We start from the raw sequence: 144,179 nt of genomic DNA on the forward strand, positions 1-144,179 counted from the left end.
ACATTTATCATATGCACAACTTAATACATTTAATTGCAGCAAAGTTCTGCTTTTGAGGCTTCCTTCACCTTTTTTGGTTATGGGCTAATATTGTGTGCTGACCACGTGGTGGAGCCAGCCTAAGATTTTGCTGCCAAATTTGGAACACTGGATATCTCTGATGTAAACAACATTAGCCCAGTCAGTACCTTCAGATCTAGTTGCCAGCCCACTGGCCCAATTATATAGGCAGTCCTGATGGCCTGTTCAACAGAGGTCGGTATAGAAACCTCTCCGATATCTATCAAGCATGTTTGACATTACGCAGACCACTTAAAATCACTTACCTCCTACCTAGATCTAGTGCTCTTCTTCTTTGAAAAGCACACTGGCCTGGGGTACTTGTGTGCATGTGGAAATGTATAACTGGGCATGTGCAGTACAGACTTTATCATGAGCATGAGGAGCCTGGCATAAAATGACATTAGCCTACTCTGCACAGTTGTACCAGTACACTTTTTAAATACAACATGCACAGGCCCAAGACAAGCACCTTACTTGCACTACTGGGAAACCTAAATGAAGAAGGACCTAACAGAACATTTTAAATAAAACAGGTCAGGTGCAGGAGGAAAATGTAATACTGATCCCTTTATAAAGCACTAGGCACAAAATTGTCTCAAATACTCAGAAGGTCATTATGAAAACAATACTAAAAGCTGCTAAAGATTATATAGCAAGCCCCCCCCCATGGAGGTTCAACCTTTGGTAATTGCCCAAGGTTACGATACCAGCAAATATTTGTGTATCAGCCATATCTCTAAGAATACTTCGGCAGCAATTACATTTTCACCATAAATCTCACCCTAATTGGTGGGCCTTCAGATGTATTTAGGAAAGCAAATAAGTGTTCGCCATCATAGAATACATCATAACCAATACACAGTCAGATTCGAACATTTGGCATGTGAGCATATGATCTTTGCCTGATTTCGCCACCTACATGCTGGGCCAAAGCAAGCTGTTTGGCTTTAAGGACAACAATCAGATCATAAAGTGTGGCCTGCGGAGACCTGTTGAATGAGGACAGCATCAGCGCACTAAAGAAGAAAATGGAATACAGTCAATATTTATAAATTGAAATAGTTTTATTCATAGCCAAGCTCTGACTAAATGCTATCTCCTTACTAGGAAAACAAAGCACATTTCTAAACAGTAATTAGTTTCAGCCACAAACTTTTATAATTGTGTGGTTTATTATATAATTGTCTTTAACAATGAAGACAAATCCTCCTTTCTTTATCCCACCCAAACAATTTGTCTAAGTTTTCTTTCTTTACCCAACCCCTGCTCCTTTCACCATCCAGAATGATATGCAATTCTTCTTCCCTCTAAGAGCCAAACCTCTGCCTCAGCATTTTCCCTCCCAAGCCTTAACTTTCCCCAGTCTTCTCTATTACCCATTCTTAAAGAATCATTCTTTGCCAACATATTATAAAAATGTGTTCAAAACCTCAGACCTGGTAAAAATCCATTATTTTATATTTGATGATGAAGAGAATAAATATACCTACTGGCAAGTATTTGCCAGGCATTAAAATGTTATAAAAATCAGGACATTCAATGTTTTTTACAAGTTCAGTTATGTTTCTATTAAAACCACTTTAATGTGTGTTTTTAGAGCTTTATAATTATGCATCAATAATTCAAAACTCCTATTGCTTTGTTAGGACTTTGCAAAAAGGTGAACAACTCCTTTAATGGGACTGGATTAGGCAAATCCATGATGTAGAAGGATCTGGGGGCAATTGAAGAATAATAAACTCGGCTCGGTTTACAATTTTTGTCCTGTATTAAAAGGGGTATAGATTTGCAGGAGTAGAGGGTAATTGTTCCCCATTACAAAGCAGTGTTGAGGCCCCATCTAGAATTTACTGCAGTTTTGGTTTCCAGTGCTTAAAGTGATACGGACACTAAAAATTTTCTTTTGAACTAAACAATTGTGAATTGATAATCAGATCTCGCTGCTATATAAGAGTGGTAGTGGACATAGGAAAGATACAAATCCTACCTGAGCATCCTACTGTCATTTACCTCAAACACTTATCCTAAACCAGCAAAGGTTTATTCAGACCAATAAATGAAGTTCAAGGATTTGATAACACAGGCTTTTAACTGAGCTGGTTCCAACTGAAAAGTTCTGGAGTACCCACCTCTCATATAGACCTATTCCTACAACCTCAAGAAATAATGCAAGAAAATTAGGAAAACAAATGTAAACATTTTTATGGTAAACTGGCATCAAATGAACAATAATAATAATAAGGCAATTGCACCTCAGAGCCAAATAATTATCTGTGCAACAGCTGGGAATCCAAAAAAGAAAACAAGTCAATGAAACCTACAGGTAATGTGGCACTTGATAACAGTTTAGAGGCATACTCACTGCCCTACACAATGATTTGCAAACTGATTTTAAAGTGCTGGAAAAATAAATAAAAATTCAGGGATTAATGGCTAAGAGAAGGTGCAAACTAAACTGCCTTGATGATATTTAACATTTAAGATCAACCAAGAAAAACTCATCAGTTATGGTCAGGTCTGGGAGTCAAAATAGGCCCTGGCATTCCAAGTCACAGAGGCCCAAATAGTCTTCCACCAGTCCACTAGATGGTGAGAGCCTGGTTATGGCATACATGTCCAATAAATGCAACTTATGCAAAATGAGCACTCCTCAGTGTAGTTCTCTCCAAATATTCCAACACCTTCACCAGTCAAACACAGGCGTAATAAGGACATGTAGGGGGTTATTTATAATAGGTTGAAATTTAGAGCTTTGTGAGGTTTTTTATACCTTGAATGCACTCACAACTCAAAATTTCCAATTTAAGAAAAAACTTAAATGCAAAAAACTCGAATATGTGAATTTGCAGTGAACAACCAGAAAATTCATATTAATTGAGTTTGAATCGCTCAAGTTTTGAGCTATTTCCATGGTAGGGGTATAATAAATCTAATCTAATCTAATAAATCTCATTTCTGGCTTGGAGGCAAATTTTGGTTGCATGAAACAATGTCTTAACTACTGCTTTAGTCAGGTGATCCCACTGGTGGCTAATAAAAAGGCAACCAAGTTTGGGAGTTTTACTTTAAAAGCAGCAAGTAAGTTGCAGGTAAAACTTAGTCCCTGTGTGAAATGTATAATGAAGCAATAGAATTCTTAATGAATCAGATGCAAATTGAGTGTAGGACCGGCCAGATATGGGATGACTTTGACATAGTTGGCCAGCTTAAATATATTGCAATATATGGACAAACAATCCCTGTGTTGTTTAAAGGGTAAGGCATTTTTAGTATCTTAAGGCACAAAATGTTTCCATGTCCTTAATATATTGATAATGGGTTGAGTGCAGAGGATCTCTTGTATTTGTCTATGTAACTACCGGAGGAGCTGGGGATGCAATTGCACCAGGGCCCCCTCCCACTCAGGGCCCGCCGAGATTGCACCACAGCACGGCGTTAAGGAAACGGCACATCTAGAGGTGCTACTGGCATGAAAACAAGGTGTGCTGCCAACCAGAGCCTCCTATAGGCTGCCAGTCCACATATGGGATATCAATCAATAATCAGCATCCCCAGGAACTTTTTGTATGCTTGTGTTGCTCTCTAAGTTTTTTTTTTTTACATTTGAATTTGGCTCACTGGTTAAAAAAAAGGTTGGGGATCCTTGTTGTAGAAAGTGAAGGATATAAGTATGTGTGATCACAAGAATATTTCAGTTGAAAGTCTGAGAGGTATTTTGAGAGGTGAACACACTGCAGTTCCCAAATTTTGAAATATCTTTTTCTAAACATGATTGCTAAACTATTGGATAAAATATCAGCCTGTCAATGTCTGTAGAAGCATGTATTTAGATGTATAGAATGTTCCCATTAGTTACTCAAATCTTTCTGACTTTTTAAAGAAAGTGGAGCTGTGCAAACAAATGTTTCTTGGGTTTTGTTTAAAAAATGCAGAGAGAAACTGACCTGGACCTATGATATTTTTAGGCATGTATCTTGCGAAAGTTTCCATTGTGTCATTGTTATTAAACACCTAGCTTGAAGGAACAAAATCCAGTTTCAAGCTAAGGCCAACAGCCATGCCTTCTAGGCAAATGATCGTTTATTTCTAGAAAGTTGGTTGTGTTTCCTGTGTGTTTCTATTTGCATCTATGGTGGGTAGGGTTTCTCAATCTCTCTTGGACATCCTACATTTACCTCATCACATGAATATAAACACACTATGTCTCGTTTGTATAGCTGGGTACTTTTAAAGGGAAGGATTACAAGTACAGAGAGAGAGCACATGATTCTGCACGCCCTTTTTCTATTGCTATGAATTGCCCACTGTATGTGCCATGGGACATAATGATCTTTAGAATCTTAATAAGTAAATAGCAACAGGTCAATGAAAAGCATTAGCAATACCCAGCCCTAATGAAGTAATTACAGAACTGAAATTCAGTGAATTGAAAAGACAAGTCTTTGATCATTATTTACCTTTAGTTAATGTAAGGTTTAAATAATGGTCCTGTATATTTGTACAACTGTTTGCAAATGAAGCTAAACCATGTACCCCTGACCTTAAAGGGATCCTGTCATCAGAAAACATGTTTTTTTCAAAACGCACCAGTTAATAGTGCTGCTCCAGCAGAATTCTGAACTGAAATCCATTTCTCAAAAGAGCAGACAGATTTTTTTATATCCAATTTTGAAATCTGACATGGGGCTAGACATTTTGTCAATTTCCCAGCTGCCCCAGTCATGTGACTTGTGCCTGCACTTTAGGAGAGAAATGCTTTCTGGCAGACTGCTGTCTTTCCTTCTCAACTATAACTGAATGTGTCTCAGTGGGACATGGGTTTTTACTATTGAGTGCTGTTCTTAGATCTACCAGGCAGCTGTTATCTTGTGTTAGGGAGCTGCTATCTGGTTACCTTCCCATTGTTCTTTTGTTTGGCTGCTGGGGGGGGAAATGGGAGGGGGTGATATCACTCCAACTTGCAGTACAGCAGTAAAGAGTGATTGAAGTTTATCAGAGCACAAGTCACATGACTTGGGGCAGCTGGGAAATTGACAATATGTCTAGCCCCATGTCAGATTTCAAAATTGAATATAAAAAAATCTGTTGAGAAATGGATTTCAGTGCAGAATTCTGCTGGAGCAGCACTATTAACCAGGGGCGTAACTATAGAGGAAGCAGACCCTGCGACCTGCAGGGGGGCCCAGGAGGTATAGGGGCCCCACGAGGCCCTAATTCATATACAGTTTAAATAAATATTGGTAAAACAAGTCAACTGCTAAAAATTTGGGGGCCTGAAAAATAATTTGCTGTGGGGCCCAGTAATATCTAGTTACGCCACTGCTATTAACTGATTCATTTTGAAAAAAATGTTTTTTCCCATGACAGTATCCCTTTAATGCCCATATTTGCCTACCTCTCATATAATGCAACATGTCCTGGTCCATCCTCACTACTGCTGATTTTAGCACTTCTATTTCTAATATACAGTAGTTGTGTGCCTTACATTAAAAGGGGTTGTTTATCTTTGAGTAACTTTTAGTATGATGTAGAGAATGATATCCTGAGATAATTTGCAATTGGTTTTCATTTTATATAATTTGTGTTTTTTTTAGTTATTTTGCTTTTTATTCAGCAGTTCTCCAGCAATTTCAGCAATCTAGTTGTTAGGGTTCAAATTACCCTAGCAACCATGTACTGATTTGAATAAGAGACTGGAAAATGGATTGGGGAGGGCCTGGATAGAAATATGAGTAATAAAAGTAGCAAGAACAATAAATGTGTAGCCTTACAGAGCAATCATTTCTTAGATGGGGAAAGTGACCTCTATTTGAAAGCTGGAAAGAGTTAGAAGAAAAAGGCAAATAATTAAACAAACAAAGTAAATAATGAAGACCAATTAAAATGTTGCTAAAAATAAACTAAAAGTTAACCTGAATGAGAGGCCATTATTGAAAATGAAGAGAGGGTGCATTCATGGAGATATGCTTGGATATTAGAGGATGGAAATACTTTCTTGGAGCAAGGACTGCTGCCGAAAAGTTGCTGCTTGCAGTAGATTTGCTACCGTGAAAGAATATGTCATATAAGACAAAGTAGAATACTACTGGTGTTTTTTGAATGACATGAAACTCATTTATGAATACAGTACATAATGCATAATGCTTAATTTACATCACCATTTTTTTTTGTTGCCAACAATGCAGTGTTTTTTTTTACCTGCCATTCTAGCAAAATAGCAGGCACCCACAAAGACGCATTGGCCCAATTTGCATGCAACGCACCTATGTGGATCTAAATTAGCATTCTTTTTGGCTAACCTTATGCAAGTTGCAACACATTTGGTGTGCCAATTCTTGCAGCCTCAATAATAGCATTAACATTTAATTCACTCTGAATGCAACCTGCTAAGGGAACCTTTGAATTACTGTCAGTCAAGTCTTCCGGTAATGTAAACGTTAGCTAGCATGTATTGATGCCCCAGCTGGGATTTTTATAGAGGCAACAGGGGATTTTGCAGGAGCCTATATATATATATATATATATATATATATATATATATATATATATATATATAGTAGGGGATCCCTATCCTATGTTGCTGTGCATGTGTCAATCAGGTAGGGGAAGGGGCGGTTGTTGTGCCGTGCCTTGGGCAGCACCATATATAAAACTGCCACTGATGTACCTTTCTAAATACCATCAATTATAGTCCATTTTTGTTGCAGTTCTCTTTGTAAATGAATGCTACAGTCTTACAGCGTGTTATCTTTGTAAATAAGCCCTGCATTTCTAACCTTAATAAATCTCAAGGGGAAAAAAGTGGTTATGATTCAGAAATCATTTTCAGGTAGGGCTGGTCAGTACTTACTTGGTTGGGGCATGACTTCCCTGAGCCACACCAGCCCAATGATGTTAGCACCATTATGTCAGAGCTGGAAAGCCAAGACCAGCTGAGGTGCATCAATTGACATTTGAGAGAAAGGGGGTTATCCGTGACCCCAGGAGGTGCAAGTACAAGAGCACTAAGGGGTACAAGAGCATGCTCATTCCTGGAGCAGTTCATGATGCAGCTGGCAGGCCTTTGCGCTTCGGCTCCAACGACCTGTGACTATTTGCACAATTACTTAACAATTTTTAGCACTTTGCACACTCCGTGGGGCATTGTATAAGAGCCCTTATTTCAGGAACGTGCATTGTTTAACTCGTCTTACTCCTTTAATAAAGTGGTATCTAGTTTACAACTGCCTGTTCATCCGTGTCTGAAATGCCCCCACTCTGAACTCATTTGACCCAAGGTTGCTGTACTTTCCCAGTTAATTCAGTGCCCGATGACATCATGATACCAGATTTTCTGGTTGAACCTCGTGACATTCATATTCATCACCGATCAAAGCCTTTGCTTTGTCTTGAGAAACCAGAACAATTGTGTTTCTAGACAATGTAAATATTGTCCTGAACCACAAAAGGGATCATGATGCACTGGGACAATACTCAGCTAAATCTTATACATTCCTTGAAAAATAGTATGGGGACCTGCATCAATATCTCTTGCACTTTAAGGGTTGGCAGAATTTGATATAACTGGAAGGACTGGAGCATAGGTGCTACATTGCAATATTACAGTTGCTCATAGAACTTTAACTAATTTCTATCTCAAAGTAGACTGATCAAAACCACGTGCTGATTGGTTGCTATGGGTAATATAACTGGTATCATTTAGCCTATATGTTGACCCCCGTTTTTTTTTCTTTGCACATACTAAAGGTAATGCTCCCTATGACCTGCCACCAGCTGTACTTCCACTGGGGTACCACACCATGTAGTTCTATAATTGGAGCTGGCTAAAGGCAAATTGTTTTTGGAATTCATCACAAGCTGCCAGAAACATAACTTCATTTGATGCATTGATTGCTCTTGATTTGAATAAGAGACTGGAATATGAATGGAAGATGACCTGAATAGAAAGATAAATAATAAAAAGTAGCAATAACAATAAATTTGTAACCTTACAGAGCATTTGTTTTTTTAGAACGGGTCAATGACCCCCATTTGAGAGCTGGAAAGAACCAGAAGGCAAATAATGGAAAAACTATAAAAAAGAAGAAATGAAGTTGCCTAGAATTAGCCAATCTATAACATACCCCTTTAAAAAGGATTAATGTGGTGTGTGATATTATTGATCTTAATGATGTAGACAGAAGCTAGATATAATTCACTAATCAACAGCTGATATTTGAACACGATCTGCCAGATGAGGCAATATCAGTGTAAGTGGCAGCACAGATATTTCAACAATAGGAGAACTGTTATTGCTAAAAGTAGACTATTTAATATTAACATTAATATACTTGGCTGGGCTCAGGTGTAAAGGAGACAAAATAAACAAAGAAAATAAAACACACACAATGTCATAAAGTATATTAAACCCTATATGTTCATTTCATCTGACCCTGGATTTGGTATAGGTACCCAGTGCTTTCTATATGTATTACTTTATTTATAAAGCGCTACAATGATACTTTGCTTATTGAAAGTTAAGACTGTCTGGGGTTGTCATGGGTGTTGACAGTCATCCACAGTCAGCCCCTGTGCAGGGAGAGCCCCCAGGGTTCATGTGATGTTCTTTAGATAATAAAGGGTGGAACTAAACCTATACATGGAATCAATGACAAAGAAAGGCCTTTGTAACAATAATAATGTGTTTTAATATTTTCTTCTCCTGTAATGTGGATTACTGTAGATTTTTCACACCCTCTTTCAGTAATCACATGGGCCTATGTAGTATTGGCTTCAGCTTTATTCTCATCTGTGCTAATTGCAGTTGTGATGCAAGTTCACATCTCTGTTTATCCTCAGGGATTTCTTTAGTCCTTCTTTTGGTTACTTGTTCTCTTGCCCTATTCCTAAACTATATGTTTTACTATATGCTAATACAATATTTATTGTCTCCAGTCTATATAAATACAGATAAACATAAAGAGAAAATCTGCATGGAAACTCAATTCAAATAAGTTCTAGTGAGGAGCGAAATCCTTCTCCAAATTTCACACCGAAAATGATGCCCATAGGTTCCAAAGGTGAAAAAAACTTCTCATGCATCAAAAAAAAGGGAGATTTTGTGTACTCACCGTTAAATCTCTTTCTCTTCTGGCACTCGGGGACACAGGGACAATGGTGTATAGCTAGTACCACTAGGAGGCAGGACACAACAGTAGGTAAAAAACTGCTAACAGGAAAATAACCTGGAATTAACGTGAAACATACAAAAAGGTACAACTTTGAAACACACACACACACACACTGTAACATGTCTGACTGAAAAAGCGATGGCCTCAGGGTGGAAAGCCCTGTGTCCCCCAAGTGACAGAAGAGAAAGAGATTTAACGGTGAGTACACAAAATCTCCTTTTTTCCTAGCCACTTTGGGGGACACAGGGACAATGGGGACATACTAAAGCTGTCCCATAATTTCCCAGGTGGGAATGAGGCCTACGTGGAAGTAACCACGGCGGCTTGAAGCACCTTTCTGCCAAATCTAGTGTCAAAATGGTAAAATTTCGAAAAAGAGTGAACAGAGGTCCACGTAGCTGCTTTGCACAGCTGTTCCGCTTTGGTCTGGTTTCGGAACGCCCAGGACGTATTCACACCCCTGGTTGAGTGAGCTGTGAGTTTGTTTGGAGGAGTCTTTCCTTGTGCAGAATAGGCTCTTTGAATAGCTTGTTTTATCCAGCGGGAGATGGTCGCCTTGGTGGCTGGAGCTCCTAGGTGTGGTCCAGGTGGAAGAACCAGTAGTGAATCTGATTTGCGGATGTCAAGAACTCTATGTAAGTAGAATTTCAGAGCCCGGACTGGGTCTAAAGTGTGCAAGGCCAGGGCAGAACGTCGGAATAACTATTTCTTGGTTTAGGTGAAAATCCAACACAACCTTCGGCAAAAAAGATGGGACCGTGCGAAGGACTGCCCTGTCGTGGTGGAAGACGGCGATTTGCATGAAAGAGCACCAAGCTATGAAACAAGTCTTGCTGAGGCAATTGCAAGGAGAAAAACTGTTTTCCAAGTGAGCCATTGAAGAGATACGGATCCCAGTGGTTCGAAAGGGGGGTGTTGTAGCGTAACACTAATGTAAGGTCCCAGATGGGGACAAGTGTTCGTACTGGGGGAGCTAAATGAGCAATTCCCTGCATGAATGTCTTGACATCAGGTAGTAGTGCTAGGCGTCACTGGAAGAGTACGGATAAAGCAGATATTTGAGACTTGATGGAACTTAAGGTTAATCCCATGGAAAGACCGAGTTCCGGAGTCTCGGATCATAGCCGTAGTTGCAGACATGATTTTTGTGAAGACTTGAGGAGCCAATGTTAGGCAGAGAAGGCTTGTGAATTGGTAGTGCCAGTTCTGGAAGGCAAACCTCAAGTAGTTTTGATGCGGAGGGAAAATGGGTACATGTAAGTACACATCCTTTATGTCAAGGGAAATTAGAAATTGCCCTGGAGACATCGCTGAAAAGACTGATCGGAGGGATTCCATCTTGAACTTCCGTGGATGGATCTGTTTTATTTAAATCCTTGAGGTCTAGAATTGGGCGTAGTGACCCGTCCTTCTTGGGGACTATGAAGAAGTTTGAGGGTAGACTGTCAAGGTTGGGGTTGTTTTCTCTGGAAAAAAGGCGCTTGCGAGGGGACATGATTACACTTTACAAGTACATTAGAGGACATTATAGACAAATGGCAGGGGACCTTTTTACCCATAAAGTGGATCACCGTACCAGAGGCCACCCCTTTAGACTAGAAGAAAAGAACTTTCATTTGAAGCAACGTAGAGGGTTCTTCACAGTGAGGACAGTGAGGTTGTGGAATGCACTGCCGGGTGATGTTGTGATGGCTGATTCAGTTAATGCCTTTAAGAATGGCTTGGATGATTTTTTGGACAGACATAATATTAAAGGCTATTGTGATACTAAACTCTATAGTTAATATAGGTATGGGTATATAGAATTTTAATTAAAAGTAGGGAGGGGTGTGTGTATGGATGCTGGGTTTTCATTTGGAGGTGTTGAACTTGATGGACTTTGTCTTTTTTCAACCCAATTTAACTATGTAACTATGAGTAGTAGCAGTTTTGAAAAGACAGAATGTAATGTGGTGCGCTTGCTTGGCTCCTGTGGGAGTCTGAACATGAAGAACTGATGGGGGGGGAGGAGAGGAGAACTCTCTGTGATAACCCGAGTGACAATCTCGTGAATCCAGGCGTCATGAGTGAGATCGAGCCACACATCTGCGAAAAATCTTAGTCTCCCCCCAATGGCATTGTGCCTGGAAGGGCGGCGTCATGCTGAGGTAGTTTTGTCTATGGACTTAGAAGTGCTCCTCCCCCACTGTTTTTTGATTTGCCATGGCGTCTTTTGTTTTCCTCCGAAACGTCCTTGAGATGAAAAACACTGCCTTGAGGGGGGGGGGTGACCTTGTGTTCTTGGATTGTTAGCCACTAAAAAACGTACCCCTACGGAAGGTGGAGCGTGCCTTAGGTTGTGGCAGTAAGGTACTCTTGCCCCCTGTGGCTTGGCTGATAATTTTGTCCAGGTCAGGACCAAATAGAAAGTTTCCCTTGAAGGGAATGGATGTCAAGGATTTCTTGGAGGAAAGGTCTGCGGACCACAGTTTCATCCAGAGAGACCTGCGGGTCGCTACTGAAAGCGCAGATGATCTACTGATCACTTGTGTTGCATCAAGCGAAGCCTCACAGATAATCACTTGCTTCTTTGAATTGTGTTGCCCATTGAGAGAGTTCATAGTGAGGTGCTCCGGAAACTATAGCGTTGAGTCGGTCCAGGATTGGGCAGCCCTGCTAACCCAAGCCATGGCCATAATCGGGCAAAGAGAGGCACCTGAGGTTGAGAACACTGAACATAGGAGGCTTTCCAGCATCTTATCCATAGAATCTCTGCAGGAGGAGGCGTCAGGAACAGGGAGGGCTGAATTTTTGTAGAGTCAGGATACTGGTGCATCCACTGATGGGGGGGGTGACCACTTTTCTGTCAGTTCAGTCAGAAAAGGATATAACTTTTGGAAGCGACGGCTTGCCTGAAAATGTCTCTCTCCGGTTTGTCCCACTCTTGCTGTATGATCTGCCCAAGCTGTGAGTGGGAGGGTGTCATGACTGATCACAGGTGAGTGGCTGGTAGTTAGGAGCCTTGGTGCTGTATAACACGAGTACAGCGGGTATTTGAGGTTTTGATAGGCTGGAAACATGTTATGCAGAAGAATATTTTAATAATGAAAATTATGGCAATATAACAGATGAACAAAAGATAAAAAATAATATAAGTTCTTACACCAGGCCAGTGGTCAAGGGCAGGCAACAATAAAGGCAAGTCCGAGAAACAGGCTGAGGTCGGGGGCAAGCTGATGGCAGAGGGTAGTCCAATAAACAAGCCAAGGTCAATTACCAGGAGATCCAACAGAGTGCAGGTAATGGGAAACTGGAGCAGAGAACACAGGCACACAGAAGGAACAGGGAACCCGGACGGGGACTCAGGAACAAGGGAGGAACAGGAACAAAAGCAGGAAATCTCTGGTCTGTAGAAACAAGCTGTGACGTTTAATGATCAAGCACCTGGGCATGGTTTGCCACAGGCTTATAAAGCCCCTTAATTGGCAACCTATACACACACCTGTGTTTGATGGAGGAGAAGGAGTTGAGCAAACACATAAGGAAACCAGAGTGTCTATCATCAATTCCATAGAGATATTATTGCTGCCATTTGGATTTGAGTGAGTAATAGCTTGGCGGTGTATGTTTGCACATATCATGAAAGCATTCATTGGACGTTTTATACTTCCATCTTTTTTAATGCATATTAGATCGCCCATACCTAGGGGAAAAAATAAAAAATCAGTCATTTTTGGGATATTTTGTTGGGGGCAAACATTTCATCCCATATAAGGTGTGTGAATATTTACTCTCCAAGATATACAAAGCCCATACCTCCCAACATTTTGGAAATAGAAAGAGGGACAAAAACATTTGCCGCGTGGATTGCTGCAAAAATATTTTGACCACGTCCATTTTTGTGGCTTTTACGTTATCTTTTTCTGGCTGTTCAGTGCAGGAGATCAAAGAGAAAGTCAAGACAATTGGTACTGTCCCGTGAAAAACAGGACTTTTGGGAGGTATGGAAGCCCACCTAATAGCTGAAAGCAGGGTCACGTATGTGGCCCTCCAAAGAATTTTTATGGCCACCAGTCTACCTAAAGGCTTCGGAGACAACTGTAAACTACTCGAGCCCATGTACTCAGTTAAGTGTCCCATTACATGAGAAAAGTCATATAGCACCACTGTCATCCTGGAGAGTCTTAAACACATGAACATTTTCGTTCAATGGGGGTCAGCAGAGCAGGCAACTTATTTTCTAATCAAGCAGGAAGACTGGTGGAATAAGGTGCAGACCACAGAAGCACAAAAGCACATGCCTTGGTAGAAATGGATAGGTGTCAACTGTGAAGCACCAATATTGCTTCGACTGATTCTGGGTAGAATTCTTGTAGTAAATCTAAAATCAAGCCCCTCCAACACTTGTGACTGGCCCTGTTTTACTCAGCAAATGTCCCAGTAGGACTTGTATGATTTCCTAAATGCATGAGGCTAATGTTACAGGCAGTGATCAGGACACAACATATTTTGCCCAGATGACTGCCTCCCATTGGCTTCTAGAAGGGCAAGGTACAGATACAGGGATGAATTTGCTCACATCTGCACTCCTGGCACTTCCCATTCAAGTCAATGGTAGTGTGTATACCTGGGTGTTGTTAAAGGTAGGTTTCGCTGCCATGATTAATGGTTTTATTCAGGAGATAATAAAAAGGTAGTGGTTGTGGTGCATTTGCCAGTAATATTAAATGAAGGGTGGGGGCAAGTGTCTCTTACCATCTTTGGATACAGACTTTTTCAGGGAGCTGCCATTTTCTGAGCTGCTCAGCAGCTGATCCACAAAGCTACACAACACAAAGAAAGGGTGTACATTAGAAGTATGTGGAGATGCGTTGATATGATGAGCTACAGAGCAGGACTATGGCATAGGGTCAACACGGCGATAAAAAATATACAGCTTGTGCATAATCAGGCTAGAACTTAATGTAAAGTGTACAGAATAAACTACATGAGTAGTTACAAGAAGATCACAGTCTGGACATCGTGCTTACTAGAGCAAGTTATTCACAGAAATGCTTGTAATATTTCTGTGTTGCAAATATGCAATGCATTTAAAATGCTAAAGGTGGGCTTCGACATAAAATCATTTTCATTTATTGCTGTGTTGCTAGGGTAAGTAAAATGGAGAGCTGCAGAACTAAAAACAATGAAGAATGAAAAATGAACAGCAAATGCTAGTGTCTTAGAACGCAACTACATCATGCTGCAATGTCATTTTAATACTTACTATACCATGGGAGGAAGGGAGGATGCCATAGATACAACATACTTACTCCGAGGGGCTCCGAGGCACTATCCCAGCAGTAATAGATTTGTGTCTCTGCTTGGAGGAAGGTGGAGGTTACTGCTGATCAGTAAAAAACAGCTAGGGTGTTGGCACCACAAGTTCATATGAATTATGCTCTATCCTCCAAGTTGAAAATCACAAAAAAGGCATTCCTATTTGCAAGGGAAAATAGGTTAACAACTTGGTAGACAACTTTTTTCTGCCCAAATATGGGAACTACCAGGTCTCAATGTTTTGGCTTGTTTACAAGAAAACAAGATGTACACGGACCTGTAGCCACTTCTCGAACCATGGCCATATTCAGCTTGATGAACATTCTCAACATGAGTTTCCCATCTGGAGCAGGAAAGATATTCCGACTCTAGCACTTCAGCACCAGCCGCTCTTCTTGTTTCAACTGCAGCATCAAGAGATCATCCAGGAGGAGGACATGGACATCTGTGATATGGAAGACAAAATAAGAATGGGAGAATGGAAGAACAATATACTGTAGGAAGGACTCCAGGGCCCTTGAGGATGCAAAACAACGTTCTTAGGAAGGAAAGAACGGAAGAGTTTTCAAGGCAAGAAGGAACACAAGAGACCATAAGACTCCAAGATAAAAAAGGACCACAAGCACACAATTCTAATGTAAAATATTAATATTATTAATATAATATTGAAGAATCAGTCACAAAGTTGAAGCTATGCAGGGGTTGGATATTCCAACAAGACAATGACCCTAAACACACTTGGAAATCTACAAAGGCATCTATGCAGAGGGAGAAGTACAATATTCTAGAATAGCCGTCACAGTCACCAGACTTGAATATCATCGAAAATCTATGGGATGATTTGAAGCAGGCTGTCCATGCTTGGCAGCCATCAAACTGAACTGGAGAGATTTTGTATGGCCAAAAATACCGCCAACCAGAATCCAGACACTCATCAAAGGCTATAGGAAGCATCTAGAGGCTGTTACATTTGCAAAAGGAGGCTCAACTAAGTACTGATATAATATCTCTGTTGGGGTGCCCAAATGTATGCACCTGTCTACTTTTGTTATGATGCATATTTCATATTTTCTGTTTATCCAATAAACTTTATGTCACTTCTGAAATACTGTGGTTTCCATAAAGCATGTTATATATTAAAAGGAAGTTGCTACTTTGAAAGCTCAGACAATGATAAACAAAACTCCAAAGAATTAAGAGGGGTTCCCAAACTTTTTCATACTGTATCTTTTTCAACTGTTTCAACTGTATTTCACAGCAACTTATACACTAACATGGGTTATTATGTTGTTATGCGAGGTCAGTATCTCTAAGGAGGCTAGTTGTTTGGGCACAGAATAGGATACTAACCTTAAATTCAATAAATACGGGGTTTGCTGCAGGTTGGAAACATCTATTTCTACATTTGTAGAAATCTAAGACAAAAATATGCTACATAGATGCACTGTGAATTGTACTTACAATGGGAGGTAAAGAGATCTGGAGAGCTTCATTAAGTCATAAAAAGGTACAGAGTTATTGGACTGCGTGACCCAAGCATGAAGAGCTACAGAGACCTGGAGAGAGTGACTCAAACATGGAGATGGACAGGTTCTGGAAAGGTGAGTCAAGGCATGTAGACGAAAAGAGAAATGGAGAGGGTGGCTTGAACATGGAGAGTAACAAAGTTTTGGAAAGAGTGACTTGGGGGGCACAGACAGGAACAGAGAGCTGGAGATAGTGATTCAGGCATGGAGAGTAACAGATCTCTGAAAGGTGTTACTCAGACATGGAGAAGAACAGGGATCTGGAGTCAAGTCAAATCCAACCAGACCCAAACAGAGATCTTCAACAACATCTGGAGAGCAATTTAGCCAAGGAAAGGGACAGAGCTGGAGACAGGAGAAGCATGACTGAGCCTGGGAAATGTATCAGTGTTACACAGATCCTTGTAGAGAAAGGAAGAGACTGGGATTGCAGATTGCACTGTTTGGCACTTGTTCCTTACCTTTATCCTGAGGAAGATTCCTTTGGATTTCTTGCTATCTGCTGCCTTAGTCTTCACCCCCAGGTGCTTCGTGTAGGAGAAAATGGCACAGAAAATTGAAGAGCTGCAAAGTGGAAGTAGCTGGGTGACTAAAACAGCCTAAAATAAGTGTGAGCCCAATAGACTGTGTTTCTATATAAGCAATTCCATCCCTGTAGCTCTCCAGCTTCTGCTGAAATCCAACTCCCAGCCACCAGCATTCTTTTTTTCCACAGGCACCAAAAGACCAGCAGAGGTGGATTGTCCAGAAAAAGCAAGAGAGTAATGAAATGAGGAATGTGTATCAAGCTCAGTAGGGTATAAAGCAAAGAAAGATCCAGTAAGACCAGCAGTACAGTGTAGTGGGAGAAAGAAAAGAGGTTCAACAGCTAGGAAACAAGGGGTGGGAAGTGGAGGAGAAGCCCATTGGTTGTTGTTCCCAAATTGTGGGGCTAGCTCCTCTGTTAAACTTGAAGCAGGGGCCTGGAGGCCAATTAGGTTGAAAATTTAATATGTCTACTTGCTCCCCAAAATATGAATGTTTGAAGGTAAACTCTATGTGGGGTGCAGACTTTCCTGCCCGAAGATTGGAACAATGGCTAAAATATGGATATATTCCTATATATGTAAGCTTATGAGCTATGGGGGGGACCTTGTCCAAATGTTGGAACCCAAGAGGGGGATTTGAAAAGAAAAATTCCACCAAACACTGTCTCAAGGTGGCAGTGGAGGAAAAGACTCCCCACAAACATTACTGTATAATGTGATCACATAAACAGGGTTTGCGACAGGTCTAGTAACCCATAGAAACCAATCAAATGTTCGTTCATATCAGTTGAAGCAATACAATAAAGTGCCCTAATGATTGGTTACAGGAACATATGGGAGACTAATATTAAATTAACACCCTGACATATCAATAGAAGAGGAATTGATTTAGTCTCAATATCACTGCCAGGAAGGCATGGGGAGGTGTTGATAACAAAGGGTAATACTATAGCAAAACAACTAATAAATACTCCTACTGTAAGTCTGACTCCCCAGGACCAAGGAGTAGAAAAGTTTCCCTTGTGCAGGAAGAAAAGGAGGAAAAAACATCATGGAGGAGAGGGTGGGATTAAGGATACAACCAAGTAAGTTAAACAATAAATTAAACAAGTAAGTTAAACAATAAAGAGGGTACAGGGAGGGAAACAAGGCACAGGTGCATGAAGAGGTTCTACAAAAAACAGGAAGCTGCTACACAGGGGGCTTAATTAAGGGAAGTCCATTGAATGAATAAATGATGCACAGAGAATTTAAACAATGTCCTGTATTAAATACATCACAGAATGGCAAATCTAATAGGACTAAAAAATAAACTTTTCCCCCTTTTTTTATGTTTATAAATATACTGCTTTCTGCTTATTTTAAAGTGTTGGTGTAGCTCCATGTAGCCCATATCTTTAGCTCTGAAGCTTTGTAAACCAACCAAAACAATAAGACCTTCATTTACTGGTTGTGTGTTTTGCCTCATAGATACATTTTGGAAATCCTACACAACTGTGGCGTGTTGGCAATTCGAAACATTTATGAAGAGGCTTTTCTATGCCTTGGAAGAAATAGATTTAGTGAGCAATATTCAGATTTTAAATTCTTATTGCTTTGAAAAACCAAACAAGTATTGCATTATTATTATGCTTATGTCTCTCCAAATTCTACAGAGGACCTTAATGTGTCAGATTAGAAAAATATGAAGTGTATTATAGTGCCTGCCTTGTTAACTCTGGTGTGAATATAAATATGATTATTGAATACCATTTTTTGAGCCTATGCCGAAGTGCCACATTTGTATTAATAAGACTCTGCAGAACTGTGACAGTTGGAGTGAACGTTTCAATGATGGTGAATGACAACTTTTATTGTGTAACAACGTATTATGATCGGTTGTCTTCCTATACAGTGAACAGTCAATCTTCATACCATTGATTTTCAGCCTCAAATCAAGAAACTCAATCTCACTGCCACAGTGAACTCACAATCTCACTGTGAACTTAACTCCATCAAAAAATGCCATTTAGGGCCTGAATCGTTGCTTCCAATTCACTCTTTTCACCTTTCCACAATATAAACTTTGTTGATAAATCTCTTAATCAACAATATTTTATGACTATATTGTGGTAGGACATTAACATTGTGGTAGGACATTAACATTCCCAAATTGGTGCATAAATAAATTAGCCATTGGTGCCCCCCATTGCAGTCCCCTCTACTTGTTGGTTCAAAATGAAAATAATTAAAGTGGACCCGTCACCCAGACACAAAAATCTGTATAGTAAAAGTCCTTTTCAAATTAAACATGAAATCCAATTTCTATTTTTTATTAAAGCATTCATAGCTGATGTAAGCTCATTTAAAAATCTCAGCTGTCAATCAAATATTGTCTGCCCCTCCTCTATGCCCGTGGCATAGAGGCGGGGCAGACAATTACTTTCACTTTCCATTCAGCACTTCCTACATGTCACTGCTCTCCCCACATTCCCACAAATCTCTTCACCATTTAATTGTGTAACCAGGACATGGGGATGGACATCAGGTCCCCCATTCTGGTGCACAAACAAGATTCTGAGATGATACAAGACTTGTCTTAATAACAGTGTCCACAAAATGGCTCCTGCCTGCTTTTTATAATTTTGAAATCCCAGACTGAAGGAAACAAGATTCAAATAATTTATTTAGTGTAATTAAAGTTCATTTTCGTTGACTAATCTGATAAAATAGGATTTTGAATAATTTTTTTGGGTGACGGGTCCCCTTTAAGCGCAAAGATCCGAACACTGTTGGAAGATTTGGTCTTGGGTTCAACTCAGTGTATCACATTACAGGTATGTCAAATACTGATCATTCTCTGGAACACAGTATCTGCATGTTCTTATTGCAAAACATAAAATATTCATGCATTACTACTGTTTATATTACTGAATATTAGTCATACATTTGAACATCTGATATCATATGTCTTTAAAACACAGACTACCCTGCCATCTTTAGTGGGAACTATGTTGGAATTCTGGACCCTCAAGAATCCATTCACCATGGAAAAGGCATCTTGTGGAATCTCGAGAACAATATGGAGAGCATAAAAGAGCTGACTGACCAGTTTCTCCCTTTTCGCAGGGTCTTGGAAGACACTGGTCTCGGATCATGGAATGAAATTCTTAATGCTGGATGTTTTCAAGGGACTCTCTTCCGTTTCCCTCTTAGAATGAAACCGTCTGAAATCTCTGAAAATACCTACAGTTCAGAGAAGGTGCAGGAGCTCTTTGAATCCTTCATAACGGATGCAGGCATCAGCCTTCTTTTCCTTCGACACGTTAACACTGTTTCCCTACAAAGGATTGGAAGTGACGGTGTGGTGATAGATTTGCTTACAGTCAGTGTATCTACTCAAACAATAGCTAGCACAAAATCAGATAATATTACCACGGAAAGTCATCTAAAAATTACCTCTCTTAAGGACTTTGATGGAGTAAAGGAATGTACGTGGTTGGTGCAAACCAGTACAGCTCACGGAAGTCTATTTACAGACCTGATTGAACTAAGTGAGAAGTTGAGTAACAAACCTTCTCTTGATCTAGCATATCCATTAAACACGCAGGACACTGATGTCTATGCGGGACGTCTGAGCTGTGTTCTGCCACTTCCAGACAAGGAATAAAAACAAAATGGCCTCCCTGTGGTCATCAATGGGTGTTTTGATCTAACAGATGACAGAAGAAGCATGAAATGGCTTGAAATTGATCAACAGCACGATAATGCCGCCAAATGGAACCATATTTTAGTACATAACCTTTTACCACTTGTTTATATATGTGCTGTAAAGGATGCTGTCGCTTTGGTGAAGATGTCCAAGATCACAACTGATATGGCCTATGGTATATGGCCAAATCCAGAGAAGACCAAATTCAAAGACAAATGGTATAGCATTACCAAGCAAATTGCACAGCTTCTTCTGTGTGAGAGTTTTCTGCAAACAGCCGATAATTCCGATTGGATAACTGCATCTAGAGCTATATTTGTTTTTAATATTGAAGACAATGACCTCCAGAACTGTATAGAAGAAGTTCTTCTTTTTCTGAAACAAACTCTTGTAAGAATTCCAGAACACATTCAAAAAACCCTAGAGTTAGCAGAGAATAATACTGGAATGCTAAATAGTGTAACTCCATCTTTCATTCGGATGATTTTGAAAAGTGGTAACTGGAACACAATTCCTAATGAACACAAAATGCTTCTTCTCAGATATGTTCTCAGTGATGGCCAATATGATGATCTGCTGAACCTTCAGCTCCTCCCTTTAGCTGATGGGACATTTACAAGCTTTCAAAACTCAGACAGTGCTGACACTGTTTACATAGACAGCCAAGACTTCCCAAGGTAATGTAAAGATAAATTCAATGAATTGGCTTTTCGGGTACACTTTGCAAAGTGTTTGTAGACTGTTTGTATACCCCTAGATGTGTAGAGGGTTAATCACTTGTTGGGGTCATTTATTAACACATTTTGCTATGGGCAGTAACTCATGGTAACCAATCAAATTGTTTTATTCATTGTTCTACCTGCAGCTGGCTAAAAAAACACTGATTGGTTGCAATGGGTTACTGCTCACAAGCTTATTTGCCAAATGTTAATAACTGAGCATGTAGCTACTCTTCACTGAAAACTCACCAGCCCAGAGTATTAGTTCAGCAAGATAGGCACCACAACCTTTTACCTGTCCGAAATGTATAACATATTTTTGTTTGCTTATTTATTTATTAGAATTTTATTGCCTGGGATTTTGCATAGATTTCTACCACCAAATCTTCCTAAGGATATACTTTCTCATCTCAGCAATTTTGGATCAAAGAGTAAGTACTCTTACTTAACTTCAAGACTACTTTACTTTTTCAGAAAAGAGAAGGGAATAACTTGACTGAAAACATGACAAACATTCTTGAGAAACTTGGCTGTACTGTAATAAGAGAAGCAAACACATGGTTGTGGCATAAAAACCTTTCCAACTATATTCTTGTGCCCACTCCAAACAATATTCTAAAGGTATTTTCCAACCTAGACTTAAATAAACTTTTACAGACTTTTACCTGCATGTCTGAAGAAAGTATAAAGGAGTTCATTGAGTGCCTTTCTCAAGCATACACCTTTACTGCTCCAGAACTAGACATTCTGTGCCAACTACCCATTTTTTATCCCATGACTTCCTTAGAATGCTCTGATTCTAGACTCGTACCTGCTTGTGACTTATGTGCAGTGGAGAAGAACACTTTCCCAGTTGTGCCGGAAAACCTATTGTACCCAGAAACCATCATAAAATGCAGAGATGAAGCTGACTGCAGACTCTTGCAACAAATGAACATACGTTTTCTAAATGCACCTACAGTTGCTTTATTGTTGGGGAAAACTATTGAGCTTGGCTGGTATAAAAACAATCAACAGGATGCACAGAATGCAATCTTATGGATTCTGAGAAATGGAGATGCACTCTTCATACAGAATTCTGAACTGCCCAGCCTTTTAGAAAATCTTGCCTTCGTCCCTTGCAATGGAGCATTGGTAACACCATCAGATCTTTTTGATCCTTCAATAAAATTGTTTAATGATTTGTTTGGACCACACCAATTTCCACCTGCAGATTACCAGGAAGAGACAATTTTGAGAACTTTAAGAACTCTGGGTTTAAAACATCAAATACACAAAATCTCTGTGAGTGATGTTATACAAATTGCTGTCGAAGTAAGCCAAAAACAAGATCATGTGTCAGTGAAGAAATCCAAAGCTCTAATTCAGGTTTGCAATGATACTGCAGTTTTATATACCATTAATATGTATGAAAACCAGCTGCGTAGCCTTGCCTGGGTCCCTATAGACTCAGATACCAGATTCATTGAGCCAGAAAACATCCGAAACCTAAAGTACAGTGACATTGTGGAGTTTTCAATGCCTCTATCAGGTGAATTTAATGAAGTTGCAAGCCTTATTCTTGGCCTTAATGATTTACCTCCCTCTGAAAAAGTTGTTGAAAATCTTACAACCCTTAAGGTGGCCATAGACACACAGATCCGATCGTACGAATCGAGGATTCGTACGATTTTCGGATCGTGTGTGGCGTGCCCCGACTTCTTTCGTCCGGCGGAGATCGGTCGTTTGGTCGATCGGTCAGGTTTGATTTTGACCCGACCGATCCCGCCGGAACCCAGGGCACATCGTAATCGGATCGTTCGGCCATGCGGCCGAACAATCAGATTACATCCGATATAGCCATGTTTGTTTAATGGCATATCGGGGAAAGATCCGCTCGTTTGGCGATGTTGCCAAACGAGCAGATCTTTGCATCTATGGCCACCTTTACTCAAAAATATCAGAGCCAAGATCCACACTCCCTACTGATAAAATTGCACAACATCTATCACTATGTCCAGATCAACATAAAGCAGTTTTGTGATTCTCTTTCATCCAACCTAAGCATTTGGAATGGAGATGGATTCTCTTACCCAACTGAGATAGTTTTGGTTTACCCTGATGGTTTAGATTTAAGTTCTATGGTTAAAAAAGTTACGCCAGACTTTCTTATCTACAAAAATCTTTTTATTAAGTGTGGCGTACGCCATACTCTAACAGAGACTGAAGTGATAAACATTCTTTATGTTTTGGAGAGCAACATAGAGTCCAGAGAGTCTCTATCTGGTACACATGAAGAAAAACAGCTGGCAATATCCATCCTTGATTGGATGAAGACAAATTCTGTTCATGGAAAGGAAGATCTTCCTATTCCAGTACAGAAATACAAGAATACATTTTGTCTGAAACCTCTTTCTACTACTCTGTTCTGTGATATGGATAAGAAGCATTTAAAAGACATCTCTTCTTCTGGCTCTGATTTCAACATTGTCCATGAAGATCTTTCTCAAGCTACTGCTAAGTATTTAGACATCCCCTTACTAAGTACAAAAATATTAAAGCCAGAGTTTTTTGAGCCATGGGGACCCTCTGAGCCCATCACTGTTAGAATTAAAAATATCCTGAGAGAATACAGTGAGAGTGTAGATATTTTTAAAGAACTGATACAAAATGCAGACGATGCTGAAGCTACAGTATGTGAATTTCTAGTTGACATGAGGCAAAATGCCACATCACAGCAGAGTCTGATAGATCCTGATATGGCCAAATGTCACGGACCAGCACTCTGGTCTTATAACAACAGATCGTTCACAGATAATGATTTCCATAATATCACTCGTGTGGGAGCAGCTACAAAGGAGACTGAAATTAAAAAAATTGGGAAATTTGGCTTGGGCTTTAATACAGTGTATCTCATTACAGACATACCTTTAATAATGAGTGGGTCACATGTTGTCATATTTGACCCAAATGTCAACCACATTAGGAAACACATTCCCAATGACTGCAACCCTGGAATCAAGCTGAACCTCAAAATGAAACCTGAAATTCTTCACATATTTCCTGATCAGTTCCAGCCATTTTCCACTGTGTTTGGCTGTGAGCTTAAGCAGCCATTCCATTATGATGGGACTCTTATTCGCCTGCCTTTCCGGACAGAAAAGGAGGCCAACATGTCTCAAATTTGCAAACAGGCTTGTAGTGAAGAACAGATAGAAATCTTGATTATGAGGTTTGAAGAAACTACAGATACTTTGCTTGTATTTCTAAGAAATGTGCAGGTCTTAACGATACAGTTTCTTGGTAAAGATCTTTGTCCTGGAGATCAGTTGTTAAGAGCTAGTGTTCAAAAAGACAATGTGCTGAGACTGGATGTGCCTCCTGATATCCTTCTACAGCAGCAAATAAATACATCTCAGCTGCTAGGAATACAAATGAATGACTTAGACATTGCTGTGTCAAACATCATCAAAATAACTGTTCAGCCGATTACAAAAACAAATGAGAAATATTACCTGCTACAATCCAGTCTTGGAATAGAAGCATCCATCCATATGTTCTCTCAAAGAAATCCTTTATATGCCCCCTTCCTTTTGCTGGAGTGGCGCTCCCTTTAAAAAAACACAACAACACTGTAAAATGGGCACCTGATTTAAAGAACTTTAATGGGATGGTCTTCTGTTTCTTACCGCTTCCCATTTCCACCGGGCTTCCTTTTCATCTGAATGGATGTTTTGCAGTTATGTCAAATCGGAAGGGATTATGGGACACAACAGAAAAGGGAGAATGGAATCAGAGATTGCTTACTGATGCAGCTTTAGTTGCGTTGATAACTGCACTGTCACAATTGCAGATACTGAATCAACAAGGTGATTTACAGGACTATTGTTATTACACGTTTTGGCCGGATGTCACAAAGGTAAACACCCAGTACAAAGAATTATCAAAATCATTTTATCAAGCTTTGACCTTTGGAATTTCTGACAGTTTCCCTGCTCTTTTTAGCAACGGGCAGGAATCTTGCACAATAAAATATGCATGTTTTCTAAAATTAGGCCCTACCCTAGATCAGAGCATTTATAGCCTGGCCCAAAAAATCTTCTCTTTGTTCCTGAAGAAACCATATCTTGCAGTCCCCCTACCAGAATGGGTGGTAAAAGGTTTCATAGTCAGCAACTGTGTCAGTGAACTTAAACATTGTATTTACAATTGTGAAAGGTTCTACGCAGAAATTGTGTTTGAAAATCTGAACTTCTTGGATACTGAAGACAGAAACATGCTCATTATTTATGCCATTAAAAAGCAGGAAAAATATCTGGATAATCTGCTGGTTTCTAAGCCTTGCATTCCAACGTCATGTTCTGGAAAATTACAATTCATTGGGAAACTGGTTCAGCCAAAAAGCAAAGTTGCAGTACTGTATGACCAAGAGGAAGGATGTTTTCCTCAGGGATCTGACTTTCTGCACCCTCATGTATTATCCCGTTTGGAGGATTTAGGCATGATTAAAGACAGACTTTCCATGCAAGAAATTATTCAGAGGGCCTGTAAAATACAAATTGTTTGGAAGAATGATAGAACCAAGGCATTAAAACAAATCTGTTGTGTGTTAGAATTACTAAATGACCTACATGAGCATTTGTCCGATAGCCAATACCAGGAAACCTTCAGGAACATCCTATTTCTTCCTGCCATACCTCCTGACAGAAAACCTGATGGCATAACAGATCTACAATTATACAAATCTGAAGATCTTTTTCATTACAAACACAAAGAGCTGGTACACTTGAGTAAACCAGTTCTCAGTGAAGAACATGTAGGCAAAATGGCTGGCAAAATTGTGACATTCTTAGGTCTGGATCGGTTTCCTCCTTATCATTTGGTACTGTTACAGTTGCTGGAAGCTAACAAAAACTCGGGATTATTAAGCAACCATCAACTGTCATGTGTGGCAAAAAAATGCTATTACTATTTAAACCAACTGTTACAAAGAGATCCAAGCAAGAGTGTGGCTATAAGAAAGCAAACATTAGACAAGGCTATAATTTACACTACTAAAGTATTTGTATCTGTGGGATTCGTTGCACACAAAATGCCCTTTGATGCATCCCCATATTTATATCAGTTGCCTTTGGAATATCAAGGTTTAATATATTATGGGACTGTCTGGGTATTAGAGAGGAGTTTTCCATCCAAACCTACTTTAAATTACTTGAAATGATGGCGCTAATGTATAATGGGTCTCCTCTGCCAGCAAAAGAACTACAAGTTGCTCTGCGTTTAATTCTTAACAGTGCAGAGAAAATACCTGATGATTTGTCCTGTATATCTACAGACATGAAAATATTTGTTCCAGACATTCACTGTGTGCTAAGAGAGGCAAATCACTTGTACTTTAACGATACTCCATGGCTAGCCAGTGATGATAACTTAGATGATGTATTCCATTTTTGCCATGATATGATTCCACGGCCGGTGGCTTTAAAATTAGGGATAGAAACAAAAATTCACCATATGCTGAACACACTGAAAATATCAAATCTTTCCCCCTGGGGTTCCCAGTTTGGGGCGAAGGAGGAGCTCACAACACGCCTCAAGAACATATTAAGGGAATACTCAACACAGAAGGACATACTAAAGGAACTAATTCAGAATGCAGATGACGCAGAAGCCACTGAAATCCACTTTGTTCTGGACAGTAGAACTCACCAAGCAACAAGTACATTTGGTTCTGAATGGAACCCACTACATGGCCCAGCTCTCTGCATTTACAATAATCAAACATTTGACCCTAAGGACGTTGAAGGCATTCAGCTTTTAGGCACAGGTGGCAAAAGGGGCCTGGCAGACAAAACTGGGAGGTTTGGGACTGGATTCAATTCTGTCTATCACATAACAGACTGCCCTTCTTTTTTGACTGGAGATAAAATCATGTGTGTCTTTGATCCCAATCTAAATTTTTTACCGTCTTCTACAGTTGATAGTCCAGGGGGATGTTCAGTGTAAATGACAGGTTCAAGGACACATTTAAAGATGTATACAACACTTTTCTTCCCTCTGTGTTTAATCTTCAAGCAGGTACCTTTTTTCGCTTGCCTCTAAGGATGGCAAATACAGTGGCAATGTCCAAGATAAGTAACCAGACAGTATCACTGGAAAACATCAGAAATATGTGCAGAGAATTGGAAGAGGATGCAGACAGCATGATACTGTTCTTAAATAACATCAAAACAATAACTTTCTCTGAAATCTCAGATGCCAGGGGGGTTAGGGAAATCATGCACATTAAATCAGAGTTTAGAAATCTCGGTAAATCGGAACAGATTCCTTTTCAAGAAATGCTCTCAAAGGTTGTTGAGAATGACATTTCTGAGATACTGCCTGTCAGAGCGACATATCTGACAGAAATAAAATGCAGCAGCTATAACAATCCACATAAGTGGCTTTTGGTTAAACAAATTGGAACTGAAGGGGAGGACAATATGGCTAATGTACAAAAAATGTCTCGACTTTTGCACGAAAAAATGATTCCACTTGGCTGCGTAGCTGTTGGTTTAAATGTGAATACTGAAGGTAGGGCTTTCTGTACCTTGCCTCTTCCTGTAAATACTGGACTGTCTGCACATATCAGTGGAAACTTTATGGTGGATTCATCACGCAGGGACATTTGCAGTGAGGATGGCAGAAGTCCTAAAACTAATTGGAATATATTTATTCTCACTAAGGTCATTGGTCCACTTTACTCCTACCTCCTTAACTTGATAAAAGACATGTTTGGAATACAGAACCTCTACAGTTCAAGAACTGGCTATCCTATACAGATTTCTTAGAGAGATATTTAAGTTTTTTTCCCATACATAACAGCATCTGTACCTCCCTTATGGCAGAAGTTGGTTCGACAGGTCTATCAAACTATATCCCAAGAGCAATTTTAAACTTATCCCCATCTACAAGAAACAGGATAAAGTTATATTTGTAGAGTGGTCAAGCCTTGGCCAAAGTTCTATATCTGAAGCTCCATGTTTTCACCTATGTAATGGAGATACCGATGTTACTCTTCTTTTGCAAAGTATGAACATGAAACTTGCTGTTGGCAAATCCCTCCATGCTATATATAAAGAATTTAAAGAATCTGATATTAATGTCATGGAGTTAAGTCCAAAAACTCTCTGCAACTTTCTAAGGCACGTTCCCATTCATCCACAAGGTAACAGCCTACCAACGCCCGTTTGTGAGACAATTCTCAGAGAAATCAAAAACTGCAAATTACTGGTACATTATTGCTTGGAGGTTTATACAAGAAAAGCCCAGGGGTTGGATCTTATTGGCATTCCTCTTTTGGTGACTGAGGACGGCATGCTTCGATATTTCAACAGAGAGAAGCCTTGTTTTTACACAAAGTTTTATAAACTATTTCCAGACCACAGTAATAGATTTGCAAAAGATTATGGCTTGGAAACAAAACTGTTAATTGATATAGGCCTCTTGCAGAATTTAACATATGAGGGCACATATCATTTTATCACTGAGTTTCTGGGTCCTGCATTTAAAACATCTGGAAAAATAAACATTAACCAAACAAAGTCCCACATATGTAAAGAGTGGCTAAAAATGTTATGGAGTTTCTTTGAAAATGAACTGCAACTCTACCAAGAAAAGCAAATCTTTAAAAAGAATTTTGAAAAATCCAAAATCTGTTTCAAGACTGGGCCATTCTGCCAGTGACTTATAAAATGCATCCCAACGAGATTACTCTTCTTCCACTAAGGGGTGTAAATACAATTCTTGCTAATTGTACAGGTGAAGTGGAAAAATGCCTCTTTAACTTAGGATTTCCTGTTGTAGATTCTACAATAGTCTCTCATCAGATGATAATCATCCACATGGACTTTTATTTACTGAAAACCAAAGTTGCATTTCAGTGGTTCAGAAACTATCTTCAGAAAGGGATTTGAATTGGACAATTCTTAAAGAAGGAGAAATGGATACACTTTTAAGCTATTTCATAGAAGGCCTCAGAACCAATAATAAAATCATTTACCAATTACAAGATTTACCCTTGTTTGAGACTCATAGTGGGGACAGACGATGTTTAAGTGCATACAAACACAAGCATATTTTGGATGTGTCTCATTTAGTAGCCAGAACATTTTTTGAACTAGATTGTCAAACAGTGTTCCTGAAGAGAACTAAAGCAAATACAGAATTATCTCAGTATCTAAATATTACTTTTCTGGATGAACATGATTTTCTGCTGAAGTTTATTCTCCGCCGGTTTCAATTGCTTTCGCAGAATGAAGTCTTACAGATTCTTGGCTATGTTCTGGATGTTCCTGATGATAGTAAATATAATGAGATAACCAAAGCTCTAAAACCATTACCTTTTATTAGAGACAGACAAGGAGAGCTTCAAAATGCTGCCTTTTTCTATGATTCGAGGATTAATTTGTTCTCTACCTTCCGACTGCAGTCTAGGTTTATACCTGATGAACTGATAGAAAAGTTTGAAAGTCGACAAAGGCAACTTTTTAGATTATTAAAAGATCTTGGGATGCATAGTGAACCCACAGAAGAGGATTTCATTTGTTTTGCAACCATAATTCAAGAAGAGGAAGCAGCTGGCATCTCTCTTGAACTGCTTTCACCAAAGATTAAAGAACTGCTTGAAAACATACTTTCCCTGATGAAACAAAATAACCAGAAAATTTGCCAATGAGTTGGGAAGTATTGCGTTTTTGATCCCACTAAAAGTCTGTAATGATTTAAAAAGTCTGCACCCGCCATATGCAAAGCAAAATGTTTTGGTTCCTTTAAATGGATCTCTACTCAAGCAGAAGAAAGACGATGAATTAGTGGCTTGGACATCAATGAGCCTCCTTGGAGTAAAGAATTATCTAAACCATAAAGACATACAGCTGCTGAAAAGATTTGGACTTCTGTGCAAACCTCCACTTTGCAATATTGTCATAAACCTAAAAAATGTCTGTAACTCTCGTTGTGATAGCAAAAGCTACTGCAAATCAGACGTGAAATACTTATTGCTACCTACCATGCACTTCAGGAAGAACAACAATTTAATGTTGGATCCTTGACCGAGGTTCCTTTCATCTTAGTTAATGGCGATGCCTTAGCACAACCTAATATGGTTGTTTTTAATCTGCCCTATGATGAACGATTTGAACCTTATTTATTCAAATTACCAAAAAATCTTTTACGTTATACCGAGTTTTTCCAGAAAGCTGGAGTAGAGGCTGAAGCAACTGTATTTCATTATGCCAATGTCCTTTCTACAGTGTATGAAGAAACATTGAACAAAACATCACTGCACTCTAACCTTAAAAAGGACTGTTGCTGAAGCTACTAGGCAACTTTTCAAAATTCTGGAAGAGGAGAAACCAAACAACATACACAAACTTAAACAGCTGCATCTTCCCGGTACAGATGGAAAACTTTATGATAGTTCTACGCTTGTCTTATTGAACTGCCATTTCATGGCAACAGAGAAGCTGAGTGACACATTCAAATTTTGCAATCTTGACTGTGTAAAGCCAAATATGGACCTATACCAACAAGAAAGTCTTATCAAGCTTTTGCCTGATAAAATCCGTCCAAAACTTCTTTCACAAATCACTGAACAGTGTATCGATGTTAACAGCATTGCTTTTTGCACATATGAAGAAAACTGTGAGTTGTGGAGCGACTTTGATAGGATCCTCAACTCTCCAGAATTTCAGGAGGGTCTTGTTGATCTCTTAAGGAGCCAGTACAATGGAAAGATAACTGAAGAGTGTGCCCGCACAAAAATGTAAAGCTGTACTAGAAAAACTCGAGATCAAATGCTGTCTTAATCTGCAAAACCATTCTGAAGCATGATGGTGATATAATAAAAGGCACTAATGTATCAAAGAGATTAGCGTCACAGTGGGAAACAAATGGTCAGTGTCAGATTTATTTCGTTCATAAGGACAATATTTACCAAACAAATATTGTTAAAATCATAAGTACCTTTGCAGAGGAAATGAATAATATCATGCAAAATGTCTTTTCACAAAAATCATTATCAATTCTCATGCAAATGTTAAGCTGCAAACATCCTGATGAGATTAAGAAGATTTTGAAGGAGAAGGGCATATGGATGAAAAGAATTATGAGGCACCATCAGCTTTCTCTGTCAGATCCAGGAGAACCCATCCCTAGTGAATGGTATGAATTTCTCAACATGAATATTCTGAATAGTTTTAGAGTTGGTGACTTTGTTGGGTACATGTGCCTTCAGATGAAGACTTATATCTCTATGCTGTTATAGTTGAAGAACTGGATGCTAAAACCTATGCAAACTGCGAAATCAACATGTATCGTATCCAACGAGGCCAAGATATATTTGATGATGTAAGCATCCTCGATTTGTACCAATTTAAAAGGAACATCATCCAAAAGAACAATGCATTAGTATTAGTTGAGGATACAACACAAGCAGATGAAAAGGATGAGAAATGGTATGACCTTCCACTGAAGATATAAAAAAGGAAATTAACATGCACTTGAGCAAACTATGGGAGCTACCAGAAACTGAGAGGAAAAAGGCAATCAGAAGACTTTATCTAAAGTACCATCCAGACAAGAACAGAAGACAAGAGAAACTTGCTACAGAAATGTGCAAATACATCCAGAAAAGGATTGAAGAGCTTGAGGCTGGAAAGAGTTTAAGCAATTTGAGTCAGGCCACCCTAGCAGCCAGTACAGTTCACGCAGAAGTAACAGTTTTAGAAACCGGACTCAAGGGTCTCACAGCAGACAATCCAGAAGTTCTACTTCTTCAGAGAGCTTTTCTGACTATTGGGCCAAATGGGATGAACAGGCATTCAACCATAAAAAAGAGGGTTCTTCAGAGAAGACCTGGCAAAAGTCAAAGGGCGACCGTAGCAAGACAACAAGCTCAAACCCTCAAGAAGCTGAAAGGTGGTTCAGACAAGCTGAGTGTGATTTAAAAGCTGCAGAACATGATGCCGGACATCAACACACAGAATGGGTGTTTTTTAAAATACACCAAGCTGTGGAAAAAGCTTTGTTTTTCTGCTCAGTATATGAAATGCGGGAATGTTGATACAAATGTTAACATACATCCTTTAGCCAACAATGTTTCTACATTTGATGGCTGTCTGAATGGCATCAATGAGCAAGTGCTACAGATGCAAAGACATGGAGTAGACAAGCTAAAAACACAGTATCCCAATTACCACAGCCCACCTGGCATCCCCAACGATTGTATTCCACAGGATAAAGAGCAGGAAGTCATTGGTTTGGCTAAAGATGTGCTCAAGAAAATAAAGTCGTATGTATATCAGTAATGGGAATAAATCACATTTAATTAAGTTTTAGTATGTTGCAGATAGGGTTGTTGACACCAGCACACATAAAGCACATTAATTGTGACATGAGATTATTACAGGTAATATAACCTTTACTGATTATGCCTTTGCCCAGGCTGTCTTCATTAACCTTCATTCTGACTTTCATACAGGTAACTTGTGGCTAGTAACTAGTTAAATATTTCAATTCCATACGGGAAAGCCACAGAACAAAAAAGCAAACACACACCACGAATTCACCATTGTTTTCTGTTTTGTATAATTTATAGAATATACAGCCAATGGGGAAGATTGCTTAACTAACATAGCAAGATTGTACAGTAAAAAAATATACCCATAAAAGCAAGCTCTTGGTATACTTTTTGGTTGCTGGGATCACTGACCCTATTGAGTAGCATTTTGAATTTTAAAAAACAAGTAATTTTCGGGAAACACCTCTATTTACATGGTTTGTCTTTTTGTGTGTTCAACTTGGCCGCTGCCACTTACAACAGTAATCTTGTCTTTGTATTTATAAAACTACATACAAGTAAAGAGAAACACTTAACACAAATACTTCTAAATGTATTTTGCCTGTATATGTCAAGGAAAGGTGGAAGACAAGGGCAAAAGATTTTTTTTTCTTTGCAAAAGTAAACGGCTAAACACATGTGAACATTTGTAGTTAGTAAATAAATGATAGTTTATCCAGTTTATCTATTCTTATCTAGAATTAATGCGCTTTAACTTCTGTCAAAATATTACTAGCACATTAGTTCTAATAAATCATTTTATGCAAGTTTTAATATGTGTAATTGTCAGTAATTATTTCATCCACATTGTGGATCAAGAAATACCTTATGAGGACATTTTGGTGCCTTTTTGTATTGTTAAGGACTATTTAAAGTTTATTTGCACATTAGGGGGCACATTTACTATTGGTTCGACTGATTCGACTATCAAAGTAAAATCCTTCGACTTCGAATATCGAAGTTGAAGGATTTACCGCATTTAGTTTGATCGAACGATCGAAGGAAAAATCGTTTGATCAGAAATAGGTTAGGAAGCTTATGGGAAGTCCCATAGGCTAACATTGATGCTCGGTAGGGGTTTTAGTTGGCGAAGTAGGTAGTCGAAGTTTTTTTTTAAAAGAGACAGTTACTTCGACTATCGAATAGAGTCGAACGATTTTTTTTTTTTAACAGGTGTTCTTTTTATTGAATTTCAAATAGGGGAGGGAAATACAGAAAATAGGGAAGGGGGAGCAGACAAGGGAAAAGAACAGAAATCACAGCAGCAATTATGATTCACATTCTGTTTATACAATTCAAAGACCAGCAATGTTTGTATCACACATTTATGGCAGGTTAACATGTGTCTCCATCCAGGCACCCATATAGTCGAATGATTTTTAGTCGAAACGATTTATTCGAAGTCGCCAATTCGATGGTCGAAAGTAGTCAAATTCGAAGTTTTTTTCGAAAAGCTTAGTAAATGTGCCCCTAGATGTTTTCCTTGAAAAAGGTCCTAATAAGGACCGAAACATAGGAGAACTGCATATATATGTATATGAATAAAAATCACTGAAGGGAAGTGCTGATCCAGGGATTTCATTCCACATTGAAGCTTTATAAATTATATACAAAAAGGAATTCCAGCACACTAAAAAATGATTTATTAAAGAAATCCCAGACCTTATCAAGATGACTTGATTTTTCTTTGATAAATATTTTTTCAACTTTTTCGCAATCATTTTGAGTGCTAGGAATTCTTTTTTGATTCTTTAAGGTATTTTACGGTGAGTACCTTCTCTACTATGCTGATTTTATATGTATAACATTTATATATGTGTGTGCAGTGACACAGTCATGCATTGTCAGTAGTGGGTAAAATGAGGCAAATGCCCCCCAGCACTTCCACAGTTCCCAAACCTCGGGGGAAGATGTACACTATAATTACAAAAGTATCCTGCCTGTCTAAAATTTCTTTCTGAAACAAGAGGCATTGGTTTTAATGCAGTCCTTCCATTACTGCTATAATAGACTCTACTTTGCTGTGAGGGTTTCCAGTAGATGTTAGAACATTTTTGTTGTATTTTCACCTAGTCATCCACCATTCATCCGCATTATCATTACCTAGCTTACAGTACTCCTGGCATCACAAAAGTCAGACCTCCAAATGGTGAAACCCAATTCAACACTCCAGAGAACACTTTTTAACTGCCCAAGTTCAATAAAGGGTCCTTACATTTCCATTGGTGATGCTAGACTTGTATCTTAAAATGTTTTTTACTGCGCTCTCAAGAGTTAACACTGAATTGAGCCCATGCAATTTCAGAATGGGTATCTGGTACTTTTGGTGACATTAAAAGTTTAAGAAGAAAGATGTTGCTTTGTTTTTTTCAGTTCGCCTGGGCTGAGGTGGCGAAGTTAAACTCTGGCGAAAGAGGAAGGTCCAGTAAAATTCCACACTTTATTAATTTGCGGAGTAACGACATTCGCCAGTGCAAAAAGTCGCCTGTGTATAGAGTGCAAAACATACGCTAGCGACGGTCTCTTCTTGCGAATTGTCCTCTTTCACCTGTTAGTAAATTGGCGATGTCCCTGCGGATGGATTTTTGCGAATTGTAGCTAGAGTCAGCCACGTCACAGTTTAGTAAATTTGCCCATTGACAAACGACACATCCAACTTTTCATCAGCTATTGAGGATCAGATTTTGTTAGAACTGCAAATCTGGTGCTGTTGCATGCAAGATCAATAAATCTGACCCAAAATTTGATCAAAATCTCCTGTGTAGATTACCTTAGTTAACAAAGCCAAATACATTTAAATCCCCTCCACAAGTTGATGTTTAAGTAAGTACTAGGTGTGTGATTATGCACCCCTAAGGGGCCCTTACTCACAGGCGTTTAAACCGCTCTCCCCGCTTTTATGCGTTCAGCCGCAGGGGAGCGCAGGAGTAGACGCAATGAATTCTTTCCAATGTGCTGTACTCACACAGATCTGTAAGCGCCGAACACAGGTTGGGATGCAGGGATGTTGCATTTTTCCTTGCGTTCCTTACATATGTCTGTGTGAGTACAGCCACACTTGAAAAAGAATTCATCGCGTCTACTCCTGCGCTCCCCTGCGGGCTGAACGCAAAAACCGGAACGCAAGGGAGCGCACTTCAAACGCCCATAAGTAAGGGCCCTAAGTGCTTTAGTACTTGTGGCGAACAATTAGGCAATTACCCTATTGTGTTTATATTAATACTAACTTATTCCTATGTCACTGTCATGAAAATGAACTGCTGCAATATTCTTTTAAAGTTATTGTAATATATTGTGTTGTGCATTTTGGGTAGAAATATTGGCAATTTACTACAATATTTTGTACCTTGAACTACTTAGTGATAACCCATCTATCCATCTATGTTTAAATGTAATGTAAAGAAACTTTACACACAGAGTATACTAAAAGACAAGTTGAGGTAATGTAATAAAACATCTTAAATTTCCCACATCAAGATTTCATAATACCAACCAACCAATAGCTGACTAGTAAAGCAACTTGTGAATAGGTTGCTATGGGTTATAATTGAAGAAGCAAACTGATTCTTTCTCTCATACATGAGATGCTGTTCTTTTGTTGTCATGTAGGCATGGTTTTGCTTGCTGCAAGTGTAGCAGTTGCACTAGCAGGCACTAAGCCTAAACCTAAAGTATTTTATAAATCTGTTACCATTTCTGATATAACCAAATCTTTACTATGCACTCTCAGCATCTGTTTCTTTCTCCAATGTCTGCTTGGGGGACACAGGGAACCATGGGGTATAGCTGTTGCCACTAGGAGGCAGGACACAACAAGAAGAAAACTAGCTCCTCTCCGCTGGCTTTACCCCCAGCGGGAAGGGGCCTAGATCAGTTTTTGTCCCAAAGAAGGAAAAAAGGGAGGTTTAGTTAAAACAATACTTAACTTGTAAGTTGCAACGAACTAGTACAACTTATTAAACCATATCAACATGTAGTTGAGAAACAGAGAGGGCCCTCCATCTAGGGAAGCCCTGTGCCCCCAAGCTATCAGAATGAAAGAGAAGGCCCAGGTTGTGCTCATCCACACGCTGGTGGAATGGGCCTATAACCTTTTCGGGGCGTTCATATTTGTGCTGTGTACGCACCATCTTGATCCATCTGGAAATTGTGGCCTTTGAGGGCTGGTGATCCTGTTGTCCACCTGGTGATCCCCAATGTCTTATACCCAGTTTTTTGTTGTGTCCTCAGTAGACAGGCTATCTTGTTCTAAAAGCACTGTCAGGTTCTAATTTGCCATCTTCATGCGCTGTGGTTGGGGCATTTCCCTCGCATCCTCCTTCCGCGAGTCTTGATGATGTAATTGAGCCGAACACTAGGCCAACCAGAACCGCGCTTTTTAAAAGTTCTGGAAGATGCCTCTCAGCCAGAGCACGCTGATTCTGTAGCCTCATGGCTTAAAAGATCACAACATGACGTTTCGGGCTCATCTGTAGCCCTTTTTCAAATTGGAAATTTGAAAAAGGGCTACAGATGAGCCCGAAACGTCATGTTGTTGTAGATCTTTAAGCCATGTGCAAATAAAGGCTTTTTAGATTATTATCCTGATTGGAGCTGTGTCATATATTGGAATACTTGGTGAAGTCGGTTGGACAGTGGGCCACTGGACACGTGCACCGCCAGAATCATAAAGAGGCTAATAAGTGGGTGAGTGCTGACTGAACAATTTTTTTTGAAACTATTTGATTCTGTAGCCTCATCAGATCACGCGACGGCATGGTCAGACGAGCACAGGTTCCTCTTAAGGACTAACAGTCTTGGGGGGACATCACAGCGGGGCACAAGGGAAGGTGAACTAGCCACCTTATACCGCAACACATTCCCCAGCAACATTTAGAGCATTTTTTCTTCTAAAACTTTCTAATCCATACACTATGTCTGAGGGGAACAGTCAAGGCCTCTTTACTAGGGGGACACCAGCCACTTGTCAAGTATCTGGCATTTGCTAAGTGCCGCAAAAGGCTTGCCCTCAGGGCATAAAGAGCCCCTTTGTATAAGATGCAAAACACTACTGAGCCTGATTCTGAAGTATCAGGTCCTGCTTCCCCACAATCAGACTAGGCCCTACAGGGACCCTCTGGAACATCCCAAGCTGACCCACCAGCAGGAACTGGGCCAGTCATTCCAGACTGGGCAGCCAATTGCCACAGCTTATCAAAATTGTCAGTTTCACTAGATAAACTCCTGTTATAGCTAGACAACCCCGGGGCCAAGGGACACAAGCACAGGGCACCCTCACCATCAGAGGATGCAATCATAGGTAACTCCAGGGACCCGTCACCTACATCCCCAGATGGGGAAGAGTTACAATGTCTCTCATATGGAGAGCTATCACACATCTTGGAACAGCAAGAAGAGGAGTTCCCTAAATCTCTTTCCGAAGCAGTGGACCTAATTTTGTCAGTATTAGAAACCCTGAATTTACAAGAACCAGTGAACACCTCGGATTCAGCCAAGGTCCTGTTTCAAGAGAAACAGCAGACTTCACCCACTTTTCTGACTCACTCCCAACTGGAACAGATAATTCAACAGGAATGGGACGAGCCTGAGAGACGTTTCCAAACAAACCGCAGATTCCTTAAGCTCTACCCATTCTCTTCAGGGCTCACTGAAAAATGGTCCACTCCACCTTCAGTGGACGCTCCAGTATCATGGCTATCTAAAACCACAGTCCTTTCGGTCCAGGATGCCTCCTCACTTAAAGACCATATGGACAAAAAGATGGACGGTCTACTCCATTCTCTCTTCTCCACTTCAGTACATTCCTTCGCCCCGTACTATCCATAGCCTGGGTTAGCAGGGCAATCCAATGCTGGTTGCACATCCTTGAGCAGGCAATACTTTCAGGAGCACCACGCCAGGAAATATCTCAATGGGATCTCAGATTAAAGAAGCTACACTATATATGCAAAGCTGCGCTGGACACAGCTCAAGTAGTGAGCAAGAACACTCAGCTTGTAAGTAGTGGCTCGCAGATCTTTATGGATGAAATTGTGGTCGCAGACATTTCTTCCAAGAAATTGCTATCCTCGCTACATTCAAAGGCAAACTACATTATTGTCCTGACCTCGACAAGATCATTAGTCAAGCCAACAGGTGGTAAAGCACACTGCTACCCCAGCCAAAAGCATGCCTTTCCTTCTCAGAGGAAAATTTTAGTTTTTCGTTCATTGCAAACCAAATCACAAGGCACTCACCACTATGTCAAAAATCCTTGAACAGAGGACGTTTTAGTGGAAAGACAAGATCATCCTGGCAGGACTGTAAGTTCCCAAACAGAACAACTGACAAAACCACCTCAGCATGACGGAGGCCATCCCACGCGAAGCACCGCTGGGGAAGGTTGCTCTACTCAGGGAAAAAATGATGTATGATCACAGCAGACACCTGGGTACTCAAGATCATTCACAGGGTTATAAACCTGGAATTGGCATCCCTCCCCACCACTTCTATATGTCAACGTTACCACAAGAACCAACAAAACGAGAGCCATTCGAGAGGTACTGACTGCCCTACTGCAGACGGAGGGCAAGTGCCTGCAAGAGACAATTCAAGGGCTATTACTCAAACCTATTTGTGGTTCCCAAAAAAGACGGATCGGTACGTCCAGTACGGGATCTAAAAGGCTAAAAAGATTCATCATATCAGAAATTTGAGCCCGGGTCAATTCCTAGTCTCACTCGACAATAAAGGACGCCTACTTACATGTGCCTATCTTCCCACAACATCAAAGTACCCTTTGTTTGTGGTCCAAAACCCAGCATTACCAATTCAGGGCCCTCACCTTTGGGCTAACATCAGCACCACGAGTCTTTAACAAGATCATGGCAGTCTCTATGGCAGAGATCAGACATACAGGAATCTCAATAACCCTGTACCTTGACGAAGCTACTGATAAAAGAAACCATCACTGGCGGAGGCACGCAAAGCACTCAGTTCTCAATGAACAGTTTTGCAGGAGCTTGGGGTGGGCCATCAATCTGGACAATTTTTCTATAACCCCCTGTCAGTCTATGGTTTTCCTAGGACTCGTGTTCAACCCACAATCTAAAGAGGGTGTTTTCTCACACAAGAGGTTAATCACCTCAAAGCAATGGCTGCAATCCTTAAACTGTATAAAAAACCAAACCACACGGCCAGATTTTGCATGAAGGTACTAGGAGCTTTTGGTGTCTACCATAGAAGCGATCCCCTTTGCGCAAATTCATCTACGCAAACTCCAGTGGAACATCCTAACTTCCTGGAAACACAAATCTCTCTCACAAGAGATATGCCTCTCGCACAAGACAAGAGCATCCCTCTCCTGGTGGATACAGACTCTGCCCTTCCAGATCTTCTTCACCAAGGTCCAATTCGACATCCCAACCCTCACAATCTAAACTTTACTGCGTGCTCTTGAAACCCACATCCTAAAAAGAAAATGCTTCGGTAATCCGCACCATGCGAGCAGAGCGTAAGCCTACGTTGGCCACAGCATACTAACAGAGTATGGTCCACGTATAAGCAATGGTGCCTCAAGAATAAGGCAACATTTGAAGTGTTTTCAATACCCAATCTCTAGAATTCCTCCAGGAAGGCAGATCTATCAAAGGTCGAATTTCAAATTTATGTGAATTGTTTTTACTCTTATAAATAAGAATATACTCAAACTTGAATGGGAGGTTATTTAAGAAAAAATTTTGAACATCTAATATTCAATAGAATAATCCCAAACCGAAAATTTTAATCAAGTTTTCCCTCCGAAAAAAAACAAGAATATAAGGAAGGCAATTAACATATTCAAAAGGTTCCACGGACCCTCTGCCACTGACTTGTAAATTAACTTGACAGGTTTTAGGTGGCGAATATTCAAATTAGAACTTTTTCCGTGGGCGAGGTGTAAAAAATCTCATAATCAAATTTACATAAGAATTTAAATTTGTCGAAGTCAAAGGTTTTTTTGGTCCAACAGGTCAGTTTTCAATCTAATAGGTCCACATTCAGCCGCATACGTATCGTACAAATCAAAGGAATAGCGAATTCGATTCAACGTTTTCCCCAAGAAAAACTTAGATTTTTCAAAGTCCACCAATTGACTCCACATAGGTTCTAGGAGGTCCACCATAGGCTAAAACAGCAATTCAGCAGGTTTTAGATGGCGAATGGTCGAAGTCAAATTTTTAAAGAGACAGGACATGATAAATTTCGATATTCGAATTTTTGATTTTTTTTCAAATTCGAATCGACTTTGTACTATTCCCTAGTCGAAGCACACAAAAAATAGATCAAAATTCGAATTTTTTTATTCGAAAATTCACCTCGACCTTTGATAAATCTGCCCCTTAATAAATATACCCCATTATGAAGGAACAGTTCAGTGTAAAAATTAAACTGGGTAAATAGATAGGCTGTGTGAAATAAAAAAAAACTTTCTAATGTAGTTAGTAAGCCAAAAATTTAATGTTTAAAGGCTGATGTAAACTGATGTCTAACACAATAGCCAGAACCCAACCCAAGCAGAAGTCATGTTTGACGATAACATTACACACGTTTCTTTACTACTTCGTGGGTGTGTACTGACACTTCTATGAGCCCCAATTCAATTGCACTGGACCAATCATGAAGCAGCATGTCACAATGGTTGTGATGCCCCAAAAACACAGATTATTCTGTTCTTATATGAATTGGTCCCTGAATGTGATTACATTTCAGTTAAATCTTGACAAGTGGAAAACGCAGAGGGCATTCACTTGGGGCCTTGGTAGGGTTAAAGGCAGATTCCATTACAAATGACAATATTTTACTTTTTTATTCTACTCTATACTGTGATGGTAGATTTAGTACAAATGACAATATTCTTCTTTTGAACATTTACAGTTTACTTTAGAGGGGAACCTCATGAGCTTCAGATTGGACACCGGAGTTTTTATTTCTTCACCCCTGAGTTGTAATTTCTGCCTTTGAGTTTAATAGATGCCATGTTGATGCAGGTGTGGGTAAGGAATTGCCATTGAACTTGAACATCACTTGACCAGTCCTTGCTTACATAGAGTCGATTAATTAGCTTCATATTCACAGAACAATTATTCATTTACCCAAACAAAATGGAAAGAATAAGAAGCAGCAGCTCCACAGAAGAACCTGAATATTCAGAAGATGCCAGACACTTCCATCCCTCTAACAGACGAATCAATTCCTGCTGAGGTCACTGCTTGGTTGCAAGGCAAAGGTTTTAATACACTGTAAGGTATTTCTCCTTGTTGCACCCATGTCCTGTTATTAAAGCACAAGGTAAAACATCTGTCCCTATCTTCTACAATGGGTCAGCATGGTTTGGGCTTAAAAGCTTTTTATCACTAGTTCCAAAATGTGATATTCAATCTGAGGATTCCAGGTGTTTCTAGGTAACAAGGCATTTGCCCAAACTTTGTTTTATTTGTCCTTTAGGCTGAACCCCCCAAGCCACTGTTTCTGGCCCATAAGGGGGGAGGTGGCAGCTCAGTCTATGAACCACTGTCTGGTGTATCTAGGAGGGCCAGGATAAGCTTTCTCTCAAACAGCATCCTAATTGGCCTTGAGGCTGCACCCCCAAAACTCCAGGCTACTCCCACCCAGGGGTGTAGTTTGGGAACCGCTGTCCAAAAGGACTTATGAACTTCTTCAGATGTGTCTGTAAGAGCCCCACCATTTATTAGATTTAATTTAGTTCTATTATTTAATGCTATTATTATCCCATTGCCTATCTAATGTCAATTAGCATTATTTCCATATGAATAGAATACTCTTTATATTGCCCGTCACCCTGTGTCTGTAAGTATCAGTATAGAATACAGGGGTCAAGATGTGGTGCAGGCTGGTGTGCATGCATTTATTTTTAAGGTTTACTTATCCTTTAAACTATACCTTTAAATCCATATGCTTCCTTGCCCCTGGGGATAAAATAGCAACCCCAAACATATAATTAAACACATTAACACCCCCAACCAAGTTTACCTTTCACATGCAAAGCAGAGCAGGCAGAATATGGCACACAAAGGAAGTATATGGCAGGCAGAGTATGGCACACCCAGGGAGCATAGGGCAGGCTGAGTATGGCACACACAGGCAGAGCAGGGAAGGGCAGGAGACAGGGAAACCTATCAGGACCATGCAGCTAATTGATCATGACCACTCTAAAGTGAACAGCATGTACTAAGTACAGTGACACAGTGCTGGTGATACTCATACTGTCTGAGGTTTGAACAGGTAACAATGTGGGCACTTACAGTCTTAAGTGTGAGCAATACATGGATCTTATGGGTCAGTCTTTTACAGATGTGAACAGTGCAGTGAGGATAACAGGTGTTAACAATTCAGGGGCCAGTTAATCTCAGTTCACACATGGGAAGGCCTGTGAGCCACCAGTTGGACAGTACTATTCTAAGGGCCTTTTTTGCTGTATTTTAAATATACAAATACTCCCTGAGCAGTGCTGAGAAGGCAAAATGTTCATTTCCATTACATTCCAATTATGGTAGTGTTGGGTCTAGGAATGGGTAACACAGTGCTCTCCCTCCCTTAAATAATAAGAAATACAGCAAGCAACTTCATCCAAGAACAGTAAACATTGTCAATATACAGTAAAAAAGCACTTATATATGCACTGAATACAATTTTATTTTATTTTTTGAAATATCTTTATTACATTTTTTTAAAACAGTTAGGGAAATAAAACATATAATATAAAAAACAATTTTGTCAATATAAAGAAATAAAATTTCTTTTTTTTTTTTTTTTACAAAAAGTAATTTTTTTCCCAGTCTTGATGAATTTATCCAAGTGGGATTCCATGGAGGGCTGCCATCGGAAACCTAGTTTTTCTGCCCCCGTCCCTCCCCCGATGGCAGCCCCTGATTCTATGTTTCTTCCAGGTAGTTTCTGGGATCTGTTTTGTATCCAATCACAGAAGAATTTCTTAAGGTGATTTCTCAGTCTCCACCAATTGGTCATCTGCAGATGGTGGATGTCGATCTGTTATTCATCTTCAACATTTTCTTTTTTTAGCTTCAATGGTTTGCTAGTATGAAATATTGTTCATTGTTAGTCATGAAGCAGGTGTATACATAATCATTTTACAATTTCTTACTTTTTTTATATTTTAATTTACAATTTTTACTATTACACGTTTTATGTCACATGCCCTTTTCTGCTTATTTAACGGTCAGCTACAACTATCCAACAATAACATTGTCTCCCATCTCACCTTATGGGTCTCACTACTACATGTTCAGTAGTTCAGTAACATATATCATAGAGAAGAAAGGAATAAACAGCTTCAGGCAGTACTTAATAAACTGCAAGTGTTCATTTATTAGCAGTGTAACCCACACCCTAACAGTCTATGCCTTTGTTATTTGAAGCCAGAGAATATTGTTTGTATAGGACAACAGATAGTTACAGAATGACAATAAGAATAAGCTATTTTTCTTACCTCTCTGCAGATGTTTCATAATATTCTTCTGTACAACCCTTTCATTGCTTATTTCTGTGATGAAAGGGTGTGACAAGAGCTGCCTTGCAGATGGTCTCTCAGCAGGATTTTTCTGCAGGCATTCCTCAATAAAGTAGTGGAATTTTTCACTCCTGCAAAAAGAAATTGAGGCACAATTATAATTGTCATGTTATAAATATATCTAATTGCTCAGACTTATGGAAGTCCATGCCCATATAAAGCTCCTAGCCCATTTATACTTTCCACATCATTACTGCACCCTATTTTCCCAATCCCTCATCCCTCACTGTAACTTCTCCTTTGTCTATTCTCCCACCCCATTCACCCTGACTCTCTTTCTTATTTGCACCAGGTCCGGACTGAGAATTAAAATAGGCCCTGGCATTTCAGGTACATAGAGGCCCACTAAGAGGCCCAAACAGCCCACACAGAGGCCCAAACAGCTGTCACCAGCCCACTAAATACTAACTTTCTGTGGCACCTTATAGCAGCCCCTCTGGCATTTGCCAGAACCCACAGATTGCCAGTCTGGGCCTGATTTGCACAACCCCTTACTCCATTGTCATTTCCTCACTCTCTTCACCCTCACTTCCTTTTCCATTTCCCAACTTCCCCTCACTCTCTTTTTTTGTTTTCATGGAAATCACTCACCATTTGTTCCCTTTCAACGTCGGAGCCGGACCACGAGTAATTTGTTGGATCAAAGCCTTGTCAGGAAGTTTGTTGTATGCTATAAGATAAGCAAATACAATATTAAAACATGCTGACTGCTAATTACAACATTTATAGGGTTCTAAAAGGTGCAAAGTTTGATACAGATCAAATCACCTATTTCAAGCAATAAGCAGCAAGGGTTACTGCACTTGGCCTACTTAGTGCCTTTTATTACATTATGTTGGGGTTAGTTTTTTTATCATTAATTGATTGTAAACTTTACATAAGGGGCAGTATCATTCTGTGTTACAGCATTTACTTTCTAGTAACACACATATATTACGTATATACAAAGTCATGCTAAGAATTCCTGAGAATGTACTTACGGACACATCCTTCTGCCATGTGAATGGCTGACATTCCCAAAGACCACACATCAGCCTAGAAAACATGGAGGAAAAGGCAACAATTAACAATTAAAAAAGACTATACACAGGAAACATACTTCTGTTGTTTATCCAGATAGGGGTTCTCTTTAGACTGCAGAATAGGAAATACATTAAAACATGGCACTTTGTACTTATATAAAACAGTCCAAGGGCTGAAGTACAGTGGGTTTTATAACTAAAGAATGAATCCAAACTGAGAAACTTCTGTTTTACACAGAGTTGGAAAATCCAATAAAGCATAAGGAGGGGTTTCTAAAAATTCATGTGCCCTGTACTTACAATACATTATGCTCCCTCAGTTCACTTACACCTTTTCATAATAGCAAAACTGGATGACAACTTTGCTTTTGAGAGGGGTATATGAAGTAAGTGGCAAAAACACATGTAATTACCTCATGTAGGCTACATATATTTAAATAAAGGTGGCACTAACTCTACAAATTAAAGGAAGAAAGAAGTCATCACTGTACCTTATGGTCAAATTCACCTCTCTTACTCATGCAGACAATGGCCTCTGGTGATAAATATGCCATATCTCCAGCAGGGCTATCACTTTTTCCTCCCGTGACAGCACCACCAAAATCAACTGAAATTGTAAGACAAAAGCATTAATTTTTTATGTTAGTTTGCAAATGCAACGCACCAATAAAAATCATGGTGATACAGAAACATTTGTGGGCAATTTTTACATGAGAAAGGATTAGTGTGCAGATGTGTTGTGTTTGCAGGTTTAGAACTTTTAAAAGGTTTATATAAACATTATTATTGAGAGATAGAGTAATATAGAATTGACTTCACATTCACTGAAACTTCACAACATCCATTCTGTATTCAGATTCTAAGCGTCACTTACTTATCTTTACAACTGCGTCTTCAGTTAGCATCAGATTATCGGGCTTCACGTCGCAATGTAAAATTCTCTGTTTTCTGAGATGATACAAGCCCTGGGAAAAATATAAAGGGAAATTGTAAATACAATTATTTTTCATGTTCTTGAACTAATAAGATGAAAATTTATTAAATAACAGAGAAGGTTCACATGTAACATACCTGTAATACCTGCTTGCAGATATAAGCAATCCAGCTTTCTTCTAAGGAACGATTCCTTTTGCTATTTATTAGGTCAAGTACTGATCCACCATCACAAAGTTCTGTAGCAATCTAGAACACCAATAAAGAACAATTAGTACATATATACAATTTAATTGTTGAGCTTGCATTAGGCAATACTAGTGACATAAGAGTTTGTGTGCTATAATTTACTAAAATAAAGTGTACTTGCATTGTTTTTGTTTCTATGTGTTCTGTACTAGAAGTCAAATGTGACTGCCTTGATTTGCAGTCAGTGGGTGTAATTCAGCAATAGGCACTTATAAGCATTCAGGGTATGACTGCAATCGGTTAAAACTGAGAACAAAGAGGTCATGTGGATTGGACTCTTTCTTATACAATTGGATCTTATTTGTATCCAAGCTTGTATGAGAGCTGTTGATTGAGAGTTGGTGCACAAAGGTTCAACATATCTAAACGCTTCCTTACCCATAGCTCTTGATTAATCCTTCTAGCAGGCTTTTGGTAAAATGCGCCATAAAAGGAGATGATATTCTCATGGCCAGAGATCTTCTCAAGTATTTCCAGTTCATTAAGGATTTTATCTTCATCCTAATTTACAACAAAAGAAATGTTAATACAAAAGAAAATTAAATAAAATGGATGCAATTGTTATTTTAAATACCCAACCTAATTATGGAGAATTACAGCTTGTTAATACCATATGAAAATGTTTTTTGTTTTTTTTAAAATCTGAAATCTATTGCTTTGTATAAAAGGTATTCATCCACTTATTTTCACATAGTAACATAGGAATTTAGGCTGAGAAAAGAAACACATCCATTGACTTCAACCTGTTCAAATATATGAAACCTATGCAAAATAAGGCTTTTTGCAAAAATGCTCATTATAATATAAATATAGTAACATTACAAAGACACATTACCTCTATTTTCTTTATTATTTTAACGGCCACTTCTTTGCGTTTGATATTATGCCAACCCTGTAACACAAGTAGAGAAAGAAGGTTTGTGATGATGAACTTCATTATGGTGAATAAAACAGATATGTGGATAAGGCACAAGTTTATTGGCAGCCTCAGAAACACAAGAAAAAGGAAAATACTGTAGAGAGTGTGACCAAGTGGGAGAATTCTGAAATCACCCAGAAGCATGACACAAACTACACAATTGTAATGTTGAATAAAGTATCTCACCACATGGACAACTCCAAAATTGCCTTCTCCGATGGCCTCTCCAAGTTTTAAATTTCCCCTGGGCTCCTGAAAAAATAACATTGTAAAATATTGATAAATATTGATAAATATATACTAAACTAATATAATGCAACTGGACAAATAACTTTCTCAACATTAAAGAAGCAGTGATATTATAAGGAGAAACTGGAAAATGTTGTATAAGGGGAGAAGGTTGAGGGCTGGAATAATTAAGGAAAACTATGAAAGTTGTGCTTTTATGTTCCAAAATACTGTTTTACAACTTACTGGGTATTTGGCAAATGGATCTTTATCATCCTCCTGGGGAAGAAAAAAAATGTTTAATTAGATAATCTGAGATTATTGGGTGAAACTGCTACTATTATTATATAAAGTACAAGGAGAGGTTAATTTACTAATTTACCTAATATTTTGTTCATTTACAAAATATTAGGTAAACGTATATATAAAGGATTCAATAAAGTATGTTATGTTATCCAAACCTTGCTAAAGTCTTCTTGGGTACGGTAGACACACTTTTCTTTTTTCGTTATTTTTTTATGTATTTCTTCCTTTTTTGTGATATTTATATTTGTGGTCCCGTTGTTAATTTTCTTTGGTACCTCCTTAAAAAAAAAGAAAGGATTTGTTAAATTGAACTAAACCCTGAATTTGAGTTGCTTAAAGGGACAGTATAGACCTTTTTAACATTATTTCAGTGAACAGCATTTGTGCTGAACTATAATTTGCCTATAGTTTTAATTAAGATATATCTATAGTTTTTGTTAATTCTTGAACTAAATAGAGCAAAAACTAATATTTGAACTACTACACATTCTACTGCCTGCTTCATATCACCATAGTTAATACAAATCACCAGTTTACTGAGAAGCCTGCTGTATAAACAAACCCCTCTCTTCTCCTGCTGAAGCATTAGGCTTTGTGATAAGAGCAGCTCATTATACAGAAGTATTTTTTTTTATAGAAGAGGGGTATACTGCCCCTTTAAATGTATATTGATAAAAGGTTTAATTCTTTTTGTTCAAACCTCATTAAGGCACTCTATCCTTCTCTGGTCCTTCACTTGACCTTTTTCAGAGATTTTAGTCTGGAAATTCATTTCATGTTCGTTTAGTAACACCTAGTTAAAAGAGATACAATTTGTTGTTAAAACTAACCCTCTAGCTTAAGGAACAACTAAGTCTTTCAGACACATAAGGACCACTCGTATCAGTATCAGCCAAATTCCTATGCGTGCCCCCCATAGATTAGATTGGTGTGCCCCCATAGATTAGGTTGGCTAGCAGGCATGTGCTGGGGCCAAATATATTTAAAATGGTTAAATTGTCCTTTAACATTATATTCAGGGTCAGACTGGACATGGGGGGCCCATCGGGTAACTATACTCCAAGCCCCCCCGCGCGCATGCGCGAACGTCTGGCCCCACGCCAGCGCACATGCGCAAATGTCTCGGCGCACGCTGGTGTATACGCAAACGCCGGTGCGCATGCGCGAACACCGACGTGCATGCAGTACCGGTGCACTGATTCATTTTTATTTGGGGACCCAGACATCGGCGGAGGGGGGCCAGAACATTGGGGGAGGGGGGCTGTCCGACGCTGATTATATTGGAAAAAGTCAAACCTTAAAACCATCATCGAGGTCCCTGCTCTGTTCCTCTTCTTCTGACCATTGATCCTGGCTAATGTCAATTTCAGTTTCTTTTGGAAACTCCTGATAAGTAAAGAGAAAATCTGTGAACCATCTAGTCGAAGAGCTTAAAAGTGTTATGAAAAACATATATTTTATGTAGCTCAGTGTGATGTTGGACTAGAATTTTTAATATAATTGTATTCTTAAAATAAAATAAAATGAATTGCTGCTTACGTCAAAGGGCTCTTGGTGAAGTTGCCCAGATCCTTCTATGTTTTCCATAGAAAACTTTATTTTGGATTCCACACAGGACTCTCCTTGAGGTTCTTCAGATCCATATATATTTTCCTCAAACAACTCCAAAACATTTCCAGTTGCCTCATAGGGCTCTAGCTGAAGTTGCTCAGATCTTTCTATGTTTTCCTTAGAAATATTTTTTTCAGATTCCACACAGGACTCTCCTTGAGGTTCTTCAGATCCACATTCATTTTCCTCAAACAACTCCAAAACATTTCCAGTTGCCTCATAGGGCTCTAGCTGAAGTTGCTCAGATCTTTCTATGTTTTCCTTAGAAATATTTTTTTCAGATTCCACACAGGACTCTCCTTGAGGTTCTTCAGATCCACATTCATTTTCCTCAAACAAATCCAAAACATTTCCAGTTGCCTCATAGGGCTCTAGCTGAAGTTGTTCAGATCTTTCTATGTTTTCCTTAGAAATATTTTTTTCAGATTCCACACAGGACTCTCCTTGAGGTTCTTCAGATCCATATTCATTTCCTTCAAACAACTCCAAAACATTTCCAGTTGCCTCATAGGGCTCTAGCTGAAGTTGTTCAGATCTTTCTATGTTTTCCTTAGAAATATTTTTTTCAGATTCCACACAGGACTCTCCTTGAGGTTCTTCAGATCCATATTCATTTTCTTCAAACAACTCCAATACATTTCCAGTTGCCTCATAGGGCTCTAGCTGAAGTTGTTCAGATCTTTCTATGTTTTCCTTAGAAATATTTTTTTCAGATTCCACACAGGACTCTCCTTGAGGTTCTTCAGATCCATATTCATTTTCTTCAAACAACTCCAATACATTTCCAGTTGCCTCACAGGACTCTAGCTGAAGTTGTTCAGATCCTTCTATGTTTTCCTTAGAAGACTTTAATTCAAATTCCACACAGGACTCTCCTTGAGGTTCTTCAGTTCCAAATCCATTTTCCTCAAACAACTCCAATACATTTCCAGTTGCATCATAGGACTCAAGCTGACTTTGTTCAGATGCTTCTATGTTGTCCTGTATTAAAGAGACAAAATTATTTTATAAAATCAACCAATTCAACCACTATAATTTAAAAATCTTTATGATTTCTTTGATTAAAGTTTTCTCATTCATTGGTTATTGTCTGCTTACCTGATAGTGGCAGGTGTTATTATCAGATCTCTCTTCCTGCTCACTAAGCTGTTCCTCCTGGTTTCTGCTAACCTCAAAGCTGATCTCCTCAGGTTCATGTTCAAATTCCTGGATGAAAAACAGGAAAATGGATTAAACTTAGCTAAGTTAAAATAAAGCTCATAAATATTGGTTGCACATTACATAGTAACACAATGTAAAAGACATTATCTTTGGCCATATCTTTATCTGGTTGGTCCTGGGATAGAAGCAAAAGTATTTATACTATATCAGTTTAAAAAAATATCCTTAAATAAACCTTGTATATCAGGGGACTGATGTATGTCCTGTTGAGTTTGCAGCTGCCATTTTATTAAAAGGAAACCTGTTGGGTAAAAATGTTATCCCCAACCAAAGGCACGGGCTAATACAGCCCGCATTCTGGTTGGGGATAACAGCAGTTTTTTTAAACAAAAATGCCCCCACCAGTGCTAGGCCAGTCACTCGTATGCACATAACACGCATGTGACGTTACTCGCATGCACATAATGAGCAATTCAGGGCAGCTTTTCATTATGTGCATGCGAGTGACCGAACATTGTTGCTCGCACAGGGAGCTCCCTCCTGGTGTGGGTATCATAGCACTGGTGGGGGGCATTTTTTAAAAAACAAAAAACTACTGTTATTCCCAACCAGAATGTGGGCTCTATTAGCCCGCACCTTTGGTTGGGGATAACATTTTTACCCAACAGGTGTCCTTTAATGTTACAAGGGATCTTCTGGGCTGAATGAAGGTGCTCGAGCTTAAATGACAATATTGGCAGAAGAAGTGTATTGCACAAGCAAAGCAGCAAACTGTGCAGAGCATAAACCTAGTCAAGATTAGTCACATGGGTATGCCTAATATATTACCATCTCTAAGTGAATTTGGGTTTCCCATTCCCTTAAAATATTTTTGTTATTTTGCCTTTTTCTTACCTGGCACATCTCAGTGTTCTCATTGACTTCAGGATTATCCGAATTCTCCTGGTTAAGAAAGGGGAAGAGATGTTATGAGTGTTATTTCTGTTATAAAGAAGCTAAAATATAACTCTGCATGAAATATAGGGCAATTTTTATGACAGCTATTCACCTCTTTTATGCTTTCCTGGCTGATTTCTATTTCATTTTCTGTTTCCTGCTCTGGCTCCTCCTAGTTAAGAGAAATATATTTAGTTATCAGATCAACTTACTACAGGTATGAGACCTGTTATTCAGAATGCTTGGGACATGGGGTTTTCTGGATAGCGGATCTTTCCTTAATTCTAATCTCCAAACCTTAATTCTACTGGAAAATCATGTAAATAAACCCAATAGACTGGTTTTGCCTCCAATAAAGATTAATTATATCTCAGTTGGGATCAAATACATGGTATTGGTATTATTACAGAGAAAAGGGAAATCATTTTTAAAAATGTGGATTATTTGGCTAAAATGGAGTCTTTGGGAGATGGCCTTTCAGTCATTTGCAGCTTTTGGATAATGGGTTTCCGGATAAAGGATCCCAAACCTTTATAATGTGCTATATATAGAATTTACCTTGTATAAAGTAAATTAATGCAAATTCAAAAAATATATAATTAATCTACTTTACTAAGGCCAATTAACAATTATAATCAACAAAACTTTAAAAGGAAGCTAAAACTATAATAACTGTATGCAGGACCGCCATCAGAAATCGCAGGGCCCCATATGACAAAATTTCCTGGGCCCCCTGGGCTACACCCACTGCAAGCCCCACCTACAGGTCTGCCCTCCCCACCACACAGTAAAAAAACAAAGAAAAAAATTGGTGGCTAGGGTTCCCACATGTTAATAAAAAGTAAAAAGATATTGGTGGTCAGGGCCCCCATAAAAAAACATTTGTGACCAGGGCCCCCCCATTAAAAAATATTGGTGGCTAGGACCCCACATGAGAAAAAAAATGGTAGCCAAAATTGGTAGCCAGGGCCCCCCCACATTATAAGAAAATTGGTGGCCAGGGCCCCTTAAACATCCATGCCTTCCCAAAGTCAGCAGCTCTCAGAAAGATGGGGGGCCCGGCTAATCAAGTAAGTGTGGTGTGGCCGGGCCCCCCTTACCCTCGGGGCCCCCTACAACTCTCCCCCCTGTCCCCCCCTGATGGCTGCCCTGACTGTATGATACCAACTCCTTTCTTGCTTACCAGGCAGATTTCTTCAGTGGGCTTCTCTATTTGAGCCTGTATAAGAGATAAAAAGGTGGCATTATTTTATGCAATTAAAGGTCTATTGTCCATAAAGATTATTACATGCAAAGTGATCTATAAAGGTCAGTGTATGTTTAGTCTCTGAAAAAAGTTTTAAGGAAATACAATTCATGTATATAAATAAATGCAGGGTTAGTATAGGGATTTGTTCCAATAATATTGGAAATTCCAAATTGCTATTCCTAGCAAACAGAGAAAATGTAATTTCATCATCAACAAATAAAAGAGTTTTAATAATAAAGTCAATGATGTTAAGAATGTGTCTATGAAAGTGGTATTGTTGTTTCTATAGTTGAATTTCAATATTAGATACTTACCACAACTATTTCTTCAGCAGCTTCTTCTGGCTGATTCTAGTAAAGAAGAAAACATTTTATCACAAAAAGAAACAAACAAATAGGAAAACTAGAATGTATTCAATGATATGAGAAACCTTCTAACTATATAGATAGCATTATATTTTTACAAGTAAAAGAATAATATTTTATTGTATTTTACCATAGTTTGGCTTACCACAACAACGACTTCATCAATTTCATTGGGTAGTATCTAGAGTAGAGAATAAAAAACGGTGTTATTGCAAAAATTGGACAAATTAATTAAATTAATTTAATAATCTCAATCAAACTTTCATCTATGATGAGAAAAACGTCTAACTATATAGATGGTGCTATGCTATGAAAATTAAAAAAATCACGTTTTATTGTATTTTATTCTATTTCTTAACTTACCACTATGATTTCTTCATTAGATTGATCTTGTTTCTAAGAAAAATAAAACAAAAGGGTTTTATCACTAAAAGAAATGAGCACTTAGACAAATTCATGAGAATAAGTTATAAGAAAACTAATAGATGGCACTATCCTTTTAAATGTAAAAAGGATCACAATCTATTGTATTTTATGATATTTTTTTACTTACCGTAATATTTTGATTTGTGGGTTTATCTGGTTGTTTCTAGTAAAAAGAAAAAAAAAAGGTTTATCACAAATGTTTCTCCCTCCATTAAATTATTCACAGAATAATATGTATGATATTACAATACAAGGAATTAAGTACTTACCTTGCGAAAGCAACGGAAACAATTGCAGATAGAACGCCACATGTTTATTCTCTCTATGGAGACAAAGAGAAAGATCATTTGTATAAATATATATATTGACAAAAGAGCTGATGTACACCAGGAATTACATGACGTGTATTATGTATTATGTGTATTATGTTTCTGATTTGCTCCCAGGTTAAGATTTATTTAAGTGTGTGCCTAAGCCTTCAACTGTATATTTATTTATACTGTATGTGCTTTAGAAGAATCACTACTAGAAAGCACACTATTATATGTATAAAATATCAGCATTGGTAAATTATTGTATGTAGGACCAAGTACAACACCCAAATCACATTTTTAGATTTTCACTTTTTTTTATAGCAAAAATTGAATTCTCTGTAATTCCATAGATTCAAACAGATTCACAACACCGCTAGCAGTTTTTAAGCCATACAGTACCAATATTTAGGGGCAGATTTATCAAAGGTCAAGGTCAATTTTCAAATGAAAAACATTTGAATTTCTAGCTATATTTTGTGTACTTCAGCTAGGGAATACTTCAAATTTGATTCGAATTTGAAAAAAATTCAAAAATTCTAATATCGAAATTAATCATGTACTGTGTCTTTAAAAATTCAACTTCGACCATTCGCCATCTAAAACCTTCCAAATTGCTGTTTTAGCCTATGGGGCAAAAACTAGGGATGCACCGAATCCACTATTTTGGATTCGGCCGAACCCCCGAATCCTTTGTGAAAGATTCGGCCGAATACCGAACCGAATCCTAATTTGCATATGGAAGGGGAAAGCATTCTTTACTTCCTTGTTTTGTGACTAAAAGTCACACAATTTCCCTCCCCGCTCCTAATTTGCATATGCAAATTAGGATGCAAATTAGGATTCGGTTCGGCCGGGCAGAAGGATTCGGCCGAATCCGAATACTGCTGAAAAAGGCCGAGTCCCGGCCGAATCCCGAACCGAATCCTGGATTCGTGCATCCCTAGGAAAAACGGAATTGAATTCGATGGAATGCACCATTCCTTTGATTCGTACAATTAGAATTCAGCAGAATATGGACCTATTCGATCAAAAACGGACCTATTTGACCAAAAAAAACTTCAACTTAATTTCGGTTGGTATGTTTGAAGAAGAATTCCGAAGTGTTTTCAATTAAAAATTCAACCTTAGATAATAATGCCCCTTAATATATTAATTTTGATAATGTTTTTATCTGAATGTGCCAAGCTCCACTCACCTCAGTTGCCTGATCAAGAATGAACCAGTCTGAGCTTCTGTTACAGTTAGACACTTTGATTCTGTCCATTATGACATCATAATGACATCCCATAATAAGCCCAAGTGGGGATGGGCTACTGTTGTGTTCATTATGACATCATAAGGACATCCCATAATACGCCTAAGTATGGATGTGCTGCTGTTAGACAGTTTGTGTCTATTATGACATCATCAGGACATCACATAATGATTTCTATTTCAAACATTGGCAGATTCACAGCATTGCGACATAACATTTGCAACCCAAGGTGGGAAATTAAATAATAGTGGATTGTGTTGATTCTACATAAATTTGTTTAAAAATGTGGCGTGTTTTCCTGCCAGGATGTGTGTGCTTTCATTGTGTATTCATTCACAGTACAGGGAATGATATTGTTACATAGTGAAGTTGGGTTAAAAAAAAGTTCAACCCCAGTGCACACATATTTATACAGACCTATTTATACACTCTATAAGTAAAGGAAATGCTGCCATTATAGTATGCATATTAAATTAGCATAGGGAATGCAAAGGCAATTCCACAATTATTTTAGGTTGGACCAAGTACAAAATCCCCCTTCAAATCAAATTCCTTGTCATTGTAAACATTTTAATATATTTCTACATTTTGTAAATAAGTTATATAGAAGAACTAAACCCTAAAAATGAATTGACATGTGGTCGGAGAAATAAAGGTCTTCTAACTTTTTATGAGAATTGTGCTGTGAGTGCTTTCTATTTGTGCACTATAACTATATTGGTGAGCACCCGGCCTTTACTGATTTGAATGGTGTGTGCAGATACACGGAAGTATATACAGTATATATAATAGTATCAAAAAGTAACTGCACTCACAGGTCTTTAGTGAAAAAAAGACTATTCGTTTATTGCTGATTATATATAAATAAATATATATATATATATATATATATATATATATATATATATATATATATATATATATATATATATATATATATATATATATATATATATATATGTTGGCACTCTATAAATACATGTTAATAAGAAGAAGAATATAATGATAATATATACATACATATATGTTAAACTTATAGAACCAGAAGTGATCTAGGCCTTCAAAGTTGTCACAGGAGTTTCCCATGTTGGATATTTCTAGGAGTGTCTGTGACACGCACATGCTCCGTGGCCTCTGAGCAGCTGTTGAGAAGCTAAACTTGGGGGTCATTGCAAATAATCAAGCAGAAAATTAGTTTTGTCATACAAGCTGATGTTACAAGGTTGATTATTAAATTGTGATGTATTGCTTTGTGAGCTGCCACATACTAGTAGCATGTGCAAAGAAGAAGATGGGGTGCTACAGATTCCTGTTAATGGCGCCCAGAGTTAGAAATCCCCACCTCCCTCATGATTGTGTGCATGCCCATCCATCATACCTACATCTGGAGCACAGAGATGTAAACAATCTTCACACGTGGCTGGGCAGCAAACCTGGGCCTGGCTACAGGGGAATCGTTGAAGACACAGATCTTTACTGCTAAAGGGTTGTGGTTGCCTTGTGCTGGTATAGAATCCCAATACATTTCTTCCATACTTCTTTAGTTACTTTTTAGTTCTCCTTTAAAACATTTCCCTAATGCAAAGTACATTTGAATGCATATATAGTTATACCATGTCATTTATATTTATTTCTAGTTGCCTTTGGTACCCAAATAATGATATATGTATATATGATGTATAATAGTAACATAGTAAGTTTGGTTGAAAATAAGACACTCGTCCATCAAGTTCAACCTCTTATGTCTATATATAAAGCTGTCTAACTGCTAGTTGATCCAGAGGAAGATATAATAATAATATTAAAGTTCACAGTTAATAATCGTGGTAATAATTTGTGCTTCTGTTAACAGAATATTTTAAAACATTTACATACGAAACCTTTGTGTACAAGTATGGGATCCGTTATCCTGAAGCCCATTATCCAAATTTTTTTGCGAGGACCCGGGGGGTGGGGTCGGGGATGGGGTCGGCAGCACATTTGGAGGCCCCTGCATCCAATTTTGGCGTGCCAGCGTCCAATTCAGCGTGCCTCGTTTTTGCGTATTGGTGTTTGTGGCCTATTTATGGGCTGCGGCCCGGCGGTTAGGGATCCCTGTCATATTATAAGTTATGTATCAGGGAGGCTGATTTTCGAATTAAAGCTTTTTTGAAATTCAACACTATGATTGAACTTGATTGCATTGTTTTCTCCTTTTTCTCCAATGCTAACATGTTTCTGAAAAAAAAACCTTGAATAGGAAAAACTAAAGAGGTTTAAACTGTTACTAAAATCTCACTTTTCCGTTCATTTTTACAAATTTGGCATTTAAAAAAAATAATGGGTGTTGTAAATACACCGCACATTCTATAGTAGCTTGTCAGGTTTTAGTTGGCAAATTGTATGAATTCTAATAATAAATTCATTATATTGAATTCAGATGTTATTAATGTTGACCCCTATATGGATCTTTTTCAGTACTACAGGCGATATTGCTCATGCTCTAAAATGCATCAAAGAACACAGTAGACGACAAGCGTTGTTTTTTTTGCACTAATTTCCCCTCAATCCATTGTGCATGAAATCCTAATTATTAAAGGTACATGTGTTAATATGAGCACTTTTGAAGTTTTTTGTTTTGTGTGCTCAGCGCCGCTCAGTCATTCCTTATTCCTGTTCCATATTGAGCACCCAGGGCCACTCCTACCATGAGGAAAAGTGAAAACCTTGCCTCAAGCAGCAGTGAGCGATACCAGGCGGTAGCCCCAGGGTTCCCTCAGTGTCCTGTGTTAATAGGGTCAGCTCATTAGTGACTAAACAAACTGACACACAAGTCAACCTCGCATCAAACCCTGAAATGTCATCAAGGGGTAAAAATAATAATTTATTTTTATAATGGAAATAGTTAAGCTATGCTGTAGTTCATCAAGCAGGCAGCACTAGGTCCACCTGAGAGCCTATATAAGACAGTGCCTTGCTGGGGCACTTCTGCTTTTGGCCTGTAAAATCTAGAAGCAGCATCAGACCAAAGTGGTCAGACCCTTGTGGGAGGTTAGTAACGTAAGGGCTAGCTAGTGGACAGTAATGGCAAGTAAGTTCACTTTAGGAATGAAAGTTAGAGAGGGCTAGTGTGCATGGACAGCCTGTTGTCCCAACAAGGATTAATAGTTTGGGCTAGAGCCCTGAGGTGACTGTACACCGGAGTTAGGGATTTAAGCGTTCAGGTGTAGATTAGCGGAGATACTACGGAAGAAGCTTGGGCATTGTATGTTAGGTCACAGCAGAGAATCAAGGGTGACAGCTCCTTAGGAGGCCCCGTTACAGCTAACGACTCCAGTACATCCTACAGGACAAGGGCCCTGGAGGCAGGGGTTATCCTTACTATTTTGCCGCCTGAGGTGGCCTTCCTTTGCTGCCCCCACCCCTCCCCATGTGCTCACCTTTTCATTGCTAGAGGGGGTCGGCGGCGGTACACGTCGCTAGTGCAGAGCGCTCTCTGAGGTTGCTTTTGTCCTGTTTTGGAATCTGCATGTGCTGCAGAAGGCCGGACAGCTAATCCCTGTAGCGCTGTATTGCAGTAGACGCAGGCAGGTGCCACATCCCTGGGCTAGGTAGTTCTGAAGCGATGGAAGCACAGCCTATTGCATTGATCTGCTGCCTCACAAAATATTCACAACCCTCTCTAAACAAAGAGCAGCCTTTTATATAAATATACTATTATTCTATTGATTCTGATCAGGCAGCTGCTGTGACTCACTGTTGAATTATGAGAGATTTGTAGCATTGTGTTCCTCTCCCATGGTGACAAAATGCTAAAAATCATCTTGTGTGTAGGGTTGCCACCCCGCCGGTATTTTACCGGCAATGTAGTTGCCTTCTGCCCATCGTGTGTCGTGGCTCCACCCCCTTTGACATCACAGCCCACCCCTTTTGTTTCCACCCCCACCACTGGCCCATGTTGTGCCGTGGCTCCACCCCCTTTGATGACACAGCCCGCCCCTTTTGCTCCCATTCCCACCACTGGCCAGTGAAAATTTTGTAAAAAGGTGGCAACTCTACTTGTGTGTGAGTTAAAGGGGACATTTTGCATAACCTTCATATTCAGATATATGATTAATCTTTCTTCAAACAACGTAATGATGCAGAAATGAATGAATGAATTTTACCTGCTAAAAGCGTCATTACATGAGAGCTGCAATGAGAACCTTTCAGGTCAAACGCTTGGCTGAAATGAGAGGTGGGAGATGGGATTCTCTCACAGGAAATGGTCACAGCACTGACTGACAGGCTGAGTTCTGCTGTAGCTTGGAAATCCCCTCCCATCTCCCTGCCTGTGTGTCTGTTCCCAGTCTGCACATAGCTGTCCTTGGCGGCTGCCTGATTTTTCTTTTTGGAGATCTGATTTTTTTTTTTTTGTATTTTTCTTTTAGTGAAAGACAATTGTGCTCGTCTCTAATTATTGATGGGAAAAGTGAATTATGATTAAAGATATGGAGAGTCAAAGCAGCTAAGCTTTCCTGGTGTGGCCCCCACCCACGTGTGCTAACTACAGCAACAATGTCAAATGCTGTGAGTAGCAAAATCACAATTGTACTGGCCAGTGGATTTGCCACTTCTAAAGCTGCTGCTGCTGAATACTGGATGTCTTTGTGAAATAGAAATACGTCACTGTACTTTACAACATGTGAATATGACACAGACCCATCAAGTTCAGTTGCTCCAATAATTCAGTTAGATCTTGTTAGTATCACAACTGCAATTTAATGAACACATATATGTAAAAAAACAGGGAGGGCAAACAGCAGAACAGTGAGCAACCAGACAAACCAGGGCCGGAACTAGGGGTAGGCAGAGTAGGCGCCCACCTAGCAGGGCCGTATCTACTGTTAGGCACTTGAGGGCCTGTGCCTAGGGCGGCAAGATCCAGGGGGCGACACAACAACAGTATGCTTTTTAAAATTTTATTAAAAAAAAAAATGTGGACTGACTCATCAACATTACATTGGAAACTGGTGAGAAGCTGGTGAGAAATGAGGGGTACACCCCCATTTATTTTAAAACATGGTTTGGGCCGAGTGCAGGCTATAGCGGCTGACGATGTTTCAGTGACGAATAGGGTTGCCACCTTTTCCTATATTTTTTACCGGCTGGTGGGGTGGGGGGGAACAAAAAGGGGCGGAGTGTTTCGTCAAAAGGGGCAGAACTTGATGTAAAAGGGGGCGAGGCCACAACATGGAGAGTTGAAGACGAAGGATAAAAGCTACGTTTATAGGGGATTGGGGGCAGGCTGAGGGGTCTTTTTAAGGGTATTACAAATTTACCTGCAGCTACCTTAGAGGTAAATTTGTAATACCGGCCCTGGGCTTGGCAGGTGTTTTACCAGCTAGGCCGGTAAAATACCGGGTGGCGACCCTATCGACGAATGATGACGGCCCACAATGCGACGCCGCATATGTGTAGGTAAAACTGCAGCCTTCCCGTCCGGCGCACAGTCTCTCAACCAACATGGGAACGGAAAACTTATTTATCTAGCCAATGAGCACTGTTAGTTAATGATTACTTTTCAAGTATAATAGGGTGTTTCTAAAATGATCCTCACAGTTCTTTAGCATAGCATTCTGACTTCCCTGAAGCAGCTTATCAGGCTGTGAGAAAGGAATGCGGGTAGGGTTGCCACCTTTTCCAGAAAAATATACTTCCTATATATTTATCCTTTTTCCCCATCAATAACATTGGGATCAAACATAATTTTTACCGGCCAAGCCAGGAAAATACCGGCCAGGTGGCAACCCATAAATGCGGGTCACATGACCAGTGCCTCAGGAGCAGAGGGAGGAATGAGAAGCGGTGCAGGGGCAAATACTGATCCAGTGAATCCAGTTTGGGGATGTCAGAGTGAGACTCCTGCTTGTAAGCTTTACAGGGAGTCTGTAAGTTGTTTATGAGTTTGACTAAATGTTTGCTTGTGTGTATGTTCATGTAAGTGTATTACTCAGCACTCTGAGCATTTGTACTACTGTGCTTGTGTATGTGTTGCTTGTGTGCTTCTGTGAGTCTCCAATTTATTAAAGTTAATGGTCATGACTGTAGCATGCTCTTGAAACAACAGCCTAGAAGAAAAATAGAAAGTGGGTGTTTCATGCACATTATTTTGTTTTCTACGTGTAATAATCTATATAGCCATAAACTTATTTTCTCCTTGATATCTACTCTGCATTCATTTTACTGTGTATTCATAGGGTATACTATGTGCCATTTTCTGTATTTAACCCGTCATGTGTTCTATGGCTATTATACAATAAATCTGTACTGAATTTACCAAAGATATGTTCTATATGTTCTTGGATTATAAGATCTTGTAGTATTATATAGTACATGCTGTTGTGATTGCATTTATCATACCATAAGTTTTTAGGGTATTATACAGGCATTAGGGTATTATACATTAGATTGTTACTGCATTTATCCTGCCCTTAATTCTGGAGTATTAAATATGAATTAAGGGGTTGAACCTGATGTGTGTCTTTTTTTCCAACCTAACTTACTATGTTACTATGTTGTCATGCAGTGTGGGAATTATAAATCAAGTTTCTATTGTATTCTGCCCATTGTTTGGAGGTGGAATATGTATCTGAATTATATATATATGTTTATTCATAGGTTTTTAATGTCTAGCAAATTGGGAGAGAATTTTTGTATAATATTTTAATTAGCCTCCCCAAAAACAAAAATTACCCTCAGCCTATGCCCTGACCAAAAGACTGTCATTTGAGCTTCCCTGTCACTCCCTAATATAATAACTATACTGTCCTTGGGTGCCTGTGAGTAGGGATGTGTGAATTTGACCCGTTTAGTTTCGTCAAAAATTCGCCACCGGCGAAATGTCTCCGACACCCATTAAAGTATATGGGCATAAAAATGTTTTCTTTTTTTTTTTGTTGCACGATGCCATACAAGTCTATGGGCATCATTTTCGCGGTGAAACAAGGTCGAAAAAATTTGCCCATCCCTACCTGTGAGCCCTAGTACAAAATGCCATGAAGTGGAGGTCTATTGTGTGCTCTAAGCACTCATGTCTATTTTTGTGTCAGACTGTCACCAGTATAGTTTGCCGTGATAAAAAGGAACCAATTTTAGGTTATTTATTGGGTATTGGATTTCCAGATCTCTCTGAGTAGCGGATAACCTGCCAAATTTTGTAAAATGGACATGGTAATTAGGGTGTGTGGCCACAAAACAGGCGTGGTTAATAAATTTGCCGCGCCAAATCTTTTTGTGCCTCTTTCTGTTTCCGGAATGTTGGGAGGTATGATGCTATTCTCTCTCTATCTATTTCTACATACTATTCTCTCTCTCCTGATATCTGACATTCTTTCTCTCTCTCTCCTGATAGATGGCATTTTCTTTTTCTCTCTCCTGATACATGGCATTCTCTGTGCCTTCAGAAATATGCCATTCTCTTTCTCTCTTTCAGAGACAGGGCTGAGGATGTGTGGCCAGACTGAGTGTGAGAGAGAGATTATAGCTCTGCCCCCCCCCCTATGCTGACATCCACATGCTTGTCTATCTGTATAAGGGAACAGACTGATGGGGAAGGACTTTTCGTTTTTAATGTCAATTAGTTAGTATTAAGGCTGGGCTTTTTCATTTATTTTATTATAAAATAAGACTGCTGGTGCCAAGAAATAGTTTATCTGTGTGAATAAAAAGGATCTCATAAAAGGCCTTTAATTGGCCTTTAATAGTTTTTCAATTTTATAAACCGCCTATTACAACCCCCTCTTGCGCGTGATTTGTACTGCAGGCACTCCCCTCCTTCTTGGCAGCTGCTGGCACAGGTACATATTTGTGGGCAATATGGTGGATTTTTGGCTCCTGCTGGCACAAGTACATATTTGGAGGCAATATTGTGGATTTTCTGGCTGCTGCTGGCACAGGTACAGATTGGGGGCAAAATGAGGGCTTGGCTGCTGCTGGCACAGGTTCAAATGGGGGTAATGTGCTGGAACAGGTACACATGTTTGGGGCATTATGATGGATTTTTGGCTACTGCTGGCACAGGTACAAATTAGAGGCAATATGATGGACTTTTTCTGCTGCCGCTGGCATAATTACAGACTGGGGGTAACACAGTGATGCACAGGCAGTTCGGGGAGATTGTCACCCTGCAGAAGAGGCAATTAGTCGCTAGGCGACTAAATCTCCCCGAATCTGCCCTTGTGCCTGCTTCCTAAACCTGTATGTGGATGGTGACTTCACCTGGTCACTTTACAGCGTATTTCCTGCTGCAAGGAAACGATTAGTTCACTGATAGTACTGTGAAAAAACTTTGCTGCCAGGTTTCAAACCTTTTCTTTTCACCCCTTTTTTTTTAATAAATAGAACAATGCAATGCTCAGAGAGCTGCAGATTGTTGAGGGCAGCCTATGACTGATAATCACAGAGATGTATGGAAAATATTATGCCTATGTCAGTGATAGGTAGACCACTTTTTACAAAAGTCGAAATGAGTGTATTTCGGCTGTGTTCCACCTGACAAATGCAATAGGTACAATGTTGCCCAAACATCTATACAGAAATATGATACAGGTGTTTTCTGCCCGAGCAAAGCAGTGGCCAAAAAATACAGGCAGCATTAACAAGATCTTAATATAAAGTATCATCATGACAGGTGCAGCGTCGAGCCTGTACCTCTCCCCTCTGAATAAAACCCCATAACTCTTGCCCAATGATACACAGACACCACTGGTTTGGAAAGAGATGGCCGCAGTTTATTTAACAAAATAATACTATACTTAACATGTATAACATATTTAACTTAACAAGCAGTTTGTATAACAAACCATTTTACCGAACCTTTATATTATTCCCCCCTTTGGGAAAAAAGGGGGGGAAGGGGGAGGGGGTGCTGAGCCTCAACTGGTAACTGGTGCGACTGCAAACACACCCTGCTACAGGGAGGGGGGGCGGGATGCTGCGTCCTGCTGCTTCCACGTCCCGGCGCCGACTGGTAAGATCCTGTGTGGCTCTGCCTCTTCTGCCGAACCCGGGAACCGCTCAGCCAATCCCTGCGCACCATAACAAAAGGGGGCGGGGAGTGGCCCTCTCCTAAGCCCCATCATGCCCTGCTTCCCTATTTGGCTCATTGGGACCCATTCCCGAGGATGATCCAGTTGAACAGAAGATTGTAGTTTTGGCTTATCATCTGCCCAGTACATCAGTCTAGAGTCCTGCGCTGGGCCATTTTTTGGAACCTGTACCCGACCCGTACCCGCAACCTGCAATCCCCAACCTGGACCCGCAACTCGCATTCTTACCTGCTTGGACCCGCTACCCGACCCGCAAGTACCTTATCCGCAACCCGGACCCGCGACCCAGTGACCAACAAGAATCAGGAAGTGCTGTCATTGTAATCCGGAAGTGACATCATCGGAAGTAGACGTGATTAGAAAAAAGGAGTAAAAATAGCTATTGAAAAGACCCTCGGCCCAACCTGCAGAACCGCCGACCCTCGTCTATACCCACACTCGGAACCTCTACCAGCACCCTGCAGGTTTTTGCGGTTAACCCGCGGGTACCCGACCTGCTGCAGGACTCTACATCAGTCCTATGCAGGCAGGGCCCCCTACAGGACACACAGTACAATTGTCCCCATGTCGTCACATGCACAATGACTGGCAGAGTTATTCACTAGAACATTCTTAAGGCATATGCAAAAGGATGACGTCTATAAGGATATAACATCAATAAACACAATAGTGCAAATTTATTGCTACATTGTTTGCAATATAAACACTTTTCATAATATATTTCCGTTAATGATCCCTTTGGGCATTGTAAATACACTGTCTTAGCAATGGGCTGCGAATCTGTTGATTATATCACTGCATGATTTAGATTTTAAAGGGGAACTATTGTGAAAATGAAAATGTAATTTAAGTATGTCAGCTTACTGAAATGAGAAACTTTCTAAATACAATCAGTTAAAAATTCTCTACTGTTTCTGAAATAATCAAGTTCATCTTCACTATCTCTCTCTCAGCATCTGTTTCTTTTCATTCTCTCTTCATGCAGGAATTGGGGTCAGATATTCATTGACCGTTAGATCCCATATTTCTTATAGGGGGCTTGTTTTGCCTAGAAGATGTATAAGAGCTCACATCACCAGAAATTAGGGATGCACCGAATCCAGGATTCGGTTCGGGATTCAGCCAGGATTCGGCCTTTTTCAGCAGGATTCGGATTCGGCCGAATCCTTCTGTCCGGCCGAACCCAATCCTAATTTGCATATGCAAATTAGGAGCGGAGAGGGAAATCGTGTGACTTTTTGTCACAAAACAAGGAAGTAAAAAATGTTTTCCCCTTCCCACCCCTAATTTGCATATGCAAATTAGGATTCTGATTCGGTTCGGTATTCAGCTGAATCCTTCATGAAGGATTCGGGGGTTCGGCCAAATCCAAAATAGTGGATTCGGTGCATCCCTACCAGAAATCCTATCTCTCTACATGCAGGATTTGTACAAAAAGCAGTTATTTTGTTTGCACTGGAATCAGTTACTGTATTTCAATGACCTCTAATACATCTGCTAGGAAAGGAAGCTCCCCTATAAGATATATTGGATCTAACTGTCAATGAACTGTCAATCTGACACCCAACTGCTGCATGAAGACAGAATGAAGAGAAACAGAAGCGCAGAGAGTGATAGTGAATATAAACTTGATTATTTCAGAAATGGTACAGAATATTTAACTGATTATATTTAGAAAGTTTCTTATTTCAGAATGGGGAAGCTTATATTAAATTTTAATTTTCGTGATAGTTCCCCTTTAAGATTTTGCCCTGGATGCAAGTGGAAGGGCATATCAGTATCGGATACACACTAATTTCTTAAGAGCCTAAATATTACCAAGCAATGCTTGTTGTATATTTTTGAATTTCTTCAAGTGGAGGGATACAGGGACATGATTCTGCCCCATAATAACTTGCTACTATGCTTTATCGCAGCAAACTTAAGTTACTATCTTACTTTTATACATTTTTGTCAGATTATATAGTCTATTATATTTCACACAATGATGATTATGATACAGACAATAGTAGACTAATACTAGACTAGTGTGTCTTGTATTAGCAGTATGAACTTCCATCATTTTTATTTCCAAAATTAAACTGCAAATTCAGTATATGTATTTGCCCCCATCTAGATCCTGAGTAGAAATACTGTGAAAAGAGAGGTGAAGTGCGCATGCACATCTTGTCAAGGGTGTTGCTAGCTTTTTAAAAATATCTGTAATGCATACCTTATGGTTATTTTATTTAAAAGAAGTGGGTCCAGTCTTTGGCAATGCTGCCTTGCAGTGCTGGGTCTGAGATTTGATTCCAGCCAGGACACAATCTGCAAGTAGTTTGTATGTTATCCCCATACAAACACCGATTTCCTCTAGGTACTCCAAAACGCCAGGTTCTTCTCACACTCCAAAACATGCAGGAGGGTTAACTGGCCATAATTTGTGACAGGGATAGAGGTGAACAAATTATTATCTATAAAGTGCTGCAGAATATATCAGTGCTATATACAGTATAGTGAAAAAATTGTGATGCTTTTATCTTTCCCCAGGCCCTGCTCTTGTAGTATATAATAATGAGGTGTTTTCTGAAAGTGACTGGAAAGGAATCCAGACACCAGGAAATAGCATTAAAGTGGACCCGTCACCCAGACACAAAAATCTGTATAGTAAAAGTCCTTTTCAAATTAAACATGAAATCCAATTTCTATTTTTTATTAAAGCATTCATAGCTGATGTAAGCTCATTTAAAAATCTCAGCTGTCAATCAAATATTGTCTGCCCCTCCTCTATGCCCGTGGCATAGAGGCGGGGCAGACAATTACTTTCACTTTCCATTCAGCACTTCCTACATGTCACTGCTCTCCCCACATTCCCACAAATCTCTTCACCATTTAATTGTGTAACCAGGACATGGGGATGGACATCAGGTCCCCCATTCTGGTGCACAAACAAGATTCTGAGATGATACAAGACTTGTCTTAATAACAGTGTCCACAAAATGGCTCCTGCCTGCTTTTTATAATTTTGAAATCCCAGACTGAAGGAAACAAGATTCAAATAATTTATTTAGTGTAATTAAAGTTCATTTTCGTTGACTAATCTGATAAAATAGGATTTTGAATAATTTTTTTGGGTGACGGGTCCCCTTTAAGTTTAAGACATAGTTCCAATAATGACAAAGTAAACTTTATGGGTGATCCCCAGAACTGATCACTTTCAATCAATGTTTTCTCTATTGCTCTCAAACCAGCCTCATGTGGAATGCTCGTGTACAGGCTTACCACTTCAATCGTAACTAACAAAATGGGTTCATCACTTGGTAAAATCAATTCTTTAATACACATCAAAAAATTATCATATGTTTACAGGGTCGAAATGGGCCAGCCCAGACCTACTCCCCAAATCTGCTGTCCCCCCCCCCCCCAAAATAAATTGTGTGCCGGCGTGCGCCAGTGTTCTCGCATGCACTCGGGGGTTCCAGAGGTTGGGAACCTGGTGGGCCCCCAATGCTCCAGTCCAACCCTGTATGTATAGTCATCCTGTATGTGTTAAGGGAAGGTGATAAGCTGGATGTGTGCTCTTCACGAATCCTCATTGTGCTCTGCTTCCATCTAGCGTAATATTTGGATATTGCAAAGTATTGAGGTGGAACATCAGGTTCATTAATGTAGACGGAACAGCCATTAACAAGGCATCAATTAAGGTCTGTTACTTTGCAGTGGTGTTTATGATGTAGCATTTTAGTATAAACTGCTGCTATTTTCATACATCAATCTGATCATTTTCACCTTGGGCAGCAATACTGTTCCTTTATCTTTAGAATTGCAAATTATAATCATATCTCCTACATACTGCTCTTCTCAAACTTCAACCCATGTCAGACACAAATTGATTGAGTCATCTGGATTGATTGGTACCATCTTTGATGATACCCACCTCTACACATCTTCTCTAGACCTCTCATCCTGTGTTCTTTCCTGAGTCGCTGAGTCTTTTTCTCTCTTCTCCTTGGATGTCACAACACTAAATAGACCTTAATTCTAAAACCAAATTCACTGTATTTCTGCCATTATTTAAACCAGTCCCTAAGATTCTACTCACAGTTAAAGCGAATGTGGGGTGGGAGGGCACAAAGGAGAGGTCTTTCCTGCACCCATCAGTGCTGTGCTCTGCACCTCATACTGCATTTATTTATTTGGCATGAGGTGCAGGTCAGACCCCTGACTTTTGTTTCATCTCTCACTTGTGTCTGGGGTCTCGGTAAATTACACTGAAGTTGCCCAATAATCTACACAATAGCATCCCACAAGGTTGGGCTATAATATCCCACAATAGCATCCCACAAGGATGGGCTACTCGTATTTATATAGGTTTCAGATGGATATTCCAAGGTTAGTTATGCATCTGGCACCCACAGAGCGCATAGAGAAAAGAAGCATGACTTTTTTTACCCAAATGTATATCAATGAATCTTTCTCTGCCTGTATATTGAATGTAAAGACTTGATTCTAATGTACAAGGGCAATATACTTTGTGGCATGTGCTATTGGGTGCTATCAGTTCAATATAAAAGTCGTATTCCTTTCACCTGATGCTCAAAGAAACCTTATTGATCATTAAGGATATATATAGCGCCTTGCAAAAGTGTTCACACCCTTGCCCTATTTTACAGAAAAACAAATCTTGACAGGGACCTTTTTTTTCTCTCTGATATCAATTTAGCACATGGAAAAGTATTATATTTTTGTAATTTCTTCTCCTATTTCCAACTAAATAAAAAAATTTTTTGCACCGCTGACATCAAAAAGAAAGAGCCAAAAAATGTGTTTTATTCTGTAGAGGCACCTGGCTTGTTCAGCTTCTAGTCTTTTGGGGTAAGCAGGTTCGTGTTCTGTATGCAGTGGCTTAACTAGAAAACATTGGGCTCCCCACAAAAATCCTCAGAGGAGCCCGGCATGCACAGTGCCTCCTAGTTTGTGGCAAGGATTTGTGTTGGAGAGAGTCTGGGGTCTACTAAGTGTGCACTGTCTTGTCCTGTCCCCGCACTATGCTGTCCTGTCTTGCAGGAGTTGCATTTTTTTGCACTTTTTGTCTGTTTTATATCTAAGTTGTGTGTAGCACCATGGTCCTAGAGGAACGTTGTTTTGTTTCACTGAGTACTGTACAAACGTATATGGATGAAATGACCATAAACTCAGTCTTGACTTGACTCTTGGGAGGGAGCACTATAATACAGGAGATCCAGCAGTCTAGGTCCCCGCCAACCTCTTCTCTCTCTGTTCCTCAGCAGCTCTGTTGTCTTGTTAATTTTGCTTTTGAAAAAATTTTAATACTGAAAGCTACCATTTCTCCTAAGTGCTCAGTTTAACAAGTTCCTTTGGACTATTTCCTTGTATTTTTTTTGGACAATAACGGTCTGCCACATCACAAGCCCGCTGCCCGCCCCTGGTCCCAGTTTGGGGGGTGGTAGCCCCATTTCGCTTTTATTCATGCCTTATCCTCTATTTCCCTTATGGTTCCTCTCGATCACACAGTCCCCCTTCCCCCCGACTAATGAGTGGGCGCTGAGGAGTCGTGTTGATGCAGCTCAGGGTATCACCTCACACAGCCAAAAACCGGCAAGAGAGCAGCGCGCACTGATTCCTAAGAGCCGCGAGTAGGCCGGGTATGCGCGTGCGTGCAGTAGGTGGCGGGAAAGACTGGGCAGAGCATTTAACGAGGGAGGGACAACTTTCTGAAATCAATGATTCGTCCTCTTCCGCAAATGTAATAATACCTGCTGAAAGCACGCAGCTCTGTAATCCTGCAATGTTACCTGAGCTGCTTTGTCGCCACCAGGGTTGCCAGGTCTAATTATCAAAACCAGCCCAAAACTAGCCAAAACGCACTTCATAAGTAGCCCAAAAATAGCACAATATGTGCAGTGAAAAAAAGTAAAAAATTAATAAATATGTGAAAACATACATGAAATATACATGGAATTGTGCCTGTGTCATCCTACTATGAATTTTTGGGGTATTTATACATGGAATTGCACCTGTGCCGTCCTACTATAAATTCTGGGGGCATTTATACATGGAATTGCCCTGTGCCATCCTACTATCAATTCTGGGGGTATTTATACATGGAATTGCCCTGTGCCATCCTACTATCAATTCTGGGGGTATTTATACATGGAATTGCCCTGTTCCATCCTACTATCAATTCTGGGGTTATATCTACATGGAATTGTGCCTGTGCCATCCTACTATACATTCTGGGGGTTTTATAGATGTGGTGCAATCCTGCATTGAATTCTGGGGTATTTATACATGGAATTGCCACTGTGCCATCTTAATATAAGTTCTGGGGTATTTATATTTGGAATTGCTATTCTGCTATGAATTATGGGGGGTATTTATAAATGAAGGTGCCATTCCGCTATGATTCTTAGGGGTATTTATATATGGAATTCTGCTGTGCCATCCTGCTTTCTGGGTGGGGGTATACAGAAAATACAGGGTTAAAGATCTTATATGATGGAGAACAGACATGAACTAGTATTCTGAATAGGTATATGTGTATGTGATGAGCAACCATATTGATCATATTAGTGTTAGCTTTACTGGAACAGTTTAACTGCTTCTATGATATAAGGTCAGTAATTCTGTGTTCCAGCCTAATGCATAGGGGTTGGGTGGGGGTAGGCGGGCCCAGTTGTAAATTTATGTACCAGGGCCCTTAGGGGTCTAGTTACGAGGTGTGGCAAGGGGGGCCCAGAAAATGTTGTTGTGTGGGGCCCTGTGATTTCTGATGGCAGCCCTGGCCCACGCCCACCCACTCAGCAACAGCGGCTGGAGATGTTGGTCCCACCCCTCTCTGCGTCATTTAATGCCTGGCCTTGTCTTAGGAGAGCTGGGAGCCAATAAAGTTTGTGAATGTGAAGATAAGAAAGCTCGGTTGTGGAGTAGCTCACTTCTAAAATGGTGGTAATAAACAGTATAACTCAGCAGGGTTTGGTTGTGTCAGGGAGCCGGGAGCTCCCTCCAGGGAGGTAGTCGGGATCAAGGAGGAAGCCTTCTTGAGGATGCAAGGTCGCGGTGTCCAAGGGGTTAATCCAGAGAGTAGTCAGAATCCAGGCAAGAGTTCAGGGGCAGGCAGATAACAGCAAAGTCCAAAGGCCAGGCAGGGGTCAAGGATAATAATCAGGATCAGGATAAGGAATATTAGCACACAGGGAACCCAGGAAATACTTAGGGCAAGGTTTCCTATACTTGGGCGCCATCCTGGCGTCTAAACAGGCTTTTTATTTGAATTTGGCGCCTTAGTGACGTCATTGACGTCCTTGCGCCGACGTCGGCGCACTGACGTCATCGCGCCGGCGCCGCTTACCCACGTGGCGGCCATGGGCGCCGCCATCTTGGGAGCGACGCCGGCAGGAGAGGACGCGCCGCCCGGAGCTCCTGGGCCTGCTCCGGGCGGCGATCGTTACAGTACCCCCCCCTTCACGGGGGGCCTCCGGACCACCAGGACTTGGCTTCTGGGGAAACTTGGAATGGAACTCCCTCACCAGACGAGGAGCATGGACATCAGAGTATCCTTCCCAGGAGCATTCTTCAGGGCCAAAGCCCTTCCACTTGATGAGGTACTGAAGAGACCCCCTGGAGATTCTGGAGTCAAGGATCTTCTCCACTTCATATTCTTGTTGACCATCCACAGAGATAGTAGGAGGAGGAGGCTGGACAACAGAAAAGCGGTTGGAGGTAGCGGGTTTCACCAAGGAGACATGAAACACGTTGGGAATTCGCATCTCAGGAGGAAGCTGAAGTCTGACAGCCACAGGATTGATCACCTCCAGGATGGAAAAAGGACCTACGAACCTCGGACCCAACTTAGGAGATGGTACCTTCAACCGAATGTTTCTGGAAGACAACCAGACTTTATCACCGACCTTGTAGGGAGGAGAGGGTCTACGTCTACGATCTGCAAATGTCTTAAGAACCAGAGCACTCTTCTCCAGATTGGACTTGGTTGCGGCCCAAGTATAATGTCAGGGAGCCGGGAGCTCCCTCCAGGGAGGTAGTCGGGATCAAGGAGGAAGCCTTCTTGAGGATGCAAGGTCGCGGTGTCCAAGGGGTTAATCCAGAGAGTAGTCAGAATCCAGGCAAGAGTTCAGGGGCAGGCAGATAACAGCAAAGTCCAAAGGCCAGGCAGGGGTCAAGGATAATAATCAGGATCAGGATAAGGAATATTAGCACACAGGGAACCCAGGAAATACTTAGGGCAAGGTTTCCTATACTTGGGCGCCATCCTGGCGTCTAAACAGGCTTTTTATTTGAATTTGGCGCCTTAGTGACGTCATTGACGTCCTTGCGCCGACGTCGGCGCACTGACGTCATCGCGCCGGCGCCGCTTACCCACGTGGCGGCCATGGCCGCCGCCATCTTGGGAGCGACGCCGGCAGGAGAGGACGCGCCGCCCGGAGCTCCTGGGCCTGCTCCGGGCGGCGATCGTTACAGGTTGAAGTGCAACTGAAATTAATGCATGAATTTCTGATCTTGGGACCTTCACGTGTTATTGAAGGAAAGGACTTTTGAGGAAGTAAATGTCTTGCCTGTGGTATAATGAGAGATTAAATTGCACCTGAACCTGCTTTTTTAGTTTCTCGGCCCTTTATGTCACAGGCCCGCCCCTTCACATCACTGGCCCCGCCTCTGATGTCACGGGTACCGCCCTCCTGCCCGGATTCAGCGTGTGGGAAAGGTGGCACTGCACATGCTCAGTGTGCTCTGGGCTGCTGTTCAAAAACGAAGCTTAGGGGTTGTGGGAAATCAAAATTAAGCAGAAAATAAGGTTTGACTGTAAGAAGTTGATGCTACAGGATTGATTATTCATCTGTTCTGATGCAAACTGCCCTGATTTCTACGCTGCCATTTCATTTTAAAATAAATCTGAATTAATTACTAATCAGCCTTGTATTGCGGATTTAGATTCTTATATATACTATATATAGTAAAGTGGAACATCCATCCTCGCCTCCCCCAGAGATACACCTTTATGGGTGTGGCCACAGTGCCAACATAAGAGAAGAAAATCAAGCTCAGTTTTCAAAAGGTTTTATTAAGCCAGAAAAATTAAAAAAAAAAAAATATCTTCCTAAATACAGTCAAGATTCACAAAGCTGATAATAGATATAAGCCCATTATTTCTTAGTCTGTCTGTCTTCTGAGCGTGGCTGGGTGCTATATGGAAAGCCAGAAGGCTCCTTTTATAGGGAGACGCTGACAATGGTGAAGAAAAGAGCTGCACATGGTACTCTGTTGTAACGAAGAACTGGATCCTAATCAATCCTTTCCTAAATTTATTGTGTGTGACTTACCAACACATTTGTACCCCTGCAAAAGCACTCGGCATAGAAGCAACATTGTATACACATCCATGCTAACCAAAAGTGAGGTTAACTCTACATTCTGAGCATCTGAGTGAAAGAACCTTTCTATCTCTCGTGCAATGTAATAAGGGAGTTTTTTCTAACATGCAGAACAAAGAGTTGCACCACTTTTTGCTATGGGCAGTGGTGAAAGGGGCTCTTACTACTAACGTCGGCCTGCACTTGGAGCCCAGTTATGGCTTCTCCAGTTGAATATCAGTGCCCCGCAAGGAGCCAACATCTTCATATGTGGCCTGCAGACCACGAGTGATGTCCTCATATATGGAGCACTGCTCAAGGTTCAGACCCTGGGAGAGAGAAGGAAAAGGCTCATTAAGCAGGGTGAGGGGAGATTCTGTAGTGTGTGTGTGACTTGGGGTGTGTGTAGATACTTGATCAATATTTTTAAGAAACCAGAAACGAATGCTCTGCCTCTTTGTAGCTAAATGTATATCTGTGTATTTTTTTTTACCACATCTGCATGTATTGTCTCCCAAAGTTCCATAACCACCAGTCCCTAAAAATACTGGTGGGTTAATTTGCCTCTTTTTGGTTAAAGCTCCCTTTGCGATCCAGCATTTGGTGATGGAGCCCCACTGGGCTCATAACCAGGTTACAGATATTGCTGCTGCAGTTGTTCAGCCGAATTGGAGTCATCTAGTGACACCCTGAAGCAAGGGCTAGAGCATTAAGGGGCACAAAAGCATGCCCCTTAGTTCTTATTTAAAAAGCATTTATATACTAGGGTCTGTGTTTGGAGTCACCATGCACTGGAGTTTATTAATCCATAATGCAGGGGGTAAGTACAGAACCCCAGTCAACTGTGCCAGTCAACAATTCCTGACTTGCAGTTAAGGGGATGGCTACTGGGCAGAAGGGGGTATGCCTACTTGTCTCTACCCACCGCTTCTCATGAATACTATGTTTCCAAATGCAGGCAGTCCGGTATTGTGGGGGGGTTTTGTACATTGGTCTCTGCTTTGTAGTTCAAAGTGCAAAGACTTAAGGCAATTCATCTATGTGCAACGCAGGGTGCAAAGCGCAAAAAATACATGGACTGTGTCTGATTCTGATTGATAGGGGTCATTTCTGCACTTTGCAAATGACCCCTATAAACCTAGTGCACCAAAAAAATGCTCTCCCCTAATCTCACCATATACAACCTTCAAGATGAACATCCAGAAGTATCTAGTATTGTAAAAAGGCATCCTCCCCCAAATCTCACCTTAAAGGTAAGGGCACAAGGAGATTTAAATCGCCTCTTCTTCGGGGCGACTAATCTCCCTGAACTGCCTTCCCGCCGGCTAGAATCTAAATGGCCGGTGGGATGGCACTGGAAGCACATTGTTTTCAGAAGTCGCCCGAAGTTTCCTTGTGAGGCAACTTCGTGCAACTTTGGAAAACAAAGTGCACCGATTGCCATCCCACCAGCGATTTCGATTCTAGCCAGCGGGAAGGCAGTTCGGGGTGATTAGTCGCCCCGAAGAAGAACAGATTTGTCGTTGGGCCACTAATCTCCCCGAATCTGAGAGTGTGTCTCTGCCCTAATTGTCGCTCAAGTTGGGCCTCCAGCCACTGCTCCGGGCTCCCCAGTGTGGGTCCAGTTCCACCATTTGGGAACCATTACACTAATGTGTGACTGTTATAGTGTTATTGGATTGTAAGCCATAATTAGGCATATGTAATATGTTGGTGCTATACAAGTAATGCAAAATCATCATGTAAAAATGTGTTGTGACTCCCGCATGTTATTAATTAATTATGAGTTACCGTGAATTTTGCTCTCACCTCATAAAGATTATCTCCGGTCTGTGACATATTTAATATACTCCGGTTTTCCCAGCGCTTCTGTGGAACAAGTTAAGAAAAATGAGTGCATTTTGAATGTGACATCACTAAGATGAATGACATCACAGATTTGTTAACAGTCAGTTTAAACTCGTGAAAAAAAAATGAACAATCGAAAAAAAATTTAAAAATTTAATTTTTCAAACTTGGGTGAATGGGATTGACCCGCAAACTCAAATCGAATTCGGAAAAAAACTGGATTTTCAGGAAGGCTGCAAACAACTCCAAAATGATCCCAGGACATAGGCTAAAACAGCAATTTGGCAGGTTAAAGGTGGCGGATAGTTGTATTCAAATTCTTAAAGGGCCAGTACACTTTGAAAATCTAATTTGATTTTTTTTTTTTTTTTTTTTAAATAACTCAAATTAAATGTTTATGAGAGACTGCCTTTCCGTAATTCGGAAACTTTCTGGATAACAGGTTTTTGGATAAGGCCCTCTTCCAAGTTTCCTTCCATTGTTGGAGAATAACGAAGGCTTAATAGGATTACAACTGCAACTTTATAAGCGCTATAAAGTAGAGTCCTGCGTGGGTCCATTTTTTGGAACCCGACCCGTACCCGCAACTTGCAATCCGCATTTTTACCGGCAACCCGACCAGCAAGTACCTTATCTGCAAGAATCAGGAAGTGCTATCATTGAAAACCGGATGTGACATCATCGGAAGTGGGTGTCATCAGAAAAAAAGGAGTACAACAGGAAGTGCTGTCATTGTAAACCAGAAGTGACATCATCGGAAGTAGACATGATCAGAAAAATTGAGTAAAAATCGCTATTGAAAATGACCTACGGCCCAACCCGCTAAACTGCCGACCCGCGTCTATACCAGCACCCGAAACTTCTATCCAGCAACCCGCAGGGTACCGCAGGTTTTTGCGAGTAACCCACGGCTACACAACCCGCTGCAGGACTGCAGGACAAAGTCACATTCTACAGCAAAACAAAATAACCTTCACTTAATGAAACTCAACTACTACAATGTCAATCACAAGAGCATCAAGAGTGTGTCACCAATTGTATGGTATGTACTGAAAGAAATAAGTGATTCCCCCCCATAAAATACAATATTACACAGTATAACATGGACCATGGCTTGCATCATTATATATAAATCATATTGGGGCTCATTTATAAAAACTGGCTAAATTTGTACCTGGACAGTAGCCTATGGAATCAATCAAATATTTGCTTTCATTGTTTAACCATCAGCTGCCTGTAAACTATGGGTAACTGCCCTGTTGCAAATTTGTCCAGTGTTTATAAATGAGCCCCAATATGTGTTTTTTTGCTTGTAATATTATGTATAGCAAGGGCTTCTAGCCTGAGGAACCTCGGCTCCCAATATCCTTCAGAACCCATTGGTCACTTGCAGTAAGAACGAAATCAAAACAAAATCCTTATTGGTCTCTACAGGCTACTGAACCATTTTCAACTCTGACCATGATACAATAGAACACCCACCCTTATTGTGTATTATATAACACATACCTTATACAGAAGGAAAGTCCCCGGAATGATTGTACACAGGAGAAGCAGAACTCCTTCCACTGTAATGAGTCTGTTCTTTGTGGTTTCGCCAATGTTAAAGAAAGCGTAGGACTCTGCCTCTGCAATGCAAAAAACGCTTTAACGTGACAAATGCCCAAACCTGCCAACATTTTGGATAAGATGACCAGAATTCTAGAATGTGCATTCAATAATCCTGATATAAATAGAGGGCTCCTACACAGGGCATCCTTTACAACTGCTCCTCTAGACTCCAGAAAGAAGGAAAGTCGAAAATAGAATAAGGCAAGAAATGCTGTATTTTGTATACTAAACATAAGCATGAACTTACTGCACCACAAGCCTAATCAAACAAATGATTTATGCTTTCAAAGTTGGCCACAGGGGGCAGTCATCTTGTAACTGTGTTAAACATCTTTGCCTGACCCTGACCCTGCACATGCTCAGTGTGGTCTGGGCTGCTTAGGGATCGTCATAAACAAAGCTGCTTGAGTTCTGCATGGCTGGGAAGTAAGGTGGGGGCTCCCCCTGCTGTTCATAAGTATGATTGTTTCCCTGCAGAGCAGTTAGGGACCATCTGACAATTCCTATCCACAGCAGTAAATGAAGGGAGAATTTCACTGCATACAGTCAGGTTTCTTATAAAAACAGTACACATTTTTTAATTAAATTATTTTGGAGATAGGTTTCTTTTTCGTTAAAGAAAGTAAAAATGGGATTTAATTTTTTTGCCTTTCCTTGTCCTTGAAACCACCACTCCTCATACCTGGGCCCAAACTGTAGAAAGATTTAGAGTGGTGCAACAGGGTTGACAAGGTCCAATGTAAAGGGGATGTAAAGGAAATATACTCCAATATACTTTAATAAAAAAAGTGTACCATTTTTATAAGAAACCTGACTGTATGTAGTGAAATTCTCCCTTCATTTAATTGCTCTGCTGTGGATAGGAAACTTCAGTGCTCTGCAGGGAAACAATCATACTTATTAATAGCAAGGGGCAACCCCCCCCCCCCACCTTACTTCCCAGCCAGAGCAGAACTCAAGCAGCTTTGTTTGTTTCCCTGTAGAGCAGTCGGCGACTGTGTAGATATTCGTATTGGATTTTATTTTTGCCTTTACGTCCCCTTTAATGTTTTCAACTCCAGTGGCAGAGACAAAGATCTTGGAACCAGATTTAAACAGATAAACTGTGACTCTTATTGAAGGATTATTTTGCAGCAGTCACTGGTTCTGCATAGTTGGAAAAACAATACAAAACTATAAAATCCACATTATATTACATCACAACACAGGACCCAGTGCAGTCTGCATATTCTGATTATTAATCAGTCTTGCTGTTTCGGCTTCTGGCAGATATTATTCGACTTGTGCTGTTTTTAATAATTTATTACGATCCCTAAGCAGCCCAGACCATGCTGAGCGTGTGCATTGTCTTGGTCTTGAAAAGTTACAGGATGGTGACCCCCTGTGGCCAACTTTGAAAACATAAATCATTTGTTTTATTAGACTTCTAGTGCTCGTTCATGTTTAGTATACAAAAAACAGCATTTCTAGCATTATTCTATTTCAGACTTTAGTTCCCCTTTAACTGCACATTCTCAACTGTGATCGCAGCAGTGGAGGCTCTTACAGAAAGGGGCCACCTTTCCAACTGTTCAACTTTGCACTTTATGTCCAGGTGTGGGGTCCCTTTTGGGAGTCTTTTGGACAGTTGAGAATGGCAGCCTATGAAGGGGCTCTATTGTTTAACATTAGCTTTACTTCTTCTTTACGTGGACATACATTTTCTTAAATTGTAATTGGCACAATTTGCTAATTAGCTTTAAATACCTACATATAAGTGAAGAACAGACAATAAATTGTGGCAGTACAGCTAATTGCTATGATGATCCTACCCGTGATTTTAACGCTTGCAAGTCTATGACTTTGTTCCAATCTCACCTTGTATCCTCAGGTATGTCCCACAGGACTTGTAAGTCTTATGCCCCAATGTTACTTTACATTGATATAGTGCACTGTCGTTCTTCTGCGTATTATTGATATATAAAAACTCCTGGTAGATTTGAATCCTCCCTGTCAGGTTTGCCTCGCTCTCTGCTATATTGACTGTGACTGATATGTTCTGGCACCACTTGATCTGAATCCAGGTCACATCTACATTCTGTGATTTCTCTTTTTCATATTTACACTGCAGCTCCACATCGTCCCCCGGGGACGCCAGCACAGACGTAGGCACCCACTGCATCTTCAGTGTCCAACATAGCTTTCCTGGTTAAAGATAATTGGTGAGTGTTATACAGGGAATAATGTACTCCTCAGTCTCCAAGCAGCTCCATGACCAAGAATCAGTCTTCAAGATCAGTCACATGTCAATCAATCATGCAACATCACTACTGTAACTGATGACATCACTAAGCACCAATTTTAAGGATACATATAACATATTATCCAGGTAATTTGTGTATTATAATAATAAAATAAGACCTATCTACATCAGCTATTGAGGATCATCAGGGATGGCAGGGTAAGCAGTGCTCAGAAAATTTTAGGGTCCCCAATGGCTCCAAAGACTTGAATGACTTCATCAATACAATATTTCATATTTGCCCAATGAAAAGCTGGTCAGCTCCAATGTAAATAAACTTTCCCTTAAATGATCTTGATATTTGAGAATCATATATACCGTAGGGGTCATTTATGACCTGCAAGTGCAAAGTGCACTTTCAGATGCAATCACCATGTTTTTTACTCACAATGCAGTGTTGTTCCAGTGTAATTGCAGTCAGTGGAACGATGTGCCTGACTTTATTGCAGCTGTTAAAGGAACAGTAACACCAAAAAGTGTTTAAAAGTAATGAAAATATCATATGGTGTTGCCCTGCACTGATAAATCTGATAAATCTGATAAATCTTTTTGTTTCAGAAACACTACTATAGTTCATATAAACAAGCTGCTGTGCAGCAATGGCGGAAATTGAAAAACGGATATATGGCACAGGTTAACGAATGGATAACAGATAACACCATTAGACAGACAGAGCATTTTTGCTATCTGATGTGTAACCTGATCCTTTTCTCCTTTGAATGGCTGCCCCCATTGCTACACAGCAGCTTATTTATATAAACAATAGTAGTGTTTCTGAAGCAAACACAGCAGTTTTACCAGTGCAGGGCAACACTGTATTATATTTTCATTACTTTAAAATACTTTTATTTTTTAACGTTACAGTTCCTTTAAAATTCTTGCACTTCAAGGCAAATCAGACACAATTGTCATGCATTACTATCAGTACTTGCTGTTACAATGATGTGTGTGCACCAATGTTCCCTCTAATTCCTTCTCAGCTATGTGGGCAAAAAAAAATATTTTGTGCTCTCAATTTAAACTTGTGTACGGTTTTTAAAAATCGTGTGTTCAAGTCAGAATTAATGAAAAATTTTGTGTTCTCGCACAAAATTCTTTGTACACACCACAATTTGTTGTGTGTGTTGACCTCAAAATTTGTGTGTGTGCACACATTAGAGGGAACATTGGTGATGAACATTGGTGTACACTCAATTCCAACACAGGTCCAGCCCAGGCAAGGAATATGCAGGCCTTGATGCCTTATGGCACAGTGTATAATAGTAGCACAGACCCCAGTGAGAAGCCTATAGAGCAGTATAGGTGAGAAATACATTTAAACCACTAGCCAGCCAGCCTTCCACCATTAAACCAACTTCCCCATAAAACCAACTAGCCCTGGCAATGCAGTGAGTTATTGATGTGTAGAGAGGAGTCATACGGGTTAATTTTATCCAAGCCTCTAATAACCCAAATCAACCAATCAGCAAACATCATGTAATGTTCCCCCCCCCCAAACCAAAATGGAGACGGCACTCCAGTAAGAAGAGAGGCAGATTTACTGCAGTATCCTGCAAGATGATGATACACTTTATGCGTTTCGGGACACAATCCCTTAATCATTGATGCTTAAGTGTCTGAGTGCCGTCTCCTTTTTGGTTTGGTGATATATGTACAGTGGGGATGGGGCAGTAACGTAACTAGAGGGGGGCGGGCCCTGGTGCAGGACGCGCAGCCGGGCCCCCCTCCGTATGTGATTTTCGGGCCGGATTTCAGTGGCGCGCGAGCTGCTGGGGGGCCCTAAGGGGGTCGGGCCCTGGCCCACTCGCTCCCCCTGCTCCCCCGGTAGTTCCGCCACTGGGGGATGCTGTGGACAGCGCATCCAGAAGAGATTTTAGGAGCAGCCCTATGGGATAAAGAGCTTGAAGCAGTTCCTTTGGTTGATCATGTAATGTTCACCTATTTTAAAGCAGACACCTTGTTGTCCCCTATAGGTTACTAAACCTGGCATAAACTTTGCACCATTCATCACTTGACCCCTGTCACTTCCCTCCACTGCTGCTGCAGTGCTTCCCCCACCCTTGTGGTGCATTTCTCTAGGGACCCTCAGAATTAGCACAAACCCCACAGATGTCTCTACTTCCCCTTTCTGGGACATGGCGCATTACAATTACAATTCTCATACGGAAACAAGCGCAGCATGTTAGTTTAAGGTAAGGGCCATTTCCAACCAAGATCATTGCTCATTGTGAACTAAAGCCAAAAACTCCCTTTGGATGGTTGGCATCCTCACAAAAAACACTTAAAGGATAAGTAAACCTCACAAATAAGTGAATGTAGAATTGATGAGGGTACTATTCTAAGCTCTTTTGCAATGTATATTTATTATTTATTTATTTTTTTAATTCCAAGATATAGAGAATCCATGTACTGTTAACATGAATGAATTTTGTTACAACAGCGCCACCTGCTGGTTATTTTCCCACCAGTCTGACCACCAAGTAGTCAAAGAAGTTGTCAGGAGAAAGAAAGAGGCTGTTCTGATGTTCTTCTGGTTAGGAAAGATTAGAGAAAGGTTTCTATTTTTTTCGTAACTAGAAGTCCGCTGTGTCAAAAAACATTTGGCGTGTGTCAGAATAGTCATGCGTATAAAAATTGTCGCGCGTCAAAATTATTCGGATGCGCATTGACTTTAATGCATTTGGACAAAATAGGCGCGCATATAAAAATGGTCACGGGCATCAAAATTAACGCGCATCAAAATAATTTTGATGTCCATTGCTTTTCGCAGTAAATTCGCTAATTTTTTAGCAAAGCGAAACGGGATAAATTCGCCCATCACTACTGATAAGCCCTGGAGTTACTGACACACTGATCCTATTAATAATTCCAGGGTTCCCACAGCTGCTTGTGTTACTAGGGGCACTAGACTTGCACCCACTGAATGATGTTGGATGTCTGCTCTAGAAAAACTCCACTCTGAGAATGCTAGAGGCAATTTGCACCTAATTAGCATCAAAATGCACAAGCAAGTTTTTTTTTTTTTTTGACACACCAGAAGAAGTACTTCATTGTGGGTACAAGCCTGGTGATGAAATTGCCCCTTGCAAATTGTCATGAATGACCCCTATTATTATTATTAACATGTATTTATATAGCGCCAACATATTTCGCAGCGCTGTGGGACCATGACTTATAGGGGGAATTCATAAACCCATTAGTTGCTAAAAAAAACAACAACAACCAGGTATCTTCTAGTTTTATGGATTTGTCATAATTCCAGTACATTTTGTATAAATAGTAAATATATGTCATTAATGCACCACTAAATTGTCATGTGTCAACAAGTTTTCTCAACCGTGACATAAGCCATATCATGTAACACAATTCCCCTTATTGATAATATATATTGTTATAATATAATAATAATAATGTTAAAGATATACATGTTAATTAAGTAGTGGGTTTTCTGCAATGTTGGGGTGGAAAAATGTCAGAAATTTTTCGCTGTGAATCTGTTGTGGGAATTATAACATTTCTGCTTTTTAACATGTGTAGCTTTAGCATTACTATAAGTAACAATCTGCAGTGCTGCGCCCTATTTTGCATAGCCAGGTGGGGTTAGATAATGTCCCCTACATGAGACCGTGTTTGGTGAGGTTAAAAAACCTAAAATGAATATATAAATACAAGTATGAGCTCCGTTATCTGGAAACCCGTTATCCAGAAAGCTCCTAATTACAGTATAGCTGTCTCCCATAGACTCTAAATAATGCAAATTTTAAAAAATGATTTCCTTTTTTCTCTGTAATAATAAAACAACTAAGATATAATTAATCCTTATTGGAAGCAGAACCAGCCTATTGGGTTTATTTAATGCTTAAAGGATTTTCTAGTAGACTTAAGGTATGAAGATCCAAATTACAGAAAGAACCGTTATCAAGAAGACCCCGGGTCCCCAGCATTCTGGATAACAGTTACTATACCTGTACATCAGTGGTGTCCAACCTGCAGCCCTAATTTCAAAATACAGTCAGGTTAAAGGCTGAGGGTGGAACATTTACCTAAAGGCAGTAGTGGACTTACCTCCTCCAAGCAGAAATAAAACGACTGTAATTAAGCATTCAAAATTTATTAACGAACTCCAATCAGTACAACGCGTTTCACAGGCTCAGTCCCGCTTCTTCAGGCAATAAACATAGGAGTTACAGCATCTGGCAGTAGTATACACACTTAGCGCCTCTGTGCCAAGGATGGTGGCCCTGAGTTCTGGAATCGCCAGGGGCCCCACCATCTTTACTAGCCGTTCTAACCCAGGCTGAACAGCACATTTGTATCTCTTACCTGTACACAGGCCTGGGGCAATAATTCCATCAGGGCAGGAACTCACCTGAGAGGAGAAGCATCAGAATGGGAAGGGGAGATCTCGGCCCTGAGAGGACTGTGCCACAAACCATCTCCTCTTTGGTCAGTGGAATTCGGGAGAAGATGTTCTTTAGAAAGGAGTTGCCTTTGTGTCTTTATTATTGTAACAAGTAAAAGGTTTGAGGGGGAGATTCACTTCACTGCTTTGCAAAACATCTGATCCTCTCCGGAAACAAAAGAAAAAGCCGAGCAGATCATTTAAGCGAATGAACAGGATTTTCAGATGACCAGACACTGCATTCTCACCTGCCACTTGGCTCTTACTGAACCTTGAGTATTATTATTATTATTTAGTGCTCCAACATATAATAAGTATTGTCATTCCCAGTCAATCCTGCTGTGGGTTTTAGAGCAGTGCATGGTCTCCTTCAGAGTGGGGCGCTGGTGGTGTAATCGGCCGGCCCTGTGGGGTTTACAATCTAAGATCCCTATCATATTTACACACACTATGGGTAATCTATGGTCAATTTTATCAGGAGCCAATGACATTTGATCTGATTTTGGGTTATGGGCCGAGTTATATCTTTGCAACTTCTTCTATGCCATCCAAAAGGACCCAATATCATGGGTATGACACTTTTTATTTCAAATGGCCCTATCTTCTATATTCTAGGTTATGGTCACTACAGAACACAAGAAGTCAGGGTGCTGATTTCACAAAGCAGTCCTGAATGAGTCAGACTCTACTGAGATTTTGGGAAATAAGCTGCACCCTTGGTTGGCATAGTAACACATTTACACATTTACTAGGAACGTGTCACTATCACTTTAATAAACGAATCCTGTGCTGACTTTTGTTTGGAATAATGCCCACCTGCCTCCCTGCAGATTTCCATTACAAATCTCTGCCCCAATGCCTCTCCCTAATAACTCAGTAGCTGATGTCTGACATGGGTGCAGGGAAACGTCCAATCAGCTGGGGCATTGTTTACATTTGTCCTATGGGGGCTTTAGCCCCTGTTCATAACGGGGGGGTTGTCTGTAGGGAGAAAGGGACCACTGAAAAGTTTTTACCTTCTAATTCCTACTAAGACTCATAAGCACAAAGGATGATGAAACCTTAAAAATAAGTGAATGTAAAATTGATAACGGAGCTATTCTAAGCACTTTGGCAATGTACATTAATTTTTTTTTTTTTTGTTTTAATTCCAAGCCACCTGCTGGTCATTTTCTGACCACCAAGTAGTCAATGAGGTTGTCAGGAGAAAGAAAGAGGCTGCTCTGATGTTTTTCTGGAAAAAAAACTAGAAACCTTTCTCAAATCTTTCCTAACCATAAAAACATCAGACCACCCTCTGGGGCCGTATGATTCTTAGGGCCTGCCTGGTCCACATATCTCCTACTGTAAAACTTCCACTGGGTTGGTTTGCTGGGACTTACTGAGTAGAAGACTTGTGACACGCAGGGCTCAGTGGTTAAGAACAACCTGGCATAGGAGGATGTAGGAAAGACATTTATTGTGCTTAATTGCGGCGGAAAAGCTTCCTCCAAGCACAGGCAGGGTGCTGATGTTTTGGGTCCTTTTACGAACTGAAGGGTCATTTCGAATCACAGACTAGACATGCTTACTGTAACCATCTTGCCCTACCTCTTCTGTCTTGACTGCTTGACTATCATAAACCATTCTTCCAACCTACAGCTGCCACACTATGTGCCAGTACCTAGAGCAGCCACTCATATTTGCACCACCTTAAAGATATCAGTGGCTCCTGGTTCTCTTTACACCTTCCTCTGCTGGCACAACAGCCTTCTCTGTCTCTTCCCGCTGCTTGTGTGCTCTGTGCCAGCTGCAGGGACCAAGTTTTCAATGCCTGTGCAGACATGAGCAGCACATTAGCAGGACTGGACACTAGGGGCTTATTGTTGTTCAGGTGCAATGTATAGAGCAGTTATATGAATCAGCAGTGTTCTTTGGATTTGCATATTCTTTAACTTTGTCCTTGTGATTACAGAATTCATCTCTGCACAATGGGAAGGAAGTGGTTACTGAATTCTCTTGCCATCTGCTTCCCCACTCAGTGGCTCTAAACTAAATCTGCCCAACACTGTGCAAAGTAAACCAGTAGATGGCACCACAACACCATTTAATATAACAAGCAAAACTCTCTGCATAAACCTTGTATATAAACAGGTAGTACAGTCACTTGGCTCTAGTTCAGCACTGTTTGTTCCTGGAAAACATTAAAGCGGTTGTTCATCCAAAAACAAAGACTTTTTTTTTTTCAACGATTTTCTATTTGTGATCATTTTTCTAATGTTGAAGTGCAGAATTAAATGTTCACCTTCTTATGACTTTCTAAAGCAGCTCTGCGAGGGGGGGGTCACCGTCCCCGTAAACTGTTCTAAACTGATACATTAGTTGGTACATTTCTAATCTTTGGCCACATTAAACTTTTAACTTCAATTTTGGAAAAACAGTATAAAGAAAAAATGAAAGCAATTGAAAAAACAGGTTCCCTTGTACATAAGTAATAGGTGCAAAGTCAATATTGCTGCTAGATGCTATAATAATGTCTTATGGTTAAATCAATTACTTGTAACTCCCCCAATAGAGATATTTGAACTGTGAACTTTCCCTTTTTATTGCACACACAACAAACAATGCCCCACTATTCCCAGTCTGTGTGAGACTGAAGTACTCTGGGCCCACCAGGAACCTAACCTAGGGCCCCCAATCTGGCCACAGTAAATCATCCCGCTTTTAATGCACGCAGCACCACTGTTGGAGATCTTTATGCATTGCACAGCAAGCTTACCACCCTGGTATCAGGCAGAGCTACTATCAGGGAGCAGGTCGCACCCAGCTTTGCCAGTATTCTGGTGGTCCAATCAAACCCTGTAAAATGCCAGTCCGTGTAGGGTCTATTGCACACCTACAGGCTTATTTACATCTGTAGCCACAGTTGCATTTGAAGAAATTTCTGCAGTTAGTTGTGGGAAAAATTCCACTCAAATACTCTTTTTGCAGTGATGAGCGATTTTTTTTGACAAATTTCGTCTCGAAAATGGCGCCCATAGACACTAATGCGTGCAATAAATTTGTCGCACATTAAAAGTTTTTAGCACAATTTTGTCGCCCTTAGACTTCTATGCATTTCGGCAACTTTTCAAATTTTTAAGAATTTTTGTCGAACAGAAACGAGTCAGATTCGCCGATCACTACATTTGGCATCACTGGCAGGCCCGGATTTGTGGAAAGGCCCCCTAGGCCCGGGCCTAGGGCGGCAGGATTTTAGGGGGGCGGCATACTGCCCAACCACACCCACATTGGTTCAAAAACACTGGAGATACAATCATTTTTTAAATTTCCCATGCGCCAATCCCCATTGCGCCAGTCCAGATGATGAAAATTTGCAAGAATAAAGGGGAGGGGACAGGGGCAGCGAACGGCAGTGGGCCTAGGGGCGCCCGCTATTTAAATCCGGCCCTGATCACTGGGCTCTTCCTCCCTTTCTGAATCGAGTGTAGTTGCGCCTATTGTTGAAACCCTGTATCTACCTCAATCTCTGGACCAGTCAATGGTTCCAAAGTTCCTTCAGAGCTGTGTATCAAACAACACAGTGCACTTATGTCTAAAGAATTGGAAGTATGCTTCACTTTTGAGCTGAAAACTGGAAATTACATCAACAGGAGAGCATAGATCTATGGCAAATAAGTGCAATTGCGTTAATTCTGATGCATCTGCCGCAATTATATCAGTCGAAATGCCCCATATTCTAGAAAAAAACACTGCATTATGGGGAATGAACATGGTGTTTGTGCTTGAACTTTCATTCTGCTTAGTACACTTGCAGATGTAAATGTGGTGCTCTTGGAAAGAACCGTGGTTGTCAAATAGTGATTTGTGGGCCGGCTCGATATCTGCGGGAGCCACAGGTTTACCCGTGAGTCTGGCGGGTTCGGACCAACCTCGCACCCCCCTTTCCGGGTTGCAGACGGGTGTTGGTTGAGCTCTTCAGACTGCTCTCCCTGCCCGTGACCTGCCAAATGCCGACTTCCGGGTTGAAACTTTTATAGACGCGCACCTCATCGGCGGTGTGGCGCGGGTCTATAAAAGGAACCCAGAAGTCCGCGGGTGGTGGGAGGGCAGGTGGGTGCGGGTCGGGAAAAGCACTGTCCCTAAGGGCTTTGGCACACAAAGAATTTTGTTTCTTGGGAAGAAAAATGTCCCTAATTCCTTGGCACAACTTCCTTAGAAAAGCCTGGGAAATGCTCTGCCTATGGCAGATAGAGGTAACAAACAAGACGGTAAAGATTTCTAAAATATGCCTGCCTGTCACTGGCTTTGTATGCAATGGGCAGAGCATTTTCCATACTTTGCTACGGGAAGTGGTGGCACAGGGTTAGGGACATTTTGCTTCCTAAGAAGAAACATATTTTTTGTGCCAAAGCCCTTAGGTACATAAAGACAATGGTGCAAGGATATAACTAGGTAACAGCTTATTGCCTTTATAACACTATCATTTATAGGTTTACATTTCTCCTGTGTATTACAGAGTTGCATTATTATCTTTATGGCCTAGTAATGATCCTATTCTTTCCCTTAGTAAGTATGAGCTATGGGTCCCTTATTATTGTTCTAATATTGTTTGCAGCTAATTAATTTGTCAGGTGTAGGAGAAGAATTTATAAGTGCGATGCTATGTCTACCCTTTAAAAGGGGTTGTTCACCTTTAAACTTACTTTCAGGGAGTTATTTATTAAAGTCCAAATGCCAAAAACTTGAAAAATTCGAGATTTTTTTTACTATAAATTCAAAATTTGTAGTGGGAAAAAAACCTAGAATTTTTTGGAAATTTTTAAACCCAGAGGGTGTTAAAAGTCAGAATAAAAAGTACTCCAACTCAGACCTGCCGAGTTCATGTAGAAGTCAATGGGAGAAGTCCCAAAGATATCCTGATCTGCGCTGGGTTTCGTGCAATAATCCAAAGATTTAATGGTTTTCAGGCAAAAATCCAAAAAAATCTGAGCTTTTGCACAAAAAACTTGTCCAATTAGTTTTTCTTGCTATTTTTTTCACGCACAGGAAAGTTTTGGAAAAATGTATTGATAAATAAGGGGAAAAACCCATGTGTATTTGGTCGAAGTAGTTTTGAGAAAATCCTCAATTTTATGATATTTTTGGGATTTGAGTAGAGACTGATATTCTGAGACAATTTGTAATTGGTTTTAATTTTTTATTATTTGTGGTTGTTGATTTTTTTTTTTTTCAACAGCTCTCAAGTTTGCAGTCTTGTTGCTAGGGTCCAATTTACCTTAGCAACCATGCATTGATTTGAATAAGAAACTGGTTCATGAGGCCTGAATAAAACGATAAGTAATAAAAAGTAGCAACATCTATAAATGTGTAGCCTTAGGGTGCATTTGTTTTTAGATGTGGTCAGTGACCCACATTTGAATGTTGAAAAGAGTCAGAAGAAGAAGAAGGCAAATAATTCAAAAACTATAAAAAAAAGAAAAAATGAAGGCCAACTGAAAACTTGTTAGAATTAGCCATTCTATAACTACAGTTTCAACAGCTTTAGTAAAACCCTGGCTTAGAAAACATTATAGAATTTAAAAGATACATACACATTATTATCAGGTTAAAACAAAGAGCAATACTGGTATTTATTAATGCTTTTGGCTCCATGGGACACCTAGAGGGCTTCTCAAACTCAGGTTAAAGTGAGAGCCCCTTTATTGGCACATTGCTTGGGAGGTGGAATCGATGGAGCTGATGGAAAGTGATGCTGTATAATGATTCCGCTTCCTATTGTTTTAATGAAAGGTTTAAAGAGCTGTTAAGGAATCAGTCTCAAGCACAACAGAAATGTCAATACAATGTCAATGTAATTAGCAAGACAGGAAGTGGGGAGAGTGATCAGAAAGAGATTTTGTAAATGGCCAGTGGTTTAGTAGTGACAATTGAACATATTTCTCTATTTAGTAGGATAGTTATGTAATGTGTATAGTCCTGCTGGAACAACCCTGCAATTCCATGTCCCCTAGTCAGGCTAGAATTAAAGACAAATTGGAGGGCCACAGCTCACCCCTAGATTTTCAGTTGGACAGCTGTGCCCTAAAACACCTGAAAACTCCGCAGAACATTAGGAAAGAGCCAGCACAAGGCAGCAGAGGAGCAGGCACATCTCCTCTCACTAGAAAGGCTTTTCAATAATTAACCACAAAATAAATAGCTTTAATATAAATTGCCTGTACTCAAGGGCACTGTTGTTCCATTCAGCCTGTCATCAAAGGAGGCGTTTTAGCAGCAATTCAGTGGGAGCCTTCATTCTGGGAAAGGCAGAAAACATGTTGAGAGGAATAGGACCTAAAGTTCCCTGTTGTTATATGGATTGAAGCTGTTTGGAGGGGGGTGTCTACAGTAAAAGAGGCAAAAAAAATACCCTAATAGTAACCAATCAAATGTTCAGTTTTCTAATGACAGATAGGTTTTACAGGAATTGGTCAGTGTAAAGATAAAAACTGGGTAAATAGAAAGGCTGTGCAAAATAAAAAGTTTATCTAATATAGTTAGTTAGTCAAAAATGTAATGTATAAAGACTGGAGTGACTGGATGTCTAACATAATAGCCAGAACACTACTTCCTGCTTTACAGCCCTCACTGATTGGTTACCCTGGTTACTAGGCAGTAACCAATCAGAGATTTGAGGGGGGCCACATGGTTCATATCTGTTGCTTTTGAATCTGTGCTGAATGCTGAGGATCAATTGCAAACTCACTGAACAAATGTTTGTGAAAGTTCTCATTCGTCCAGGTCATGGTATATCTAAAGAAATAAGTCAAATCAACTGGACTTGCTGTGTTTTTACTTGAAGATGTTTCACCAGCCAGTTGGATGACTGGTGAAACATCGTCAAGAAAAAACACAGCAAATCCAGTTAATTTGACTTATTTCTATAGATATTTACTGAACAGTTATGTACCATGTGGCCCCTGTTCAAGTCACTGACTAACTCAGAGTTAGAGAGCTGAAAAGCAGGAAGTAGTGTTCTGGCTTTTATATTACTATTCCAGTCACTCCAGTCTTTACACTTTACATTTTTGGCTAACTACCTATATTAGAAACATTTTTTTATTTTGCACACTGAACTGTTCCTTTAAAGTGGATTTGCATATACTGGACAGGTATATCTACAAGTCTTTGTGCAAAGGAGAGGGGGAGAGGCATGTTAGTGAACATGCCTGAGCTCTAAAAGTGCAACTAGGAGTCTTCATGCTGGAGAATTGTGGGTGTTAGTATGTATGAGGTAGAAAGTTGCAAGTGTAGGTTTATATGAAGAGGACAGTTGCAGGTATGATTTTGTATGAGGTGGAGAGTTGCAGGTATGGGATGAAGTGGAGAGTTGCAGGCATGGGATGAGGTGGGGAGTTGCAGGTATGGGATGAAGTGGAGAGTTGCAGGTATGGGATGAAGTGGAGAGTTGCAGGTATGGGATGAAGTGGAGAGTTGCAGGTATGGGATGAAGTGGAGAGTTGCAGGTATGGGGTGAGGTGGAGAGTTGCAAGTATGGGATGAGGTGGAGAGTTGCAAGTATGGGATGAAGTGGAGAGTTGCAGGTATGGCATGAGGTGGACAGGTGCAGATGTGAGTCTGTATGAGGATAAGAGTTGCAGGTATGGGTCTGTATATGAATGTGGTGGAGAACTAAAGCTGGCCATACAGAGGCCTAAAAAAGCTCGTTGTTTGCAGGCCCAGCTTTGTGGCGAGGTCACAAAGGCCAAGAATTTCAGGGGCCGCATGCCACCCAACAGCTTCCAAATTAAATATGAGCACTGGAGACTGACATGTCTACATTGTTGGACGCATTAGAAGCGTGCATGCAAAAGAAGGTAAAGGGGAGGTGAGTGAAAAGGGGGGGCAATGAGCGGAGCAGGCCTAGGGGCTTCTCATTAGTAAATCCAGGCCTGTTTGTCTGGCTCTGGAAGCACAGATTTGGTAGCTTTAATTGGCCCCTGTATGAGGCCTTCCCAATTGCCTGCTTAACTAATATGTGGCTGAAAAATGGATGTGTACAACCAGGGTTTGGAAATCCTACTAGCCATGGACCCCATTGGTGTGCTGATGCAGCCCTCTCCTGACAGGTCTTTAATGTGCCCCCAAAACAGACTACTCTTCTGTTGTACAACTAACAACTTAACCCCAATTCTGTCACTGCCAATTAGAGTCACACAACAATCTGGCCCCATCACCATGAATAGGACAGTGGTCCAGTCCAACCCTGGTTGCCCACCATGGTGTGTATCTGAAAAAACTCTGCATATTAAAGAGAGTCTCCTCTGTCCAGCATAAAGGTTATGTTGTTAGTTGGTTAGCACTGTGTGTATAGTCGAGGCTGTGCTGCTGTTTGTATTACTCTGCCCAGCTAAGCCTTGTGCTTTCCATCTTTGCACCTCCTACACCTCCCACATGCATGGACCCCCGGTTCCGTCCCTGCTCTCACACCAAGCTGTTTGCTTTGAATCCCCTGTGCTATTTGTGGAGGATTTTCGCACTTTGCATGTAAATAAGGGAGGAATTGCCCGAGTAGCAGATTCCAGTAATACTTGTAGCCCAAACATCTCACTCTCATCATGAAATACATTACGGAGGAGAGGTGACGATGAATAAATGCAACACAAACAGAATAACTTTCTTTTTAGCTACTGCAGGGTGCGGCTGCACGGTACGACGAAGGAGTATGGCGTTTACTTATTGTAGTGTTACTTGCACTTCTAAAGAATCCCCTTTGCTCTGTGCTTTATCAGTTATTGTATTCTCATTGATATTGGGTGCCCATGTTGCTCCCTCTGCAGATCCATTTAAACCAAAATCAACAATATTACACTCTTAAAATGACGCAACAGTTTTATTTATATAGAGTGCATTAAGAATTTTTCATCTGAGGCAGGAATCAATTTTTCTTTTTAATTCAGTAAGTTTGCTCATGTGCTCAGCTGTATATGTCGTCCGTGGTGGTTCTGAGCAGGGCACTTTCTGCATATTGTTGGTATGTTCTGTTTGTATGGGTTTCCTCCTGGTCTACAAAAAAAGGACTCATGTTAAATGGCTCCAGGTGACATTGACCCTAGTGTTTCCATTTGCCTTTGATTAGAAAATTAGATTGCAAACTCCACTGAAGCAGGGAGTGAGTTAAATGTTCACCCCCCCCCCAACCTGTGTCTAACTCTGCCAATACCCATGCACCCAAAGAGAGAAATTGCTTTTCTGGAATACTCTATGGGCCGGATCCCATGGGGGGGGCATGAAACTACAGGTCCATCCGCCATGTTATTAAACTGTCCTGCCTTATAAGGTTATGAGCTCATTTGCAGCTTGACAGTTGTAATAAAATAAAGTTGTTGGCTAATTAAATTGGATGTCATCAGAGTAGCTCTTCTGGCTCCTGATTTGTCAATGATCGGTAAAATTACTGCCCAGTTTCCAGGCCATGCACAACTTTCATAGAGGGATGGGGAAGTGCAGGTGGTTAATGGGGTAGGGGCTAGAGCAATATGACTAAAGCTGGCCACAGACGCAAAGATCCGATCGTACGAATAAATGTACGATCGGACTTTCCCATCTCCCGACCTGCCACTAACCATTCAGATCAAATTCTTACCATTCCGACCAAATAAAGTAGTTAAAGAACAGATCAGCCGATGTTCTGCCCCTGACAGCAATCGTACGATCGACAAAACTAGTGACAGTCTCCCAATGAAAATCATACAATCAGCAATACATGCAGAGATATTACCCGCAGCCGACAGAAAACGACCAATCTCCGTCGGACGAAAAATGTTGGGACTCTCCACCCACGTTCCAAAAATCGTACGAATCGGGGATTTGTACGATGAGATCTTTGTGTCTATGGCCAGCTTAAAACAGCAGAGTTGCCAGGATCTCCACTGAATTCATGTTAATGACTTAAACTTAAACCCTACAAAATAAAAAAGTATTGTGGGGAAAAAATATACTGCTAAACAGGCAGCCAGAACTCATGGCCCTGATGGGAAATGACGGCCACTGATATAAAGTGTATGTTTTCTTTCCACCTTCTTTTTTATTGAGTCTCTAGCAGTAGCCAAACACAGGGGGCCGTATTCTCCTCTCTATTTCTTTCCTTAGCAGATTCCTTGTGCAAGGCCTGACAGGCTTTTGTTCTTTTTCATTTAGCCACAGCTAAAAATAGCCACGTAAAATTGTTTTTAGAATGGGCCTGCCCCCAGCTGAGAGCCTGCAAAATCAAGGCCCAGTCAAAACTGACAAATCCCACTATGGCTGAGCAGATTCATTGATGGGAGGCCACACCTCGGCCCCTACGTTGGACAGTCTGATTGCCAACCATGAATGTAGTGCATCAGTACAGTGTTATTGCCAGCACATCCAGTATCCATTCATTGACATAGTACCAGTTAATTAAATCTCTGTCCATTCTACAGCCTCGAGGTGTTTCTGTTCCTCTTCTTTCCATTTCTATTATTCCTCACATTCTGCCTCGTGTACACAGGGTGATGGGACCCAGATAGGGTTGCCACCCGGCCGGTAAAACACGGGCCGGGGCCGGTATTAAAAATTTACCGGCAATGTAGCTGCTGGTAATTTGTAATACCCTTTACAAAAGCCCTTGCCCTCCAGTAAAAACGTACATTTCCTTTGGCTTCTGCGATGTGGCCCGCCCCTTTTGCGGCGCTACCCTGTGACTCTGCCCCGTTTTTTTGCATCACTGAACGCCGGCTCCGCCCCCTTTGTGTCCGGCCCACCACTTTATTATCGCCCCCACCACTGGCCGGTATTTTTTTTTTTTTAAAAGAAGCCAACCCTAGACCCAGATCAAAATAGCTTTTTCTGGATGCCATCATCTACATTTAAACCAACACTGCGAGGAGCTTCTGGGAGTCGTAGTTCCACAACTGATGGCTGGCAGTTGCTGGCACTTGCGTCTAAAGAAGCGGGTGCACGCATTACTCACATGCCGGATATAGGAAATAACGCTGACCAGACTCGAAAAACTTTCAGCACTATTTTTTTGATTTGCATTGATGTGCAAGAGCAACTGTGTTCATTTCATCACATTAGGATAGGCGCAACACCTCCCAGCAAGTGTAGACACATGGCACGGCTTGTTAGCAATTAGCTTATATACATTATGCAGACTGTATTGATTTCTTTATAGCCATGCAGTATACATGCTGATATACACCAGATGCTGATTTCATATGCACCACATCTTAGGGTCTGGCCACATGGGCAGATTCAGGGAGATTAGACGCCAGGTGACAAATCTCCTCTTCTTCGCGGCGACTAATCTCCCCGATCTGCCTTCAGCCAGCTAAAATAAAAATCGCCTGGGGGCAGGCACTCGGAACGCTTCATTTTCTAAAGTCGGCCATATTTGCCTCACGAGGAAACTTTGTGCGACTTTCGAAAATGAAGCACTCCTGCCCCCAGGTGATTTTTTATTTTAGGCAGGGGAAGGCAGATCGGGGAGATTAGTCGCCACGAAGTCGCCTGGCGACTAATCTCCCCGAATCTGCCTGTGGCCAGACCCTTAAAGGGATAAGATGGCAGCTCTACCCAAAAAGAAAAGCAGTCTCAGTTTGTCATTCCCTTCATGTGTTCACTCTTACAGCCCTGACTTCCTTGTTCTGTTTTCAGGCAGAGCTGAGACTCTCTAGGGGATCCAGAAATAAACCCCTTTTATCAGAACAGTGTGAGACTAAATGCCTGTGTATATGAGGCCGGCACATCCTCAGCCTGTGAATAAACACACAATCCATACGGGACTTAAAGGGAAAGTACATCAAATATTGCTCCAGCTTTTACTCTTTCCCTGACGCTGTAGACAAATGCACTGTGCTGAAGAATAAAATGTGAAATGACACACACACACGCATTAGCTATGGAGAGTTCCAGCCTTTATATAAAATTGCTGCTCTGTGTGGCATTAAGTTAATAATTCCAAATCTGTGAGTCCTGCCCCACTGGCTGTGCCATATTTATCTGAATCTATATAGGTTTCAGTTGGGCAACCCCCAAGTATCTACCTAGACAAATACAAAAAAAATAGCCTCCCCACCTCAGCCATGTGCATGTGTAGTATGCAGACTATCATGTGCATGTGTTGTATGCAGACCATAATGTGCATGTGTTCTATGCAGACTATAATGTGCATGTGTAGTATGCAGACTATAATGTGCATGTGTTGTATGCAGACTATAATGTGCATGTGTAGTATGCAGACTATAATGTGCATATGTAATATGCAGACTATAATGTGCATGTGTAATATGCACACTATAATGTGCATGTGTTGTATGTAGACTATAATGTGCATGTGTAGTATTAGTATGCAGACTATAATGTGCATGTGTAGTATGCAGACTATAATGTGCATGTGTTGTATGCAGACTATAATGTGCATGTGTTGTATGCAGACTATAATGTGCATGTGTTGTATGCAGACTTTAATGTGCATGTGTTGTATGCAGACTATAATGTGCATGTGTTGTATGCAGACTATAATGTGCATGTGTTGTATGCAGACTATAATGTGCATGTGTTGTATGCAGACTATAATGTGCATGTGTAGTATGCAGACTATAATGTGCATGTGTAGTATGCAGACTATAATGTGCATGTGTAGTATGCAGACTATAATGTGCATGTGTAGTATGCAGACTATAATGTGCATGTGTTGTATGCAGACTATAATGTGCATGTGTTCTATGCAGACTATAATGTGCATGTGTAGTATGCAGACTATAATGTGCATGTGTAGTATGCAGACTATAATGTGCATGTGTAGTATGCAGACTATAATGTGCATGTGTAGTATGCAGACTATAATGTGCATGTGTAGTATGCAGACTATAATGTGCATGTGTAGTATGCAGACAATAATGTGCATGTGTAGTATGCAGACTATAATGTGCATGTGTAGTATACAGACTATAATGTGCATGTGTAGTATGCAGACTATAATGTGCATGTGTAGTATACAGATTATAATGTGCATGTGTAGTATGCAGACTATAATGTGCATGTGTAGTATACAGATTATAATGTGCATGTATTGTATGCAGACTATAATGTGCATGTGTTGTATGCAGACTATAATGTGCATGTGTTGTATGCAGACTTTAATGTGCATGTGTTGTATGCAGACTATAATGTGCATGTGTTGTATGCAGACTATAATGTGCATGTGTTGTATGCAGACTATAATGTGCATGTGTAGTATACAGACTATAATGTGCATGTGTAGTATGCAGACTATAATGTGCATGTGTAGTATGCAGACTATAATGTGCATGTGTAGTATGCAGACTATAATGTGCATGTGTTGTATGCAGACTATAATGTGCATGTGTTCTATGCAGACTATAATGTGCATGTGTAGTATGCAGACTATAATGTGCATGTGTAGTATGCAGACTATAATGTGCATGTGTAGTATGCAGACTATAATGTGCATGTGTAGTATGCAGACTATAATGTGCATGTGTAGTATGCAGACTATAATGTGCATATGTAGTATACAGACTATAATGTGCATGTGTAGTATACAGACTATAATGTGCATGTGACGATCAGTGAGGTTAGGGGAAGGCAGTCAGGGGTCGGGTGTCTGTGGTGGTACCAGGCAGAAATACGTCTCTGTCCACTGGGATGGTTGGAACAGTGATAGAGGGGCTCAGCAGTACTAAAGGGCATATATACTTAGTACAGGTATCAGACCTGTTATCCAGAATGCTTGGGACCTGGGGTTTTCAGGATAACAGATCTTTACGTAATTTTGGATCTTCATAACTTAAGTCTACTATAAAATCATGTCAACATTAAATGCTTATTGAGGCTTTGCCTCAATAAGCATTCATTATATCTATATATACATATAAGCATTCATTATATCTATATATACAAGTACAAGCTACTGTTTCATTATTACAGAGAAAAAGGAATTGCTGATTATTTGGAAAAAATGGAGTCTATGGGAGACGGCCTTTCCATAATTTGGAGCTTTCTGGATAACAGGTTTATGGATAACAGATCCCATACCTGTATGGCAATCCCTCATGCTGAGCTTCAAAGTCAGGTGTAGTAAATATGCTGTCCTAAATTTTTCAGATACTATTTGGTTATATTACTATACCTACACTATACTACCAAAGGCTGAACCTGCAATTGTGTCCCTGACCATAGGCTGGACATGCCAGTGGGGTTTAAACTGAAAAAGTCTGGCAGCCATGGGAATCCAAATACTGATATAGAAATTAAATATGTGGCCTTGATCACAATCAGTGAAGTTGCTGCTCTTTCCTCTGAGTTATTCTGCACAGTATCTTATCTTCTTGATTTTCTGCTTGGTGGTTTCGATTCCTCCCCCCTTTTCATGTGTGAATCATCTTTGCCCGGCTGTAACAGCTGCACCGTGGCCAAGTGTTCAGGGTTGGAGAATGTCCAACATCATCTCAACTTCCTCATTGTCAGCTGGTGAGATCCGTGCGGTTACACAAACACCAGCGTGTAATGTTTTGCTTCGGGTGCATCGTTTGTTAGGGCCCATTATCTGCTGTACAAACTGCCATGACACTAATCAAGAGCAGCATTCTGTCGTGGCGGTCTGACTCACGCACTGCCGTAATAATCTAGGCCATTCTTCGTTTAATTACAACATAATAAATGTGCCTTAATGGTGCATTTCTTGTACAGTATAGGATCCCTTATCCGGAAACCCGATATCCAGAAAGCTCCGAATTACGAAATGGCTGTCTCCCATAGACTCCATTTTATCCAAATAATCCAAACTTTTAAAAATGATTTCCTTTTTCTCTGTAATAATAAAACATTCGCTTGTACTTGATCCAAACTAATATATCATTAATGCTTATTGGAAGCAAAACCTGCCTATTGGGTTTATTTAATGTTTAAATGAATTTCTAGTAGACTTAAGGCATCAAGACCCAAATTACGGAAAGATCCGTTATATGGAAAACCCCAGGTCCCGAGCATTCTGGATAACAAGTCCCATACCTGTCCCTATTTTATGTCTTTGCTGTAAAGCAAATGTCACGTGTGTTGGAAAATCCCCCAAACTGCCGGTACAGCCCCTGCCTACAGCCAGTGACATAAATGACTCAGGAACAGGCTGGTTTACTTCTTATAAGGGTAAAGGGTAAGGATACCCATTATAAAGATAAAAGAAAAAGGTACAGTTAACTTTTAGTATGAGGTAGACAGAAGTTAGGTGCAGTGTGTAAAATGAAATGTCAGACACAATACACTATGCTTTTTTTAGCTGCAATATAGTATTTTTTCCCCCTCACAATTCTAGAGTAATTGGAGCCTGCGAGGATTGGTACCCACTGCAACTGCACCTAATAAGTCAAAACGAATGCAATTGTCAGAAGCATGGGGTTGGAATAACCAATCATAGCCTTCTAGTCACACAAGCAAAACCAGGCTTCAGTTCCCTATCAGGTCAGCCTACCTGCTGATTAGTTCTGTAGCGACTCGCCCTGGTTGTCTAATGGGGACTAGGGGCCAGCCGGGACGCCCACAGCTTGAGTTTCTTCTGCAGCGCTGCATACTATGGCGTGCACTGTGCGAATTTTTTGGGATTTAGGTGCCGCGCATGATGATGTCATTGTGCTTTGGTGCAAACTTTCGAATATTAAAAGAGGCTTTGAACCCGAACTCATTGCCCGTTGTTAGGTCTAATCTGTTTCCTGGGTGTGGTTTGTCTGTGTATATTCCGGTTTTCATCCGTACCTGTCTGACTATCCTGAACTCTGCCGACCCTGGCCTGCCTGACCATGCTTATTTTCTACTCCTTGAACTGTTGCCTTCTGTCCAACCATATTAAACATACATGCCCCATTCAGAACATCTGCTTTGCTCCTCTCAAGTTAAGACCTGGCGGCATCTGAGTAGCTGAGGGCTCTTCCCGAGGCCAAAGGTGGCTGTTACAGGCAGAAGATTGAGCCGTGACCAGGGAGCCTAGCACTTGTTCTGAGTTTAGGAAGCTGTACGTGACTAGGGTTGCCACCTTTTCTGGAAAAAAATACCAGCCTTCCTATTTACAGGTATTTATCTTTTTCCCCTTTTAATAACATTGGGATCAACCATCATTTTTTCCGGCCAGGTGGCAACCCTATACGTGACAGGTTCCTATGATACAGTGCAGTGAGCTCAGTGTCCCCAGCTCCCCTGCACAGCTTGGGAAAGGAGGCAGCAGGAAGTGGAACAGATGGGCGGGACTAACAGGGTTTTTGCAGAAATTTTCAATCGATTAACCCGAAACACTACTTTTTAAAGCACTTTCTTTCTATAATTAAAAGAGTACAATGCCCTGGCATTTTCTTGTTTTTCACACAATATGTCTCCTTTCAAATTAGGTTTGCATGTATTTCTTTGGGCAAAAGTATGTTTCCCTTATTGGCACAGCCTGCGCTAGGAACCTTGCCATGTTTAAAGTGGCTCCATGGTTAGGTAGCAGTGTCGGACTGGCCCACAGGGATACCAGGAAAACTCCCAGTGGGTCAAGGTGTCAGTGGGCCCTCATGCTGTTAAACATTTGGCCTATTTCATGGTCATTCCCTATTTCTATGAGAACAAAGAGGCTAAATAAATGAAATAATAGATTATTGTATGCAAAGAAAAGAATAAAAGTACTTAGAGTGAGCCCCTGGTCTAAGGTTTTTTCTAAGGCTTTTGGGTGGACCCCTGGTGTCCCAGTCTGACACTGGTTGAGTGAGAAAAGGAGGAATAATAGTTTGGAAAATGGGCCCATGGTTTAAGGTTTTCTGATGGGCTCCTGACATCCCAGTCTGACACTGTCAGGTACATTTGTGTGCGGTTATTATAGGGGTCATTTACAACCACAAGTGCAGTCACATTAAGTTGCCCACAGTCCTTGTGTGTAAAAAAAATCCCAGCTCCGTGCACTTCCATACAGTTGCACTTGGCACCACTCCCATCTCTGGTTCGAAATTAAGAGCAGTGTCACTATTGATACAGGGGAACCCTACACTGGCGGGAGCTCCAGGGTTCCCACATCAGCCTGCATCAGCACATTTGTACCTAAAAAATACGTCTTTTTGATGCTAAACTTCAACAAGAAATTTTTCAGCAAGGTTATTCAACTGCAATTGAATAAGACATATTTTCGGTTCTCAATGGCAATTACTCTGGAATTATGAGAAAAAATTCTGCATTAGGGGTAAAAAACATGCCAATTGCGTCCCGTTTGCACACTGCAGTTGAATATCTTAAATAAGCTCTCTTGGCCCATGACGCAACTAATACAAGTGTAAGGAATATTTTGGATTGTGTCAGTTTGTGCAACAACAGCACCACCTATTTTATTGCAACTTCACTGACATTGCAAAGGCATTTGACACTGTCCAGGTTAGAATTTATAAATGTTATCTAGTTGCCAGACCTACTGAATGTAGCAAACAGACATTTCTATTAAATCAAAAGTAAAGTAAGAACAGAAAAAGACTGAACAACATTATGATCAATATATATTGCATAAATGTGTTCAAGAGTTCAAAAATACAAATCCACTTTCTACTGGGGCCTCATACACCTGCAACATTTGTGGCCCCTTGTTTCATATATTGGATGGCAATGACAAAGGCTCCTTCAGTTGGGTGGGGGTGTTGCGGAGGGGGAGCCTGGGGGTGAGGGACCCTGATGCGGCACCCCAGTCCAACGCTGCCAGGTCCCAAGCATTCCATAAAATAGATCCCATATATATTCTAAGTTCACCAAGAGTGCTACTGAGCATGCACTCTATTTACCTTTATATAGGTATGTGACTCATGCAGTGGTATCTACAGAGCCTAAGGGTCTCAGATTCCCCTTTTATTTATGCCTTGAACAGAAAACCGTACTGTACAAAGAGTGCTGTAAAAGAATGCATTACAAAGAGTGCCTACGGCATCAACATTACCCCATGCAGGCAAACATCCCAAAACAAATACACATAATGTAACCATACATAAATGGTTACAGATAAATTTGTGCTGAAATTGTGATTTTTGGAACTGATGTTGACATTTAAGCAAGTATCAAACTTGTCAGTAGCGTGAATGTAAAATGACATGAGTTGATATAAGACCTAAAACAAATCAAACAAGGCTTGTGAGGTCCGAAACGTTGCCTGTCTACTTTGTATGAGCCAATAAATTGCACAACTAAAGAATTTGATTCATTTATCAGTGTGCAGCAGCCCATTGGATTGTATAAAATAAATTTCAGACAGGAATGCCGTGTATGTGTTACATAAGGAGTGGTTTTATCTATGTGCGTGACTTATACTCTTAAAGGAACAGGAACACCAAAAAATGAAAGTGTTTTTAAAGTATTAAAAATATCATGTAATGTTGCCCTGCACTGGTAAAACTGATGTGTTTGCTTCAGAAACACTATTATATTTTATATAAACAAGCTGCTGTGTAGCAATGGCGGAAATTGAAAAAAGGCTATATGGCACATGTTAAATAATGGATAACAGATAACACCATTATGTTCTACAGAGCTTATCTGCTGTGTAACCTGAGCCTTTTCTCCTTTGAATGGCTGCCCCCATTGCTACACAGCAGCTTATTTATATAAACAATAGTAGTGTTTCTGAAGCAAACACACCAGTTTTACCAGTGCAGGGCATCACTGTATTATATGTAAACAAAACAATATATAAAAGGTTTAAAGGCAATCAGCATAAATCAATTATTTATAAATGTATCTTTATACAGAGAATAGCACTAGAAGCATATTTGGATACTAGCATTTTCTTGGCAAACCCTGGAACATGACAGCATCCATTTAAATGGGACGAAATATTTAGATAGTTAGAACAAGGGAGGGATTGATGAGTACTTGTAGTTAATAGACCCACATAAGTAATAAAAGGCACAAAGTTGCCCGAGTGGTGTAACTTAGAGCGACTCATTACATATTTGCTTTTAAACACATTAGTTAATAGTGCTGCTCCAGCAGAATTCTGCACTCAATCCATTTCTCAAAAGAGCAAACAGATTTTTTTATATTTAATTTTAAAAACTGACATGGGGCTAGACAGATAGCAGCTCCCTTAAGCTGGCCATAGATATAAAGATTTTTAAAAGATCCAATCGTCATAGTGAGACCACGATTATCTCGAAATGATCATACGAATTGTCCATCAACTAAAAAGACCATTTCAGGCGATGTTGCCAGGAAAACAAAGGGGAGCTGCCTGCTTGTCCCTGCAAACATAGATAGATTGCACTGGGACTGATAACGATTTTTTAACCCGGCCGATCAGTTTTCTGACAAATTTCGGCCGAAAAATCGTAAGATGTACGATCGTTCTATTCCCACTAACCGCACGATGATTTCGAAGGATTGGTCGGACTTCGCAAAAAATCTTTGCATCTATGGGGACCTTAACACAAGATAAAAGCTGCCTGGTAGATCTAATAACATCACTCAATAGTAAAATCCAGGTTCCACTGCAACACATTCAGTTACATTGAGTAGGAGAAACAACAGCCTGCCAGAAATCAGTTCCATCCTAAAGTGCTGGCTCTTTCTGAAAGCACATGACCAGGCAAAATGACCTGAGATGGCACCTACACACCAATATTACAACTAAAAAAACTACACTTGCTGGTTCAGGAATTAAATTTTATATCTCCCTAATGGTTCCTTATTAGGGAGATCAAGATTCCAATCACTGCTGTCAATTCCAATCACTGAAGTTCCACCTACATTAATCATTGCTGTAGGGCAGTGATCCCCAACCAGTAGCTCGTGAGCAACATGTTGCTCTCCAACCGCTAGAATGTTGCTCCCAGTGGCCTCAAAGCAGGAGCTTATTTTTGAATTCCAGGCTTGGAGGCAAGTTTAAATTGCATAAAAACCATGTGTACTACCAAACAGATCCTCAAAGTAGGTTGACAATCCACATAGATGCTACTAAATGGCAAATCACAGCACCTATTTGGCACCCCAATAACATTTTTCATGCTAGTGTTGCTCCCCAACTCCTTTTTCTTCTGAATGTTGCTCACGGGTTCACAAAGTTGGGGATCCCTGCTGTAGGGGCTGGAAGCCTCAGTTAGTGGCAGGCACTTAGGTAAGGGTTTATACATGTTGACTGAGCTTTGAGATGGAATCAGATCATTATACTTCACCGTAAAACCCAGGGAAACCAGCTCTATAATCCATTCATCACCCAAGATGCTGGCAAAATTCTTATTAGCTCTCTCGTCATATCACGTCTAGACTACTGTAACTCTCTTTTAATTGGCCTTCCCCTCCAGAGACTGTCACCTCTCCAGTCCATAATGAACACTGCTGCGAGGCTCATACACCTCAGCAACCGCTCCTCCTCTGCCTCGCCATTCTGTCAATCCCTGCACTGGCTTCCGCTACCTTTCAGAATCAAATTCAAATTAATGACCATAACATTCAAAGCACTTCATAACTCTGCCCCAACCTACATCTCTGAACTCATCTCTATATACTCACCCAACCGCTTACTACGCTCCTCTACCGACCTACTACTCAACTCTTCTCTCATGACCTCCTCACATGCTTGCATTCAAGACTTTGCAAGGGCTGCACCCCTCCTCTGGAACTTTTTCCTACGATCTGTCCAACTTTCTCCCCAACCTTTCTACTTTCAAGAAATCTTCTTTCGAGAAGCCTACCCTCACTCTGCTTAACTACCAAATGCAACACCACACACAGTACCACATTTCTCACCCACTTAATTCAATCTTGCCCACTCCCACACCTTGTGTATTACTCCCTTCCCTTTAGAATGTAAGCTCTTTCTGCATAGGGCCTTCCTCACCTTTTGTACTGGTATTGATTGTGATGTATGTAACTCCATATGTTCTATGTATATAATTCATGTGATTTAGTTGTATAATCACATTTACTTTATAGTGCTACGCAATATGTTGGCGCTATATAAATACATGTTAATAATAATAATCTCATTCCTGATTTCTTTTGCTCTTTTCATTCTTGCATTGTATACCGAAGTGGGCCTAATATATATGAGGGAATAGTTTCTCTAAGCAGAAATACTCCATTTTTCATTTCTGTAAGGGCTAATGGGAGGCGGGGTGGTCACAATTCCTTCAATGTTTAGGCTGTGATTGCAATCAGCGTCTAGCTGTGCCTCTCATAATAAAGCTGAGGGTCCTTATAGCAGGCGTGCTCTTGCTTTACAAGCTGGCTATTCATTCACAAATGTGACAAGATCTGCCACTGAACAGGCCAACGAGATCAGGTTTCTGTTCCATATACATACAGTATGTATAAGGAATTAAATGAACGATCCCTGTATTGGATGCAATGGCTGGAGTCAGAGAAGACTGAGTTCATGGCAATGCAGAGACGTGGGGCCCCCGTGTGAGGAGAATAATTGCATAATTCACAGACTTTCAACCTACAGCCCACTAACTCTTATAAAGCATTACACCCTCAATGTTACTTCTCTTTGCCAAGTTGGACTACATACAGTATATATTGAAAATAACAAGCAATTGTTACGATACAATACATCCTTTAGCCTTTTTTTTTTATATATATTTACCTGCCACATGGGGCAAGAAATGTTGCATTTTAGTGCATTTTTGACTATAACTATGACTGCACCCTCAAACCTTTGGGAAAGTATTGTTCCCCATGCTTCTTTTAAAATTACTCTTCAGTCTGAACCATCTATACTCTTGGGGCCCTCCTCAGCTGCTGGACTGGAAGTCTTCGTTCCCAGCATACTTGTTATGTGAGAGATTTTTTATTTTAGCATACATTTTAACGCCTTTAACTGACAAAGTATAGACAAAGTATAGTAGCAGTGGGATAATAGTCTCTGGGAAGGGACTTGGGTAGTGGGATAGCAGGTATAGTAAGGAGAGATGGGGCAAATTCGCCAGCGACGGCTTCGCTCACTGTGGAACACTTCGCAAGACGTCGATTCGCCAGGACAACGCTAATTCACTAAAATCCGAAGTTGCGTCCAGGGCGCCGAACGCTGGCGAAGTTGTGCTAGCGTTACTGCCCCAAGTGAAGCAAAGTTGCGCTAGCATTGCCTAATTTGCATATGGCGGGAAGTTAAAGTTCAATCGACGTACTGCATATGTTGCAGCAAATACATTACACTACACATGCCCGGGAAACCTTAATAAAAGAAAATAGAGTTGTTATATTGCCCTACACATGAGCCCTGTGTATAGTTTATGTGCCATATGTTAGGAAATGTAGGGGGGAAGCCGGTTACCCAAAAAAAATGTTTGCTCTTTTTCAGCCTATCACCTTGAAAAAAAGGAAAAGACGCTAGCGTTTTGTTTCAACTATTTTTTAGTCTGAGGTTGCGAAGGCAAGTCTGGCGCAAGAGTTAATGTTCAGTAAAATCCACAACTTAGTTAATTTGCGTAGTTACGTCCATTCGCCAGAGCGCAAATTCGCCAGGCGTTAGGGAGCAAAGAAGGACTATCACCTTCGCTAGTGAATTTTCACCCGCGTTAGTCACTTCGTCCTTTAGTAAATTTGCCCCATGGTGTCTATAGTAGCAGTGGGGATAATAGTATGTAATAACCTGAACAGTGACTGTAGGATAGCAAGGCAAAATGGCAACAGTAGGACAAGGCCATGACAGCATCCACAACCCATGTTTGCCACAGGCAATGTTTGCATTTCAACTTTTAATTAATGACTCTTTACCATAAGGTTGATGACACACGGTAAGATTTGTCACTCACAGTTACTGTAAATCTGCACTACAGCAGACATCATGACGGTAAAATCTCCTGAAAAAGACTTAGTAAAGGACCATAGTATAATGGTAAGACTGGCGCAACTGCAGAACTGAGAAGAAGCAAGAACTCTTATTATCAGATCATAAACATAATAGAAAGTTGTATACATAAGGAAGGAGCTCAACCTGCTGGGCACGGGCTAAGGACCTGAGTTGGGCCCCATGTGCATTTAATGGAAAGGATTGTCCCCTGCAAAGGACTAAGGCAAGCAGTTGTGTAGCAGCTCTTTCAGCTCCGTAGCCAAAAGGGTAATCAAGAAGACTGGACAGTGAGAAACCAAATTAACAGGAATGCATTTACATGGAACCCCATATTTGTTTCCTTTAGACCAAACTGACCTTAGTGGGTCTGTTAGATTGTAAGCTGTTCTGGTACAGTGATTTGCCTGTCAGTCTGAGCATGTCAGTTTGGAGAAGTGCTGTCCTTTAGTACAAGTGCAAACGAAAGAATATGATGTGGCTAATGGCGGAGCGCTTCCCTTGCACACCAGCTCCTGCTAAGCCGCAGCTCTCGCGATAGATCGGCTCCTTCTAGCCGGCTTCAACTTCACGCTACTGTTACCGCTGCAGAGCGCTGTTCAAAGCATTCTCGGAGTCTGGCAAGTTAGTATCAATTTGTTGGCTTTATTGAGCGCTTTAAAATTGCTGGGGAGGGGGATTCACATCTAACGCGTTTCGTGTCAGAAGACCTGACACTTCATCAGAGAAATGGATTTACATGGAACCCCATATTTGTTTCCTTTAGACCAAACTGACCTTAGTGGGTCTGTTAGATTGTAAGCTGTTCTGGTACAGTGATTTGCCTGTCAGTCTGAGCATGTCAGTTTATAGAAGTGCTGTCCTTTAGTACAAGTGGTCCAATCGGGTGGTGTCTCTGTTTCAGTTCCATTTCTGATTTACTCCTTAGTCAAACTGACTGAAATCAAATGGAAATTTGGAGTGTAAATGAGCCCTTACACTTGGGTCATTTGGAAAAGGAAACTCTGAATACAGAGAGAGACACTGGCATTAGTGTTTCCCTGGACAAAAAACACTTTTGATTCACCTTCTTTTAAAAGAAAAAAAAAAAGTTACAAAACAGTTTCTGGGCCAGAATAAGCAGAGTACTGTTTGGAACATTATCCCAGGATTTCGGGAATAAAGTCGGTGCCGTGATGGGAATTGTATTATACAATGTGTGGACCTGAAGTAAAGCTTGGGGGTACAGGTATGGAATCTGTTATCCAGAAAACTGCTATCCAGAAAGCTCAGAATTATGGAAAGGCTGTTTGCCATAGACTCCATTTTATTGAAATTTTTAAAAATGATTTCCTTTTTCTCTTTAATAATAAAACAGTATCTTGTACTTGATCCCAACTAAGATATAATTAATACTTGTTGGAAACTAAATCAGCCTATTGGCTTTATTTAATGTTTACAGGATTTTATAGAAGACTTAAGGGTTGGGGCAGACGGTCAGATTCGGGGAGATTTAGTCGCCTGGCGACTAATCGCCTCTTCTGAGTGGTGACAATCTTCCCAAACTGCCTTCCGTCTGCTTGAATAAAGAATCGTCTGCGCTAATGCACTCACTTCGATTTCCGAAGTCGCCCGAAGTTTCCTCCAGAGGCAACTTCGGGCAACTTCAGAAATCAAAGCGACGCGAGTGCATTAGCTCAGGCAATTCTTCATTCAAGCAGACGGAAGGCAGTTCGGGGAGATTGTCGCCACGCAGAAGAGGCAATTAGTCGCCAGGCGACTAAATCTCTCCGAATCTGCCCCAACCCTAAGGAATGAAGATCCAAATTACTGAAAGATCCATTAACCGGAAAACCACAGCTCCCAAGCATTCTGGATAACATGTCCCATACCATTATTTAGAAATGTATTCTCACTTTCCTATTCTGTATAAACAATATATTTTGCATTGGCCCAAAGCTCAGTAAGTGTCAGCAGCCCAGAGCATGAAATCAGCAGAAAAAAGATGGAGAGCTGCTGGGGGTATAAGATCTTAAATACACCATCATCATCATTAGTAACTAAAAAGGGTTTCTGCTGGCTTTCTTTGATGTTTTTTTTTATCAGTCACATTAAAATATATGGTGGCACAAAATATTTTACTCACAGAGAGAACACAGAGTAAATTCTACAATCCACTATTATTTTCGGGACTCAATGGAACTTACTGAGCATCAGCTAGCTGGCTGTCAGGGAAATCTCCTTTGCCAAGTTTCCTTGTCTGCCTAATGCTGCTATTTTTCGCTGAAATTATTTTTGCATATCAAACACATGATGTATTCCTTTTAGATAAGGATATCTATCTGATTGGTGGTATACGCCATAAAGTCCACAGTGTTCCTCTGTTTTTTTCTGAAAGTTCTGTCCAAGAGCCAATCAAAGCAGGAGGCAAGATTTTAATCCTTGGAATGGAATTGGGGAGTCCTTCCAAAAGCAAAAAAAGTTATTTTAGGATAGATAGAGATGTGTGACTGGTCACATAGAGGCGACAGGCACATTATATATATTATACAGATATGCAATCTGTTATACAGAAAGCTCTGAATGTGGAAGGTCATCTCCCATAAACTTTATTTTAATCAAATAATTAAATTTTTTAAACATATTTCTCTGTAATATCAAAACAGTAGCTTGTACTTTATCCCAACTATGATATAACTAATGGTTATTGGAGGAAAACCCAGCCTATTGAGTTTTTTTATCAATATGTTAATATGTTTTTTAGTTGACTTAAAGTATGGAGATCCAAATAACGGAAAAAAACCTTATCCAGAAAATCCAGATCCCAAGCATTCTGGATAACAGTTCATATACCTTTAATAAAATACTATTATATTAGATTAGACCAAGGCATGATTTATACAAAGGCTCAGCAGCCACTAATGCCAGGAGGACAATCCAGTCATGCACTAAGGTAACTCTAGATCAGTGGTCCCCAACCAGTAGCTCATGAGCAACATGTTGCTCCCCAACCCCTTGGATGTTGCTCTCAGTGGCCTCAATGCAGGTGCTTATTTTTGAATTCCAGGCTTGGAGACAAGTTTTGGCTGCATAAAAACCAGTTGCACTGCCAAACAGAGTCTCATTGTAGGCTGACAATCCATATAGGGGCTACTAAATGGCCAATACAGCCTTTATTTGGCACCCCAGGAACATTTTTCATGTTAGTTTACTTTTGAATGTTGCTCATGGGTTCTAAAGGTTGGGGATCCCTGCACTAGATACATAATATTTTGGATTTGGAAGGAATACCTTAAAGTCTATAAAAACTTAAGCTGAATACCAAATTTTGCCTACTGCATAATCACTGATGGCCAGAGAAAGAGGTGCCCACGCCCCTTTACCTCCATCACTGGATTACCTATAAGTGTCCAGCAGCGGGGGGGGGGGGGGGGTATTTTTAGCATTTCTTTATATACTGTATATATAACCTGTACACAGATTATGGCAGTGATTCACAAAATGTGGGGTTGAACCCCTGGGGGATTATGGAGCGATTTTGTAAGAATTCCTGTTTTATAATACCTAAAAGCCCAGCATTGAAGGTCAGTTAAGCTCCCCATAGATGTGACGATTCTTCTTGCCGAACGACCGATTTTAGGGAAGTCCGACCAATCCTTCGAAATTATCGTGCGGTTAGTGGGATTCGAACGATCGTACATCTTACAATTTTTCGGCCGACATCTGTCAGGAAATTGATCGGCCAGGTCAAAAAATCTTTGTCAGTCCCAGTGCAATCTATCTATGTTTGCAGGGCCAAGCAGGCAGCTCCCCTTTGTTTTCCTGGCAAATTGGTCTTTTTAGTTAATGGTAAATTCGTACGATCGTGCGATCGTATGATCGTTCTGAGAAGATCGTGGTCTCACGATCAGGATCTGATCTTTTAAAAAATCTCAATATCTATGGCCAGCTTAAGTGTGAGATTTGACTATCCTAGATATCTTGCGTGTATGGTGGAAAAAGAGCCGACCGATATCGGCAGAAGACTTGGATATCGGTCGGCTCGTCGATCGGGCTAGATGGAAAATTTTGATTGGGTGCCTTTGAAGGGACCCAAACATCGGCCATTGTTAGTGCTGAATCGTCAGATACAGGTAGAATTCTATTGTTTCTTCCCGTATATCTACCTGTATATCTGACGATTCAGCTCTACACGTGTGTATTGGAAAGATCTTTTCCAAGAAAGATCATAATTGTTACGTCTATGGCCACCTTTAAGCCTTATCCATAATGGTTTCTGTGCTATGTTCCTAAAAACATTTAAATATCTAAAGCAGTTATTTTCATTATGTGGATTAAAATCCATGCTTATTTTGGAAGGTCACCATAACCCCCCCCCCCCCCCCCTTTGGTAAACTGAAATGTTCTTTTACACTCTTTGGTAATAATTATATAATGTGCATAATTCTAAACCTTTTCAAAACTCTTTTGGGCCATCAGCAGGGAAGGCTTCTTCTTTTAAGGAAAGGGGCATAGACTTAACTCGTTCCACCTGAACTTAATGAAGGCAATGAATGCATTTCTTGATAGATTGATTGGTTGAAACTTTGGGATAACTGTCTGAAAAAGAAATTCCAACATGCATGGAAAGTTAAATCATACCACACAAATGGGCAGACCCTATGCACCAGCTGGCTATTGTTGGCATTAAATTCTATATTACAATTCTCAGCAACAGGTGGAGGGCTGTAAGGTGGCCAAGACCGCCTTATGGTATAGTTACAGGAGGTTCTTAATCATTCCAGCTGCTTTGGAAGTGTGACATGATGGGATTCCAAATAAATGGGCATGGGTGATGGCTTTACTGTACTCTGCTGTACTTTACTAAAATCTTATGTATTTTGCTGACACTAAAGAAACAAGCATTCTTATATAATAACAGATCCTCAGGGGGACAATTAGCAAAGATGGGGCACCTGCCACTGAAGGTAAGATAAGACTCTGTTATGAGGTCTGTCAATAATACACAAAACAAAGCTGTCTGACAAGTGGCCTTCTAGTTGTTAAACTAAACTCCAAGCATTGCATGAACATGTTGTAAGGCAACAGCTACAGGTGTACAGGTTGAATCAATGATAATACAAATATATCATTTTTAAATGTTCCCTACACTGGGCAATGTTATCTGCTGACTTGGCCTCTCCAGACCAATTTGACAGATTATTGACAGATTATTGGCCCATGTCTTGTTGATGTTGTCCTCTCGATGCAGGTCTGTATAGATCTGGATCAGTGATCAGACCAGCACAACTTGAATGGCCAAAAATATGTGTACTTGTTTGCCCAGGTTAAATAACAATAGTTCGAGATAGTTCTCAATGTTAATGCCGTGTCAAGGGCTCAACTAGGGATCCATTAAAGCAGCAATAAATGACTTATGAAGGCGACTGCTGGGGATGTACAGTAACTAGAGTCAAGGTCAGCAATAAACTAGTGCAACAATAAATCACTTGTGATGGTCACTACTAGGGGCATACTGTTCTAGTGCAACAATAAATGACCTGTCAGGGTCACAACTAGAGATTTACTAGCACAGCTCCCAGCCTAGATAAGATCTACAGTCTTACTGCTTTTATGCCTGTGGCGTGGATATAAAAATCAAGTACTTCTACATCAAGTTTAATATTACAACTGATATAATCACTGGAATGTTCCCTAGCTGTGAAATAGATGAAATAAAGCTGTTCAATATAATGATTTTCCAGGACAAACAAATATATGGCTTTTTGCTAAAACTGCAAATATTATAGAGCAGGAATGTCAAACTATCAACCCTGCCACTGTTGTAAGATACATATCCCAGCTGGCCATGCTGACATACCCCCGCCAAGTCGTGCTGACTTTACTAGACTACTTTATAAATTAAAAAACCCATTGTTTCAGCTGGAACTCGAAAATACCCTCTATATGAGCTTTATGCTAGAAGGTTAAACAATATTTAGCAACCACAAGGCCTATTCATTCTGATGCTAGATATTTATTATTTTTGTTCACTTATCTCTCTCCTCTCCTTTTCATTTTCCAAAGTAGGACTGTAGCAACCAGACAGTTAAAATTGCAAACCCGGCCCAGTTATTAATGCAGCCAGCCATTTCCCAAAGAAATTGCAGGATCCTCAGTCCTCCTTGTGTGGGACCCCATACATGGCTATACTATACTATTGACAGTCCCAGAACTGGTCACACTTCCTTGCTGTGAGTGATCCTTCAAATGTTGGTAAGTGCCAGAGGGGGTCCTCTTTTCTACATAAAATTGTGTATGACCCATGATCTGCAAATACATGGGTCACCTGTGATTTTGAAGTCATGCACAAAATCATATTCCAAAACTCACACCAATTACCCAAACTTGTCCCACAGCTGCCCAAAGTCCCTTCCCTTTTCACAAACTGCAAATCGAGATTTTCTAGCCATGGGGCTCCTGACTGCAATACCCCCATATGGAGGCCTTGGGGGATGTAGGGGAGAAAATCAAGGAACTCTAGTAATACTGCAATTCTATATACAGTAGGGTAATCAGACTACCCTACACTACAAGGATGAGCACAATAAGGGCAAAACAGTTGTGTATTTGGGATCTGATCAACACTTACCCAGCTATGAGTTATGATGCAGTATATGAGCACTGCGCACTTGTTTCCAGCAGATGATATAGCTGTAAAAAAAAAAAAATCACAGACTAAGGCAAAATAATTGAGGGTCAGTGCATATTTACTGTCTTGGGTATCTTGAGCCTGATCAAATTTTGGAGGATAAAGTGGGGGCCTGAACCCAAAGTCTAAGAACTTCTGCTATAGAGTATTCCATGAATGTGGATTTCTGTTGTTTTGCATAGAACTGAGGCAAGGACTCACCATCTCAAGGTACTGTTCAGGGGGTAACACAGAAACAAAGTTTCCCTAGGTCTAGTCAGTGTTATTCTTCAAAGAGCAAATCAGTTAATGTTCCTTTGCTGCTATGGGTTAATAGAATTGAAGACACTTTGCATCTGTCACATTACTACCCATGTGTTGAAAACCAGGGAAAAACTAAGATGATTTTCCTGATGCACCCAAAGGCTCAGGAGAATGTGCCCCAAACACCCACTTGCTTTCCGGTATATGTAAGAATAATGTTTTGTTTTATATGCAACGGAACAAAGGGATTTATCAAAATCCAGATCCCCTTTAGAGTAAAGTGCACAGTGCAAAGCTACATTTATAATAATGACAAACACAAGAGAAACTCTCTAAATATTCCTAATCCCCTTTCTGCTCATGGGGGGGGGATCTGCAGGCACGTGCCCTTGCACAGGCGGTTAACCCTAACTGAATCAGGGAGAATGTAATGGCAAAAGGAAATCTGGATACTGAATGGAAGAGTAGAATAGAACAGAAAGATTAAAAGGTATATTGTAAAAAATATTGGAAGTTGGATTTGAGGTTAGGAAATTTAATTGGGATGAGAACCTTGGTCAATGTTCATGCAACCGAGGCAGAAAATGCCCCCCCCCCAAAGCTGATAAAAGCTGCCAACTTGGCTCCTTCAGAGGGTTCAGTTGCTTACTGGTCTGTGTATGGGGGTACATTCCACCAGATATCTATGTGGCAGGTCACAGTTCTAATCACAGTTTTAATAATCAAATGCAGGCACTATTGATAAATCCACCCCAATCTGAACAGTGAAGAGAGACATTGTTCCATTTCCTCTGTGATAAATCCAGTAGTTATACTCCACTTGTACATTGGAATATGTGACATCCATCATGTAATCTAAATACTAAAATCTAAAGGGGGAATTTGTCTGCTCTTGCTCAAACTATTTGTCATTGCAATATCCCCTCCATCCACACTGAAATAGCTCATACACAGACTAGACAGCTTCATTCATAAAAGGGACTCCATATATATAATATACAGTAAATATATATATATTATATATATATATATATATATATATATATATATATACACACACACAAAGCAAATGTACGTGGAGAAATAGAAGGGACTCATGGTGAAATACACTGTACATGCATGAAACAAAGCCAGCAGAAAGGCTGCAAAAGGCAGAGCACAAGAAAGGGAGGGGAGGGGAGAGAAGGGAAGAAAATGTTCTAAATTAGTAATACAATAAAGGTAACATGGCTTACAAGTTTGGAAAGAATTAACAGTTACCGAGTAGTAAAATTATGAAGCAAGAGAACAAAAGAAACAAATATATGTAATGGAATCTACCTCGGCTTCTCAAGATGGCGTCCAAGATGGCGACCGCCTACCTCACCACATGGCTCTTGCTGGACACAGGTCTATGACCTCACCTCCCTCCCATTCCGGGATTGGTTGTCGGCGACGGAACGGACGCCGGCGTCAGAATCGGGCGCCGGCGTCAAGGCGTCAGCGTGGGGACGCTGGCGTCTGCGTCTGACGCAAGCGCGTCAAAAATTGGCGCCAACCCTGGGACTACTTAAACTCACTTCCCCTTCCACTCCTTGCCCAACTATAGGTTCCTGTTACTGTGTTCCTGGGTGTTATTTACTATATTGATTACTTGTGTACCGATTCCTGCCTGTCTTACGATTCCGCTTGTCTTCTGCCTGGTCTGACCTTTTTGCCTGTATTCTGACGATTCTTTGGATAAAACCCTCTTGTACCTCGAACCTGGTCTGGTCTCCTCTTTGGTCTACACTATTACTGTGCCTTCGGGCCCGTTACAGTATAGTTGGGCCATGGACCCTTCGGAGGAGACTCCAGCTCCACCTGATGTCGGTGGCGCCATCCGCGGTTTGGCTTCCCGCATGCAGTCATACGAAGCCCAGCAGTCGCACTTCGGTCAGGCTCTAGAAGCTATCCTGGACAAGCTGTCGGCATTATCACCTGTGGCCCCGGTCCCTGTGGCCGTTCCTGCAAGCCCACTCCAACCCTCGGAGCCTCGCATTCCTGCGCCTCCCCTCTACAGCGGCGACCCTGATGCATGCAGAGGTTTCGTCAACCAGTGCGAGATCCAGTTCGCCCTGCTGCCAGGTCAGTTTGCATCCGAACAGGCTAAAGTGGGGTACATCATTGCTCGCCTGCAGGGGAAGGCTTTGGAGTGGGCATCACCTTTGTGGGAGAAGAGGGACCCTTTGATTGACGACGCCAGGGCCTTCATCCGTGAACTACGGGTCGTTTTCGATGCCCCTGGTCGAGCTATGTCATCCTCGGCTCGCTTGTTCCAGATCCAGCAAGGCACTCGCTCTGTTCCTGAGTACGCAATCGAGTTCCGCACACTAGTGGCGGAGACCACCTGGAACAATGATGGATACCATGCCGCCTTCTACAACGGCCTAGCCATGCGTATCAAAAACGACCTGGTCTCCCGGGAAATTCCTTCTCGGTGGGAGGATCTGGTGGCGCTGGCCGTAAAGGTTGACACCCGACAGAGGGAATTTCAAGTCGAGCTCAACAGAGAGCGTTCGAAGAAGTATCCCCGGTTCCAATCCACACTGGCTCCCCGCTTCCAGAGACCCCTACTCTTCAACCCGGCTACTGCTTCTCCCTCTCCTACTCCTGCGGCTTCTGCTTCCTCTGCTCCATCTTCTGAGGAACCCATGCAGATAGGACGGGCTCGTCTCTCTGAACAGGAGAAGCTACGGAGAAGGGCTGCTGGTCTATGCCTGTATTGTGGGGGTAAATCGCACTTCGCCCATGAGTGTCCGGTGAAGCCGGGAAACGCCAGCACCTAGGTAGGTTTGGGGAGACCTATCTGGGTGGTGTTTGTTATCCTCCCCAACCTTCTATTCAACGCTTTCTTCTTCCGGCACAGATCCAATTCGGTTCCCAGAAGATCCCAGTGCAAGCGTTCCTGGACTCTGGTGCTGCTGGAAATTTTATGGACAGAGGATTTGCTGTTCGTCATGCGGTTCCCCTACAACCCTTGGCTTCTCCTCTGCGAGTATTGGCTATTGATGACCGCCCTCTGTCTTCGGCCATTATCTCTCAAACCACCGCTGAACTTTCTCTAAGAGTGGGCACCATGCATCTGGAGAGATTGGCCTTTCTACTCATTGACTGCCCTTCAACTCCACTCGTTCTGGGGCTTCCCTGGCTGTGCACTCATAACCCAGTCATTGACTGGTCATCCATGCAAATCTCCCGCTGGAGTTCCTATTGCCTTCAGAACTGTTTGCCTGCCGTACCTCTTATCAAAGTGTCTTCTGTGTCTTCCAATTTTTCCCTTCCATCTGCCTATCAAGATTTTACCGATGTCTTCAATAAGGGCTCTGCAGAGACTCTTCCTCCTCACCGACCCTATGACTGTCCGATCGAACTTCTTCCTGGTTCCATACCTCCCCGGGGTCGCACCTATCCTCTCTCCCCCTCTGAGACGGCCGCCATGAAGACCTACATTCAGGAGAATCTCCAAAGAGGCTTCATTCGCCCTTCTTCTTCTCCTGCTGGTGCCGGATTTTTCTTTGTTGAAAAAAAAGACGGAGGTCTGAGACCATGCATCGATTATAGGGGGTTAAACAAGATCACCATTAAAAACCGCTACCCTCTCCCCCTAATCTCCGAACTCTTCGATCAGCTAAGAGGGGCCAAGATCTTCACCAAGCTGGATCTTCGGGGTGCCTATAACCTCATTAGAATTCGTAAGGGGGATGAATGGAAGACCGCCTTCAATACCCGAGACGGGCATTACGAATACCTAGTCATGCCCTTTGGACTCTGTAACGCCCCAGCGGTCTTCCAGGAGTTCGTTAATGATATATTCAGAGACTTGTTGGGACAAAGCGTTGTCGTCTATCTGGATGACATTCTTATCTTTTCCAAAGATCTCCACGAGCATCGCTCCCAAGTGAAGGAAGTTCTTCTTCGCCTAAGAAAAAATAGTCTCTTCGCCAAATTTGAAAAGTGCTCCTTTGAAGTATCCTCCATCCCTTTTCTCGGGTACATCATCTCCCAGCAGGGTTTCAAGATGGATCCAGCCAAGGTCTCGGCAATTCTTGATTGGCCCCTCCCCACAAGTGTTAAGGCTATCCAGAGGTTTATTGGCTTTGCCAATTACTACAGACAATTTATTAAAGGTTTTTCTTCCAAGATCTCTCCCATCCTGGCCCTTATCCGCAAGGGGGGTAAACCACAGCACTGGCCTCCTCCAGCCTTGGACGCCTTTGAATCCTTGAAATCTGCCTTTTCTTCTGCACCTATTCTCAGACACCCCGAGCTTCTTCTTCCTTTTTTCCTCGAAGTCGACGCCTCAGATGTGGGAGCTGGAGCTGTCTTATCACAGAGATCATCCTCGGATGGGAAGTTACACCCCTGTGCATTCTTCTCTAAGAAATTTTCTTCCCCCGAGCAGAACTACGATGTGGGGAATCGTGAGTTATTGGCAGTGAAGCTCGCCCTGGAGGAGTGGAGACATTTATTGGAAGGATCCTCCATCCCCGTGACCATCTTTACAGACCATAAAAACCTTGAATTTATCCAATCCCTCAAACGCCTGAATCCCCGACAAGCCAGATGGTCATTGTTCTTTTCCCGTTTTAAGTTCATTATCACTTTTCGTCCTGGCTCTAGAAATAGAAAAGCTGATGCCTTGTCAAGAAGTTTTGTTCCTGAAGTTCCCTGTTCCGAAGATCCTGAACCCATTGTACCTCCCTCCAAGATCGTCGCTGCTCTATTTCCCTCCTTGGCTTCACAGATCCTTTCCGCTCAAATTTCGGCTCCTGACAATATTCCTCCTGGGGTTGCATTTGTTCCTCCTGATTGTCGTCAGTCTCTTCTTTCTCAGGCTCACAGTTCTAAACAGGCCGGCCATCCCGGAGTGGAAAAAACTACCGAACTCCTTTCTCGCCTGGTGTGGTGGCCATCCATGAGAAAGGACGTCAAAAACTTCATTTCTTCTTGTACCATCTGTGCCACTTCCAAATCTGGACATTCTCCCCCCAAAGGACTTCTTCTTCCTTTACCCATTCCATCTCGTCCCTGGACTCATCTTGCCATGGATTTTATTGTGGATCTGCCCGTTTCCTCCGGTCACACTGTCATATGGGTTGTCGTTGACAGGTTCAGCAAGATGGCTCATTTCATTCCCCTCCATAAACTCCCCTCTGCTCCTGAACTTTCCAAGCTGTTCATCCAACACATTTTTCGTCTCCATGGCTTTCCTGCCGAGATCGTCTCTGACCGAGGTTCACAATTCGTCTCTAGATTCTGGAGATCCCTGTGCAAAGCTCTCAACATTTCCTTGCAATTTTCTTCTGCTTATCACCCACAGTCGAATGGAGCCGTTGAAAGAGTGAACCAGGCATTAGAACAGTTTCTTCGCTGCCATGTCTCCCTGTGCCAGGACGATTGGTCGGATCTCCTTCCCTGGGCTGAGTTTGCCCATAACAACGCCTTCCATTCTTCCTCACATCAATCCCCTTTTTTCTGTGTATACGGTCAGAATCCATTGGCATTCCCTCAGGATCTTCTCCTCACCAATGTCCCTGCCGCCAACGATCAGGCTGCCCACATGATGGCTATTTGGGCTGCTGTTTCTTCCAATCTGCTGAAGAGCTCCCAGGTCCAGAAGAGGTCTGCTGACAAGAAGAGGATTTCCGCTCCACCCTATGCTCCTGGGGACAAAGTTTGGCTTTCCACCCGTAACATCCGCCTGAAGATTCCGACCCCCAAGCTTGGTCCCAGATTCATTGGTCCCTTTCCTGTCATTGAAGTCATCAATCCGGTGGCGGTTTGTCTTCAACTCCCTCCTGAGATGCGGATCCCAAATGCTTTCCATGTTTCTCTTCTCAAACCTGCTGTATCTTCTTCCTCTTCTTCTTCTCCCCCAGCTCCAGTCCTGCTTGATGGTCACCAGGAATTCGAGGTGAAGAAGATTTTGGACTCTCGTCTTTCCAGGGGCACTCTTCAATATCTCATCGAATGGAAGGGGTTCGGTCCCGAGGAGTGCTCCTGGGTCAGGAGCTCAGATGTCCATGCGCCCATCTTGGTTCGTAGATTCCATAAATTATTCCCTCTCTCCCCTAGTCTTGGTGGTCCTGAGGCCCCCCCTAAGGAGGGGGGTACTGTAATGGAATCTACCTCGGCTTCTCAAGATGGCGTCCAAGATGGCGACCGCCTACCTCACCACATGGCTCTTGCTGGACACAGGTCTATGACCTCACCTCCCTCCCATTCCGGGATTGGTTGTCGGCGACGGAACGGACGCCGGCGTCAGAATCGGGCGCCGGCGTCAAGGCGTCAGCGTGGGGACGCTGGCATCTGCGTCTGACGCAAGCGCGTCAAAAATTGGCGCCAACCCTGGGACTACTTAAACTCACTTCCCCTTCCACTCCTTGCCCAACTATAGGTTCCTGTTACTGTGTTCCTGGGTGTTATTTACTATATTGATTACTTGTGTACCGATTCCTGCCTGTCTTACGATTCCGCTTGTCTTCTGCCTGGTCTGACCTTTTTGCCTGTATTCTGACGATTCTTTGGATAAAACCCTCTTGTACCTCGAACCTGGTCTGGTCTCCTCTTTGGTCTACACTATTACTGTGCCTTCGGGCCCGTTACAATATAGAAGAGAAAGGAAAACTAAAAGGTCCACAAAAGGGGACGGGACAAAAGCAATAACAAATTACACAGCAAAACAGAAGGGTCAATGCAATATTTACTTAACATTCTCAATTTAACGTGTTAATATTTACCTGCATTACAGTATACAATAAAATGTCCCCTTCTACTCCAGTATTGCAGTTATATCCAGCATAGTGCCCCTGTGCTGAGCGTTTGGTCCATGCCTTCTTTTAGCTTTTTTAATCTTATAGAATAGCCAATTAGTAGCAACTTTGCAACTGGTCTTCATTTTTATTTTGTATAGCCTTTAAATTATGAATGTTTTTTCTGACTCTTTTCAGCTTTCAAGTGGGGGTCAGGCATCCTGGTAAGCAAAAAACAATTGCTCTGTGAAGCTGCAATTTTATTATTGGCACTTTTTATTGCTCATCTTTTCATTCAGACCATGTCCTATTCATATTACAGCTTTTCATTCAAACCGCAGCCTGGTTGCCTGGGCTGGATTTCTTCTGAGGGCGCGTTTATCCACAGGCCGAAAATCCATCACAAGTTGCATTATCCTTAGGCACTGAGCGTTGACATCAGTGGGCTGTAAATAATAAGTGTGGTCCAGTTATGTTTATCCTCTGAGCCTGGACATGTAGCCAGTCCATTTATTTACAGTGTATAGCACCATAAATGTCTGCAGTTCTTTACAAGGTATAAACATAAACAGGGAGAAAATTATTATAAAATTAACCAGAGATATTAGTGCCTGTGCCAGGAGCCTTCAGACGTTCAATCCTAAGGCCCCAATGTTGACCATAGTTGAATAAGCCAAGGCTTCCTTGATACAGTCCACCTATCTTACAGGAGAATCTCAAAATATTATAGATTTGGGGAAGGGTTGAAGTGTAGGCCCTAAGGCTAGCTGGACACATAAAGATCTGCTCATTTGGTGAGGTGGCCAAACAAGCAGATCCTCTACTGATATGCTCACCTTAAAGTGGGCAATACTGGGCTGATTTTATCATTTGGCCAAACGATCAGGCTACAACGCACTACAAGCAAATGGGCAGGTTTAAAATCCAATTGGGGCTTGTTGATGCAGTCCTCATCGGATGAGATTTTTTAACCTGCCTGATCAATATCTGCCTGATTTACAGCAACTTTTCGGCCATGGAGCTCTGTCAGAGGGCTCCATATAGTATATGTATCTTATATCATTGTGACTGGCTGCCTGGTTCATTGACTCTGTATGTATGCGTTACATAAATCTCCAGGATGGAATTTTTTTCTTTTTATGATTTATTGTGAACTGTTTTCAACTTAACTAGATAAAAAACCCCCTTTGAGATTCTTGTGGAGATCAGTGTGACATTCCCCAGTTAACTGTTCTACACAGGATTCCTACTCAGCACCACTCTTGCTAATGGAATTCACCTCCTCTCATGTGATTCTACTGTGATGCATAAGGGAAGGCCGGGACCTTTTGTTGTATAACTTGAACTTATCAGGCTTCAGTCATATCCAACTGTACAGGATGATTACTATATCATAAGCCGATATATAGGTATAGGACTTGTTATGCAGAATGCTCGGGACCTCTGTTTTTTAGATAAGGGATCTTTCCGTAATTTGGATCTCCATACTGTAAGTCTACTAAAAAATAATTTTAAAATTAAATAAACCCAGTAGGGTTGTTTTAATTATATCTTTGTTTGTATCAAGTACAAGGTACTCACTTCTTATTACAGGGAAAAATGTATATGGGAGATGGCCTTCCAGTAATTCGGAGCTTTCTGGATAGAACCGATTGACAGGCTCCTGAGTTCCAAAGCATAAAATGAGCAATTTGACTGTATTTTTAAATGTCCCTCTGTACTGTAAAAGTTCTGGAAACTTTTTATTTACTATTTACATTGTTTAAAATCCGGTGATATTTACAGTAGAAGATATGGCTTTCAGCCCACTAACTAGCCTAACCAGACCAAGCAGTGCATTTCAGTATAGGTTGACGGTCACGTCACACACAAAGTGGGTCCCACTGGCATATTTCTGCAACACTTGGTGCTGTTTTTGCTATAAGCAGTACGTTTTCAGACCAAAATCCACCGTAGCAGTTACTATTCACGTCAATGGCAGGGAGCACTAGTGATGGTGGCGTTTCATTGCCAGCGAAGCAAGTGCTATGTTTGCCATTAACTTATAACTGGGACAGGCAGGGCGACAGTAATAGGTTGGGTTTCCACCTTTTTTCGAAAAAGTACCAGCCTTCCATGTATTTAGATTTTTTTCCCTATTAATAACATTGGGGTCAAGCATCAATTTTACTGGTCAGGCCGGTAAAAATACTGGCCAGGTGGCAACCCTAGTAATAGGTCAAGAATGTTTGGCAGCTATTGGCTGAAGGGGCCAAGTAGTACTGATGCCCAAGGTAGAAAAATTAATAGCCCCCATGATTCTGCTCACTGGCCATCAATTCAGGAACAGAAAGTCGCTGGTTGCACTCTGGGCACAGGACAGGGTTGCCTGGTTGGCGGTTTTCCAACCAAATTGTGCTACTAATTTAAAACCCAGGGTGGTTTTGAAAGTACAAACTAGTCAAGGTACGGATTTGGCCTACTTTTTGGGCCTTTGGCTAGTTTGTACGTTGTAAACCAGCCAAAGTTTTTTCATGCTTATATGTGCCAAGCCAGCTGCTCCCAATGCATGTTGGGTTAAGTAGTTTTAACAATTTGCCGACTGTCAAGTTTAATGTAAGACTACAATACCCAGCATTCAATAGGACTGACTTGTGTAGAAGTCGGGAATTACCAGATTTTGGGCTCTGTACCCCAGTCTCCCATTCCTTTTAAGCACTCTCATATTTTCTGGTGACTTTCCTCAATTTCAGACAATTGTGGGGCATAAATCTGCTGGCCAACAGTATGTTTGACCTTTTTTACCAATATTTGTTGAAATTGTATATGTATTAGTACCTTGTGGGATCCCTATACCTCCTGGGGCCCCCTCTGTAGTTCAGGCCCGGACTGGCAATCTGTGGGTTCTGGCAAATGCCAAAGGGGCTGCTGTATGGCTCATAGAAAGTTACCATATAGTGGGCTGGTAGGGGGCTGTTTGGGCCTCTGTGTACTTAAAATGGCAGGGCCTATTTTGACTCCCAGTCCAGGCTTGCTGTAGTTACACCGCTGGTGACAGGCAAATCTGTCCCATTTTGCTTCATGAAGAATAAGTGTTATTAATAACATTAGGATCAACCATTATTTTTACAGGCAAGGGCTGTGGCAACCCTACCTTCAAATGAGGGCTCGACCTATCTGCATTGTCAGGGGCCCCCTTTTCTCTAACTGTGGCCCCAGGCAATAGAAAAGGCAAACAAGTCGGATCCAAAAAAAGAAAACAGCTCTCTCAGGAACTCCCAACATAAAAAGAAAGGAATGTCACACTGAAGGAAAGAATGGCTCAGTTGTGACTTGTATGGACTTGCCAATGAGCTAGAGCTCTCTCTAAGTCACATCACTACTCTGTATGAACTAGTATTTCTCTCTGTTATACTGGCCTGAGGCCCTCCAGCGTCTGTCAGACTCAGACTGGGCCTCCTTAGTCCCAGCAGAGATTGTGCATTAGGCCCCACTTCCATTACCATGTTACAGGTCTTACATAGGCTGATGGGATAAATACAAACGAATGGACATTTTCCTATGGTGCCTTCATGGCTAACTATGCCTAAAGTTCCCAGCATGCTCCGCTCTTCCAAAAAACTCCCAGCATGCTCCGCTCTTCCAGGATTTCACATGGACTTTCTGGAACCAACGCTGCACCTTTCAAGCTGTAGGTGCACAGAGCATGTCAATTATGGTTTCAGTAGAAAAGTTTTAAAGTGTGTGTCCATTTTAACACAGCAACTCCACTTAATAATAATAACTTTATTCCTATAAATCCCGCCCAAGTACACGCGTTAACACTGGCAGTAGGGGTGTGACGTCAGCAGCAGAGCCAGTTTGCACCTATGTAAGTACAGGAGTCCCTTGCCTTTTGGCATTAGGTGCAACGCAGCAGCAGTTCCTCCCCAGTCTGGCTGGTTCTGTGAGTCCCGCCCCTTTCCAGTCTGTGTCAGCCTTTCCCCTCCCCCTTGCGCGTCCCCTCCCCTTGTGTCTCGCTCCCCTCCCCCCTGTTCGCTCAGTCCTTCCTGTCTCCCCCCATCTGGCCGTACTTTCTACTGGTGACAAGTCTCCTGCCCCGCTCACGTACCCACATCATCCCCCGGCCCGAGCCCCCCAATGTGCAATCAGCTGGTGTGAGCCGCCGGGAGCCCCGCGCACGGGCAGGAGGTAAGAGCTGGGAAGCGACGCTGTGCCCACCGGGACTCCCCCCTCCCTCACTGCTACATGGACTGGTCCCTCTTAGTCCTGACCACTGAACTGTGGCTGCAGCAATGGCTGCCCTCTGTATTTACTCACACTTGTACTTCTTATGCGTCTTCTACTGGTTACTCGCTGTTTTGTCTCATCCTGGGAGGGGAACGTGTGTGTTGGTATCAGGGTGCTGCTGGGGGTGATCTCATGAGTGGGGAGAAGTGTGGGTGTTGCAGTGAGGGTGCTGGTGTCTGTCATGTGTTTGTATCGTAGTGATCTTATGCTGGGAAAAGTTTTGTGTTGGTATCAGGGTGATAAGAGCGTGATCGAATGTGGAAGAAGTGTCTGTGTTGGTATCAGGGTGCTCAGTGGGTGAACTAATGGGGTGAGAGGTGTTTTAGTTGGTGTCAGGGCAGTAGGTGGGTGAACTAATGGGGTGAGAAGTGCTCAGTGGGGAACTAATGGGATGAGAGGTGTCTGTGTTAGTATTGGGGTGCTCAGTGGGGAACTAATGGGATGAGAGGTGTCTGTGTTAGTACTGGGGTGCTCAGTGGGGAACTAATGGGATGAGAGGTGCCTGTGTTAGTATTGGGGTGCTCAGTGGGGAACTAATGGGGTGAGAGGTGCCTGTGTTAGTATTGGGGTGCTCAGTGGGGAACTAATGGGGTGAGAGGTGTCTGTGTTGGTATCAGGGTGCTCGGTGGGCGATCTAATGGGACAGAAGTGTTTGTGTTGGAATCAGGGTGATGAAGATTCTGTGTTGGTTTCATTGGGATCTTGTGCTGGGAAAAGTGTTTGCGTTGGTACCAGGGTGCTAGGTGGGTGATCTTGTCTGGGATGCGTTCGTATCAGGGTGCTCAGTGGATGAACTAACAGGCTATTGTATAGCGATCTTCGGGGCTAAGTGTGTTGGTATCAGGGTTCTTGATGGGACATAGAATAGGGGGAGATGAGTTTGGTATCTGGTAGGGTTCTAGTTATATGCAAAGACTACTAACCTTCACCTGTCCCTAACCTTTTTCACACCCTATTTTTGTACTCCCGAGAAGCCGGCCTGCAAACCCTTGAGCTGTTGATCTACTGTTCCCAACATTCTTGAGGATGAGGAGAGTTCTAGTGAAGTTTCACTTTTAGAGGTTGATGGGAGTTGCAGTCCCAACAACTCATGTTGTTCACTACAGCTTAATAGAATACTCTTTGCTTCTGCCACTTTTCATCTGCTGCCAGTAAACAGCAGTTCTGCGTTAGTTTCTCTGTCACTTCCTCTGAACCGAGCTCTCTGCCTTCTACGATACATCTATGTAACCCTCCCCACCTTCCTACATGATATCAGCACCTCTCCGTTTATTCACCCTATATACTGTCGTCAGTCTGTCATGTTCCCATATGGTGCTCCCATAGTACAGTCTCTCAGCAACGCCTCAGTGGGTGCAGGGAGTTGTAAGGACCCCAACTCTCACAGTTAATGGATCACTTATCTCCTCCCTAACAATACCCCATCTACCTTTACCCCATGTACCACTTTGGTGCTGTTCCCATTTGCATACTGTTCTTCCTACTACTTTCTCCTGGTTAGTGCCAGTGTATCTGCCATTGACTTTACCCTCCCTCCTCACCCCCCCCAACCTACTGCTACAGCCCTTTCTGTGACTGTTCCTGACCTGTGTCCCCTTGACCCTGTACATTGTGCAGTCCTCTTCCTGTTCTGTCTGCCACAGCCCTTGCACTAAGTGGAGCTGCCCAGCTGCTTTTCATTGTCCTCTACAGTTTGGGGAATTTGTTAACTCTTTCTTTTGTGACTCGAATATTATCAGAAACAGCTGATTTATATTAATTGAGTTTAATATTGATAAGAATAAAAAAAAAACATTATAGTTCATATTTCTTTGTTTTTAATGCCTTGTTTGGCCACTGGTGGGTGCTCTTTTGTTGAAGTCTGGCTTGCTCTGCCGAAGACCTGAATGACACCTCCTAATACAAGAGAAATGAGTAAAGAGTCAGAAAATTCTATGAGAATATGAAAGGAGTATAGGTCCTTGTTGTGAAAAGGGTTTATTTAACCTTTAAGGAGGGAAGAGCAAAAGTACAGGCTAATTTGGTTAAACTATTCCTTAAGGACCAACAGCTCAAATTGCTCTTCTGGAAAAATCTTAATTAAGGGTTCAGGGCTATTCGATCGTTTTCCAGTGGAACATTCTGCTCTCCTTTCCCAAATGTCACCCCACTTATATCCAGCATAAAGATTTCCCCCCACCCCTAATTTATTTGGAAACTTAATGGCAATTACATTTTAATCTGTTTTCTACTAAGCTGTGTCATGCCCAACTAAGCTGATTGGCAGCCTTGTTATACTACAAATCCCAGCATCCCATGTGCTCCCTAGATTGTCAAGGGTTGTTGGTAGTGGTAGAGCTAGAACATCTGGAGATACCGTTGTCCATGGTCGTGTATCAGGCATTTACTTATTAAGCTCTTGTACATAGTTGTCAACAGATACATGGTTGCCAATTGGTTATACATTGCAACTAATGTAACAATTTTTTGGATATGAAGTGTAATCAGATTAGTGTGTGTGATAGTGTGAGTCTGTGTTAGGGATAGAGGTTGTATTTTGGATAGTATGTATAGTGGGTCAAAAGTTGGGCCTCCAGCAGCTGTGGGATAGCATGTGTATTAAATCAAGGAGGTGTCACGGTAAGGGGCAGTAGCTGAGAGATAGTGGTGTCAGAGATACAGCTATATGAATTACAGGCTGTCAGGGAATGCTGGGAGATATATAGTAATAACAGATGGAGACCTGCAGATTATTGAAATAATGTCTATCCCAACCAGATTTGGTGCACAGTGGCCTGGAATGGGCTCTATGGTGGCCTGGAATGGGCTCTATGGTGGCCTGGAATGGGCTCTATGGTGGCCTGGAATGGGCTCTATGGTGGCCTGGAATGGGCTCTATGGTGGCCTGGAATGGGCTCTATGGTGGCCTGGAATGGGCTCTTTGCTGGCCTGGGATGGGCTCTATGGTGTCTTGGAATGAGCTCTATGCTGGCCTGGAATGGGCTCTATGCTGGCCTGGAATGGGCTCAATGGTGCCCTGAAGGATATTAGGGCTACCTGATCAGTACAGATGATAAATGGTGCCAACGTTGCTAGTAGACAGAAAGAGAACAGAAATGGGAAGTTCTGCCATTTTTTATTGACTTACCTTTGACTTAACACAATTCTAATATGACTCCTCCGCTTGTAAGTTTCTCCCCTAATGTATATATGGTATAATCACAATTGGAATGTACTCTGGAACACGGAACAGTGCCAGTGGGCAGCAGTGCATTGAGCTAACACTGGGCAAATCTCTTAAGTTTTTTGTGGATCATTGGGCTGAACCCCTGCTGTAAATGTGAGGATACCAGCAAAGCCATTCTGTGCTCCTGGCACATTCTCAGGCCAGGATTCCGCAGGTTCACTTCATTCACATTCCATTGCACTGTGGGAGCAGAAGTGATGCCTTTTCTTCCGCTTGGCCAGATACTCCTGCCTCAGGGCACATTGCTGGCTGGCCAGTTGCAGCATGGGAAACATGTACATTGCCTTGAGTCAAACAATACCTAAAGGCACTGGTTATTGTGACTGTGTTTTCCCAGTGGATTTCCAGACATTCTTTCAGTTACAAGCAATCCCTCTTGTTGCCAGAGATTGATGGGAGTTGCAATTCAGCAACAGCTGTAGAGAGCCAAAGTCTGGATTTCCATAGGTCACTCACTGCATAATGATAGAAAATATTCTAAGCAACAACCCAATATATAGTATTCATTACACATGTTAAGCATTCGAAACTTACGTCTAAATTAATCGTTATTGACATTATTTCCTGTTTATCCCTTTCTTTTCTTTGGCTTTGCCACAAGCCAGTTCTGTCTATTAGCGGGGTTTGGCTACCTTATTTCAGGAGTCCGAAGCAGCAGTGCAAGACTAAACAGCCGGATAGACACTGTTTTTACATTTCTAAACGCACATGGAAAATGTGTACAGGTATGGGACCTGTTCTCCAGAACGCTCGGGACCTTGGGTTTTCCCGGATAACGGACCTTTCCGTAATTTGGATCTTCATACCTTAAGTCTACTAGAAAATCATGTAAACACTAAATAAACCTAATAACCTAGTTTTGCTTCCAATACGGATTAATTAAATCTTAATTTGGATCAAGTACAAGGAAATCCTTTTTAAAAACTTGGATTATTTGTTTATAATGGAGCCTATGGTAGACAACCTTTCCGTAATTCGGAGCTTTCTGGATTATTGTTTTTTTTGTATAATGGATCCCATACCTGTAATTTATGTATACTAGAAAGTTGCTAAAAATTACATTTTCTTTCATTATGCGAAAACAGGTTTCTGGTCAGTTTTCTTATAATTGTATAATTAATATAGCAAAGTGTATCAGTTACTTTTACTTACAATAACTCAAGAACAATATATATATATATATATATATATATATATATATATATATAGATATATATAGATATATATAGATAGAACAGGGAAAAAGCTTGCACTCACAGGTCTTAGCGCTGAAAATATAGGTGTTTACTAGCAAAAATTGACTATTGATAGTAAATTTTTGCTAATAAACACCTATATTTTCATCGCTAAGACCTGCGAGTGCAAGTTTTTTTCCCTGTTCTCTCTCTCAACAAACAGGGGAAAGTTGTGCTCACCACTAGTTTTTAAAATCATTAGGCGGGGGTGCAATGAGGGTGTGACCACAAAAAACATATAGACAAATACAAGATTCCTCTGCACTCAACCCATTATCAATATATTTAAGACAGCGACATTTTGTGCATACTGCTACTGAAAAATGCCTTACCCTTTAAACAAAACAGGGATTGTTTGTCCATATATTGCAATATATTTAAGCTGGCCAACTACGTCACAGTCATCCCATATCTGGCCAGTCCTATGCTCAATTTTCATCTGATTCATTAAGAATTCTATGGTTTAATTATACATTTTATAAAAGGGACGAATACGTTTTACCTGCAACTTACTAGCTGCTTTCAAAGTAAAACTCCCAAACTTGGCTGCCCTTTTATTAGAATATTGCAATATATGGACAAACAATCCCTGTTTTGTTTAAAGGGTAAGGCATTTTTCAGTAGCAGTATCCACAAAATGTCGCTGTCTTAAATATATTGATAATGGGTTGAGTGCAGAGGAATCTTGTATTTGTCTATATGTATTTGTGGTCACACCCTCATTGCACCCCCGCCTAATGATTTTAAAAACTAGTGGTGAGCACAACTTTCCCCTGTTTGTTATAGTTCTACAAGAGCAGTGACCAGCTCCATGTTGTAGCTCCCACCTCCTCCAACTATAGTCAGGTGATCCCACTGGTGTCTAATAAAAGGGCAGCCAAGTTTGGGAGTTTTACTTTGAAAGCAGCTAGTAAGTTGCAGGTAAAACGTATTCGTCCCTTTTATAAAATCTATAATTAAACCATAGAATTCTTAATGAATCAGATGAAAATTGAGCATAGGACTGGCCAGATATGGGATGACTTTGACGTAGTTGGCCAGTTTAAATATATTGCAATATATGGACAAACAATCCCTGTTTTGTTTAAAGGGTAAGGCATTTTTCAGTAGCAGTATGCACAAAATGTCGCTGTCTTAAATATATTGATAATGGGTTGAGTGCAGAGGAATCTTGTATTTGTCTATACACACACACACACACACACACACACACACACACACACACACACACACCACACACACACACACACACACCACACACACACACACACACACACACACACACACACACACACACACACACACACACACACACACACACACACACACACACACACACACACACACACACACACACACACACACACACACACACACACACACACACACACACACACACACACACACACACACACACACTTTGTAGTCAGAGCTTTTTGTGCCGGACCACACACACACTTTGTAGTCAGAGCTTTTTGTGCCGGACCAGGTCTGTGTGTTGCACGGTTGAGTTGACTTTTGTTACTGAGTGCAAACAATTCATACTTACCCTTTCTGCAGGGAGTATATATATATTTACTTCTGTTGTGGTGTCGAGATAATGACATGTAAGAGCAATAGGGAGGCCTCATTCAGAGCTTCAAACTGACAAGAGACTCACCCTTCGTGCTATGTCATTTGCCCCCGCAGGTTTAAGCCTGGATTATCAGCGTTGCTGTAAAACAGCTGTTGCGGCAGCCGCATGGGGGCAACTGACAGTGCAGCTGTACCAGGCCTGTCATTCTGGCAGACTTGGATCATCATTAAGCCACAAAAGGGGTCATAAGCACCCTTTGTTCAATGGGCCCTGGAGACCCAAACTGATCTCTGGCGGCACCTTCTTAATTCATTTTGTGCAGAATAGTGACCATTGCTTTGTGCCGCTTTGTTTTTGGTTTGTTGACTGTTCAAGGATCGTCTTTTAATGGTGATAACTGGATGTACCGAGACAAAGAAAGAATTGCGGTTGTAGGGCAAGATGGCTGCTGTCAGTATTGTAGTTTAAAGGAACAGTAACATCAACAAATTAAAGCGTTTTAAAGTAATAAAAATATAATGCACTGGTGCCCGGCACTGGTAAAACAGAAACACTACTATTGTTTATATAAATAAGCTGCTGTGTAGCAATGGGAGCAGCCATTCAAAAGAGAAAAGGCTCAAGTTACCCAGCAGATAAGCTCTGTAGAACATAATGGTGTTATCTGTTATCCACTATTTCACCTGTGCCATTTTTCAATTTCCGCCATTGCTACACAGCAGCTTGTTTATATGAACTATAGTAGTGTTTTCTGAAGCAAACACATCAGTTTTATCAGTGCAGGAGAACAATACATAATATTTTCATTCAGAGCCGGGCCAACCCGGCCAGGCGCCCTAGGCAACCTGGCGGGCCACGGCGCCGGCTCTGTGCGCGCTTGACTGCGCATGCGCGAAATTTCGCGCCAGCGCGCATGCGCGATATTGCGCCGCGCATGCACAGAATAGCATTTATGCGCAAGCCATCAGTGGCAGTCGGGGAGAGACGGGACCGGACACGGGGTAGGCGACAGAGCAGGTACGTGCCTGGCGCCCCCTCAGCTTTGCGCCCTAGGCACGTGCCTACTCTGCTTACCCCTAGTTCCGGCCCTGTTTTCATTACTTTAAAACACTTTCGTTTTTTAGTGTTACTGTTCCACAACAAAAGAATCATGCAATAAAGTCTGTTTTGCTCCGGCTGCTGACACTTTCCCTGTAGAGAAAAAAAAAACAGTATTAAGCAACTGCATCCAGAAGATGATACAGAGCGTGTCCCTGGAGAGCTTACAATCTACACATTGTGCAAGTTCCCCTTTTCCCTTCTATTTGCCCAATGACCTAATGAGAGATAAATATGGAAAGCTGTGCCAAGGCTCCATCACCCGCAGCTGGTACAAATGGAATTGGTCCATATTATCCATGCAGCCCTAAAGAACACAGCAGCACTTATTGGCCTTATTCCTGTTGGGTATGGGGTGCCCTACAGTTTTGCTCTTTTTATACCACTGCTCCTGTGCCCTATTGCTCTCTACATGAAGAGTGTGCTGTGTGCGGAAGGGAGGGCAGGAAGAAAGGAAGTGGTGAAACAAGTGAACAAAGATAAATAATGCACTTTCACTTTCAGCTGTGACCGTCTAGAACTTTCTTTGGAACACTTTCTTATGAATTTTGCCCCGATAGCTCACTGCACCCCTCGGGCTGCACTGCTGAATGTGCCCTGGTTTTGTTTGTTCTTCATGTTTTAGCTCTCTTGTTCCACCCTGTTACAGAAAGCCTGGGGCAGATTTGGCAGCTTGACCAAGCGAAAGTTGAATTTTTAATTGTGTTTATTTCTTACTTTGGTATAGTATTTTGCCACTGAATTTGTTGTCAGGTTGTTATGGTACACATTGACCCTGGCAACCAAGAAAAGGCTTGAATTGTATTACTTTTTTTTGTATTGATTATATTTCTGTTCAGGCCCTCTTTCATTCTGCTCATTGCTGGGGTAATAAAACCCTAACAACAGACAGCTGTTAAAAGCCTGACAGCTGCACAAAAAAAATAGAAATAATTTATAAATTATAAAAAAAAAAGACCAATTACAAATGGAATAAGAATTTTGCTGCCTGCCGCATACTTATTTTGTGTGAGGGTGAATCGGACTTTGGTAGCCACACTGGGCCAGCTAATGTTTCAGGGCACCCAGCTGTTGGTGTGAAGGTGGTTATACTAATAAAAACTGCCAACTCAGCCCCTCCAGTAGGAGCTTACTGGCCTGTCCCATCCGTTGTCAGACAAATATCTGGTTAGAAACCCTGTGTCAATTATCTAAAGGGTCCAAGATTCTTAAAGGGATACTGTCATGGGAAAAAAATAAATTTTTCCCCCAAAATGCATCAGTTAATAATGCTGCTCCAGCAGAATGCTCCACTGAGATCCATTTTTTAAAAGAGCAAACTGTTTTTCTATATTTATTTTTGAAATCTGACATGGGGCTTGGAATATTGTCAGTTTCCCAGCTGTCCCCAGTCATGTGACTTGTGCTCTTATAAACTTCAGTCACTCTTTACTGCTGTACTGCAAGTTGGAGTGATATCACCCACCTCCCCCCCCCCCAGCAGCCTAACAACAGAACAATGGGGATGTAACCAGATATAGCTCCCTAACACAAGATAACAGCTGCCTGTTAGATCTAAGAACAGCACTCAATAGTAAAATCCAGGTCCCACTGCAACAGATTCAGTTACATTGAGTAGGAGAAACAACAGCCTGCCAGAGAGCAACTCCATCCTAAAGTGCTGGCTCTTTCTGACAGCACATAACCAGGCAAAATGACATGGGATAGCTGCCTACACACCAATGCACCAAATTCACTATTTTGGATTTGGCCGAACCCCAAAATCCTTTGCGAAAGATTTGGCCAAATACTGTACCAAATCAAAATCCTAATTTGCATATGCAAAAGGGAAAATATTCTTACTTTCTTGTTTTGTGACAAAAAGTCACACGATTTCCCTCCCCACCCCGGGATTCGGATTGGATTCGGTTCAGCTGGGCAGAAGTGTTAACAGTGTAATTTAGAAATAAAAACTTCATCATACAAAATCATGACAGAATCCCTTTTAAGACCCAATACTCTGATCTGATGGCAGCGCTGTTGGTTTTGGTAGACAGTAAGAAGACGTAGCCACACTACCAGGAAATACACTCCCCTGTGAGAGCACAAACCACAACTCTTTGCTTTTCTTTCCTAAGCGCTCTCCTGCTGAGGGGCACAAATGACACTGTGGCTCTAAAGGGGCATTTGTCTGTGCACCTAACTAGCCACTCAGGATGGGTGTATCTGGGCCGCGCTGATGGCAACTGTTTGTGAATGAATCAGACCGGATGCTGTTGCTCAGGCACTGGTACCCATTCAGAGGGCAGGCTTGTGCCTGTAAGTGCAATGAGGCACCCTGGACTGTGTCCCAATGATGTGATCACTGCTTTGCTGTCCAACACTAGAGCACTGTGGTGCCAGCGGCAAGAGAATGGCTGGTTTGTGAGCTGGCTGCTTGTCAGCGGTGATGCAAGCCTGGGTGTTCCTCTTTTCCACAAACCTTTGGCTGGATTGGCAGTTCGGGTATCTTAAATTACCTTTTTTACCCCCCCCCCCTTTTTCCTTCAGAGACACTGAGAAGGGTTTGTGCTCTGACAGACTGTGTATTCAGGGCGGGGGTCCGAGCAGGAGGGGTTCGCCACACTAAAATAACATACAACGGTGCCGGCATTACTCTTTGGATTAACTGTCCACCCCCCTCTAAGTTTATTCTAAGTCACAGAGGAAAAGTCTGTAACCCCTGCATGGCTGTGTATAAATATGAGTACATGGGACAGTGTGTGTGTGTGTGTGTGTGTGTGTATACACACACACGTGTCTGTGCGTGCGTGCAAAGGTCTCATCTTAAATGCATTTGTAAATAGACTCTTGTATTTGCACTTTCCAGCTTTGTGTGTGTGAAGGAGATGAGAGAGGGGCAGCCCTCCTGTTTATGCAACTGTGTTGTTGCTAGGGACAATAACCTAAGCAACCAAACCTTTGATCTAAGGTCAGAATGAAGGATAAACCACTAACCCAACCACAAGAGAGGCAGAAAGGTGCTGAAAAGAAGAGGCTCATGGGTGTCCCTGGACTCTGGCAAAGGGTGTGTTGTGTTTAATAGTAACATGCACAATACACAGTCGCGCTATCTGCAGGAGATTGCATCTTTGGAATGTGATGTTGCTGTATAAGGAAATGTAAGGAAATGTTGCACTTTCCGTGTGTGTGTGTGTGTGTGTGTGCGCGTGTGCGTTTGAGTACAAATTGCTGGCAGGCAGAGAGGAAGCATGGAGAATGCATTGTCACTTTTGTGTATGTATTCAACAGCCTGTCCCGTGTCTAACTCTGGCATCATTACATGGGTGAATATTGGCAGCTGACTAAGCTTCTCCAGACCAAGTTGGCAGCTTATTTGCAGTGTGGGAGCAATACAACAATCTTGTCTGGCAGGTATAAGAACTGGGTTTGAGGATTGCAGCAGCCTGTTGATGCTGTCCTTCCTCAGTCCCCTGTTATGAGCCATTGGCCCTGATTAAGTCAAGCATGTGGGTGGCCAAATTGAGTCATCAGATCTATTTGTGTATTCCCAGTTTAATATTGTGCCCTCTCTACAGCCTTTTTGTTGCCATCATCATCATCTGTGTTTATAGCGCCAACAAGTTACACAGTGCTTTACATTAGATAACTAACAGGGAGCAAACAGTAAATAAACAAGGGTGTACAGAGTACAGTAGGATTATAGGGCCCGACTCGCAAGAGTTTACAAGCTAAAAGGTTACGGTACAATTGAGACATAGGGATTTTAGAAATAAATTTGTGATTTACAATATGACTGATTAATTAAAATACATTGAATAAGCTTCCCTAAACAGGTGGATCTTTAGGGAGCGTTTGAAAGTTTAGAAAGAAGGAGAGAGTCTTGACAGCTCGAGGCAGAGAATTCCAGAGAAAAGCAGGACCCCGAGAGAAGTCTTGTAGACGAGAATGGGATGAAGTGATCATAGGAGAAGAGAAGGGAAGGTCAGAAGCAGAGCGAAGGAGAGTATTTTGAGACCAGAGATGAAATATAGTAGGAATGCACCGAATCCAGGATTCGGTTCGGGATTCGTCCTTTTTCAGCAGGATTCGGATTCAGCCGAATCCTTCTGCCCGGCCAAACCGAATCCGAACGGAGAGGGAAATCACATGACTTTTTGTCACAAAACAAGGAAGTAAAAAAATATTCCCCTTCCCACCCTAATTTGCATATGCAAATTAGGATTTGGATCGGTATTGGGCCGAATCCTTCGAGAAGGATTCGTGGTTTCGGCCGAATCCAAAATATTGGATTTGGTGCATCCCTAAAATATAGTTAGCAAAATATTGTGAAGGGACATGCATATGAGAGCAGCTGATGTTGAGCGGTGAGATAGATGAATGATTATAGCAGCAGCATTTAGAACAGATTGGAGTTGTGAAAGGTGACTTTTTGGAATACCTACAAAGAGTAGATTGCTGTAGTTAAGACGGAAGATGGTAAAAGACTGCATAAGTGTTTTGGTTGCATCTGAATTGAGATACACCTTATTCTGGCAATGTTTTGCAGCTGAATATGACAAGATTTTGCGTTTTGTGTTTAGATGTGGGTGAAAAAGACAGATGAGAGTCTGAGATAACTCCTATGCAGCATGCCTGTGTGTTGAGTGAAAGGTGATGTTGTTACCTGTGAGTGATATCTGAAGGACTGGGGAGGATCTTGGAGAAAATATGAGTTCTGTTTTACAAAGATTCAGTTTTAGGTGGAGCTGCGACATCCAGGAGGAGACCGCAAAAAGGCATTCTGTAACTTGGGAAAGGACAGAAGGAGAGAGGTCAGGAGTACATAAGTAAAGTTGGGTGTCATCAGCATAAAGGTGATACTTAAAGGGATCCTGTCATCAGAAAACATGTTTTTTTCAAAACGCATCAGTTAATAGTGCTACTCCAGCAGAATTCTGCACTGAAATCCATTTCTCAACAGAGCAAACAGATTTTTTATATTCAATTTTGAAATCTGACATTTCATCTGCACTTTAGGAGAGAAATGCTTTCTGGCAGGCTGCTGTTTTTTCTTCTCAATGTAACTGAAGGAGTCTCTGTGGGACATGGGTTTTTACTATTGAGTGTTGTTCTTAGGCTAAGGCCACACTAGGCGATAGCGCTGCGATTTGACTCGCGGCGACTTTTCGCCACGACTTTTAAGCCGCAATCGCTGGGGAAACTTGCGCTGGCGTCTATGGGGAATCGCGAAAAATCGCCAGCGTAAAAACACACGCGGCGATCTTTTTTCTATTGTCGCTCGAAATCGCCTAGCGAGGCAATTTCGAGCGACTGTAGAGAAAAGATCGCCGTGTGTGTTTTTACGCTGGCGATTTTTCGCGATTCCCCATAGACGCCAGCGCAAAAGTTTCCCCAGCGATTGCGGCTTAAAAGTCGCGGCGAAAAGTCGCCGCGAGTCAAATCGCGGCGCTATCGCCTAGTGTGGCCTTAGCCTTAGATCTACCTGGCAGCTGTGATCTTGTGTTAGGGAGCTGTTATCTTGTGTTAGGGAGCTGTTATCTGGTTACCTTCCCATTGTTCTTTTGTTTGGCTGCTTGGGGGGGGGGGACTTGAAGTACAGCAGTAAAGATTGATTGAAGTTTATCAGAGCACAAGTCACATGACTTGGGGCAGCTGGGAAATTGACAATATGTCTAGCCAGACTACTGAAATCGTTTTCCTAGCGAAGTAGTATAGAGCGAGAACAGTAGAGGAGCCTTGAGGAACTCCAACAGAGAGGGAAGGTCAGACAGATAAGATGTAAACCAAGAGCAGGAGAAGTTTGTGGTCCACTGTGTCAAAGGCTTCAGAGAGATCTAGAAGGATGAGTATGGATTAGTGACCATTAAGCTGGCCATAGACGCAAAGATCTGATCGTACGAATTGAGGGTTCGAACGATTTTCAGACTGTGTGTGTAGAGTCCCGACATTTTTTGTCCGGTGGAGATCGGCCGTTTGGTCGATCGAAAAAGGTTAAAAGATTTCTGTCGGCTGCAGGTAATATCTCTGCATGTATTGCCAATCGTATGATTTTCAGTGGGAGACTGTCACTAGCTTTGGTCGGACATAACTTTCGTATGATTGCTGTCAGGGGCAGAACATCGGCTCATCTGTTCTTTTTTCTACTTTATTTGATCGGAATGGTTAGTGGCAGGTCGTTAGATGGGGAAGTCCGATCGTTCGATGATTTGTACGATCGGATCTTTGCGTCTATGGCCAGCTTTAGACTTTGCGAGGAGAAGATCATTGGTTACGTTAGTGAGTAAAGTTTCAGTTGAGTGTGTGAAGCCAGATTGCAGGAGTTCGAGAAGGGAGTTGTGAGTGAGATTCTGGACCAGGCGTTTGTAAACAAAAACTTGAATGTGGGCTTCTTCAACAAAAATATATCTACTGAGTTAGGAAAAGTTAAAAAAACATTTATTTGGGCAGAAGAGACAAGACAGCCTAACACGTTTCGTGCCTACTGGGGCACTTACTCATGAGCCTATGAGTTGATTCTTATTCTTGCTGGCGGGAAGGCAGTTAAACGAGATTAGTCGCCCTCAGTAGATGAGATTTGTCGATGGGCGACTAATCTCCCGGTCTGCCACCACCCTTAATGTGAGAGATAGGTTGTGCTGCTACTGTTGTTAATTGTTGTGGATCAAATGTGTTGAGATTTCTGTATGTGTGGATGTAAAGAGAGATGGTTGTGATAGCACAGGTAAAGGTGTTATCTGAAAGGAAAGTAGGTGATGGTCGGATAGGGGGAAGGGGGAGTTAGTAAGGTTGGAAATGTGACACGAGTGGCAGAATATAAGATAAAAAACATGGCCGTTAATGCGATTAGGAGAGTCTGTCCACTGAAAGAGACCAAATGAAGTGGTTTGTGAGAGGAGTTTAGAAGTAGTTGGGAGTAGCAGAATTGTCAATGCGAATATTGAAGTCACCTAAAATGAGGGCAGGTGTCTTGCTGGAGAGAAAGTATGGAAGCCAAGCAGTATAGCGATCCAAGAAAGTAGAGTAGGGACCAGGGGGAGGATATATGACTGGGACACGCAGAGAGATTGGAGAAAACAAAAGAAGTGAAGGAAAGTTGGTGTGGTCAGAGTTTGAAGCCTACATTTGGAGGAGAGAAGAAATCAAACCCCACCACCGTGATGAACTCCCAGTCTTAGGGGTATGAATAATTGAGAAGCCTCCATAGGAGAGGGCAGCGGGTGAAGCAGTGTCGGTAGGCTAGAGCCATGTTTTTGCCAGAAAGTTAAGAGATTTAGATATAAAGATGTCATGAACTGCTGTGAGTTTATTGCAGATTGATGGAGCATTGATGAAGGTTTGCAGGATTAGAAGTGCATAAGGTCTTAGAGATTGGGGAAGACATTGACAAGCGCCTGTGTGTGGGAATAGCCGAGAGTAGGAACAATGAGAGAATGGGACCAGGGTTTGGGGAAATGGCCCCAGCTGCAAGTTATAGCAATAAGGAAAGTAACACAAGGTGTGACCTAGATTTGAAGGTGTGAGCATTGTAACGTTTGATGGGTTGAAAGGGGTTAAAGGTGAAGCAACCCCCAAAACTAATGAAAACCCCTACCCTCCATAGTTCCCCCTCCCTGTTTCCCCCCTCACAGGTGGTAATACCTGTAAATCCCCCTAAGCCTTTAATTACCCCTCGATGCAGAGTCCGTGCAACAGACCTCACAGGGGCCATCTTCACCGCTTCGGGAGTCTTCAATAAGTAAGCAGCGTATCGTCGCATGCGCAGTTGTAAAAATTGCCGAAGGGACCCAAAGATTACCGAAGCGCCAAAAGATGGCGTCCGTGAGCTCTGCTGTGCTTACTCTGCATAGAGGGGTAATTAAAGATTAATTAAGACAAGCTTAAAGACAGAAGACTTTCCTAGTCCTGGTTATCTAACAGAAAATCAGTAATTAAGCAATTAATCGGTCTGAGCCAGATGTGACAAAATGGACATACCAACCCTTCAGTCAAGCAAGTAGGAAAGTTGCTAGATTAACTTAATAGCAGTAGAACATATTGCACATACCTCACAATTGAATAATTGACAATGGTATTGAAATGTTTAGCATAAATACACTTTCCTGTGTGCATCCATTGTTCCCAACACACACACAATAGGTTTTGATGTCACGTGAGACAGCAATAAGTAACCATTTATGCAAGTTTAATGGATATGTTGTAGGATATCCATCTGGGTGTAGAAAACAGTATTCCCTTGGGATATGTTTATAAAACAGCATGGGTGTGTGTATACTCAGCACCCATTCATATTCTTAAAATAAACACTTTTAAGGGCCAGGCCACACTGGGCGTTTTGGGAGTTTTGGTCGCCTGGCGACCAATAGCCTAGTTTTTGCGGCGACCAATCTCCCCAAACACCTTCCCTGACTCTGCGCCGGCTAAAATGAAAAAATGCCGGCGCTAATCACACGCTGCGGATCATTTTCCAAAGTCACCCGCAGAGTCAGGGAAGGCGTTTGGGGAGATTGGTCGCCACAAAAACGAGGCGATTAGTCGCCAGGCGACCATATCTCCCCAAAATGCCCAGTGTGGACCCTAAACACACGAGAAAACCCTTTCTTTCTCTTTTCATTTTCCCCCAGATTTCAAATGGGGGTCACTGACCTTGACAGTCAAAACACTATTGCTCTGTGAGGCTGCAATTTTACTCTTTTTACTTTTTATTCCTTATTTTTTTTTATTTAATCCCTTTCCTACTCATCATCTTCCAGACTCTCATTCCAACCACTGCCTGGTTGCTAGGGTGAACTGGACCCTAGCAACCGGAGTTGCTAACATTCCATACTGAAGAACTGCTGAACAAAAGCTAAATATCATTAAAAGTCCATAAATGAAAACCAATTGCCACTTCACTTAAAATGGGTTGTTCATCTTTAAATTAACATTTAGGGGGTTATTTACTAAACACAGAATGCAAAAATCATAAAATCACGAATTTTTCGGAATTTATTAAACCCTGAAGATGGAAAAGTCAGAATCTGAAAATCCTACATCCGAGACCTGTTGAGGTTGCATATAAGATAATGGGAGAAGTCCCAATGATTTTTAGATGTGCACTGGGTTTCCCCACAAAGTTTTTGAGTGAAAATTACGAAAAAGTTGTGAAAATCTGATTATTTCCGGCAAAGCAAATTTTGGGAACATGTAATAATAAATAAGTGCAAAAAACCCGAGCGGATTTGATCGGAGTTTGTAGCAGAAAATATTGAGATGAATTTGAACTTTGATAAATAACCCCCTTAGTATGATGGAGAGAGTGAGAGAGTGATAGTTTGTATTTGTATTTTTTTTTTAATGATTTAGCTTCTTGTTTAGATGTAGTCTGGAATTTAAGCAGCTATCTGGTTGCTAGCGATCAATTTAACCTAGCAACCAGGCAATGGATTAAATAAAAGACTGAAAAATCAAAGTAGAGGGTCGGAATATAAAGATAAGTAGTAAAAATTTCAATAATAACAAGTGTAACTTCACAGTTTAATATGCTTTTGGCTGAAGGGGTCAGTGACCCCCTCCATCCGAAAGCTGGAAAGTGTTAGACGAGAAAGACAAAATTTGCTAAGAATGGGACATTCTATAACATAGTACAAGTTAACCTGAAGGCAGATTCATGGAGCAGATGTTGGTGACTGTAATTTATATGTATTTTCATTGACACAGCAGACAGAATACACTTTATGCACAAGCTCTGTGTAACTTAAAGCCAACTGTCCCTTTAATTAAAGGGATTACTCGCCCCCATCTCTTTCCTAGGTGCCCGTCAGTGTTACAATTACGTGTTCATTCATGCACATTGTGTTTATTATGACTAGCTGTGTGTGAATGTGTCATTGTGGGGGCCCTGTATTTAGCTGTAAGTGCTGTGCATTGTGTGTAATAATGTGCCGTTCTGTTCTTTCATTTGTACATTCGCTCAGATCTGTCACACTGCTGCTTTATGCATGTATGCCTCTTTGTGCCTTGACCTGCATTTAGTTGGCTTAAGTTGCCCATAAACTTCTAGATCAAAGGTCTATTTTTCCAGTTATAAGTGGAGGGAGCAGCGAGACGGAAAACCCTGTACTTTGTATGAATAAGACGCCCATAAGAGCTTCATTCAGGGGGTTATTAAATCCATTTATGTCTATTTAAAGGGGTTGTTAACCATCCAAACAATTTTTGTTTGCAGATGTAAAGAGTTTTTTCAATTGCTTTTTATTTTTTACCAAGTTTAAAGGGATCCTGTCATCGGAGTCCTACTCCAGCAGAATTCTGCAATGAAATCCATTTCTCAAAAGAGCAAACAGATTTTTTTATATTCAATTTTGAAATCTGACATGGGGCTAGACATTTTGTCAATTTCCCAGCTGCCCCTGGTCATGCTGGAGCAGCACTATTAACTGATTCATTTTGAAAAAAAAATGTTTTTCCCATGACAGTATCCCTTTAAGGTGACTGTCTCTGTTCTTTCAGTCTGGGAGCTCAGTAATTCAGGTGAAGATTCTAATCTAAACTGTTATAATTTGCTTCATTAGTTGATACATTTCTCAGCAGCATCTCTGGAGTATTAGCAACTATTGTATCAATTCTAACAGCTGCCTTTAGGGTCTGGCCATACAAGCAGATTGTAGGGTTGCTACCTTTTCTGGAAAAAAATACCGGCCTTCCTTTATATTTGTCTTGTTTCCCTAATAATAACAATGGGATCAACCATCATTTTTACTGGCCAGGCCGGTAAAATACCGGCCAGGTGGCAACCCTAGCAGATTGGGGGAGATTAGTCGCCCTAGTGACCACCCACTGCCTTCCCCCTTTCCTCCGCCGGCTAAAATGAAATTGCCTGGGGGAAGGCACACGTGGCACTTTATTTTCAGAAGTCGCCCGAAGTTTCCTCGTGAAAACTAAGTGCCACGTGTGCCTTCGGGGAGATTGTCGCCCCGTAGAAGAGGAGATTTGTCACTGGGGACGACTAGTCTCGCAGAATCTGCTAGTGTGGCCTGACCCTTAATGAAACTCAGGAATTCTGCTCAGCAGGGACAAAGATATGTAATGAATCAACTAAATGTATCCATTTAGAACAGTTTAGAGAGTCGGCGACCCCCCTCCCCCAGAGCTGCTTTAGAAATGTGAAAAAATTAGACTTACACTTCAATATTAGAAATACGGTCACATGTAGATATTAGAAAGTAATTGAAAAAAGTCTTAATTTCTGGTGAACAATCTGAAACCAACTGAACTGAAAAAGAAAAAGTGTTCTAAATTAATGAAAATATCATGTAGTGTTGCCCTGCACTGGTAAAACTGATGTGTTTGCTTCAGAAACACTACTATAGTTAATATAAACAAGCTGCTGTGTAGCAATGGCGGAAATCGGAAAAAAGGCTATATGGCACAGGTTAAATAGTGGATAACAGATAACACCATTATGTTCTACAGAGCTTATCTGCTGTGCAACATGAGCCTGAATGACTGCCTCCATGGCTAAACAGCTGCTTATTTATATAAGCAATAGTAGTGTTTCTGACGCAAACACAGCAGTTTTACCAGTGCACTTTCATTTTTTGATGTTACTGTTCCTTTAAGTCTCTGCTTTTAGGGACTGGTGATATCCATAGTCTGTCTCTTCAGTGAGAATGCTGAGAGAATTTTTGCTTCATATTTTTGCACTTTATCACCCCATTTATTTATCTATCTGATATAGCCCTATTTTTAAATGGCTGCTTTGCTACAAGCTCCTTTTCACCCCATAGTCCTCCTATTAAGTTATTATCCCTTTACCAGAAGTCGGAAGGACGTTTGTGTTTTAATTTAAATTAGACCAGGTGACTGGCATAAGGTCTAGTGCAATAGGAGTGCCCCCTTGGCACTGATTTTTATTTGAATTAGGGGAGAGAAGCACCTGCAGTTTTATGTTCCTTAGATTATAGAAATGTTCTCCTGTTTTAGCTGGTATTGCCACAATGGCAGCATGTTTGCTAGTCACTCTGTGTCATTCTGCTCACCCATGAAATGCTTTTTCCAAGGTGTCAGCTGTTGGGTACGGCCTTACTGTTGTAGCGCCAGCCTCCCTCTCTGGCACGCCATCACACTTGTGCAGTAACACTGCTACGGCTGTGTTTGTGCCGCTGAAGTGTGTGAGTAATTTGTGGCAGCCTGCCAGTCAATGTTGGGTTTTGTGTGTGTGTGTGTAGGGGGGGGGGTCATGGAGAATACAGACATAGGGGCTCTAATTGGGAGTATAAGGGCATAGACACACTGTCAGATTTCCGGAAGATTAGTCGCCCGGCAACAAATCTCCTCTTCTTCGGGCGACTAATCTCCCCAAACTGCCTTCCCGTCGGCTAAATGAAAATCATCTGCGGGATGGCACTCGGATCGCTTCATTTTCCGAAGTCACCCGAAGTTGCCTCACGAGGAAACTTCACTCGACTTGGGGAAACTAAGCAATCCGAGTGCCATCCCGCCGGCGAGTTTCATTCTAGCCGACACGAAGGCAGATTTGGGGGGGAAGAAGAGGAGATATACCTGGCAACTAATCTCCCGAATCTGCCTGTGTGTGTCTGCCCTTATGGGCCAGGGCAAATACCTTGGTAACTGTTTAGTCTTATCTCCAGCTGCTGAGCTGCAAAACTCCTTTAGATCTCACCAGTGAGTAAATGGCAAGTCTGCTGAACCCTGTAGGTGGGTGTCCGTGGGTGCACGGTTCTTCTGCAGATTTTCTCATGCCTCCAGGATGATGCATCTTGTCTTCCGAAAAGGCCGGATAGTAATGTACTTTAACCTTGATGCTAAAATAGAACCTGTGGCTTTCACACCTACTATGTCA

The 144,179-nt window shown here is 41.3% G+C and overlaps 2 protein-coding genes, 1 long non-coding RNA gene and 1 pseudogene across 7 annotated transcripts in view; 2 read left to right on the forward strand and 2 right to left on the reverse strand.

The window, feature by feature from the left end:
- The first annotated feature begins 16,069 nt into the window (after nt 1-16,069).
- On the forward strand, nt 16,070-32,606 carry LOC108696692 (annotated as a pseudogene).
- A 14,362-nt stretch (nt 32,607-46,968) lies between these two features.
- On the reverse strand, nt 46,969-47,895 carry LOC121395773. Its single transcript, XR_005962668.1, has 4 exons — nt 47,735-47,895; nt 47,520-47,552; nt 47,232-47,297; nt 46,969-47,018 (listed from the first exon to the last, which is right to left on the reverse strand). It is a non-coding gene; the product is annotated as an uncharacterized LOC121395773 (long non-coding RNA).
- Nucleotides 47,896-73,023: 25,128 nt separating this feature from the next.
- On the reverse strand, nt 73,024-83,599 carry cd79a.L (CD79a molecule L homeolog). Its single transcript, XM_018226705.2, has 5 exons — nt 83,442-83,599; nt 78,649-78,975; nt 76,690-76,808; nt 75,142-75,201; nt 73,024-73,661 (listed from the first exon to the last, which is right to left on the reverse strand). Exons 1-5 carry the CDS (start codon nt 83,506-83,508, stop codon nt 73,548-73,550), a joined length of 687 nt encoding a protein of 228 aa, XP_018082194.1. The 5' UTR covers nt 83,509-83,599; the 3' UTR covers nt 73,024-73,547.
- A 40,330-nt stretch (nt 83,600-123,929) lies between these two features.
- The window catches only part of arhgef1.L (Rho guanine nucleotide exchange factor 1 L homeolog), a 55,695-nt gene continuing 35,445 nt past the window's right edge, over nt 123,930-144,179 (forward strand). For 3 of the 5 annotated variants that reach the window (XM_041569529.1, XM_041569530.1, XM_041569532.1), the window contains exon 1: nt 123,930-124,122. The gene's annotated coding sequence lies outside the window, so the exon portion shown is untranslated. The remainder of the gene's footprint in view (nt 124,123-144,179) is intronic. The other 2 variants (XM_041569531.1, XM_041569533.1) reach the window with 2 other exon arrangements.

This window comes from Xenopus laevis, chromosome 7L, assembly GCF_017654675.1.
Source record: "Xenopus laevis strain J_2021 chromosome 7L, Xenopus_laevis_v10.1, whole genome shotgun sequence".
Lineage (NCBI taxonomy): Eukaryota > Metazoa > Chordata > Amphibia > Anura > Pipidae > Xenopus > Xenopus laevis.

What these genes read in the sequence shown, in the direction of transcription:
- cd79a.L (XM_018226705.2), bottom strand. Translation starts at nt 83,508, where the DNA reads ATGGTTTGTGGCACAGTCCTCTCAGGGCCGAGATCTCCCCTTCCCATT. An exon ending in GGACTTTCCTTCTGTATAAG is followed by an intron (nt 75,202 to 76,689) that starts GTATGTGTTATA and finishes CTTGTTCCACAG; the next exon opens with AAGCGCTGGGAAAACCGGAG. An exon ending in CCGGAGATAATCTTTATGAG is followed by an intron (nt 73,662 to 75,141) that starts GTGAGAGCAAAA and finishes TCTCTCTCCCAG; the next exon opens with GGTCTGAACCTTGAGCAGTG.